The sequence below is a fragment of the Entelurus aequoreus genome, linkage group LG23 (assembly GCF_033978785.1).
Source record: "Entelurus aequoreus isolate RoL-2023_Sb linkage group LG23, RoL_Eaeq_v1.1, whole genome shotgun sequence".
Taxonomy (NCBI): Eukaryota; Metazoa; Chordata; class Actinopteri; order Syngnathiformes; family Syngnathidae; genus Entelurus; species Entelurus aequoreus.
Window position 1 is genome coordinate 31331834 of NC_084753.1, and position 144179 is coordinate 31476012.

A 144179-nucleotide genomic window follows, 5' to 3' on the forward strand; every position below is an offset into this window, starting at 1 on the left:
CCCTTAATTCTCCACGCCAGAGTTGACACTGGATTTGTAGCGTGATCCAAGATGGCTAATGCAACGCACCAAGGTTGTTATTTTGCTTCTTGAATGTAGTGCTTCTTTGGCTCATTATATGCAACCCTAACCTTAACCAAAACCCAAACTTAACCCTAACCTACCTTTTTATTCTATTAATTTACTCTCTAAACTCCAACCCTAAACCCCAACTTGAACCCAACCCCCAATTCCAACCCTAAACCTAACAACCTGGCTTAGATTTGAAGTGGGCGCGACTTAGACCTAAAGTGGGCATGACTTATATTTGAAGTGGGTGTGACTTAGACTTAAAGCGGGTGTAATATTTAGACCTAAAGTGGGCGTGGTTTATACTTTAAGTGGGTGTGACTTAGACCTAAAGTGGCCGTGACTTACCCCCAAAATGGGCGTGACTTATACTTAAAGTAGGCGCGACTTAAAGTGGGTGTGACTTAAACCTGAAGTGGGCGAGACTTAGACCTAAAGTGGGCACGACTTAGAGTGGGTGCGACTTAGACTTAAAGTGGATGCAACTTAGACTTAAAGTGGGTGCGACTTAGACTTAAAGTGGGTGCGACTTAGACCTAAAGTGGGTGCAACTTAGACCTAAAGTGGGTGCGACTTAGACTTACGAGTGGGTGTGACTTACACTTAGAGTGGGCGTGACTTAGACTTAAAGTGGGTGTGACTTAGACCTAAAGTGGGCGCGACTTAGACCTAAAGTGGGTGCAACTTAGACTTAAAGTAGGTGCGACCCAGACTTAAAGTGGGCGTGACTTAGACTTACGAGTGGGTGTGACTTACACTTAGAGTGGGCGTGACTTAGACTTAAAGTGGGTGTGACTTAGACCTAAAGTGGGCATGACTTAGACTTCGAGTGGGTGTGAGTTAGACTCGAAGTGGGTGTGACTTAGACCTAAAGTGGGCGTGACTTAGACTTAAAGTGGGTGTGACTTAGACATTAAGTGGGTGTGACTTAGACCTAAAGTGGGCATGACTTAGACTTCGAGTGGGTGTGAGTTAGACTCGAAGTGGGTGTGACTTAGACCTAAAGTGGGCGTGACTTAGACTTAAAGTGGGTGTGACTTAGACTTAAAGTGGGCGTGACTTAGACTTAAAGTGGATGCAACTTAGACTTAAAGTGGGTGCGACTTAGACTTAAAGTGGGTGCGACTTAGACCTAAAGTGGGTGCGACTTAGACTTACGAGTGGGTGTGACTTACACTTAGAGTGGGCGTGACTTAGACTTAAAGTGGGTGTGACTTAGACCTAAAGTGGGTGCGACTTAGACTTAAAGTAGGTGCGACTCAGACTTAAAGTGGGCGTGACTTAGTCTTACGAGTGGGTGTGACTTACACTTAGAGTGGGCGTGACTTAGACTTAAAGTGGGTGTGACTTACACCTAAAGTGGGCATGACTTAGACTTCGAGTGGTTGTGAGTTAGACTCGAAGTGGGTGTGACTTAGACCTAAAGTGGGCGTGACTTAGACTTAAAGTGGGTGTGACTTAGACATTAAGTGGGTGTGACTTAGACTTAAATTGGGTGTAACTTAGCCCTAAAATGGGCGTGACTTAGACTTAGAGTGGGCGTGACTTAGACTTAGAGTGGGTGTGACTTAGACCTAAAGTGGGCATGACTTAGACTTCGAGTGGGCGTGAGTTAGACTTAGAGTGGGCATGACTTAGACTTAAAGTGGGTGTGACTTAGACCTAAAGTGGGCATGACTTAGACTTAGTGGGTGTGACTTGCACTTCGAGTGGGTGTGACTTACACCTACAGTGGGTGTGACTTAGATTTAGAGTGGGTGTGACTTAGACTTAGAGTGGGCGTGACTTAGACTTAGAGTGGGCGTGACTTATACCTAAAGTGGGCGTGACTTAGACTTAGTGGGTGCGACTTAGACTTAAAGTGGGCGTGACTTAGACCTAAAGTGAGCTTGACTTAGACCTAAAGTGGGTGTGACTTAGACTTAAAGTAGGTGCGATTTAGACCTAAAGTGGGCGTGACTTAGACCTAAAGTGGGCGCAACTTCGACTTAAAGTGGGCATGACTTAGATCTAAAGTGGGCGCAACTTAGACTTAAAGTAGGTGAATCTTACACTTAAAGTGGGCGTGACTTAGACTTACGAGTGGGTGTGACTTAGACCTAAAGTGGGCATGACTTAGACTTAGAGTGGGTGTGACTTGCACTTCGAGTGGGTGTGACTTAGACCTAAAGTGGGCGTGACTTAGATTTAGAGTGGGTGTGACTTAGACTTACAGTGGGCGTGACTTAGACTTAAAGTGGGCGTGACTTAGACCTAAAGTGAGCTCGACTTAGACTTAAAGTGGGCGTGACTTAGACTTACGAGTGGGCATGACTTAGACTTAGAGCGGGTGTGACTTGCACTTCGAGTGGGCGTGACTTGGACCTAAAGTGGGCGTGACTTAGAGTGGGCGTGACTTAGACCTAAAGTGGGTGTGACTTAGACTTAAAGTAGGTGCGATTTAGACCTAAAGTGGGCGCGACTTCAACCTAAAGTGGGTTCAACTTCGACCTAAAGTGGGCGCGACTTCAACCTAAAGTGAGTGCGACTTCGACCTAAAGTGGGTTCAACTTCGACCTAAAGTGGGTTCAACTTCGACCTAAAGTGGGCGTGACTCAAGAGTGTCAAGGCCGCAGCTCGCTGCACTTGGTATCATCAGCAGCACGAGCTGTTTGAAAAATAACAAAGAGCGGTCCAAGTCACTTCCTGTGTGTCACATGGCTCTCATCAGCGCCCGCCCACTCAGGAGAACACATTCTTTCTGCTGGAGTCCCCCGCCCACTCAGGGAACAGGAAGTGTGTCAGTCCCTCTCGCGAGTGTGAGTGTGTTGACAGTAAAGACACAAAAAGCTCTTGTTGTTTCTGTATTTGACAATAAAATCTATCAAATCTTCCACAAAAGATACAAATGCATTCTTCTTGTTCCATTTAAATATACAGAATATTCAACATACAACTTGTGCTTAATAACCCTCACACACACATTTATAAATAACACTGCAGCAGATTCTATTAAATAATAACAAGACATTGTTTTGTTGTTTTTCTCTGAGAGGCTTCCACAACAACAAAACAAGAGACGTCTCGTGTGATTGGCCGGCGGTCTTGGACTCCTCCCACTCAACAAGTGACGCCCCCCCCACCGCTCATCCCCCGCCTGTCAGGAAACATGAAGCTCCTGTGGAGGAGGGGCGGCGAGGCGGGACGCGTGCTGGGGTCGGCGGCGGCGGCGCTCACAAGTAAGGCACGTTGTCCACATGAGAGCGCGGAGATTTGGCCTCGGAGGGAAAGTGCGAGGCAAATCCAGGAGTGTCAGCCGGGAGGTAGAAGGACGGTACAGGAACAACCTGACCCACGGGTGTTCAAATGTTGTGAAAAAAAAATCAAAAATATACACTACCGTTCAAAAGTTTGGGGTCACATTGAAATGTCCTTATTTTTGAAGGAAAAGCACTGTACTTTTCAATGAAGATAACTTTAAACTAGTCTTAACTTTAAAGAAATACACTCTATACATTGCTAATGTGGTAAATGACTATTCTAGCTGCAAATGTCTGGTTTTTGGTGCAATATCTACATAGGTGTATAGAGGCCCATTTCCAGCAACTATCACTCCAGTGTTCTAATGGTACAATGTGTTTGCTCATGGGCTCAGAAGGCTAATTGATGATTAGAAAACCCTTGTGCAATCATATTCACACATTTGAAAACAGTTTAGCTCGTTACAGAAGCTACAAAACTGACCTTCCTTTGAGCAATTTGAGTTTCTGGAGCATCACATTTGTGGGGTCAATTAAACGCTCAAAATGGCCAGAAAAAGAGAACTTTCATCTGAAACTCGACAGTCTATTCTTGTTCTTAGAAATGAACGGTAGTGTATGCTATGGGCACCATCTAATAAATATGCAAACACAGTGTTACTGATCAAACTGTGTAATGTTACAGTGGCCAAAAATATTGCATTGTTTGGATCACCTTGGATGCGCTGGGGCATCAAGTCTCTACGCGAGCCTGAAACTTTTGCTACTGTATTTTAACGTGGTGGTACTTGGAGAGCCAAGTGTTTTCTGTGAGAAAAAGTTGGAGAAGGTATCTGAACAAAACATTGCGTTACAAAAACAAACGCCTGTCATATCTAATATCTCATCTATAATCAATTCATTTGATTACTACAATATACACAGGAGGGTCAATAAAAAATGTTTTTAAAAACGTGCCGGGCCGCACTTTGGACGCCCCTGCTCTAAATGCTTCACGTGTAAGACCGCTGAAAAGAAAAAAGACGGTCATAAAAAGCTCGTAAAAATACTTCACTTATCGCTCACAAGCAGCAGAGTAGACAGGTTTTTATGCTGCGTTCACGGCCGGTGGGATTTATACACGTTCAATATTGACGTTGGAGTCTTTAGTATTGGCTACTACCGATATTGATCCGATATCAGCACATACCATACATACTTTTGATGTATTGTAGTGTGGAATGTTAGACCAGCTTTGACCAAGTGACATGAATCAAACAACAATAACACTTTCATGTACCGTATTTTTCGGACTATAAGTCGCAGTTTTTTTTCATAGTTTGGATGCGACTTATACTCCGGAGCGACTTATGTGTGAAATTATTAACACATTAGCGTAAAATATCAAATAATATTATTTAGCTCATTCACGTAAGTGACTAGACGTATAAGATTTCATGGGATTTAGCGATTAGGAGTGACAGATTGTTTGGTAAACGTATAGCATGTTCTATATGTTATAGTTATTTGAATGACTCTTACCATAATATGTTACGTTAACATACCAGGCACGTTCTCAGTTGGTTATTTATGCCTCATATAACGTACACTTATTCAGCCTGTTGTTCACTATTCTTTATTTATTTTAAATTGCCTTTCAAATGTCTATTTTTGGTGTTGGGTTTTATCAAATAAATTTCCCCAAAAAATGCGACTTATATGTTTTTTTCCTTCTTTATTTTGCATTTTCGGCCGGTGCGACTTATACTCCGAAAAATATGGTAATTTTACAGTAGCCAAAAACGATTACATTGACTTGGTAAATAAAACCTCTGGTTTGTTTTTAATGAATACTTAGGCCTACTACGCTACTGTTTCTTTTTTTTCTTTTTTTTTTACGTTGGTCATCGTGGTGGTACTTGGAGAGCCAAGTGTTTTCTGAGGTGGTACTTGGTGGAAAAAAGTTTGCGAACCACTGGTCAGAATTTGTTTTGTTGTTTTAACTAAAGATAAACCCTTGTTTATCTTTATTTTTCGGTTTAATCATACAAATTTAGCTAAAAATGAATGCATAAAACGTTAGCATTATGACACAGGGCAAGTTAGCGTACTTCTAAGATAGCGCCAAGTAAAAAAAAATACACTATTTTTTGGTGTAAACATTTTCGGCCGGTGCGGCTTATACTCCGGAGCGACTTATACTCCAAAAAAATATGGTATTCATAAATGTCTGGAATGGATTTTTGCCGTCTCTGGGTTAAAGTGGAGCAAAATTTAGTGGCTTCAATAATTTATCAAGTTAAGCTGATGACGCAGCAAATTAAAAGATGCGGACACGTTCGTTACTGGATGCTTTCTAATGCCCTTCTGCCTTGGAGGCTTTGTAAGTGGAAGTTATATGCAACTGGAATGACTTGATTCTTGTTTGTATTGACACACTTGCTGTTTTGGACTGCAATGTTGTTCTATGACGGACACTAATTACATACAGTATGCGTAGCTGCTTCATTTTGTAAACCCCTTGACTAAAATACACCAATCTCGTGAGGTAATTTAGATGCAGGACTGCTGGTATCGGATGCAGGCCGAATTACAGTATTCACAGTTTAGCTTCACCTTTTCCACATTTTGTTACGTCACAGCCTTATTCTAAAATGGGATAAATCCATTTTTGTCCTCAAAATTCTACACACAATACCCCATAATGGCAATGTAAAAAAGTGCTTCTGCAAAATTAAAAAAGAAAATTTTAAAAAATGGTGCATCAACAATGTATTGAGCAAAGCCTGTGAATAATTATGTACACGTTTTTTTTTGGTTTTTTTTACTTTTAATACATTTTCAAAAATGTGTAATAAAAAAATCTCACATTGTCATTATGTGGTATTGTGTGTAGAATTTTGAGGACAAACATGGATGTATTCCAGTTTGGAATAAGGCTGTAACATAACAAAATGTGGAAAAAGTAAATACTTTCTGGATGCACTGTACAGCTGTTTTTTTTGCGTCCAAGCAGATAAGTTTGCCAATTTGAAGCCTTATTTTAAAATGGAAAAATGTATATTTGTCCTCAAAACTCTACACATAATAGCACATAATGACAATGTGAAAAAACTTTTTTTTGTTGTTGAAATTTCTGCTGATTTATTAAAAATAAACAGGCTAAGTATACAATGGGAAAAAACATTTTCCCATTGTCATTATAGGGTATTGTGTGTAGAATTTTGAGGACAAAATGGATTTATTCCATTTTAGAATAAGGCTGTTGCGTAACAAAATGTGGAAAAGGTGTGAATACTTTCCGGATGCACTGTACAGTTTTTTTTCTGCATCCACGCAGATAAATTTGCCAATTCAAATTTAAAGCCTTATTCTAAAATGGAAAAATTCATTTTTGTCCTCAAAATTCTACACATAAAAGCCCATAATGACAATGTGAAAAACTATTTTTTTTTAGGAATGTTTGCAAATGTATTCGAAATAAACAGGCTAAGTATACAGGGAAAACAAATGTTTTCACATTGTCAATATGGGGTATTGTGTGTAGAATTTTGAGGACAAATTGATTTATTCCATTTTAGGCTGTAACATAACAAAATGTGGAAAAAGTGAAGCGATGTGAATACTTTCCGGATGCACTGTACAGTTGTTTTTTTTGCATCCAAGCAGATAAATTTGCCAATTCAAATTTGAAGCCTTATTCTAAAATGGAAAAAATAAAATGTTGTCCTCAAAATGCTACACATAATAGCCCATAATGACAATGTGAAAAACTAATTTTTTTTATTGGAAATGTTTGCAAATTTATTAATAATAAACAGGCTAAGTATACAGGGAAAACAAATGTTTTCACATTGTCAATATGGGGTATTGTGTGTAGAATTTTGAGGACAAAAATTAATTTATTCAATTTCGGATTAATGCTGTAACTTAGAAAAAAGTGAAGCGCTGTGAATACTTCCCGGATGCACTGTACCATCATACATTTTAGTTCCTGGCTGATATCGGATCTTTAAATATGGGACGGGGACACCCGTATCGATGATGTCACATCTCTTAAGGATCCAAATTCTTCATGACGCTCAACACAAAGGAGTTTGTGCAGGCCCTAAATGATATGGTAGTCCTAGATGATGGAATTAGGAGAATGGTGACTATTTCACACATGTGGTGCCGACAAAGTCCTCCTGATTGGTTGCTGGCACCGGCGCTGCCTTCAAGTCAAGTCTGACGGCCCGGGTTTCCTCATGAACCCAGAAAACTGTCACCTGACTTTGTTCTTCCTTTTGATTGTGGATCTGCAACAATCCTTCTCCTGGATCAGGACTTGACCAGGATCTCCATGATGTGGTCCAGCTCGTTCAGGTCCATCAGACGCGATTGGAGGCTCCCGGGCAAGGCGTGGCCGTCGGGGCGCATCCTGGCGTCCTGGTCCGCCCACAGGGACACGCTGACGGGCCAGAGCGAGCCCGCCGTCCATAGATCCGAGGTCTCGTACATGGACGTGTCGATGTCCTCGAAGATATCGTCCAGGGCGAGGTCGCCGAGGTAGCCCATGCCGTTCACCGCGTCGCTGAACGCGCTGATAGGAGGCTTTAGCTCCGCCCCCATGCTCATCTCCTGGGAAGAGAGTTCGGGGGACGGCGCCGAGAACGGGCTCTCCTGGCCGCCCTCCGTGCACCCGGGGCACGTGAGGGACATTTCCACACTGAGGGCGTCCCGCAGAAGCGGCGAGTCGGGACGGACGGCGCCCTCCGCCGCGTCGCCGCGCATGTCGTCGTGGATCTGCCGCAGCGTGTTGACCAGCAGCACAGAGCGCCGCAGGCTGAGCTCCATCCCGGCTTGGTAGCGCTGCAGCTTCTCCAAACACAGGCCCAGCACCCGCTGGCGCTGCTGCAGGCGGCTGGCTTCCCGGGGGACGCTCGCCTTCTCCTCTGCGGCCGCCAGCTCCTCCGTGCAGCTCCACTTCCGCTTTACGCCTCGACCCAACATGGACCTGCGAGTACAGACATCACAGGTCTGCTAATTGCATCTCTCAAGTCCTTTACGCAGACCTTGGACTAGTCTTTCTTTACCAAAGTCGGGCCTGGATCACTCCCTAGAGGGCCGCCAAAAAATATCTGTTTCTTAGCGGTACTCAGTTGTAATACACTTTTCCACCACTTGTGGCAGTAATGACAATGTAAACAAACAGAAGAAGTCTGGAGCTTAAGCCAAGTGCAAAAATTATGACTAAATGTTGTAGTATACTATATATATTTATAAAATACTATATTATTGTACAAAACTATGTATTTATAATAGTGTTTCTTTACCATAGGGCCCATTATTGGCCCACTCGAGGGCCGCCAAAAATATCTGTTTCTCAGCTGTGGTCCGTATGGGCCACAGCGGTACTCAGTTGTAATACACTTTTCCACCACTTGTGGCAGTAATGACAATCTCAACAAACAGAAGAAATCTGGAGCTAAAGCCAAGTGCAAAAATTATGACTAAATGTTGTAATATACTATATATATTTATAAAATATATTGTTGTACAAAAACTATGTAATTATAATAGTGTTTCTTAACCATAGGGCCCATTGTTGGCCCACTCGAGGGCCGCCAAAAAATATCTGTTTCTCAGTTGTGGTCCGTATGGGCCACAGTAGTACTCAGTTGTAATACACTTTCCCACCACTTGTGGCAGTAATGACAATGTAAACAAACAGAAGAAGTCTGGAGCTAAAGCCAAGTGCAAAAATTAGGACTAAATGTTGTAGTATACTATATATATTTATAAAATACTATATTATTGTACAAAACTATGTATTTATAATAGTGTTTCTTAACCATAGGGCCCATTATTGGCCCACTCGAGGGCCGCCAAAAATATCTGTTTCTCAGCTGTGGTCCGTATGGGCAACAGCGGTACTCAGTTGTAATACACTTTTCCACCACTTGTGGCAGTAATGACAATCTCAACAAACAGAAGAAATCTGGAGCTAAAGCCAAGTGCAAAAATTATGACTAAATGTTGTAATATACTATATATATTTATAAAATATATTGTTGTACAAAAACTATGTAATTATAATAGTGTTTCTTAACCATAGGGCCCATTGTTGGCCCACTCGAGGGCCGCCAAAAAATATCTGTTTCTCAGTTGTGGTCCGTATGGGCCACAGTAGTACTCAGTTGTAATACACTTTCCCACCACTTGTGGCAGTAATGACAATGTAAATAAACAGAAGAAGTCTGGAGCTAAAGCCAAGTGCAAAAATTATGACTAAATGTTGTAGTATACTATATATATTTATAAAATACTATATTATTGTACAAAACTATGTATTTATAATAGTGTTTCTTAACCATAGGGCCCATTATTGGCCCACTCGAGGGCCGCCAAAAATATCTGTTTCTCAGCTGTGGTCCGTATGGGCCACAGCGGTACTCAGTTGTAATACACTTTTCCACCACTTGTGGCAGTAATGACAATCTCAACAAACAGAAGAAATCTGGAGCTAAAGCCAAGTGCAAAAATTATGACTAAATGTTGTAATATACTATATATATTTATAAAATATATTGTTGTACAAAAACTATGTAATTATAATAGTGTTTCTTAACCATAGGGCCCATTGTTGGCCCACTCGAGGGCCGCCAAAAAATATCTGTTTCTCAGTTGTGGTCCGTATGGGCCACAGTAGTACTCAGTTGTAATACACGTTCCCACCACTTGTGGCAGTAATGACAATGTAAATAAACAGAAGAAGTCTGGAGCTAAAGCCAAGTGCAAAAATTAGGACTAAATGTTGTAGTATACTATATATATTTATAAAATATTACATTATTGTACAAAAATTATGTAATTATAATAGTGTTTCTTAACCATAGGGCCGCGAGTGCCCACTCGAGGGCCGCAAAAAATATCTGTTTCTCAGCTGTGGTCCGTATGGGCCACAGTGGTACTCAGTTGTAATACACTTTTCCACCACTTGTGGCAGTAATGACAATCTAAACAAACAGAAGAAGTCTGGAGCTAAAGCCAAGTGCAAAAATGATGACACTATAATAGTGTTTCTTAACCATAGGGGCCCATTGCTCAGCTGTGGTCCGTATGGGCCACAGTGGTACTCGTATGGGCCACAGTGGTACTCGGTTGTAATACACTTTTCCACCACTTGTGGCAGTAATGACAATGTCAGACAAACAGAAGAAGTCTGGAGCTAAAGCCAAGTGCAAAAATTATGACTAAATGTTGTAGTATACTATATATATTTATAAAATATTATATTATTGTACAAAAATTATGTAATTATAATGCGTTTCTTAACCAAAGGGCCCATTGTTGGCCCCCTCGAGGGCCGCCAAAAAATATCTGTTTCTCAGCTGTGGTCTGTATGGGCCACAGTGGTACTCGATTGTAATACACTTTTCCACCACTTGTGGCAGTAATAACAATGTCAAACAAACAGAAGAAGTCTGGAGCTAAAGCCAAGTGCAAAAAGTATGACTAAAGTGGGGAAAAGGTGTTTTCATTTGCACTTGTAGGTTGTTTTTTTGTAGGTTTATCCTGTTGAACGTTGTTATTGAATACAAACAAAAATCAACAGTAAGATTCTTAATTTGGTCTTAATATTTATATTCCTCTGTAGTGGAAAAGTTGGGCCCCGAGGTCAAAAAGATTAATAACCAGTGCATTAGGGCAGTGTTTTTCAACCACTAGTGTGCCGTGAGATGCAGTCTGGTGTGCCGTGGGAGATTATCTAATTTCACCTATTTGGGTTAAAAATATTTTTTGTAAACCAGTAATTATAGTCTGCAAATGATGTGTTGTTGTTGAGTGTCGGTGCGGTCTAGAGCCCGGCAGAGTAACCGTGGAATACTATTCCATATCAGTAGATGGCAGCCGGTAGATGTCGGAAACAGCGGGAGGCAGTGTGCAGGTAAAAAGGTGTCTAATGTTTAAACCAAAAATAAACAAAAGGTGAGTGCCCCTAAGAAAAGGCATTGAAGCTTAGGGAAGGCTATGCAGAACGAAACTAAAACTGAACTGGCTGCAAAGTAAAGAAAAACAGAATGCTGGACGACAGCAAAGACTTACTGCAGAGCAAAGACGGCATCCGCAAAGTACATCCGAACATGACATGACAATCAACAATGTCCCCACAAAGAACGATAAAAACAACTGAAATATTCTCAATTGCTAAAACAAAGTAGATGCGGGAAATAGCTCTCAAAGGAAGACATGAAACTGCTACAGGAAAATACCAAAAAAGGACAAAAAGCCACCCAAATAGGAGCACAAGACAAGAACTAAAAATAATAAACATACTTGATAAATGACACCTCTGGCTGGTTTTTGATGAATATTTAGGCCTACTACGCTACTGTATTTTAAAGTTGGTCATTACGGTGGTGCTTGGAGAGCCTTTTTTTTTTTTCCTGAGGTGGTGACAAAAGTTTGACAACCGCAAGTCCAAATGGAGTTGGACGAACATGTCCCCCCTGTCGACTATTCGAATGGCACCTCCAACATTCGGTCATGTCTGCTGGTAAACAGTCGCTCTCTGAGCGAAAGTTTCGAGTGCCAAACTTCCGGAAATGTCGAATTAATTTTAAAAGCACTAACCTCACGTGTCCGTGGAACGCGTCATAAGTGGACACAATCCGCCGTAAACGCCGCTTCGTTTTGGGCCCCGTCGCCGCGTCCCTTTCGCCGGGAAGACGAAGAAATGTTCGGTCGAGTCCTCCACAGCCAGCAGGAGGGATGGATAGGGGGCGGTGCTTAAACTCGTAGCCCGCATGTGATTGGTCCTCTCTGCCGCTGCTCAAGCCCCCTCCTCCGCCACTCACGGGGCAGCGAATGTGAGACGGCTCGTTCCCAACGGTGCTGCGTTCACTGCCGCTCGGACAAACGCCGCGACACGTGAGCCGCGGACGTGACCGCGCCAGCCGCGTTCGGGTGCAATCGATCGCGTTACGTAACCCGCGTGTGGTGAAATTAAATGCTACCTAAAAAAATAAACAATTTAAGACAACACATTTGCAAGCATATTTCTTCATATTTGGTTTATTTATGTGAAGAAAAAAATGTTAGATTGTAAAGAGGCATGTGAAATGTTTACAGGTGGCGGAGTGAGAGGATTCCGTCCGGACGGGAAGCGTTGAGGTTTACGGGGAGCGCTTGAACGCCGCATTTTAAAGGGCCAGATGACTCAGAGGGAGAGGAGGAAGGACGTGACCGGAAGAGGGTCCGGCGAACACCAAATAAGGTATCTCCTCCTTCACGTGTTTCTTCTCCTGGAAAAAAACAACAAGGCTCGTTCCTTGCAAGTTTGACCTACTTTTCAGTTTAACTTCCATCTTACAATACAATACTGGTGTTGAACGAGACACAATGAGCATATTGTATGTCGTCCATCTTTAAAGCGAGCAGCTTTCCCCACCTTTTCTTTTTTTTTTTTTTTTTTTTTGCTGAGTCACCACCGGATCATGAATCTTTAACAAGAGACCCACTAAGACTTGGCAGCAGGCCGATTTCTTCCAAACTTCTTCTTTACTGCGACCGTCAACACCTTTCTACTTCCGCTATACGACACACAGGTAGCGTTGCAGTGTCCTTCACCCAGGAATAGTCTGTTCCGGGGTCAAACCCTGCCCACTATACCAGGGCCACAGTGCATACCGTATTTTTCGGACTATAAGTCGCAGTTTTTTTTAATAGTTTTTGTGTGAAATTATTAACACATTACGGATAAAATTTCATATGATATTACCGTATTTTTCTGACTATAAGTCCCAGTTTTTTTAAATAGTTTTTGTGTGAAATTATTAACACATTACGGCATACTTGCCAACCTTGAGACCTCCAATATCGGGAGGTGGGGGGTGTGGGGGGGCTTTGTCGGGGGTGGGTGGGGGGATGGTTGGGGGAGGGGTGGGTGGTTGGGGGCGTGGTTATTTACAGCTAGAATTCACCAACTCGAGTATTTCATATATATATATATATATATATATATATATATATATATATATATATATATATATATATATATATATATATATGTATATATATATATATATATATGTATGAAATACTTGACTTTCAGTGAATTCTAGCTATATATATATATATATATATATATATATATATATATATATATATATATATATATATATATATATATATATATATATATATATATATATATATATATTTTTTTTTTTTTTAAATTTATTTATTTATTTATTTTATTTACATAGAAAAAAAAATACTTGAATTTCAGTGTTCCGGTGGCTATCCATTAGATGGCAGTATTGTCCTGTTCAACTTCTCCGTTCATGATGAGTATATCATTTCGGCCACCGTGTTCAATGGAGAAGTCTGTTCTACAAAATGTACAGGCAACATACATACACCTTCTCCTTCAAACTGTCCTGGATGAACTGAAATTCTTGTTTCCATTCGTTTTGGAACTTGGAAGCGTATTTCTTCATCTTGCTCGTCGACGGCGTCGCCATGTCTGTAATTTCCTCGTTCTTCTGCTTCGTCTCCTTGTTGTGTGCGCAGTTGTGCACTCTACTCTCTAAAAGCCCTAGATGTTATCAGAATCAGAATCAGAATAGTTTTATTGCCATTGTTTGAGAACGGGTTCACAAACTAGGAATTTTTCTTGGTGCGAACGTGCGACATAAAACACATATAACACATATTTGGTATAAAAAGAGCTGTGAGTGAGCTATCAGATAGACTTAGAAGGGATTCAAGGAATTCAAGGAGCTGCTGTTAGGAGTTCTTGTTCATTTGCCTGATGGCCGAGGGGAAAAAACTGTTCAGGTGGCGGGAGGTGTGGGTCTGGATGGAGCGTAGTCTCCTGCCTGAGGGGAGAGGGGAGAATAGTGTGTGTCCAGGGTGAGAAGAGTCAGCTGTGATCCGACCCACACGCCTCCTGGTCCTGGAGGAGAACAAGTCCTGGAGGGATGGGAGCTTGCAGCCAATCACCTTCTCCGCAGCACGTACGATGCGTTGCAGTCTATTCTTATCCTGGACTGTGGCGCCGGGGAACCACACTGTGATGGAGGAGGTGAGGATGGACTCTTTGATGGCTGAGTAAAACTGCACCAGCATCTCGGTCGGCACCTTAAGTTTCCTCAGCTGCCGCAGGAAGTACATCCTCTGCTGGGCCTTCTTGATGACGGAGCTGATGGTCAGCTCCCACTTGAGGTCCTGGGTGATGGTGGTGCCCAAGAAACGGAAGCAGTCCACAATGGGGACGGGGGTGGGAGAGTCAATTAGGGTGAGGGGGGATGGTGGGGCTGTGACTTTCCTGAAGTCCATGATCATCTCCACTGTTTTCTGGGCGTTCAGCTCCAGGTTGTTGAGGCTGCACCAGGACCTCAGCCGGTCCACCTCTCTCCTGTAGGCGGACTCATCGCCATTCGAGATGAGCCCGATGAGGGTGGTGTCATCCGCAAACTTGAGCAGTTTTACGGATTGGTGACTGGAGGTGCAGCAGTTTGTATACAGGGAGAAGAGCCAGGGGGAGAGTACACAGCCCTGAGGAGTACCAGTGTTTGTGGTTCGACTGTCCGAGACAATCTTCCCCAGCCTTACGTGCTGTCTTCGGTCTGTCAAAAAGTCATTAATCCAACTGCAGAGGGAGTCGGGCACGCTGAGCTGGTAGAGCTTGTCTCGTAGCAGTCCAGGGAGGATGGTGTTGAAGGCAGAGCTGAAGTCCACAAACAGGATCCTAGCGTAGGTTCCTGGGGAGTCCAGATGCTCCAGGATGAAGTGGAGGGCCAGGTTCACTGCATCATCCACAGACCTGTTGGCGCTGTAGGCGAACTGCAGTGGGTCCAGGAGGGGGGCGGTGATGTCCTTGAGGTGAGGCAGGACCAAGCGCTCAAAGGACTTCATGACCACAGACGTCAGCCCGACCGGCCTGTAGTCATTTAGTCCTGTGATCCGTGCTTTCTTGGGGACAGGGACAATGGTAGAGGTCTTAAAGCAGGACGGCACGCGGCATAGCTCCAGAGAGGTGTTAAAAATGTCAGTGAAGACAGGAGCCAGCTGGTCCGCACAGTGTCTGAGAGTGGAGGGGGAGACACCATCCGGCCCGGGGGCCTTCCGCGTATTCAGCTTCAAGAACTGCCGGCGTACATCCTCTTCTTTAATGGAGAGGGTCTTTACAGTCTTATTGTGTTTTTGGAGTCCTGTGATGTCATTGGAGTTCTTTGAGTCCTTTAACTCCTTTAATGATGTGCTGGCATTGGTGGGGAGGGTGATGGTGGGGGGAGCATGGCTTTGATGAGCTGAAGGCCGTTCATGACGACAGTAATGTGTGTTGAGGCCCTGAGCGAGACGCTCAGGGCCTGGGGGGTTTTGGGCTTATAGTTCGTAAGGGCCCTTAGACCTCTCCAAACTGCCGCAGAATCATTGGAGCGGAACTGTTCCTGTAGACGGTTAGAGTACACAGATTTAGCTTTCTCCACTTCCCTGGTGAAGTGGTACTTCGCTTCTCTGTATGTACTTCGGTCCCCGCTTCTCCACGCAGCCTCCTTCTTCTTGCGCAGCTGTCGGAGCTTGGGTGTGAACCAGGGCTTGCCGTTGTTATAACAAACCCTGGTGCGCGTTGGAATGATGCGCGCCTCATTGAACTGTATGTATGAGGTCACAGTGTCCGTATACTCGTCCAGATTGTTCGTGGCCGCTCCAATTGCCTCCCAGTCTGTCGTTTCCCAACAAGCACGCAACTCGTCCACAGACTCGGCGGTGAAACACTTAATGTTCCTCATAACAGGTTTAGCCAGTTTCAGTCTCTGTCTGTATGAAGGGATTAAGTGCACCATCACGTGATCTGATAGTCCAAGAGCAGCGCGCGGGACTGCATGAAAAGCCTTGCTCAATGTAGTGTAGCAGTGATCCAGCGTGTTCTCCTCTCTGGTCGGGCATTTAATAAACTGTCTATACTTTGGTAATTCCTGGCTCAAATTTCCCTTGTTAAAGTCACCAAGCACGATAACAAGAGAGTCAGGAAAAGACCGTTCCACATGTAAGATCTGTCGTGCGAGCGCGCGCTGAGCGTCACGCACGTCCGCGCCGGGCGGGATGTAAACAGCCACGAGAATGAATGAAACAATCTCACGCGGTGAGTAAAAGGGCTTACAGTGGATGAATAAATATTCCAGAGAAGAAGAACAATGTTTAAAAATCGCAGTCACGTCTGTGCACCAGCTATTGTTGATAAAGAAGCATAGTCCCCCGCCTCTTTTTTTGCCAGAGAGCGCCGCGTCTCGGTCCGCGCGGAGGAGATGAAAGCCCTCCAGTTGAAGCGCGCTGTCCAGGACACTTGCGCTCAGCCAAGTCTCCGTGAAACACAACACACATGATGAGGAGAAGTCCTTGTTCCTTCTCATCAGCAACGCTAGCTCGTCCATCTTGTTGGCAAGTGAGCGGACGTTGGAGAGGAAGATGCCTGGTAGAGGCGTGCGTAATCCCCGTCCGCGAAGACGGACAAGTGCGCCCGCTCGCTTTCCTCTTCGGTGCGGTTTCCCTCTTTTGAGCACAGAATGGACCAAATCCGCAGCTGACGCTAAGATGACCGGTAACAAGTCCATAGGGATGGTGGATCTGATGTTCAGTAGCTCTTCACGGGTGTAGGAGCACCCGGAAACACAATTTATGTACAAAAACAAACAAAACAGAGCGCACGAAAGCACCGAGGCAGCCTTCATCGGCGCCATGATGACGTCATTGGGCAGGCAAGCTGTTTATATTGTGGGAAAGCGGACGTGAGAACAGGCTGTCCCCACTCAGTCTCAGGTCCGCATTGAGCTGGAGGGCGTGGCCTCCAGCTCCGGCTGAATACCGGGAGTTTGTCGGGAGAAAATCTCTGCCGGGAGGTTGTCGGGAGAGGCGCTGAATACCGGGATTCTCCCGCTAAAAACGGGAGGGTTGGCAAGTATGCATTACGGTAAAATTTCATATGATATTACCGTATTTTTCCGACTATAAGTCCCAGTTTTTTTAATACTTTGGCCGGGGGTGCGACTTATACTCAGGAGCGACTTATGTGTGAAATTATTAACACATTGCCATAAAATATCAAATAATAATACCATATTTTTCGGACTATAAATCGCAGTTTTTGTCATAGTTTGGCCGGGGGTGCGACTTGTACTCAGGAGCGCATACTTGCCAACCTTCCCGGTTTTACCGGGAGACTCCCGGTATTCAGCGCCTCTCCCGATAACCTCCCGGAAGAAATTTTCTCCCGATAAACTCCCGGAATTCAGCCGGAGCTGGAGGCCACGCCCCCTCCAGCTCAATGCGGACCTGAGTGGGGACAGTCTGTTTTCACGTCCGCTTTCCCACGATATAAACAGCGTGCCTGCCCAATCACGTTATAACTGTAGAATGATCCAGGGCGAGTTCTTGGTTTCTTATGTGGGTTTATTGTTAGGCAGTTTCATTAACGTCCTCCCAGCGCGACAACAACACACAACAACAGCAGTCACGTTTTCGTCTACCGTAAAGCAGTTCGTCTGCCTTAAACAGCAATGTTGTGGCACTCTTCAACAGGAAAATACTGCCACCTACTGGATAGCCTCCGGAACACTGAAATTCAAGTAATTCTTTTATTTATATGTATAATAATAAAAAAAAAAAATACTGTATATATATATATATATATATATGAAATACTCGAGTTGGTGAATTCTAGCTGTAAATATACTCCTCCCCTCTTAACCACGCCCCCACCACCAACCACACCCCCGAACCGCCCCGCCCCACCCCCGACCACGCCCCCCACCTCCCGGAATCGGAGGTCTCAAGGTTGGCAAGTATGCTTATGTGTGAAATTATTAACACATTACCGTAAAATATCAAATAATATTACCGTATTTTTCGGACTATAAGTCGCAGTTTTTTTTCATAGTTTGGCCGGGGGTGCGACTTATACTCAGGAGCGACGTATGTGTAAAATTATTAACACGTTACCGTAAAATATCAAATAATATTACCGTATTTTTCGGACTATAAAGTTTTATTGTGTATGTTTACGCCTAAAAATAGTGCAATTAAATAAGAAGTACGCTAACTTGTCCTATGTCATCATGCTAACATTTTTTGCTAGCTTTTTAACTAATTTTGTATGTTTACACCCCATAAAAAAGTTAATTTTTAAACTTGGCGCCATCTTAGAAGTATGCTAACTTGTGCTATGTCATCATGCTAACATCCATCCATCATGCTAACAATAACATGTTAATGCTTTATGCTAGCTTATTAACTTATTTTGTTTGTTGAACCTACAAATCATATGAATGCTCTATAAAAAAAAAGATTCACATTAAAATCGCGATTTTTATTTGTTTCATATCTAAATTGATTCATAATTTGAGAATCGATTTTTAAAAATGAATTATATATATTTTTGGCCGTTTTTTTAAATTTTTTCAAAGAAAAAATGTCAGGGCTAAAAACATTAAACAATAATGATATTATCATTATTTTTGATGGAGTTGCTATGAGAATTTTCAAGCCCCGCAAGGGCCCTATGTTTTTTCTTCTGTACATTTGAATGCCTTTTTCAGGCCCTTAACATGCACCAAAAAGTCCCCATATTTTGTAGCTGCATCAGGTATGGTGAGAAATGTCATATTTTGGGGGTCCTGAAACATTTTATTTAAAAATTGGAAAAAAATTAGCCCCTCCTACCAGTTTTACGTATCGACACGAAAATTGCAGAGGACGTCTATCATGACGGGGCGCACATAAAAGTCTCAGGAACCCATACCTGAAAACGAACAGGAAGTCGGCCATCTTGGTTTTCGTCTTCCATTTTTCGGCGAGAAAAAGGGGTCGTACTTGAACGAATTCCTCCTAGGGACTTTGACTGAATCAGTCGAGGTTAAAATGACAGATACTACACATATAGGTGATGATAAATTTAAAAAAAAATTCCCTACACCATAAGATGTGGGTGTGGTATGGCGCCACACATTATGATTCACCACAAAACGTTAACTCTGCTCCACAAATTCAGATCTTATTTGGTAGAAATGATGATGATGATTAATTAGATTAACATTCTATGGTTTTTTAAATGTGATTTCTAAAATACATTTAAAAAATATATATTTTTTAGGCTAACACTGCGCAAGTCTTATGTCAGCAGCCAAGAATAGCTTTTGTAACCGGAAACCTGTTTTAGAAATGTCTTATCATACCAAATAATGTATCACGAGAATAGATTCTGAATCGAATTGGCCCAAAAATCAGAATCGAAAGCCCAAGGATTCCCACCTCTAATATGCAGTATTATTTCTTTCTGTCAAAATGAAAAGAACAAATACATTTAGCTCGAAAGTGCTTTATTGACACACTTTAATTTCCAGCCTTTGGTGGGCCACACCTGGCCCCCGGGCCTTGAATTTGGCACCTACGCTTTGGGCTAAACAATTTTGGGCATAGGCCGAATGCCAACTGCATATATATATATATATATATGTGTGTATATATATATTTATGTGTGTATATGTGTGTGTATATATATATATGTGTGTGTGTGTATGTATATATATGTGTGTATATTTATATATATGTGTGTATATACAATGTGTGTGTGTAGATATATATATATGTGTGTGTAGATATATATGTATAGAATGTGTATATGTATATGGTGTGTGTATATGTATATAGAATGTGTATATGTGTGTGTGTATGTATGTATGTATATATATATATGTGTGTGTATATATATATATACACACACACACACGTGTATATATGTATATGCATATGTGTATATGTATATATGTAAATATATATATGTCTTAATTAGATTATCCAAAAAATAGTGCTCAATACCGTGGTAGAGCGTAATATGTATGTGTGGGGAAAAAAATCACAAGACTATTTCATCTCTACAGGCCTGTTTCATGAGGGGTTTCCTCAATCCTCAGGAGATTGAGGAAACCCCTCATGAAACAGGCCTGTAGAGATGAAATAGTCTTGTGATTTTTTTCCCCACACATACATATGTAAATATATATGTATATATACACATGTATGTACATATTCACATATGCATATATATATATATATATATATATATATATATATATACACACACACACACACCTGTATATGTGTGTATATTTATATATATACACACATATATATATATAGTCAAGGTTTCTGTGGTTTATCCGTTATACAGTGCTCAATACCGGGGTAGAGCGGAATATACGTTAGATCAGGAAAAAACAAAGAGACTATATCATCCCTACAAGCCTGCTCATCAAGGGATTTTTTATTTCCGCCATGGAGCTCGACTGAGGACCCCCGACCTAAATGGTTGACAAAATAAAACCACACGACACAATCAATAGTTGCAGCTTTTATTATAAAAAATATTTACAAAGACGCTACAATGTTTGTTTTTTTTCCTTAATATAAAAAAATGCATACATTTTACAACGGTAATAAGTCTTTGAAGTTCTAGCTCCCATTCAGACCAGCGTGACATCCTTCAGGAGTGTTGGGTATCAATACTGTATTTGTGTCAATACATCTCCTTTGCCTGAGTTCGTCTCTTCATCGCCGCGAGAACCCATTTGGGATGAAAACATTGCATTTAGCACATCTTCAGGAGAAAAGGCAACTGTTGCATAAAAGGACTTAAAGGACTTAGTTGGAGTCGTATACAATCATTTTGTAACGCGCATGACGGAGCTGCATAGTGACTGGACTTGTGACCTGGTTATTGGGGTGGGAAAGAACAGGTGCTGCGCTCAAACCAAAATGTGGGGCCTAATGGTGGACTGGACATTGTATGTACCTAGGTAGAATAAATACAATAAATAAAAACATAATAAATTAAAGAAATATGGCTTCTTCATGAGCTGCGTAGAAATGTTTGCTTCCCTGGATAAAAGCTTTGGAGAGTGACGGAACAGCGCCTGTAATGCGGGACCGTGCCGGTCTGGCTCCGGTCCACCAAACCTCAGGAAGACACTTGAGTCTCGAATCCAGCTACATTAAAATCTTAAAAACCGCTTGGGGGGGAGGGGACTGGGGGGGGAGGGGGACAGAAAAAATAATAATATATCAAAGGATACTTGCAAAATCCCCCAACTGTATAATGCAAAAAAATATATTTCTATATACACATACGTACATATACATAGACTCCATTCATATTTGCTCAGATCTTTAGGAAAATATGCATCCATTCATAGATTTGGATTGACGTGGTTGTGTTGTAGTGTGACGACTTGCAATAAATAGCCGTGGGAGGAGCTCCGATGGCGGACGTAAACGCGGAGAATGCGCAGAGAGGACCGAGTCAGACCCTCCACAAAGTAAGAAATGGACTGCTTGTGAAATTCTCCAAGTCATGTTTGGAATACACTGGAAGAAGAGTTAAAAAAAAAGAAAAAGGTCCCAATGTGAGCTGCCAATCCAAAAATCTTTTTTTGGCTCGCAGTTAATCCCCCCCCCCCCTTTTCCCAAAACCTCCCCACAATCAAAAGCACATTCACAAAGTCCCAGGGAATGCGGCGCCTTTCAGGAGCCCACTATGATCTCCATGATGTGGTCCAGTTCGTTCAGGTCCGACCTGCAGCTGGCGCTGGAGCTGAGGGAGGGCGGCCCATGGGAGGAGAGGCTCTCCAGGAGGTCGTAAGGTCCCATCTTGGGGGCGCTCTGCATGCCCGTCAGCACCGTGTCCAGTTCGTAGTAGGACGGGTCCACGTCCGAAAACAGTTCTTCCAACGCAGAGTCCGGCGGGGGCGGCGGCGGGTGCTTGATCTCAAAGGTCCCGAAGACCTGCTCCCCCGGCCGAGAGTCCGCCTCAGGTCGCTCCGCCTCCTCCCCCTCCCCCTCCGACACACACTCCTCGACGTCGTCCTCCTCCTCGTCCTCGCACTCCCCGTCGTCCTCCTGGTCCTCCCAGCAGGGCCCCATCCCGAAGGGCCCCACCAGGTAGGACGCCGTCGACAGCTGCGGCGAGACGGGCGACAAAGTGGACATGACCTCCTTGTCCACGTCCCCCTCCATCACCACCTCCTCCGAGTGGTAGCCCTCGTCCAGGCCCACCACCGGGTAGGGCTTGGGGCTCTGGCCCGCCTGGGCCGCCGGGTCCGACTGCCGGCAGAGCACCTCGGTGGCCACCAGGCGGTCGCTGGGGCACTGGGCGGCGGCCAGGGCCTGGGTCATGATCTGCCAGGTGCCGTCCTGCGTCATCTCCTCCTGGATCTGCCGCACCGTGTTGGCTATGAGCACCGAGCGGCAGAGGTTGGGCTCCACCAGCATGTGGCACAGCTGCAGCTTGATCAGCGACATGTCCAGCAGCGACTGGCGCTGGAGGCTGTACGAGGGCGACGGCGTCCGCGTCACGGGGCTCTGGCTGCCGCCGCTGGAGGCCGCTTCCTCTCCGGGGTCGGCGAACTTACGCTTGGTGCCCTTTGGAAACATGGCGTCTGTCTGATGGCGGCCAGAGGACAAAGAAGAAACCATTTAGACACTGACAACAATCCTGCTGTTCACTAAGAGGGGAACTGTTGTATATATGTATGTATATATGTATGTGTGTGTGTGTGTGACAGGTATGGAGGCTATGTGCTGCAATATTGGCCTGGATTTACACCGCAGGTCAGCGTGCCGCGTCCAATTCCCATGTTGTGACTAGGGCTGCAACTAACAACTAATTTGATAATCGATTAATCTGTCGATTATTACTTCGATTAATAATCGGACAAAAGAGACAAACTACATTTCTATCCTTTCCAGTATTTTATTGGAAAAAAAACAGCATCCTGTCACCATACTTATTTTGATTATTGTTTCTCAGCTGTTTGTAAATGTTGCCGTTTATAAAAATTTTAAAAAATAAATAAAAATTTTAAAAAAGCCTCTGCGCATAGCATAGATCCAACGAATCGATGACTAAATTAATCGGCAACTATTTTTATAATCCATTTTAATCGATTTAATAAGAGATGTCCGATAACATATAATAATAATAAATGCTTTAAAATGTAATATCGGAAATTATCGGTATCGTTTTTTTTATTATCGTTTATTTTATTTTTTTGTTTTTTTTAATTAAATCAACATAAAAAACCCAAGATACACTTACAATTAGTGCACCAACCCAAAAAACCTCCCTCCCCCATTCACACTCATTCACACAAAAGGGTTGTTTCTTTCTGTTATGAATATTCTGGTTCCTACATTATATATCAATATATATCAATACAGTCTGCAAGGGATACAGTCCGTAAGCACACATGATTGTGCGTGCTGCTGGTCCACTAATAGTACTAACCTTTAACAGTTAATTTTACTCATTTTCATTAATTACTAGTTTCTAGGTAACTGTTTTTATATTGTTTTTCTTTTTTAATTCAAGAAAATGTTTTTAATTTATTTATCTTATTTTATTAATTTAAAAAAAAAAAAGGACCTTATCTTCACCATACCTGGTTGTCCAAATTAGGCATAATAATGTGTTAATTCCACGACTGTATATATCAGTATCGGTAATTAAAGAGTTGGACAATATCGGATATCGGCAAAAAGCCATTATCGGACATCCCTAGATTTAATCGATTAGTTGTTGCAGCCCTAGTTGTGACCCTACATCCAACGCTTTTCTGCTGTGCTTTTATGGCAAGTTTACTCCTATTTTCCAGTTTTTTTTTTATAGAACCAGTTTACCAGGAGTGTAACGGCGGATGCGGATTCCGTGTTCCCACATGGTACGCATTAAGTGAGGGACGGGAAGTGTGTCTCGGGCCGAGCAGATAAACCGATATCGCTGTAAATTATGGATAGTAAAAAATGCTGCTACTTTTTTCCCCCTATGGTTCGAACCCTGCGGCTTATAAGATGGTGCAGCTAGTTTATGGATGTTTCTTCGCTGACGGCAATTATTAAAATAATTGTATTAAAAACAAAAAACACAGACATGGTGTTTTATTGTTTGTGCTATGGCGCCATCTTTGGGGGGAATTTGCTTACTGCAGGTGCATTTATCTGTAGTGCTTTTTTTCTTCTTTTTAAACTGGAGCGCTGTTCAGTCTTCTAGCCATCCATAGCGTTTCTACTCGAATGGATTCGCCATTCACCACTCCAAGCGACGTCTGTAAGTTTTACAATAGGGGTGTAACGGTACGTGTATTTGTACCGAACCGCTTCGGTTCGGGGGTTCCAGTTCGGTTCGGAGGTGTACCGAACTAGTTTCCACACGGACATATTAAGTAGCGTAACGCACGTTGTGTAAACAATGCACACCAAGGCACAACACACGGCATGCTAGCAGCTAACGGACTACGATAGACTGACCATACGTCCTCTTTTCACCGGACATGTCCTCTTTTGCGGAGCTGTCAGGGCGGAGTTTCTTAAATGCCTCAAATGTCCGGCATTTTGAGTTAGGGTTGCGTGTATTTTCAATGTACGTTCAGGGTTAAGAAGGGGTTAAAAACAAAACAAATTGTGCGCGCAGCAGCATTGGTGATGGAGGGACAGAGAGAGAGAGAGAGAGAGTTATGATAAACGCGCATGCGTTGCCAGGCTCTGCTTTTTATCCATAGATTTATCAGATTACATTTTTTATTATCTATAGCAGGGGTGTCAAAAGTGTGCCCCGGAGGCCATTTGCGGCCCACAGCTAATGTTTTAAAGGCCCACGGCACATTCTAAAAATACTATTCAAATAAACAAAAACATAACAAAAGTGAAATAAAAAAGCTTAAAGGTTAAATGTAATTTAGAAAAAGTTGCAATGTTGACTAATAAAACAAAGCAATTTTTTTTTCTTTCAAACTGTCATTGCTCAAAACATAATATTGAATCAAAATCAATGTTATTATGAATTATTGACCTATCCAAGGTTCCCATTACTTCACATCAAATATTCCACTAAGAAAAATATTTTTGGTGGAAGATTTTGCAAATTTGGTAAATAACCCAAAAATGTATATTTTGTTGTTTTCTTACTGTACCGAAAATGAACCGAAACATGACTTCTAAACCGAGGTACGTACCGAACCGAAATTTTTGTGTACTGTTACACTCCTATTTTACAATATAACAAACTGTTTATACTTACTAAACCGTCCCATGTGTGATGTCTGTAGGAGTGTTTTCATGCATATTTGTACCTGCTATCGTAATGTAATGGAGCTAGCATTGTTAGCATTAACTAATATGCCAAAACGTTTACAAGTCTCTATGCTAGTATTATTAACTTACAATGGCACTCTTTTTGTATTGTTTCAGTTTTGTAAATTCACCAAAACATCACTGTGGAGTTATGGAGTCTGTTTAGCCGATTGGAGAGCTAGCTTCCACACGATGACTTCTGTTTTGTTTGATCAGCCGTTTTACTGCCGTGTCAGACGCCGTTTGAAAACAAGGTATGTAAATAAACATTTACAGAATCTTACCAAATAACTCCTGTCACAATCTGCGGCTTATAGTCAGTCCGATGCTGCTAATATATGAAAAAATATTTTTCTTCTTCTAAAAATTAGTTGGAGAGTTATATCCCGTTTTTTTTGTGGTTGGAAGAAACCGTAAAGAATGAAGCATGGTTGGTTGCATGAAGAATGGCACTCGCGGTCTGGTAACCGAGCAAAACCAGAAGTGAGCAATGGGAGGGACACGCTAAACAGCCAATCGTGAACAGTATCAACTATCAAGTTCGGTTGCGCCATCTTGTTGTCTCGCTGTTGATTCTCTGCATGGAGTGAGACCAAAAAGTACAATGAGTGCTGCAGAGAGCGAATAAATTGTCAGCTTGACATTATGGCAGATTTATGGAATTTTTGGAAAAGTGTTTCGTCGCGCTCATCTTCTCCTTTTAACCCTCGTCCGTTCCCTATTCGGATGTACGGAAACAACAGGTAAGAACTAAAGTGCAGGACTGTATGAATAGAATAAATAACAAATGTGCTACTTTAGAATAATTTGGTCCAATAATATTGTGAGACAGGCCCTTTCTTTGGTTACTTTTAAGACCCTTCTTAAAACCCATTTTTATTCACTGGCTTTTAATCCAGCATGAGACTTTTAACTGTTTTTAACTTTTTAACTGCTTTTTATGTAAAAAATTGTACTTAGGGTAATTTGTACCGTATTTTTTGGAGTATAAGTCGCACTGGAGTATAAGTCGCATTTTTTGGGGAAATTTATTTGATAAAAGCCAACACCAAGAATAGACATTTGAAAGGTAATTTAAAATAAATAAAGAATAGTAAAAACAGGCTGAATAAGTGTACGTTATATGAGGCATAAATAACCAACTGAGAACGTGCCTGGTATGTTAACGTAACATATTATGGTAAGAGACATTCAAATAACTATAACATATAGAACATGCTATACGTTTACCAAACAATCTGTCACTCCTAATCGCTAAATCCCATGAAATCTTATACGTCTAGTCTCTTACGTGAATGAGCTAAATAATATTTGATATTTTACGGTAATGTGTTAATAATTTCACACATAAGTCGCTCCGGAGTATAAGTCGCAACCCCGGCCAAACTATGAAAAAAACTGCGACTTATAGTCCGAAAAATACGGTATTTGCTTTTTCAATGTGTATTTTACTTCTGTTTTAAATGTCATTTTTTAGTCTGTCCTTTGCCTCTATTTCTTTGTGGTGTACAGCCCTTTGTTCTTCAAACTGTGGTTGTTTTTAAAGGGCTTTATAAATAAAGTTGGTATGGTATATTTAAATATTAATTAATGCGTAACATAAATTCATGTCTATACTTAAATAACAGACCAAATTAAATGTTACACAGCTGTAACTTCCTAGTAGTAAACCTGCAAAAAATAGTTGTTGTCAGGTTTCTCTGTTTACATTTTCACACCTAATGCACTATTACACCGTATTAAGCATTTATTACACATTCCTTATTTTTCATCTTCATTTAAAGAGGTTATTGTTCAGTTTTTGTGATTTTTGAATTGTGTTGACGTTTCCTTTATGCTTTGATAGCTAAGTGGATGATTATAACTCAGAGGAAGTTACATTTGAAATAAAAATGTTTAACATTTAGTAACGTTTTTTAATATCGGAAAACTTATATCGTGATACAGTTTTCAGCCATGTTGCCCAGCCCACTAGTGACACATCTAGTCTGTAAGCTGGTCCGGTGCAGCCCCAGACTTTGGCCAAGGAAAAGCCAGAGCTTCTGTTCGTCTCCTGTGTGGGGTCTTTCCGGTGGAATACGGACTAAGACGAGTGGATTAGAGGAAAGAAGTGTTCCACCATTGTTTAGACAAGACGGGGAACGGACCTACAAGCTGAACTATTAATGCTGCACTTCAACCAATAATACATGGTACTAAAATAATAGTTGTCTGCATTGCTCAAGAAGAAACCTTGTAAATGTTTTTGTATTGCGGACCCCATTAATTAGTAGGACTTAGTTTGATGTTATATTTTAAAAGTCAAACCACAATCACTAGACTCCTAATATCTACGCCAGTAATTCTCAAACTGTGGTACGCAGGCTGTAAAACGTACACAAGATGCGTTTGCTAAATATAAAAATGAGCTGAAATTTTGGAATGAAAGAAACTACTGTTCCAAATGTGTCCACTGGATGTCGCAATTCTTAAGAGCGCCTATTGCTTTAAGGGGGCGGAGCTATGTCAGAGTCAAGATAAAGGCAACACTTCCTGTTTGGACACTAGTAATTACTAGGGCTGTAACGGTACACAAAAATTTCGGTTCGGTACACACCTTGGTTTAGAGGTCACGGTTTGGTTCATTTTCGGTACAGCAAGAAAACAACAAAATATAAATTTTTTGGTTATTTATTTACCAAATTTGCAAAATCTTCCACCAAAAATATTTTTCTTAGTGGAATATTTGACGTGAAGTAATCGGAACCTTGGATAGGTCAATAATTCATAATAACATTGATTTTGATTCAATATTCTGTTTTGAGCAATGACAGTTTGAAAGAAAAAAAAACAGCTTTGTTTTATTAGTCAACATTGCAACTTTTTCTAAATTACATTTAACCTTAAAGCTTTTTTATTTCACTTTTGTTATGTTTTCGTTTATTTTAATAGTATTTTTAGAATGTGCCGTGGGCCTTTAAAACATTAGCTGTGGGCCGCAAATGGCCTCCGGGGCACACTTTTGACACCCCTGCTATAGATAATAAAAAATTAAACCTGATAAATCTATGGATAAAAAGCAGAGCCTGGCAATGCACGCGCGTTTATCATAACTCTCTCGCTCTCTCTGTCCCTCCATCACCAATGCTGCTGCACGCACAATTTGTTTTGTTTTCAACCCCTTCTTAACCCTGGACGTACATCGAAAATACACGCAACCCTAACTCAAAATGCCGGACATTTGAGGCATTTAAGAAACTCCGCCCAGACAGCGACGCAAAAGAGGACATGTTCGGTGAAAAGAGGACGTATGGTCAGTCTATCGTAGCCCAATTAGCTGCTAGCATGCCGTGTGTTGTGCCTCGGTGTGCATTGTTTACACAACGTGCGCTACGCTACTTAATATGTCCGTGTGGAAACTTGTTCGGTACACCTCACGATTATCCATAAGATTTATCAGATTTAATGTTTTATTATATAGCAGGGGTGTCAAAAGTGTGCCCCGGAGGCCATTTGCGGCCCACAACTAATGTTTTAAAGGCCCACGGCACATTCTAAAAATACTATTTAAATAAACAAAAACATAACAAAAGTGAAATAAAAAAGCTTAAAGGATAAATGTAATGTAGAAAAAGTTGCAATGTTGACTAATAAAACAAAGTTGTTGTTTTTTTCTTTCAAACTGTCATTGCTCAAAACATAATATTGAATCAAAATCAATGTTATTATGAATTATTGACCTATCCAAGGTTCCCATTACTTCACATCAAATATTCCACTAAGAAAAATATTTTTGGTGGAAGATTTTGCAAATTTGGTAAATAAATAACCCAAATATGTATATTTTGTTGTTTTCTTACTGTACCGAAAATGAACCGAACCGTGACCTCTAAACCGAGGTACGTACCGAACCCTACTATTAACCGCAAAAAGCAAGTGTAAAAAAACATTATGATTTTTTTCTCTTTTCAAACAAAGACAATCTGAAGTTGTCTTTATTTTCAAGTTATCATGCCATGATTTTACCAAGTGGTCCGTGAGCTCAAATGAGCTTGACACCTCTGGTCTATTGGTACGCCAAAGAATGACTTGATTAAAGTGCAGTGTTTTTTTTCCTATATTCAAACAAACAGTGTTACTGTTCAAACTGTCCGACCAAAAGTATTGGTATATAAAACCTCTGCTTTGTTTTGAATGAATACTTAGGCCTACTACGCCACTGTATCTTAATGTGGGCCGTTTTAGTGTTTTCTGGAGGTGGTACTTGGTGGAAAAAAACACTGATCTACGCCATAGTTCATTGCTAATGTATCATTTTCAATGTCTTTAGCGGCTTATTTACGTCGGATGTCAAACCACGCAGTGTAAATCCAGCCGGTGTGTAAGAAGCAGCTGTGACTTTGTGAATGAACTCTACAGGACGCTACACTAAACAAAGTGTCTGTTTGTGGGAGTTTGGGTTTTTGTCGTCTGTAAAAAGTTTGCTATACCTTTCCTGTTGAGAGGCACAGGCAATAGCATAGCAGCGTGGTCCCGGCTGCAACGCTTCTAGTACGTTTGTATGAGCGACAAGCAGCTTTTGTTCTGCGCCATTTCTGCCCATTTTAGGCCAGTCTGAGGCAAGACTCCTGCTGGGCGGAACAACCACACTTTTAACAGACCACGGAGCCACCAAAAATAGCACGCTTTGCCAACTAAATGCGGGCGCTGCATCAAAGTAAGCACACGCTAGCAGGAGAACAAGAACACAAAGAAAAGAAAAAACAAAAAAGTTACGTGCTCCCACTGCCACCTGTGAGCAAGAAAATAGCCCATCAATAGGAAGTTGATTGACAGGTCAGAGCATTGACATGATTGACAGTACAGCGGCCACTAATGTTTGCAGGACAGATCAGGTTACACGCGTCCAAACCGGTAGAACGAGATTTGGACTCGTCACTGGGAGGGGAGGAAAAGCGGAGTTGACTTCCTGATTTCTAGTCCACGAATTAAAACAAAACTCCTGCCAACGTTTTAAGGTCCCGAAAAAAAAAAAAAAGCGTGGATCTCAGTGAAGCCACTCGGAACCGCAGCCTGACGCTTATTTCTTTCTTTTTTTTTAAACTTTCCGTCATCAGGCACAATCCAGCACTGCTGCGCTCTATTCACATTCCTCTGTGGGATCTTTTCAAACACCCTCCACAGACACAAAGTAGTATTAGCAGACATTTTTGACACATTAGTGTTGTTGGGGGAAAAAATACACAATTACAAAACAGTCACTGTATTGCAGCCATAAAGTACATTTGTCATTTTTCAAGGCCGGTTAAATGCTCCAAACGACACAATACAATTAGAACATGGCGATGTCCCACTCTGTGCATAAAGGATAAAAAAAACAACCACATATTGACATTTTAAATCAATACAAAAATAGACAAGTCCACATGAAAAGCAACAATGAAAGATAAATAACAGCAACTGTCCTCTTTAGGTTCGAAGTCACCATATTTTGAGCAAATGTAAGCCCGCGGAAAAAGTTAAAAGTGGATTTAGTGTTCAAAGACGGTGCCTGCAAATCTAAAAAAAAAAAATGTAATTAAAGAAAGGGTAAGAAGGCAATGGTGATGATGTGATGTCTTCTTGTTTGTTAGCCTGTTAAACAAGACAAGCTACACAGAGCACTAACTCGCTAATCAAAAGGCATTAAAACTAGTCATAGAAACTGGGGGGGAAAAAAGGGAATAAATCCAGCCAAAATGGTTAAAAAGTGGTTATAGTGTAGAATGTCATCAACACATCAAGCACACATTGAACACAAAAGTCACGTTGGCTTCCTGGATGTCATTTTGAACATCTTTATTTACTGCTGTTTACCAGGCTGAGGTTGTGAAATCACTGCGTTATGGAAGTATATGTAAGAATACAAAAGTACAAATGCGGTGGATAATAAGAGTTTCGCGTGCGAGGAAATAACTAAATCTGACTGTCATAGATACAGATTTTTGCTAACTAAAATTAGCCTGGTTTGAGTTATACAAAATGTTTGTGGTGCAACACAAATACAACTGTAGTCTTTTATGGAATGATAATTTCTTGATGTTATACTAATACATCCAACAAAGAAAAATGCCTAAAACTTTGTCCTAACAGTACTTGCAAAATAAAAGGCCACTGGGTCTCAATGTGTGTATGGGAGGCTGCAACCACCTCAACATTTTGTACATAATGTAGGAGTTTGTTTCAAGCTGCACTAAAATACATAATTGTGTACATTTAGCTAAAAAGGATACTAAATATACCCCAAATGTCTTCTCTGCATTGCGTTTTTCAATAAAGTTTGTAGTTTCAGTTAAAATGAGATAAACGTGGTATTTTGCTTTTGTTGTACCAAATAAGATTTTCGTTGAAGGTGTACCACAGTGTTTTGACACCGACTAAGCCAGTGTTTTTCAACCTTTTTTTTTAACCAAAGCGCATTTTTTTCAATGAAAGAATCCGAAGACAGAAATCATTAAAAAACGAAACTCGGTTGACAGTAAAAAATCGTAGTCGCAATTGTTGGATATGACTTTAAACCGTAACCAAACATGCGTCAATATAGCTCTTGTCTCAAAGTAGGTGTACTGTCATGACCTGACACATCACGCCGTGACTTATTTTGAGATTTTTGCTGTTTTCCTGTGTGTAGTGTTTTAGCTCTTGTCTTGCGCTCCTGTTTTGGTGGCTTTTCCTGTTTTGTTGGTATTCTCCTGTAGCAGTTTCAGGTCTTCCTTTGAGCGCTATTTCCCTGCATCTACTTTGTTTTAGCAATCAGGAATATTTCAGTTGTTTTTATCCTCCTTTGTGGGGACATTGTTGATTGTCATGTCATGTTCGGATTTACTTTGTGGACGCCGTCTTTGCTCCGCAGTAAGTCTTTGCTGTCGTCCAGCATTCTGTTTTTGTTTACTTTGTAGCCAGTTCAGTTTTAGTTTCGTTCTGTATAGCCTTCCCTAAGCTTCGATGCCTTTTCTTAGGGGCACTCACCTTTTGTTTATTTCTGGTTTAAGCATTAGACACCTTTTTACCTGCACGCTGCCTCCCGCTGTTTCCGACATCTACAAAGCAATTAGCTACCGGCTGCCACCTACTAATATGGAAGAGTATTACACGGTTACTCTGCACCGACACTCAACAACACCACATGATTCGCAGAGTATAATTACTGGTTTGCCAAAAATATTTTTAACCCAAATAGGTGAAATTAGATAATCTCCCACGACACACCAGACTGTATTGCCGTGGCACAGTGGTTAAAAAACACTGGACTAAGCTATGTACCGTATTTTTCGGACTATAAGTCGCAGTTTTATTTTTCATAGTTTGGCCGGGGGTGCGACTTATACTCAGGAGCGACTTATGTGTGAAATTATTAACACATTACCGTAAAATATCAAATAATATTATTTAGCTCATTCACGTAAGAGACTAGACGTATAAAAATTCATGGGATTTAGCGATTAGGAGTGACAGATTGTTTGGTACACGTTAGAGATAAATGCTTTAAAATGTAATATCGGAAATTATCGGTATCGGTTTTTTTTTATCAGTATCGTTTTTATTTTATAATATTAAATCAACATAAAAAAACACAAGATACACTTACCGACCCACAAAACCTCCCTCCCCCATTTACACTCATTCACACAAAAGGGTTGTTTCTTTCTGTTATTAATATTCTGGTTCCTACATTATATATCAATATATATCAATACAGTCTGCAAGGGATACAGTCCGTAAGCACACATGATTGTGCGTGCTGCTGGTCCACTAACAGTTCTAACCTTTAACAGTTAATTTTACTCATTTTCATTAATTATTAGTTTCTATGTAACTGTTTTTATATTGTTTTACTTTCTTTTTTTATTCAAGAAAATGTTTTTAATTTATTTATCTTGTAATTTTTTTTAAAAAGGACCTTATCTTCACCATACGTGGTTGTCCAAATTAGGCATAATAATGTGTTAATTCCACGACTGTATATATCGGTATCGGTTGATATCGGTAATCAAGAGTTGGACAATATCGGAATATCGGATATCGGTAAAAAAGCCATTATCGGACATCCCTAGTAAACATATAGCATGTTCTATATGTCATAGTTATTTGAATGATTCTTACCATAATATGTTACGTTAACATACCAGGCACGTTCTCAGTTGGTTATTTATGCCTCATATAACGTACACTTATTCAGCCTGTTGTTCACTATTCTTTATTTATTTTAAATTGCCTTTCAAATGTCTATTCTTGGTGTTGGCTTTTATCAAATACATTTCCCCCAAAAATGCGACTTATATAGGTTTTTTCCCTTCTTTATTATGCATTTTCGGCCCGTGCGACTTATACTCCGAAAAATACGGTATACTGTGTACTTTTTTGTCTCTCCTTTAAAACCAAAACAATAAATTCTGACATTGATCTTAGTTTGTTCTTTTAACATTTTCTAAACTACACTTGTAATGTCACCCACAAAAATAAGCTCATTATTCCACTAAAAATGTAAATATATATTATATGAGTTTCGCGTCTTTAGGTATACTCGTGTTAAGAAAAAAACACTTTGTAGTCACTTTCTCGCGCCTAAAAGAGCGTGTGAGATGAAAGCAATAAAAAATAAATAAATACATAATTGTGTTTTAATGTAATAAGTGAGTAATAGAAGACGTAAACAAAGTGTGTTTGGTGTTGACGGACACAAGACGCAGTGTCGCTGTACGTCAATGGCTGCTAGCTTGGCCCATCCCCCACCGCGCGGCCCTGCTCGCCGTCATTAATCAATAACACTCACCCTTATCGTTTCTTTCTCTATCGCCCGGCACCACGACGACGCTATTCGCCGCGGAAAGGCGGACGTCGCGCGGGTACATTGACGCGAGCCGCTCGGCGCTGAGAGCGACGAGCGGGCGTCTTAGCCGCGGTGTGCTTTTGTCTTTCCGGCGCGACAATGAGGCCATTTTGCGCTGCTAAGCTAGCCGCTAGCCTGGGGGCTAGCTTAGCTCGCTGGGAGGGGGGAAGCGGAGCGGGCTACAATGTTGCGAGAACCCGGCAAAAAAGGCGCCTTAATCGGGGTTAAAAGTGACCAAGCGCCGGTGCGTGTCGCCGGTTTCATCTTTCCCGTGTTAAAGGCGAAAACGGCAAGCTAATTAGCCGCGCCGAGCGCCCACCCATTCCTCCGCGGTGCCTCTTCCTCCTTCTGCCGCCGTCACCGAAAGCACTTTTTTAAACTTGCTAAAAAGCAAGAAAGACATGAGCGTCCCGGGGACATATTGACACTCACCTGCTCGAAGTCTTATTGGATTCCGGCCTCGCTCATAGGATCGACGGCAGGGGAAAGCGGAGATGAGGTTCCGATGAGATCATTCATGCCACGGCTTCAAAAAGTGAAGTCTCCGCTGCTGCTGTTGGAGCCGCCAGCCAGCCAGCCAGCCAGGGAGGGAGGGGGAGGGGAGCCGACACACACGGCCGCCATATGCCTTCCATTCCTCGCTAATCATCTTCATCATTGCTCTTCCTCGCGGTGCTTCCAACGCAACTCCTTGACAAGTCTCGCAGCGTCTCCCGGTTTTCCTATTAAATTGTCATTCTCTCATCTTAACAACCGCTGGATACAATGACAACTTTGTTTTGTATTCCATTCACACATTTAAAAAAAACTTTAAGACCAATGTCTTGGAAAAATATACCACTCTTGAATCAACACAGTAGTTAATACTATGATCCATGTTAATTAAAAACTAAATGTGGGATATAAATATAATGGAAGTATAATTGTTTGTATATAGCAGTGGTTCTTAACCTGGGTTCGATTGATTGATTGATTGATTGAGACTTTTATTAGTAGGTTGCACAGTGAAGTACATATTCCGTACAATTGACCACTAAATGGTAACACCCGAATAAGTTTTTCAAATTGTTTATGTCGGGGTCCACTTAAATTGGTTCATGATACAGATATATACTATCATATATACTATCATCATAATACAGTCATCACACAAGATAATCACATTGAATTATTTACATTATTTACAATCAGGGGTGTGGAGGGGGGGGGGGTAGGATATGGACATCAAGTAGTGGACATAGAGAGAGAGAGAGAGAGAGAGAGAGAGATCAGAAGGCATACATTTGATTATTAGCAATCCGGGGAGGGTGTTAGTTTAGGGTTGTAGCTGCCTGGAGGTGAACTTTTATTGCGGTTTTGAAGGAGGATAGAGATGCCCTTTCTTTTATACCTGTTGGGAGTGCATTCCACATTGATGTGGCATAGAAAGAGAATGAGTTAAGACCTTTGTTAGTTCGGAATCTGGGTTTAACGTGGTTAGTGGAGCTCCCCCTGGTGTTGTGGTTATGGCGGTCATTTACGTTAAGGAAGTAGTTTGACATGTACTTCGGTATCAGGGAGGTGTAGCGGATTTTATAGACTAGGCTCAGTGCAAGTTGTTTAACTCTGTCCTCCACCTTGAGCCAGCCCACTTTAGAGAAGTGGGTAGGAGTGACCCTAGGGGTTCGGTGAGTCGGCCTCAGGTGTTCGGCGGAGGTCAAGACACACCCGACTCATCATGTAAATAAAAACTTCTCCCTATCGGCGTATTACGGATACGGCAACAGCTGACTGATTTGCAAGTGTGTAATTTGTTGTGAGTTTATGCACTGTGTTGGTTTTGTTGTTTGAACAAGGTGATGTTCATGCACGGTTCATTTTATGCACCAGTAAAAAAACATAGTAACACTTTAGTATGGGGAACATATTCACCATATTAGTTGATTATTAACATGCAAATTAGTAACATATTGGCTCTTAACTAGTCATTATTAAGTACTTATTAATGCCTTATTCGGCATGGCCTTATTATAACCCTAACCCTGACCCTAACCCTCTAACCCTGGCCCTAACCCTCTAACCCTGACCCTAACCAAATAACTCTAAATTAAGTCTTTATTACTTAGAATATGTTCCCCTAGTGTCCAAAAAACTCTAAATTAAGTCTTTGTTACTTGAAATGTGTTCCCCATACTAAAGTGTTACCAAGAACATATAACTTTGTCTTGAATTTGAAAAAAAAAAACATTTTATTTTTCACTAAAGAAGGGTTCGGTGAATGCGCATATAAAACTGGTGGGGTTCGGTACCTCCAACAAGGTTAAGAACCACTGCTCTAACCCTAACCAAATAACTCTAAATTAAGTCTTTGTTACTTAGAATATGTTCCCCTAGTGTCCAAAAAACTCTAAATTAAGTCTTTGTTACTTAGAATATTTTCCCCATACTAAAGTGTTACCAAAAACATATAACTTTGTCTTGAATTTGAAAAAAACAAACATTTTATTTTTCACTAAAGAAGTGTTCGGTGAATGCGCATATGAAACTGGTGGGGTTCGGTACCTCCAACAAGGTTAAGAACCACTGGTATATAGTATATAATTGGTGCAAAGGTTTAACATGTGTACAAGGATATTTCACATGCCTTTACTGGGTATATAATTGAACAGTATTTATGTTGTGTACAATGTGTCTTTATAATATGTTGTGAAAAGGAAATTTGTTTATAGGGTTAGGCGCAATAAGTGTTCAACTTCAGCCTAAACTAGGGATGGGCGATACCACACTTTTAGGATTCGATACGATACCGATACTTTTTCTTGCATTTTCATCGATACCGATACCGATACCAATAATTTCTTATTGGCAATTTTTTGTCAGTCAAAAATATTATTACTATTGTTATTATTTAAGACAAATCACAAGACAAATACAGACCATTTATACCACATTTATTATGGTCAATATATAATCAAAGTAAAATTAAAATAAATAACATAAATATGAAAAATAAATTAAATATTATATATAATAATAACTATATATTATATATAATAAAAATTAAATATTAGGGCTTTCCAATTAACAGTCAAATCCGAATTGCAAGAAGCTGCAGTTATTTTTTAAAGTTTGTGATATAATTAGCAATTAATGAAATATGAAATAGGCTAATGTTTTCGAAATGTAAGAAATCATGTTACAGATTAAAACCAAAATCACATTCAATCATATATTCAAGATTTTCTTGGAAAAAAATAAAACTGTAATGCAAAGATGAAGAATCTCCAAATTCTATCTCTGTCTTATCTTGTTTTAAATACTCAAGCAATTTTCAACTAACAGTAAATTCCCCTGTGTGGAAATTATTTGAATTTGGGATAATAATTTAAACAAAAATATTCAGTAAACATTACTAAAAAACAAAAAAAAAATGCCTGTTTTAAGTCAACAATTGGACAACACTGGATATGCCTGGCTGCATCGCTACAATCGGCTGGCTGTGTGTGTGTTGCACGTTGACGACGCTCATTCGCTGTCTCCTGTGACGTGACTGGGCCAGCTCTATACTCTGCCAGGTACAGGGGTGTCCCAGCACATAGTAAGTTAAGTAAGTCATCAAAAACATCTGAAAGTGATGCTTGCACCCCCCACACGCCGTTTTTTGGTTTATATCGATACTTTTTTCAGAAAAGTGATGCCAAATGAGTAGCATGTGAGTATCGATATATCGATACCACAGGATCGATACGCACATCCCTAGCCTAAACCAGTGGTTCTTAACCTTGTTGGAGGTACCGAACCCCACCAGTTTCATATGCGCATTCACCGAACCCTTCTTTAGTGAAAAAAAAAAAAAAAAAATTTTCAAATTCAAGACAAAGTTATATGTTTTTGGTAACACTTTAGTATGGGGAACATATTCTAAGTAACAAAGACTTAATTTAGAGTTTTTTGGACACTAGGGGAACATATTCTAAGTAATAAAGACTTAATTTAGAGTTATTTGGTTAGGGTTAGAGGGTTAGGGCCAGGGTTAGGATTATAATAAGGCTATGCCGAATAAGGCATTAATAAGTACTTAATAATGAGTTATTGTATTGTACTGTATTGTAACGTCCCGGAAGAGTTAGTGCTGCAAGGGGTTCTGGGTATTTGTTATGTTGTGTTACGGTGCGGATGTTCTCCCGAAATGTGTTTGTCATTCTTGTTTGGTGTGGGTTCACAGTGTGGCGCATATTTGTGACAGTGTTAAAGTTGTTTATACAGTCACCCTCAGTCATACTTGCCAACCCTCCCGATTTTTCCGGGAGACTCCCGAATTTCAGTGCCCCTCCCGAAAATCTCCCGGGGCATCCATTCTCCCGAATGTATCCCGATTTTCACCCGGACAACAATATTGAGGGCGGGCCGTGATGGCACTGCCTTTAGCGTCCTCTACAACCTGTCGTCACGTCCGCTTTTTCACCATACAAACAGTGCGCCGGCCCAGTCACATGTTGTATACGGCTGTTACAGACACACGTAAGTGACTGCAAGGCATACTTGATCAACAGCCATACAGGTCACACTGAGGGTGGCCGTATAAACAACTTTAACACTGTTACAAATATGCGTCACACTGTGAAACCACACCAAACAAGAATGACAAACACATTTCAGGAGAACATCCGCACTGTAACACAACATAAACACAACAGAACAAATACCCAGAATCCCTTGCAGCCCTAACTCTTACGGGCTACAATATACACCCCCGCTACCACCAAAACCCGCCCCCCCACCCCCAACCCCGCCCACCTCAACCCCGCCCCCACACACCTCAACCCCCATCTCCCGAATTCGGAGGTCTCAAGGTTGGCAAGTATGCCCTCGGTGTGACCTGTATGGCTGTTGATCAAGTATGCATTGCATTCACTCGTGTGTGTAAAATCTGCATATATTATGTGACTGGGCCGGCACGCTGTTCGTATGGAGGAAAAGCGGATGTGATGGCAGATTGTAGAGGACGCTAAAGGCAGTGCCTTTAAGGCACGCCCCCAATATTGTTGTCTGGGTGGAATTCGGGAGACATTCAGGAGAATGGTTGCCCCGGGAGATTTTCAGGAGGGGCACTGAAATTCGGGAGTCTCCCGGGAAAATCGGGAGGGTAGTCAAGTATGATCAATCAATCAAAGTTTATTTTTTTAGACTCAGGCCCTGTTTACACTAAGACGGATAAGGTTATCCAGGGTAAATCACACCTAACCTTATCCGTGTCCACACACAACAATGCCACCGTTTAAGACCCCCGCGTCCCTCCGTCAGCCGGCGCAACGCGACCTAATACGCATGCGTGGAAAATGCGCACGTCATAGTCACCTCCAGTGTTGCTTTGTGTGCAAGTTCTTAAATGTAACTTATCTGAACAATATCTAGTGTTGTGGTGATTCAATTAACTGGAATCCAGTGGGCTGTGGGGCCTTATTGTAGCGAATCACACCTGAGCCATCATAAATTAATCAAATCTTTATTAGACACGTAAACAATGTGATAAAAAACATTTTACATCAATCAAACTGGTGAGGACACTCCTCACTCTTTTGCCTTCACCTTCATTGTCCATTCGTTTTTGGTGACTTTATATACTCTGGACCTAGACGTTGAGTCTGTGACATACATGGCGGACAATAACTGATAGAGTCTGCTTTACCAGTCCAAATGCATTCGCCGTTTTCCTCGTCGGCCAGGTAATACAAAGCACATGCTACCTTTTTTTTTTTTTTTATTATGACATTTTGACAATTTTATTTTTAATATGTTTTCATTGTAAACATTCCATAAGGTGGCGCCATATCCCCATGAAGTGACAGTGATGTTACTATTTAGAATTTTTCCCTCATTAAAAAAAACTTTATATCACAACAAGCACTTAACAATACATAATAATATTTGTGCTGTCAAATTATTATTTTTTAAATCAGATTAATCACTCTTTTGAGTAGATTAATCAGGATTAGTCACAAGTAATTACTCGCTTGCACAATTTAAAGAGCCCCGTATTTGGAAACAAATGCAGTTTTATTGTCAGAATGTCATAGAGGAATTTTTTAAAAAATGTTCACCTATTTTGCACGACATTTAGTGACAGCAAACCAAATTAGATAAAAGACCGGTTCAGCACAATTAGGAGACATGTCCAAGTTCAGTGTTCCTTAACTGGGATGGGGAGGGCCAATTGTGGTGGGAGATTGGTATCCATTGCCACAGTGCACCATCGGAGTTCAGCAGTCTTCCGTAGGGAAGCTGTTCTTCGGTTTGGTGGTCCTACTCCAGATGCTGCGCAGCCTCCTGCCTATGGGCAGGGGATCAAATAGAGGGTTTGCAGGGTTGGTGGGATCCTTTGTGAGGCAGGGGGTCCTCTTTCTGCATCTGCTGGTGAAGATTTGTTGTTGTTGTTGTTGAGCGAATCGGACCTCGGCAAAGAACTCTCAAAGATTGTCGGCTTGAAGTCTTCCTCGTAGACCGTAGGAATTCGTATGACCCGCGGGAGTGCAGGTCAACTCCCGACACCGTTAACACCAAGACTCGGCCGTTACATACGACGTCGGGTAAAGGTTGCGCCCGTCACACGCAAAAGAATGGCAATTGCACGCACCCATTTGTGAAGGCGCTGACATTGCTTGCCGCAGATTTACCACAGATGCAGAGGTAAGATGACCAGAAGCTGCTGGTTCCTGGGCGTTAACGTCTCCTGGGTTTTCACCCGAGCTCCGTTAGCTGGTCTGCGGCCCTAATACAGCTGGGTGCCAGGCCTAACCGCCATGGGTGGCCTTACCAGGAAGCAAAGTTCCAGACGGCACTGCTCTGACTCTAATAGGTTGCCACCGCCCCTACCACGATGACGAAGGGTTGGACTATAGATGTCTGTGGTGGTAGTAAGGCTGCTCCCCACGATCTTCTGAGCAGCTTTCACCTCTTCAGCTGCTGCATGTGCCACATCGTTATGCTGGTGCTGAGGCTCTCCACCACACATCTTTAGAAGCTCCTAAGGATTGAGCTCCCTAGTCCAGCACATCGCAGCTTTTTGAGAAAGTAGAGGCAGTGGTGTACCAGGAAGTTTTTGGGCTCCAAGTGAGGTCCATGGATAGATGAACCCCAAGATATGTAAGGGTGGAGACCACTTTGACGCTGCTTCTCCAATTTGCAGGGGATGAGGGGTGTGCCTGACCTTCTTGAAGTGTACTATCTTCTCTTTGGTCTTATTTACATTAATGCAAAGGTTGTTGCGTTCACACCAATCTTGATGTTGTACTTTCTCTTTTTGTGCTTGGACTCATCGTAGAGTTAAGTACCAATACTGATGTGTCGTCCACAAACTTCAAAATATGAGAGCAGGGGTGTTTGGCAGTGCAGTCATAGGTCAGTAGTGTGAAGAGGAGGGGGCCCAGCACACATCCCTGGGGGGAGCCAGTGCTAAGGGTGATGGCCAGAGGAGGAGACCGTGCCGTGGATCCTGACAGTCTGTGGTCTGTTGGTAAGAAAAAAACAGGACTCAATGCCACTGTGAGGACTTCAGCCCTATAGCATGTCTTGCTTTTTTACCAGGCGGAGGTGAAGTTCAAGAAGAGAAGGCGGACGTAGGAGTTCCTGCTTTACAGGTGAGTGAGGTTTGCATGGAACACTGATGAGATGGTGTCATCAGTCGAGTAATTTTACCTGTAGGTGTACTGGTGAGGGTTCATAGTGACATCAATGGAGGTCTTAATCTGGCCCATGACCAGCTTCTCGAAGCACTTCATGACTATCGGAGTGCGGGCTACTGGTTGATAGTCATTGAGACCTGTCACTGTGGAGCTCTTTGGTACAGGAATGATCGCAGCAGGTTGGATCAAAACAATGTTTGCAGAAACATTTATTATAAATTACTATTTTCTAAGGCTGTATAATGTGTAACTATATTGACATATTGAGCCGGCGACCCGTTACTGCTGCTGCTTCGCCTCTAAGTTGGTCAAAGTCGATTCTAGATCATTAACCTTGCCTCTCACCTGGATAGTAGAAGGTTGAGGCCATAAACCGAGAAGTTGGTCAACTTTGACATCCAGATGGCGAGAAAGACACAAAAATACTTGTTTTTTTTACAACCCCTAATGTGGATTATGAATAATTCTTTGTCTAAACAGGAAGATATAAACATTTTATCAGTCGGAATCCCAGTTAAAGCAGACATTGGAGAGTAAGTGATTGTTTTATATGTTCCTAATTTGTATATCTTGTGTAGCACTTAGTAATACTGCTGCATGATGCTATAGTATAGAGTTTCACAAAAGCTGCATCTGTTTAGCACACAGCTTCTCAAACGTGTTGCCAGGGGCGTCACTAGCTTTTAAGGACAGGGGGGGCTTAGCCCCCAGGAGATGCACAGGATGCGAGCGAACGTAGCGCACGAGCACAAAACTTCACAAACGGTTAACAAAGACTTAGAAATTATTCATTGTTATTATTATTATTTCAGTGGGTTTATTTCTAATCTGTGTTCAGTACAACAACAAACATGGGTTTGCACAGTGACATTTTGTTTACAGCATCAACAAGAAACAATTACCGTACTTGTATGATCCTTCAAGATACACTGAAACACAATGAAAGTCATGGCATTAGCCTCTATGTTATTAATTCACAACATAGAGGCTAATGCCACCACTTTCCCTTACAATACAATAATTGTTTGTTCCCAAATATTTTGAAGTTGCACAGATTACATTTTGGGCACATATGTGACTAAAATGGTTGTAAATTCAAGCTCTGGAAATGTTACTTAATTACTTGAATTAAAGTAATATCTGGATCGGGATAATTTGGCTTGTATATAATATATTTATATATATATATTATGGCAAGGAAATTAAATATATATGGAAGTCTGAATAGAAATTACAAACGTTTATATATACTGTAAATAAGAAAGACTTAGTCTGCTAATCTGAAAAAGAGCCAAAGCTGTCAAAGAACTGAGGGACCATCTTCAAAGTGCAATGCTGAAACAAATAATGCAAACAATAAAATGTAACTTCCAGGGCTTGAGATTAATGTAGTCCCGTCGTCCCGGGGACGGTAAAAAAAATGCACGGGACGAAATTAAATGCTCCCCGGGACGATGGCTTTTAACCATTTTTTTTCTTTTTCTTTTTATATATTTATTCATTTTACATTTTATATTAAATGTTTTGGTTTTTCCACCCTCTGAAAATCCTATGAAATGTTTAACAAGCCATCCTATAATAACACAACAGCTATTAATGTAACAATACAATAAAACAAATATATTTAATTATGTTTTTTTCATTATTTTAACAATAGGCTAATGTATATTACTTTATATAGATTCTACAAGAAACACAAAACTTAAAAACTAAATTATTTACAATTGCAGACACAAGGTTCTTGTTCTGCAGTGCTGTGTGCTAATGTGCTTCGTACACCTGCAGGACCGCAAGCAAGGTCGCAGAGAAAATGCGGACTGGATTTTGAGTGATGTGGACATTTTCTATATGAACAAGTCCAAGGACCGCAAGAAAGGTCGCAGAGAAAATGCGGACTGGATTTTGAGCGATGTGGGCATTTTTCTGTATGAACAAGTGGAATGGATTGGATACCGACGCACTAAAGAGGCTCTCTACCTTACGCTATGAAGTGAGGGGAAACTGAGTAAATAATGACAGGTTATATGATTATTTATTTAAACTCATATTCGGGCCACTTTATCACTTTATAATGAATATGTCGGCATGTATTTGTAAAAAAAAATAAAAATATATATATATATTTTTGTTAACACCGAATTATTTAGGGGGGCTTAAAAACATTTAAGGGGGGCTTGAGCCCCCCTAAAATAGGCCTAACAACGCCAATGCGTGTTGCTCATCCTCATATTCAGGCCCAAAAATATAAGGTTCTCGATCATAATTTGTCGCAAAGTAGTCTTTGTTGTCTCTCATGAAGTCTGCCGTAAGTAGTAGGTCTGTTGTTGTTGAAGGAAATAGCAAACGTTGGGAGGCGTCTGTGAAATGAATGTGCTGCCATATGCTTGAAATGGGCTAAATATGTAAAAATTACCTTTTATTATGAATGTTACTACATTACATAAATACTTACAGCATGTATATTAAACCCTGATGGAGGTGTTGAACGTTTTTAGAGCGCTTTATTAACTCCAATTGGCGCCATTGACTTTTGCTGATGTTTATTTATGATTTAGAATGCACATAGGGATTGGGAATGATAGGCAAAATTCCAAAAGTTTCCCTTTAAAACGGGCACATTTTTTGTATAAATTATGATTTACAGACCATCTTCAAGCCGCTTTCTGACAGTCTCTTCAGAGTTCAGTTTTGTGGGGGGGTCTTATTTACGTGCCTCCACTTTGACAGCGTCTTCTCTCAATCAGCCATGTTGTAGTTTTTAGCACGTCAATATCGAGTCTACTAATAGATATAAGTAAGAATTATACGCTATTTTCCTTATCTACAGTTCATCTCCCTCTGCATTGGCCTTGGTAAGGCCATGCTGAGAACACCCCTATGGAAGCATTGCGGCGAAAGACGCCCTGAAATCCCTCCGCGTGTCTTCAAAGACACTGGAGGGATGACTCTGTTCCGTGACGCCGAATGGAGCGGTTTCCAGGCTTATGGACAAAACACACACCCATGGACTACAACACAGATATGCACACAAGGAAGTAAGTCTCAAGTTTTTGTGTGTCCTAAATATGTGCTCATATGCGCTTATTGTTGCTTGAGGGTCAAACTGAGCACCCCCCAAAAAATCTACAGTACTTATGCAGATCCTAAATACACAAACACAGGTACCAATAGGTAAGAAAAGTTGTTTTTACATAGTAGGTCCCCTTTAAAAAGCAACATTCATTAACACACAAAAAGACTATACAAATGGGACCCATCACCTCTCTGCTTGGCACTCAGCATCAAGGGTTGGAATTGGGGATTAAATCACCAAAAATGATTCCCGGGCGCGGCCACAGCTGCTGCTCACTGCTTCCCTCACCTCCCAGGGGGTGATCAAGGGTGATGGGTCAAATGCAGAGAATAATTTCGCCACACCCAGTGTGTGTGTGACAATCATTGGTACTTTAACTTTAACTTTTTAACATTAATTAGAGCACGAGAAGATTGAGTAAAACAATAAACTAAAAAGGACTCACCATGTGGAATTGCTTGCTTAAACCAATAATCTACTATTGCGGGAAATAAACTACATTTCTTAACAAGTACCATAATCATGCAACACTAGAGGGTGATGCTAAACATGTTACACACAGTAAGAGTAAACAGGAGCAAGCAAGCTAATCGCTAAGCCAGCCGCTAAACTAGCTTGAAACAACACAAGAAATAAGTGCTTAGTAAATTGTAATAAGTCTGTTGGGCTGCTCTGTTGCTGTTAAGCAACCACTGCCAGGCATACATGTAAGGTGAAGACGGAACGATCCAGAAATGGGCAGAGTTGATACCAAGGGTAGTATCAGTGTATGATCAATTGATTGATTGATTGAAACTTTTATTAGTAGATTGCACAGTGAAGTACATATTCCGTACAATTGACCACTAAATGGTAACACCCGAATACGTTTTTCAACTTGTCTAGAGTAATTAGATTGATATTATTACGATTACATTTTTTTTGCCGCTTTTGTTAATGTTAACAAGCTCGGGAACTCATTTAAATGATTATGCTTTGGTTTGGTTATTGTGTACTATTGACTTTGTTTTGCCCCCCCAAAAATTGTTGTAAAAGAAAATATGGAACACCAGGAGTCAGGCAACTTTTATGCTGAATAATAATAATAATGGATTAGATTTTATATCGCCCTTTTCTATTATTAGATACTCAAAGCGCTCACAGAGAAGTGGGAATAGGGTTGGTCTGTAAATAAGGTCTGGTTACGTCCATCCATCCACTTTGTACCGCTTATCCCTTTCGGAGTAGCGGGGGGCGCTGGAGCCTATCTCAGCAACAATCGGGCGGAAGGCAGGGTACACCCTGGACAAGTCGCCACCTCATCACAGGGCCAACACAGATAGACAGACACTAGGGCCAATTTAGTGTTGCCAAGCAACCTATCCCCAGGTGCATGTCTGTGGAGGTGGGAGCAAGCCGGAGTACCCGGAGGGAACCCACGCAGTCACGGGGAGAACATGCAAACTCCACACCGAAAGATCCCGAGCGCTGGATCGAACCCAGGACCTTCGTATTGTGAGGCAGACGCACTAACCCCTCTACCACCGTGCTGCCCGGTCTTGTTACGTGTTCATGACAAAAACATGATTCCCGTAGGAAAGTTGGCTTTATTTTGAGGACGGCGTTGCGCGGTTTGGAAGAGTAGACATGCTAGCAATCTGAGGGGTTCCTGGTTCGATACCCAGCTTCTACCAACCTCGTCACGTCCGTTGTGTCCTTGAGCAAGACACTTCACCTTTGCTCCTGATGGGTCGCGCGGTTAGGGCCTTGCATGGCAGCTCCCGCCGTCAGTGTGTGAATGGGTGAATGTGGAAATAGTATCAAAGCGCTTTGAGTACCCTTGAAGGTAGAAAAGCGCTATACAAGTATAACCCATTTACTATTTTGAAAAGTTTCTGTTTTCTCTAATACAGTACAGTGCAGTTCATTTTATGTCGCTGTGGCTTGGGCATTTGCTGCATTTTTAAAAAATGTTGGGCTGTTTTAAATGCTGTGTTTTTGTTTCTATCAGCCATCATGTATGCACCATTTATCAACAAACTATAGCTGAGTTGTGTCCAAAACATTGCAAACTGTGTGATTTTCTTTCCGCATAGCAAGTAGTTAAGTAGCTACAATGCAAAAACTGCAATCTAAGTAAGATTAAATATCTCAAATAAGGGTGATCTTTGCTTATTTTCTTTCAGATAAGATAATTCTTCTCACTAAGCAGATTTTATGTTAGAGTGTTTTACTTGTTTTAAGTGTTTTGTTTCTAACTGATCTCAGTAAGATATTACAGCTTGTTGCTGAGATTTGATGACCTATATTGAGTAAAACATGCTTGAAACTAGAATATCAACTGATGCAATGTTGTGTCATTAACACTCACAAGTATAAAACTACTTTTTTAAAGTAATCATTTCTTAAAAAAAAAATCATGATTTTGACACAAATGAGTCTTAAACAGATGGCAGCCAAATGGACTTTGCTGTTTTATTTTCAATGAAACAATAGAAAACACATACTCATATAGTAGTACAGTTGGCACAGTACAGTAAACGGACTATTTAAACATTTAACATGTGATATTTCAAACTATTTTGAACAGAAATAGTTCATGCACATTCAGATCAATTCTTCAAAATTACAATAACATTTTTTTTGGCTGGGGGCCGGGCTGTATATACATGCGCACTAATTGACTGAAAGAGCACGCACTTGGCGCGATGATGTCATGTTATCCATGGAAAAATGCATTTTTAGACAATATGATTTGCCTGAGCGGCTAGGAGACCCCGAGAGTAACAAGCGGTTGCCTTGTTGCCTTTCCATTAAGAACAATAAAATTAGTTTTAGCATAAGTTTGCTGGTTTCAAGAAATATAATGCCGAGCGCATGTCCTTATGTCAAGATAATGGCACTAGCATTTACTTCATTTAAGAATATTTTTCAACATATTGAGCAAAAAAGTCTATTTTTTTTCTACCAAGAAAAGTGCACTTGTTATTAGTGAGAATATACTTATTTTAAGGTATTTTTGGGTTCATTGAGGTTAGCTAATTTTTAGGGATGTCCAATAATGGCTTTTTTGCCGATGCCCGATATTGTCCAACTCTTAATTACCGATATCAACCGATACCGATATATACAGTCGTGGAATTAACACATTATTATGCCTAATTTGGACAACCAGGTATGGTGAAGATAAGGTCCTTTTTAAAAAAAAATGTATAAAATCAAATAAGATAAATACATTAAAAACATTTTCTTGAATAAAAAAGAAAGTAAAACAATATAAAAACAGTTACATAGAAACTAGTAATGAATGAAAATTAGTAAAATTATCTGTTAAAGGTTAGTACTATTAGTGGACCAGCAGCACGCACAATCATGTGTGCTTACGGACTGTATCCCTTGCAGACTGTATTGATATATTTGGATATATAATGTAGGAACCAGAATATTAATAACAGAAAGAAACAACCCTTTTGTGTGAATGAGTGTAAATGGGGGAGGGAGGTTTTTTGGGGTTGGTGCACTAATTGTAAGTGTATCTTGTGTTTTTTATGTTGATTTAATAAAAATAAAAAAACGATACCGATAATTAAAAAAACGATACCGATAATTTCCGATAATACATTTTAAAGACTTTTTTGGCCGATCGGACATCTCTACTAATTTTACTTGTTTTGGAAAGTCTTGACAAGCCCCATTTTCTTGTTCTATTGGTAGATCATTTTGCTTAGTTCAAGTAAAATACCCCTAATTTTTGTATTTTTTCTTGTTTTAGAATACTGACTTTTTGCAGTGTACCTTGCTAGCCTCTGTAAGCGTTAGCATTTGACATCGACAACGGGACAAAAACACCTACTGTACGTTCACAGTTGGTGTTTGCGTCGAACCGTGACTGTGAGGAAATATGACAGACATAGCCGACATGACGGACAGACTTAAAGGATGATTTTTGATCCGAAGTTATTGTGTCAGCCATCTTGAACGCTAAGCCGCTGTACCGGATGTGAGGGGGCGTGTCCACCGCGCCAACTTCCGTTTTCCAGCAAGTTCCGTGCTCCGCGAATAAATGCTCGAGCACGGCCGGTGGGGCTGCGGGAGGTAGACACTTCTAGAAGCAACGTGTGTTCATTCACCGGCAGAGTCGAGCACCTTTTTTTTTAATACCAGCCAAGATGGCCAAATGGGGAGAAGGCGACCCTCGCTGGATCGTGGAAGAGCGAGCCGATGCTACTAATGTCAACAACTGGCACTGGTGAGGCGGAAAGAAAGGACATAGCTAGCCAGCGTGGCTAATGCTAATAGCATACCGAGCTACATGTCATGCTCACTAAAAACACCAATTCGATGTAATGTATTCTTCTTAATATGGTGTGTTAACACGGCAAGATATGTTAAAGGTGCTTTAATCATCGTAAAATGAAGCTAGCTTGTTGAAAGAAAGTGCATTGCAGTCAACAATAGTGAGTAGTAAATAACTAATGGACACAACTAAGTGTCATAACACGCTTCTAGTCCGTCCCACGTGCACGCGTCTAAAAACGTGCACGTCGGTGCCGGTGGGGGAAATCATCTCATGACGTCATAGCGAGCTTGCGCCCACGAGAAGCCATCAGCAGAAAGCCGCCTGTTCCGCTCGTATCAAACGTCCCCGTTGGCTCACCATGGTAACCGTTTCTCAGCACCACTTTTTTTTTTTTTCAGTCACCCCATGGAAAGTTCCGGAGCGTTCCGGCACTGGGAAACTTCCAGATCTTAGAGTAGGGAACGCGCATTGGAACACACCCGTGCGTTAGAATTCCCAAACTGTACATAACGTACAACATTTATTGAATGGGGACGGCGTGGCGAGGTTGGGAGAGTGGCCGTGCCAGCAATCTGAGGGTTACTGGTTCAATCCCCACCTTCTACCATCTTAGTCACGTCCGTTGTGTCCTTGAGCAAGACACTTCACCCTTGCTCCTGATGGGTCCTGGTTAGCGCCTTGCATGGCAGTTCCCGCCATCAGTGTGTGAATGGGTGAATGTGGAAATAGTGTCAAAGTGCTTTGAGTTCCTTAAAAAAGGTAGAAAAGCGCTGTACAAGTACAACCCATTTACCATTTAATTTGAATGGGCAATCTTTAGGGGTGTATCGGTACACAAAAATTTCGGTTCGGTACGTACCTCGGTGTAGAGGTCGCGGTTCGGTTCATTTTCGATACAGTAAGAAAACAACAAAATATACATTTTTTGGTTATTTATTTACCAAATTTGTAAACAATGGCTTTATCCTTTTAGCATCGGAAACACTATAATAATTCTGCCCACGTTAATCAACTTTAAACTGGCTCAAGTTGTTGCTCAGATTAAATAAAATGACATATACTTCTACATATAAAAAGTGCAACATTAAACAGTTTCAAGTCAACTCATCATGCTTAATTTATTACAGCATTTGGGAAGCCTGTAGTTGATTTTTATTATGTAAATGTTATATTTTTATCAACATGCGATAGCAGGGACCCTGTCATTCAAAACTAGGCTGCTACATTTCTAATGATTAATGTAACTATAGCTGAAAAAATAGTACAATAGCAATAGGAGAGACTACACACACACACACACACACCGCAAAATGAGCTAACGTTACGCTAAAAGCTAATTAGCCTTCACCTCAAGCCAGGACTGCGAGCGAGCTGAGCTGCAGTTTAAGTTTCTAGAAGGTCAACGGGCTCATAGTGATGTTACTAGTAGTTGACTAGGAGGTGTTTATTATCATTTGGGGAGAGTCCGCTTCCTGATGCTTACCTGCTAAAGTTTAGCAGGTGAGCAGATAGGTGTTTAACCTAAACACCAATCTGCTCGACACTGAAGCGCTGACTACATGCGCTCTGAATACGCACTGCTGATTGGCTGTTACCGCTCTGAATACGCACTGCTGATTGGCTGTTACCGCTTTGTGTGTAACCAATCAGATGGTTGCAGAAACGTGCACACATAGGGCCCTATGGGTGCTTGAGCCCCTGCCCTTTTTTGCCTCGTCTTAAAAAGTGTCTTCTGCCTGTGTGTGTGTTTTATTTATTTATTTTTTCTTTAAACAACATTAAGAAATTCCTGTCAGGGATGTAAAAAAAACAAACAAAAAAAACAGCGGTACAAAAACTCCACATTTTCTTGTAAAACCGGGTTTTTTGAGCCTGCCGCTTCCGCCAGAGAGAGAGAGAGAGAGAGGGTGAGTGAGTGAGTAAGTGAGAAGCCAGAGAAGAGAGAGCCAACTGCGCCCCTGAGGAGACGTGACAGTGGAGCTACTTGAACCTGTGAGTTATGGATTATGGTCTAGTCGCCGTCCACTTATTCAGCATTTAATATGGGTAATATTTCAGAAAAACGCTGTATTATTCTATTTTTCAATGTGTCGGCTTCTGTTTTTGCCGGACGTCGGAGCACGGCACATTAATTGAGCACGGCACGTCAATTCCGCACAGAGCAGAGCGGATCGTGCGGGACAGGAAGTAGTGTACAAAATACAAAATAAAACACTGAGTTAATTTTCAAAATAAAATGCACTGTGTTTACAGCGGATCACATTTCTCTCACAGTAGAGGTTTAGATATAAAGTTTATTGTGACTTTGCTATTACTGTGTGGGTTAACAAAATAATAATGATAATAATAATAACAATGATAATGATAATAATAATAATAATTCAGTTGTTTAGTCTGAGCATTAAGTGAGAAAGACCACAAGATACAACTTGATGGTGTTTTCATCAAGTTAAGGGAAGAAGGACAGATTTTCACATTGAAGTTTTTTCCATTTGGGTATTTATTTTTGTATTTTTTTTCAAAGTTCATGTTGCACTGGTCAATGTTCAATATTAAAGTGCTTATCTTTAACAATGAATAGCCTAATAATAAACCAGAGTTTTGTTGCTTTTCATGTCTTCCAAGCCTATGATAATGTGAATTAACTCATTATGACAATAATTTGTTGACACAAAAGAAATGGCAATCACTTTTACCTACAAAGGACACACCGCTAAGTAGTTAGCTTCCTATTAGCAAATTTAATTTTACATTAATTTCCATATTGTGTAAAGGACCAAAAAAAAAATGTCCTGCCCTTTTCTGACTTTGAGCCTCTGCCCCTCTATAATCATGTGCACGTCCCTGGATGGTTGTGTGGGTGGGACAATGCGGGGTGCTGAGACAGAGGCAGAAGAAGCAAAGCAGCTTGTTAAGACTTTAGCTTAGAAACTCGTTCGGTACACCTCCAAACCAAACCGAAACCCCTGTACCGAAACGGTTCAATACAAATACACGTACCGTTACACCCCTAGTAATCTAAAATTCATCATACAACACAGATTAAATAATCATTGCAAACTGAGCTGATGTCAGTCATGTTTTTGTGGAAGGGCTATTTCCTACTCCCCAACGTTCTTTGAAGGGGACCTATTTTGCAAAACCAACTTTTTGCACAATCTTACGTTGTAGTCAATTAACCCCCCCCCCATCCTCTTGTTGTGGGGCAGACTGGCTCGTGCATGCACATGTAAACTAATACAAATTGCTGTATTTTTCGGAGTATAAGTCGCACCAGCCGAAAATGCATAATAAAGAAGGAAAAAAACATATATGTCACACTGGAGTATAAGTCACATCTTTTGGGGAAATGTATTCGATAAAACCCAACACCAAGAATAGACATTTGAAAGGCAATTTAAAATAAATAAAGAATAGTGAACAACATGCTGAATAAGTGTACGTAATATGACGCATAAATAATCAACTGAGAACGTGCCTGGTATGTTAACGTAACATATTATGGTAAGAGTCATTCAAATAACTATAACATATAGAACATGCTATACGTTTACCAAACAATCTGTCACTCCTAATTGCTAAATCCCATGAAATCTTATACGTCTAGTCTCTTACGTGAATGAGCTAAATAATATTATTTGATATTTTACGGTAATGTGTTCATTTCACACATAAGTCGCTCCTGAGTATAAGTCGCACTCCCGGCCAAACTATGAAAAAAACCTGTGACTTATAGTCCAAAAAATACGGTGCGTATAGTTTGAACTTATTTCTGTCATTAGACTCGATATGGATTTGATTGATTGAAACTTTTATTAGTAGATTGCACAGTACAGTACATATTCCGTACAATTGACCACTAAATGGTAACACCCGAATAAGTTTTTCAACTTGTTTAAGTCGGGGTCCACGTTAATCAATTCATGGTACAAATATATACTATCAGCATAATACAGTCATCACACAAGTTAATCATCAGAGTATATACATTAAATTATTTACAATAAGCGCTAGAAACTACAACATGGCTGACGGGGAGAAGACAGAGCCCGGCCCGAAACTGCAGCCATCGCGGGGTGAAGCGGCGTAGGCGTGGGATCAGGGTGGGGTGTCACCAAAAAAAAAAAAGATTTTTGAATTAGTGGTGATTTTTAATTTGTAACAATTTTTACTCGATACCAGAAAATTAAAAACCCTTTAAAAAAAAAAAATCAAAAAAAAAATCTACATTTATTTATTTTTTAATCTGTCCTATCCAGCCACTCAGGCAAATCATATTGTTGATGTAGATGATCTATATCTGCTGTACAGATTTAATTTACAAAAGAGAAGTGTTGGATACTTCTCTTGTTGCCTTATTTGTATTTGACTGTATTAAATGTTTGGGTAGAATTTTATTAAACAAAACCAGTGTTAAGTAATTCATTAGAGCTGTTTATATATTTCATGTAGGAATGTAGTTAATCCTAGAACTGGCACCCAATGTTATTAAAAAGTATTGCTTTTGAATCGAGAATCATTTTGAATCGAGAATCGATTCTAAATCAAATCGTTCCCCTGAGGAATCGAATCCAATCATGTGGTGCCCAAAGATTCACAACCCTAATATGTGTGCCTATCAGTGTAGTAGTAGTCCCTGGGTGCGTGTTTTGTCCATAAGCCTCAAAGTCGCTACCCTCGGCGGCCCGGAACAGCGTCAACATCCCATTGTCTTTGAAGAATGGGGGAGGGATTTCAGAGCGTCTTTTGCTGCAATGCTCTCAATTGTAGATGAGGAAAATAGCGTATAATTCTTAAAACTGTCACTGGATGCGGTAAAAACTACCAACATGGCTGACGGGGAGAATACGCCCACAAAACGGTGCATCCTGAGGAGACGGCCAGAAAGCAGTTTGAAGATGGTTGATAAATCGTAATTTCTGCAAAATTTTGACCAAAGAACTATTGGACCACACGGAATAATTTTATATGTATAAAAAAATCATACATTTGAGCCCTGCTGTGCGTTAGTGTGGCTGTTTAACCATGGATTCCTCCCTCACAGGACGGAACGGGATGCCACAAGCTGGTCGTCGGACAAATTGAAAAGCCTCCTTCTGGGGTTGTGCGTGGAGAACGAGGAGGGCTGCTGCGAGGTCTCCGAGGTCAGCAAGTTGGAAGGCGAGGCGTCGATCAACAACCGCAAAGGGAAACTTATTTTCTTCTACGAGTGGAACATGAAGGCAACTTGGACCGGTGAGTCCACTGTCGGAGACATTGTTGTTCTATGACGTGACATAACCCCCCCACGCACTTCTTTTTCTTCAGGAAAGTCAAAATCAGGAATCAAATACAAAGGGACCGTCGAGATTCCCAACCTGTCCGACGAGAACGACATGGAGGATCTGGATGTAAGCATTCCCGGTGCTTCGGAGCACAAGAATAGACTTTATAGGTGACACGTGTCCTCTCCTTTGTAGATCGGCATCTCACTCAACAAAGATGAACCGGAGACGCCGCTGGTCCAGCTGATGAAGTCCAAAGGATCCGAGAAGATCCGCATGGCTCTAGGAAGCTATGTGGACTATCTAAAAACAGGTGAAGGGCGTGGTCTATGGAGGTGTGTCTACAGGACTGTGTGGCTGCTTGTTAATCCCGGCTTGTTCTTGATAACGTGCAGAGTTCACCCAGGGGATGATCCTGCCCACTGCGAACGGCATGGTGCAGCTGCAGTCCACCTCGCAGTCCAAAGCCAAGGCGGACAAAACCCAGGTTCACTGCTCTGGCGCCCGCCGTCACACTGTCTTCCGTGAGGTATCATAGCAGGCGCTAACTTCTTCTATTCATGGACTAGATTTCATCTTCAAGCAGCACTGTGGCGCCGGTCCACACGGGCGTGAAGATCCCCACGTGCAAGTTCAGCATTAGGGAGACGTTCCTCACGTCGCCCGCAGACCTCTACAGAGTCTTTGTCAACCAGGAGGTGAGTGTTGTGTAGTTATGTGCGGATTCATACTACCGATATCAGATCTTTATGCTCTAATATTGATTCTCAAATTAAAATATTGGTACTTTTGATACTTTAGTTCAGAGGTGTCCAAACTTTACTGAAAAGTAAAAGTATGTGGGAGCCATATTGATATTGTTTATTTGAAAAAAAAAAGCTAAAACCAGATATTGTCAGCTTTGTATATGGGCGATTAAGTATATTATTATTAATTAATTAGAACATTTAAACTTTATCTTATTTCATACCCAATTTTTTTTCTTACATTTTTCCTGTTTGTCCCTATGTATGAATATATTAAAAATATGATTTTTTAACTGCATAGCATAGTCTGTCAAAAAATTCTGCCTGTATGAAAATATTAACGTGCAGGTACATATTTAATAGTGTTTATTATGGTTGTTGTAATTTTTAAAATTAATTCATGAGTTCGTACTTTTTTTATTAACTAACGAAACTTTGTTTATATTTTATGTACATTACATTTTTCTTTTGGGAACTTGTAATATTTTAGATCAAATATATAAATATGTATGTGTGTGTCTATATATATGTATGTATGTGTGTATGTAGTTTAAAAATTTCAGCTTTTTCTCATTACATGCAGATTTTTCTTTTTTACATTTTACTGTTTTCATCGATCAGTGTGTAATTTGAAAACGCACAACTTTTAAAATGTTACCAGACACGTTAGGTATATTTTATTGAATTTTATTTGGGATCTGGAAAAACAATCAGTGGTATCACACATCACAGTCGTGTCCAAGGTGTCCTCGTCAAATCCCTTTTTTAAAATGTTTTATTTTATTTTATTTTTTTACATTCACTGTATAAGGAATCAAATTATTTGTACAATATTCTCTGAGATAATGTTTAACACCCCTGCACAGGAGCAGCAGTACACTTCAGTTATACAGTGTGTCCGTAAGGTCTCTTTAAAATTTTACAAATATATTACACAGGCAGTTGACAAGATTTGTTAACTAAAGTCTATTTAATGTAATCAGTGGTTGTCAAAGTTTCTTTCACCTCACTTAATACACCTCTATACGGGCACCACTCCTTGCACGAAGCAATGTTGCCACGTTCGCTGTAGCATAGCCGCATCAATGGAATGAAACAGCATACCAAACTGGGTTTCCACGAGTCATTAAAAAGCATTAAATCTTTAAATAGATTTTTGCAAAAATTAAGGCCTTCAATAGAATTAAAAAACATTAAATACGATGTCCAGAGGCATTAAAAAAGAAATGAGTAAATAAATCAAACAATAAATGGAAATGAGGTCATTAACTTTGCAGTTATCGATAAATTGCTACGTCTTCCTCTCTGGCTTTCAAAATGGATACAAGACGTCTCTCTCTGTGCATTGCCCTCAGCACCTGAGCACGTTGATTGGACAGTAAAATTACATGAATAGGACAATTATGTCAAATAATAATCACAATTATTTTTGATTGATATTGTAATCATGATTAATTACACTGTTTCATCATTTGAAAACAAGAGTATTGTACCACAAAATTTAATTTTAAATATAGTTTCAAAAAACGATATTGATTAGTAACAAATAAACCAACAAGTTAAAAAAAATAATAGGAATAACAAATTTAAATAACAATAGCAATATGAAAAACAATAAATTAATTATTCCGTTTTGTTTTTAATTCATGTTTTTTTCCCTTTTAGACTTATTTTATCATCATCATCATCATCATTTCTTTTTATTCCTTTCATAAAAATGCATATATACAAGCCATGTACAGTTGACACTTTCATTGTTTTTTAGTTTCTTATACATTTCCATGATTTTATCCCAATAGTGTGTGCTTTTTGTGTAAAATAAAATGTAATAAAATATTTGTTAATTAACGGCACAAATTTATTGTTGCAATACATCTTTAGATAATTTTGACCAGTATTTTTTTTAGGTCAAAGCATAATAATTGTGTAAATGTATCAATAGGTGCTTTAAGTGCATAATGCTTGTGTAAGATACTTTTTTGAAGCCTTTATTTTATTAGCGCAGTCAGACTGCTCCATGCTATTATTGTGCTCGACTCACTTGATTGAGGCTGTTAAAAAAAAAAAAAAAATAGAAAGAAAAAAAGAGTGCCTTCCAAGTTGCGACCACTGTTAGATCATTGATCTTACATCAAGGATGTCGTTCACAACAACACAACAGATGAGATGTATTGTAGGTGTATGGATTGTTCTTGCTAGCTACAGCTTCGTAGTTTAGTCGCTGTTTGAAGTTCTCAACGTTCACATTGTTTAATTCAGGACATGGACTGAGTGTGTCGGGGATGAATAAGCACTAACAGTTATCCCAAACAAATGTTTCTTCTCCTCACAATGACAACATTTCACTCACATGTCAATTTCCCTGATATTATTTTGCGTTTATCAGCGGATTCTGTTTTATTGGCCAACTATGTGATTTTGTTCGCGGTTACATGAACACCTGAAATCATATGACTTACTTTTTTGTTGAGTTTAATGATTATTTATTTTGCATATGTGTCAAATAAAAGTAGCTACCATGGTGACATCCCAAAATTCTACTAGACGAGCTCTTCTCTCACTCATTCGCGCCTCTTCTAATCATATTTTTTTTTCGATTATTGTATTTTCATGATCGGGAGAAGCCATAATCGTAATCTAAATAAAAATTTGGTTAATTGTCCAGCCTTAGAACAGAGTAAACCTCTTGTCAGTCATTCGCAATCTTTGTTTCGGTACGCGCAGTCGGTACCTTCTTGCAATTCTCTACACCAGGGGTGTCAAAGTCAAATGGACGGAGGGCCAAATAAAAAATTTAGCTACAAGCCGAGGGCCGGACTGTTCGAATGTTCATTGAAAAATTTTTAAATGACGCATATAGTCTAGTGAACCTAATTGAACCTACTGAAAACCTAACAAATATATTCCAATATGATCAGATAAATAAAGCAATATTTTCTTATGGCTCTGTCAGTAATCTTTAATTTTCAACAGACACAAAAGACAAATTTCCTTTATATAAAAATCCCCATAACATGAACATTAAATGAAAGAAACCGGTATTCAAGGCACCATCAGTAGCCTATATTTTCTATTTTAGCAAAAGTGGGCTAAATTTACTTCAAAGAAAAAAACAATAATAGCAATTTTCTATCATCCACTCAACTGAAATATTTTTAAAATATAATTAAATTGAAATACAATAAAATAAAGTGCAAAAATCTATAAATCAAAAACAACACTTTGTTTAAGGAGAAGTAACATGCAGTGAAAACAAATATTAAACTTTAACTTTTAAACTTGAATTGAGTAAAAACTCTAAATATGTGATTGCACAGTAATGTTCACATTAAACCCCCCTCCTCCCTCCGTGGGAGGGAGGCGAGTTGGGTGCCCGAAACCCCCCGCTGGTTTCGGCCCGCCCCTTGGCGCGCGTGGCACGGCGGGCTCCGCGACCCGACGGCTGGCCCTCGTGGCTTGACGGCGGGCGCGTCCCGACGGGCCGCGCGTAGGGGTCAAACGCAGAAGTCTCAGGGCCTCGTGGTGAGGGGGTGGCCTGCGGGTTTCGGCCCGCTAGACCCCCCCGCTCCGCTTGGCGCGCGCGGCACATGACGGGTTCCGCCACCGACGCTCGGGCTGCAGCCCGACGGTGGTGCGGGCCCGGCGGTGACGCGCGGTTTGGGGAAACAAAGCAGAAGTCTCAGGGCCTCGGGGCCGGGTTTCGGCCCGCCCCCTTGGCGCGCGTGGCACGGCGGGCTCCGCGACTGACGGCCGGGCTGCAGCCCTTCGGCCGGCAGGCGCGTCCCGGCGGGCCGCTCGCCCCCTTTCGGAACCTTGGACCGGCATCCGCTTGGTGCGTGTAAAAGATCTGCGGTCTGCGGGCCGGTTCTAATAATAAATCAAGATCATCCCAAGGGCCGTAAAAAACCTTCTCGCGGGCCGGATATGGCCCGCGGGCCTTGACTCTGACATATGTGCTCTACACGTTTTCCTGCATGTAGTAGTGGTCGCCACAATCATGATTATGATGCAGTTTAAGAGGTTGTTTAACAGAAAGTAAAATGAAAAATAATTCAGATAATCATCTTGAACTTATTGGAAAAAATATATTTGTGTCATTATGTAAATTCTAACTGACTCAACTATTTATTTCTGTAAGAGAAATGTTGTATTTAGAATTCATTGATGTAAATTGGGTTACAAATTGAGAACATGAAGTGAACATATGTGTCAGTAGTTGCTATGAAGTGGAAAAGGGGTAGGATTAAATAAGCCTGGGTTCTTCTTACTCTTTTTGTAAGGAGAAATTAAAAAATGTGTGATGTATGCAATTCTAACATGATACATGTTCGAAATAAACTTCAACCAACAATTTTAATGTTGGAGTTGGAACTAATCGTTTTGAAACAAAACGGTGGAAGATGTTTGCGGTGGTGGGCTGTGCGAACCCATAAATGATGGCAAATCAAACTGACCAATTACAGCTCTTCTTTGTTCTAACTTAATTATATACAATTCAAACAACCAGAACAGGCAAGTAAACATTTCAAAAATGTTTGAAAAGGTAGCACATCCCAAAATTAAGACTAGTAGGACAAAATACTCACATTTCACTTGATTTATTGCTCACATCAAAAAAGAGGAACGCTTACGCGTTTCGGCACGTGGCCTTCGTCAGAGCGTTTAAGAGTACATACAATTTCAGTGTAAATTTATACATACACACACACTCAGAGTTCACAACTGGGAATTGGATCCAATTACTGGGGAACCAATCACATGTCTTCTTCCTTGCTGATGCTGGGACCAATTTTCAGGTGGAGCTTCTGCAAAACACTGTTGTTAGGACTAGCATACACTAGATGGCACTGGACTGGATACTGGATGACTACAATGACACAGAAGGAACAATTATGTTAAAAAACATTTTAGGCTATAGTCATCATTGAGTCCATTTGGTGTCATAGTATTGAGTGTGTAGATCCAGAACATTTCTCTCTGTGATAGTTTTTTCAAAATATCTCCTCCTCTTTTGGGCATCATGATTTGTTCAATCCCATAGAATCTTAATGAAGAGGGTGAACCGTGGTTTGCTTCAGAGTAATGTCTTGCAATGGCATAGTCCATATTGCCTGTACGAATTGCTGTTTTGTGCTCAAATATTCTTTGTTTTAGCGGCCTTTTGGTTTTTCCAATGTAGCCTACATTGGAAAAACCAAAAGGCTGCTACAGCCAGCCGCAAAGCGGCCTTTTGGTTTTTCCAATGTAGCCTACATTGGAAAAACCAAAAGGCCGCTAAAACAAAGAATATCTGAGCACAAAACAGCAATTCGTACAGGCAATATGGACTATGCCATTGCAAGACATTACTCTGAAGCAAACCACGGTTCACCCTCTTCATTAAGATTCTATGGGATTGAACAAATCATGATGCCCAAAAGAGGAGGAGATATTTTGAAAAAACTATCACAGAGAGAAATGTTCTGGATCTACACACTCAATACTATGACACCAAATGGACTCAATGATGACTATAGCCTAAAATGTTTTTTAACATAATTGTTCCTTCTGTGTCATTGTAGTCATCCAGTATCCAGTCCAGTGCCATCTAGTGTATGCTAGTCCTAACAACAGTGTTTTGCAGAAGCTCCACCTGAAAATTGGTCCCAGCATCAGCAAGGAAGAAGACATGTGATTGGTTCCCCAGTAATTGGATCCAATTCCCAGTTGTGAACTCTGAGTGTGTGTGTATGTATAAATTGACACTGAAATTGTATGTACTCTTAAACGCTCTGACGAAGGCCACGTGCCGAAACGCGTAAGCGTTCCTCTTTTTTGATGTGAGCAATAAATCAAGTGAAATGTGAGTATTTTGTCCTACTAGTCTTAATTTTGGGATGTGCTACCTTTTCAAACATTTTTGAAACATTTACTGGATTACTTTTTTTTGGGTTTGGCACTCCATCTTGAATCACATTGAGAAGCGCAATCTCCTTTTTGAACCAGGCAAGTAAACATGTTTCTATACATTTATTTCAAAGATCTAAATATAAATTATTTGTCTCTATAATTTTCAAACAGTAATCAAGAAAAAGAAACAAAGGATAACAGGGGATAACAAAAGAAAATAGAAATATTTTACTTTTATTTAAAACTTTTGTCTTTGATGTAAATTGTCTTTAATGTATTTTAGGCTGTGGGAAGTTTCCTTTGTTATTAGTGAACACTCACGTAAAGCTAGATTTTCTTGGATGTACATGTAAAGATCGGCGGGAGGGTACGTTGGTAGAGGAGCAAGGCACGTTGCGTGCGAAAGTTACGTGACGCGAGAGTATATTTCAGCCTTTAGATACGTGTGTGAGTGTATATATATATGTGTATTTGTGTATATATGTAAATGTGTGTATACACCTACATACATATGTACACTACCGTTCAAAAGTTTGGGGTCACCCAAACAATTTTGTGAAATAGCCTTCATTTCTAAGAACAAGAATAGACTGTCGAGTTTCAGATGAAAGTTCTCTTTTTCTGGTCATTTTGAGCGTTTAACTTTAACCCCACAAATGTGATGCTCCAGAAACTCAATCTGCTCAAAGGAAGGTCAGTTTTGTAGCTTCTGTAACGAGCTAAACTGTTTTCAGATGTGTGAACATGATTGCACAAGGGTTTTCTAATCATCAATTAGCCTTCTGAGCCAATGAGCAAACACATTGTACCATTAGAACACTGGAGTGTTAGTTGCTGGAAATGGGCCTCTATACACCTATGTAGATATTGCACCAAAAACCAGACATTTGCAGCTAGAATAGTCATTTACTACATTAGCATAGTATAGAGTGTATTTCTTTAAAGTTAAGACTAGTTTGAAGTTATCTTCATTGAAATGTACAGTGCTTTTCCTTAAAAAATAAGGACATTGACACTTGTGATTTAGGGCTATATAAATAAACATTGATTGATTGATTGACATTTCAATGTGACCCCAAACTTTTGAACGGTAGTGTATGTATTCATATATATAACTCATATATATGAATGTATGTGTATGTATTTATTTATATACATATGTGTGTGTGTGTGTGTGTATATATGTGTGTGTATATATGTATATGAATGTGTGTTTATGTATGTGTACATACTGTATATATGTGTGTATAAATAATTGGATATTAAGTATGTGAAAGTTTGACTCTTACTTTGTTTACTTTCATGACCGCCCTAAAGTTTTGTAATCAATCAATCAGCAATATCAAACAGTTTAAAGGCCTACTGAAATGAATTTTTTTTATTTAAACGGGAATAGCAGATCCATTCTATGTGTCATACTTGATCATTTCGCGATATTGCCATATTTTTGCTGAAAGGATTTAGTAGAGAAAATCGCCGATAAAGTTCGCAACTTTTGCTCGCTGATAAAAAAAAACCTTGCCCCTACCGGAAGTAGCGTGACGTCACAAGCGGTAGTGCTGCTCACAATTCCCCGTTGTTTACATGGAGCGAGAGATATTAGGAGCGAGAAAGTGACGATTACCCCATTAATTTGAGCAAGGATGAACGATTCGTGGATGAGTCACGTTAGAGTGAAGAACTAGAGGCAGTGCCGGATGTATCTTTTTTCGCTCTGACCGTAACTTAGGTACAAGCTGGCTCATTGGATTCCACACTCTCTCCTTTTTCTATTGTGGATCACGGATTTGTATTTTAAACCACCTCGGATACTATATCCTCTTGAAAATGAGAGTCGAGCACGCAAAATGGACATTCAGAGTGACTTTTATCTCCACGACAATACATCGGTGACACACTTAGCTACTGAGCTAACGTGATAGCATCTGTCTCAAATGCAGATAGAAACAAAATAAATAAATCCCTGACTGGAAGGATAGACAGAAGATCAACAATACTACTATCAGGAGACACCGAACCAAACACTGGACATGTAAATACACGGTTAATGTGTATTCGACGCCTGTCGAAGCCTAGCAATGCTGTTGCTAATGACGCTAACTTAACAACGGGACCTCATCAGAGCTATGATAAAAACATTAGCGCTCCACCTACGCCAGCCAGCCCTCCTCAGCTCATCAACACCCGTGCTGACCTGCGTTCCAGCGTTTGACGATGCGTTCGGCGGCCCGGAGACGTAGGAAGTCAAGGTGAGTTCGCTGCTAGCGCGTCTGCTATCCAAGTCAAAGTCCTCCTTGTTGTGTTGCTACAGCCAGCCGCATACACCGATCCCACCTACAACGCTCTTCTTTGCAACAAACCATTGCAAAAGATTCACCAACACAGATGTCCAGAATACTGTGGAATTTTGTCGAAGAAAACAGAGCTCTGTGTATTGTGTCCAATATGGTCCAAACACTTCCGTGGATCTCTCGACGTCACGCGCATACGTCATCCTCCAAAGGCGTTTTGAACCGGAAGTTTAGCAGGAAATTTAAAATTGCACTTTATAAGTTAACCCGGCCATATTGGCATGTGTTGCAATGTTAAGATTTCATCATTGATATATAAACTATCAGACTGCGTGGTCGGTAGTAGTGGCTTTCAGTAGGCCTTTAAATGTGCCAAACATTGATAAGTGTGAAGAGAGTTTTGCATTTTTCGCATCATGCATGGTAGTAGATTTAAATTGGTGTAATTTTGAAATATGTATGGTGAATGGACATTCTTTTATAATATCCACAAAGTTCAGTGCGCAGGTTGTGTTATGTGTGACTATGTGTGTTTACTTTTTATGTTGGTTGAAGTTTTTTTGCGCCATGAGTGGAATAGGTTATTTGGATTGTGTCATATAAGTAAATGTAAAGGAAATGCTTTGTTCATGTTGTCCACAAGATGGCAGCAAAGCTGTAGCAATTAAATTGACGGATCATTCAAATTAAGCTTGAGGCACTCGGCAGGACTCTTTAATAAACTTGTGACATCTCGTGGACTGTAGTTTGGACAGACCTGGTTTAACTCATAAAAAGAACAAATAATTAACAAGTACAGTGAAACTGACAATGTTTATCAGAGTCGAACCACAAATTAAGTTTTGTTATTCAACAAGCAAGTTTTTTTCTTGACTGGTCACTGGGGTTTTTCAAAACAGAAATACAGGAAAAATATGTTTCAACTTTTATTTACATTTAAACAAAATGTTTACAAATTTGCCAAAGGTATGAATCATTTTGGGCTCGAATTTTATTTTATTTTATTTTTGTGATTACAGTAGTTACTCCTTGAAATGCTCACTGATCTGAACTCGGAACATTTTGCGTGTACAGTAGATTCCTGCCATAGCCCACGTTGTTTTCTGGTCATACGCAAAAAGTGAAAATCTGTGAGTAATATGCCCAAATGCTGAATCAGGAGTATTCTAGGATGTATCAGATCAGACTGGATTGATTTGTATAGTAGTTGACACATTAAATGATTGCTGTGTTTGCAGATGACTCAAGCGTTCACACACGCTCCAGCGATGGTGGACGCAGAGAAGGGCGGCAAATTCCGTCTTCTCGATGGAAATGTTTTGGGGGAATTCACTGAACTGGTAAGAGTGGTCTTCACCTCAGCCTCAAAGATGACTTTTTCTACAGATTTGGCAGGCGTCGGGGATACAAACGTGCAAGCACGCTTTGCAGACTGTAATGTGACTGCTCCTCCAGTTACTGTATTTTTCGGACTATAAGTCAGTTTTTTTCATAGTTTGGCTGGGGGTGCGACTTATACTAAGGAGCGACTTATGTGTGAAATTATTAACACATTACCGTAAAATATCAAATAATATTATTTAGCTCATTCACGTAAGAGACTAGACCATACTTGCCAACCTTGAGTCCTCCGATACCGGGAGGTCGGGGGTGGGGGGGCGTGAGCGTGGTTAAGAGGGGAATATATTTAAGCTAGAATTCACCAATTCAAGTATTTCATATATATATATATATATATATATATATATATATATATATATATATATATATATATATATTATATATATATATATATATAATATATATATATATATATATATTTTTTTTTATTATACATATAAATAAAATAAATACTTCAATTTCAGTGTTCTGGAGGCTATCCAGTATATGGCAGTATTGTCCTGTTTAAGAGTGTCACAACATTGCTGTCTACGGCAGACGAACTGCTTTACGGTAGACTAAACGTGACTGCTGTTGTTGTGTGTTGTCACCGCGCTGGGAGGACGTTAATGAAACTGCCTAACAATAAACCCACATAAGAAACCAAGAACTCGCCCTCGATCATTCTACAGTTATGTCATTGGGCAGGCAAGCTGTTTATATTCAATATATGTGGGAAAGCGGACGTGAGAACAGGCTGTCCCCACTCAGGTCCGCATTAAACTGGAGGAGGCGTGGCCTCCAGCTCCGGCTGAATACCGGGAGTTTGTCGGGAGAAAATTTCTGCCGGGAGGTTATCGGGAGATGCGCTGAATACCGGGAGTCTCCCGCTAAAAACGTGAGGGTTGGCAAGTATGGACTAGATGTATAAGATTTCATGGGATTTAGCGATTAGGAGTGACAGATTGTTTGGTAAACGTATAGCATGTTCTATATGTTAGTTATTTGAATGACTCTTACCATAATATGTTACGTTAACATACCAGGCACGTTCTCAGTTGGTTATTTATGCCTCATATAACGTACACTTATTCAGCCTGTTGTTCACTATTCTTTATTTATTTTGAATTGCCTTTCAAATGTCTATTCTTGGTGTTGGGTTTTATCAAATAAATTTCCCCCAAAAATGCGACTTATACTCCAGTGCGACTTATATATGTTTTTTTCCTTCTTTATTATGCATTTTCTGCCGGTGCAACTTATACTCCGGAGCGACTTATAGTCCGAAAAATACGGTACTTGTTAAATAACCAACAAAGTTATTTAATTACTAATGGAATTACTCTTTAACAAATGTAATGAATTACTTAAAGTAATTAGTGCTTTACTTAAAAAAACATTTGAACATATGTATTTGAGAAAAATTTAATATGAGAGTGTGCGCCTTTTAAAAGGCGGTGTCTGTTGCCAAGCGACCTGTGACGTCAGCGAGGGTTTCAGCTGCGCTGTATTTGTTACCTTTAGCAGTTGACAGCGGCAGATTGTCGGCTCTGACGGCTGTTCTGTTGAATCTTTTAACTGGACTGTGTATACCTCCTATGGAGGGAAATTACTGCCAAAACTCCACAAACTCAAAATTGTTTGACAAACTCCTAAAAATGTTTCACAAATCACTCGCTCCGTCGGCAAATGCGTGCAAATGTTTTCATATTTAATTCCCAAGTCTGTTTTTAGTTGCCTCTCTTCAGTATTTGGTCCAATTAAAAGGAGCAAGTGGGCGGAGCCAATCCAAGAAGAACCACTCAGCAGCACCACCTGTCGTTGAAGAGTGCGGACTACGGTTCCTGCGCATGAGAAACAAAACAAGTGAAGAAACCGTGCCAAAGTTTATCCCAAAAGAAAGAAAATACTTTTTCTACTTACTAATCCTTTTAGTGCAGGGGTCCCCAACCAGGAGTACCAGTTTAATGTAGGCATTATTTTCATGGACCGGCCTTCCACGTGTGGCAGATAAATATAGCAAATAAGTGCATGAAAAATGAATACATGAACAAACTCACCATAACGTTGAAATAGTGGGAGCCCCCGGCCTTTTCCTTTTGCAAAAAAGCTCTCCATGGACTTCTGTTTTTTACTAAATTTTGTTCATAGTAGGCTTTTTTGGCTTTAGTATCTGATGGGTTATATGTGATACATCACATTCAAGAATAAGAGCACGGATATATAATAGTTAGAAATACCATTAATTCCAATAGATTTCTATTTCCATACTAAAAGTTATGTATTCATATTTTGTGCAATATTTCATACACTGTTAGCTTTTTTGGTCCAATGTTCCATGCTTAAATACATCTACTTGTGTACTAAGACTGTGTGCAATAATAGCAGCACTTTAACTTACTTGGCCAAAGGACATGTGTGTTTTCTTCCTTCATCACAATTATTATATGCAACAATTTAGCACTGAGATTGCCTACTATGCCCTGATGTTAGGTCATCAATCTGGGACCTTTTTAATTTAGTACCTTTAAGGTACTTAAAAGCGCTTCAACACTATTTCCACATTCACACACAAGTGAGCAACAGACGTGATTGGATGGCGGAACCCGGGGATCGAACCAGGAACCCTCAGGTTGCTGGCACGGCCGCTCTACCAACCAGGCCGTGCTGTCTCTCTTTACATTTGATATGTTTATTAATGTGCAGTGTAACAAAGATGTAACAAATATAGCAAATGGCGACTTCAGGAGTTTATAATACATCTAAGAACAAGCTTATTGGTGTGTCTGGTGTGACAGGCGAAAGTTAATTAGGAGAAAATGCGGTCGGTTATAAATTATTTCATGTCTCTGTGCGGCCCGGTAGAAAATGCGTCATGCCGGACCAGTAGTTGGAGACCAATGCTTTAGTGTGTTTGTGAAATTTTTTTATTTATTTTTTGGTAACATTTCTGAGTTTTGGCAGTAATTTCACTCCATAAAATATACATTTATATATTAATAAAGAGGAGGGGCCGCTGGAGCTCCGGTGCAGGTGCGAAGGCGAATGTGGCGGGGGGGTTGGTGTCTGCAATGCGCGGTACAAACTCCAGACTCTTCCCTTTTAATGACTATTGAAACAAAGCATCGTTGTGTTGTCGGGATGTGACCTCTGGCCTGTGCTCCAAATGTCAAAGTGAAGAAATTCAATGACGCGCGGGCTAAAGGTGGGAGTAACTATCAAAGGCATGATCAAAAGATATCATACATTATATTTCCAGAAGTATTTGGCCACCTGCCTTGACTCACATATGAACTTGAAGTGCCATCCCATTCCTAACCCATAGGGTTCAATATGATGTGGGTCCACCTTTTGCAGCTATTACAGCTTCAACTCTTCTGGGAAGGCTGTCCAGAAGGTTGCGGAGTGTGTTTATAGGAATTTTCCACCATTCTTCCAAAAGCGCATTGGTGAGGTCACACACTGATGTTGGTCTAGAACAGACCTGGGCAAATTAAGGCCCGGGGGCCACATGCGGCCCGTTAAGCTTTTCAATCTGACCCGCCGGACATTCCCAAATATTTTTTTAGATCTTTAAGATGGAATGTGTAGCTGCCATTATGATGTGCAGTGATGTTTTCTAACAATCGTAAGTCTTGAACTATACAAAGTATTTCAATCGTTGGAATCTGCGCTTATGGATGATATACTAGTTACTATGGTAATCTAATTAGTGACTATGGTCATCTAAGTCACAGCAGCTCAGACGAGGTACCAAGCAGTGTGGGTGGGAAGCGTTTCCATAGATGCGGAAGGAGATTTTCACAACAAAGTTCTAAAGGTCAGTGATATATCAGATTGTAGGTGGGCTTATTTTGTACCCTTCGCGTTACTATTTCACGGTTTGTTGCATTTTTGTTGCCTTTCACTTGATTGTAAAATATGTCGATCGAAAGGGGGTGTGACGTTCATATTTTGTCAATATTCAGTGTTTTATCGTTTATAGAAAATTTTTAAATTCCATTACGTTTTTTAAGACGGTCTGTCATAACGCTTTTAGCATTCAATCAGACATTGTGAGGTTTTGTAAAAGTGTTCTTAAAAATAGATATACCGGCCCCCAGACACATTTTTTTCTCTAAATGTGGCCCCCGAGTCAAAATAATTGCCCAGGCCTGATCTAGAAGGCCTGGCTCTCAGTCTCCGTTCTAATTCATTCTAAAGGTGTTCTACCGGGCTCAGGTCAGGACTCTGTGCAGGCCAGTCAAGTTCATCCACACTAGACTCTGTCATCCATGTCTTTATGGACCTTGCATACAGTCATGTTGGAAGAGGAAGGGGCCCGCTCCAAACTGTTCCCACGAGGTTGGGAGCATGGAATTGTCCAAAATATTTTGGTTTCCTGGAGCATTCAAAGTTCCTTTCACTGGAACTAAAGGGCCAAGCCCAACTCATGAAAAACAACCCCACACCATAATTCCTCCTCCACCAAATTTCACACTCGGCACAATGCAGTCCGAAATGTAGCGTTCTCCTGGCAACCTCCAAACCCAGACTCGTCCATCAGATTGCCTGATGGAAAAGCGTGATTCATCACTCCAGAGAAAGCGTCTCCACTGCGCTAGAGTCCAGTGGCGACCTGCTTTACACCAGTGGTCCCCAACCTTTTTGTAACTGCGGACAACGCTTGAAAATTTGTCCCACGGACCGGGGGGAGAGTTTTTATTTATTTTAATCAATCATGTGTGCTTACGGACTGTATCCCTGCAGACTGTATTGATATATATTGATATATAATGTAGGAACCAGAAATATTAATAACAGAAATAAACAACCCTTTTGTGTGAATGAGTGTAAATGGGGGAGGGAGGTTGTTTGGGTTGGTGCACTAATTGTAAGTGTATCTTGTGTTTTTTATGTTGATTTAATAACAATTTTTTATTTCTTGTGCGGCCCGGTACCAATCGATCCACGGACCGGTACCGGGGCACGGCCCGGTGGTTGAGGACCACTGCTTTACACCACTGCGTCCCACGCTTTGCATTGGACTTGGTGATGTATGGCTTAGATGCATCTGCTCGGCCATAGAAACCCATCCCATGAAGCTCTCTGCGTACTGTACGTGGGCTAATTGGAAGGTCACATGAAGTTTGGAGCTCTGTAGCAACTGACTGTGCAGAAAGTCTTTGCACTATGCGCTTCAGCATCCGCTGACCCCTCTCTGTCAGTTTACGTGGCCTACCACTTGGTGGCTGAGTTGCTGTTGTTCCCAAACTCTTCCATTTTCTTATAATAAAGTTGACTTTGGAATATTTAGAAGCGACTGGACTTGTTGCACAGGTGGCATCCTATGACAGTTCCACTCTGGAAATCACTGAGAGCGGCCCATTCTTTCACAAATGTTTGTAGAAACAGTCTCCATGCCTAAGTGCTTGATTTTATACACCTGTGGCCGGGCCAAGTGATTAGGACACCTGATTCTCATCATTTGGATGGGTGGCGAAATACTTTTGGCAATATAGTGTACATCAGTATGGCGATATTGTCTCAAATACATACGTCTTTCTACAAACCCCGTTTCCATATGAGTTGGGAAATTGTGTTAGATGTAAATATAAACAGAATACAATGATTTGCAAATCATTTTCAACCCATATTCAGTTGAATATGCTATAAAGACAACATATTTGATGTTCAAACTAATAAGCTTTTTTTTTTTTTTTGGCAAATCATTAACTTTAGAATTTGATGCCAGCAACACATGACAAAGAAGTTGGGAAAGGTGGCAATAAATACTGATAAAGTTGAGGAATGCTCATCAAACACTTATTTGGAACATCCCACAGGTGAACAGGCAAATTGGGAACAGGTGGGTGCCATGATTGGGTATAAAAGTAGATCCCATGAAATGCTCAGTCATTCACAAACAAGGATGGGGCGAGGGTCACCACTTTGTCAACAAATGCGGGAGCAAATTGTTGAACAGTTTAAGAAAAACCTTTCTCAACCAGCTATTGCAAGGAATTTAGGGATTTCACCATCCACGGTCCGTAATATCATCAAAGGGTTCAGAGAATCTGGAGAAATCACTGCACGTAAGCAGCTAAGCCCGTGACCTTCGATCCTTCAGGCTGTACTGCATCAACAAGCGACATCAGTGTGTAAATGATATCACCACTTGGGCTCAGGAACACTTCAGAAACCCGCTGTCAGTAACTACAGTTGGTCGCTACATCTGTAAGTGCAAGTTAAAACTCTCCTATGCAAGGCGAAAACCGTTTATCAACAACACCCTGAAACGCCGTCTGGTTCGCTGGGCCTGAGCTCATCTAAGATGGACTGATACAAAGTGGAAAAGTGTTCTGTGGTCTGACGAGTCCACATTTCAAATTGTTTTTGGAAACTGTGGACGTCGTGTCCTCTGGACCAAAGAGGAAAAGAACCATCCGGATTGTTATAGGCGCAAAGTTGAAAAGCCAGCATGTGTGATGGTATGGGGGTGTATTAGTGCCCAAGACATGGGTAACTTACACATCTGTGAAGGCGCCATTAATGCTGAAAGGTACATACAGGTTTTGGAGCAACATATGTTGCCATCCAAGCAACGTTACCATGGCCGCCCCTGCTTATTTCAGCAAGACAATGCCAAGCCACGTGTTACATCAACATGGCTTCATAGTAAAAGAGTGCGGGTACTAGACTGCCCTGCCTGTAGTCCAGACCTGTCTCCCATTGAAAATGTGTGGCACATTATGAAGCCTAAAATACCACAACAACTTAAGCTGTACATCAAGCAAGAATGGGAAAGTAATTCCACCTGAGAAGCTTCAAAAATGTGTCTCCTCAGTTCCCAAACCTTTACTGAGTGTTGTTAAAAGGAAAGGCCATGTAACACAGTGGTGAACATGCCCTTTCCCAACTACTTTGGCACGTGTTGCAGCCATGAAATTCTAAGTTACTTATTATTTGCAAAAAAAAATAAAGTTTATGAGTTTGAACATCAAATATCTTGTCTTTGTAGTGCATTCAATTGAATATGGGTTGAAAAGGATTTGCAAATCATTGTATTCCGTTTATATTTACATCTAACACAATTTCCCAACTCATATGGAAACGGGGTTTGTAAAATCTAGCGGTGGAACACGCAATATCGGTTTACCGCCCAGCCCCACAGCCAAGTGTCATGTTGTCAATTCCAGTTGTTCCTTTTCCCAACTTGTGCCATAAAATGGGACTTTGTATCGTGCAGGTACCTGACGAGAAGATAGTGATGAAGTGGAGGTACAACAATTGGCCCTGCGGTACGTGCGTTACACGTCACATGACCCAAACCTCATATTGGCTAGAGAAAAGAATAACTAAAATGTCGCTTTATTTTTTTTTAGAGCATTACGCCACCGTCACGCTGCGCTTCGGGGACCGCAGCAGCGAGACGGAGCTGAAGGTGGACTGTCGAGGCGTCCCCGACAACGACGAGGAGCGTACGAAAGAGGGCTGGAAGAGATACTACTTTGAAGCCATCAAACAGACTTTTGGCTACGGGGCGCGGCTCTACTGAAAACTCTTTGGCTTTTAGATCATCCTCATCATCATCATCATCATCATCCTCCACGAGGCTCATCTGTGTGCAAATGTTTTCATATTTAATTCCCAAGTCTGTTTTTAGTTGCCTCTCTTCAGTATTCGGTCCAATTTAAAAGGAGCAAGTGGGCGGAGCCTATGTGAGAAGAACCACTAATTGGCCTCGACAGCGATGTTATTGCAGAACTGAAAAACTAAATAAAAATGTTGGTTTGCCGTTAATTTCACAAACTGCTGCGAAACTGAATGTTGATTTTTTTTACTCCAGGATGCAACTGTAGCGCCGATGCATGCACGACAGCACCTGCGCATCCGCCCTTTCATGCAAGCATCTCACCAAGCTCCTCCCAGCTGGTCAGCGTCCTGCACAAATGTCTCTTCTCTAGGTTTTAGCGATCCTATTTATATCCCCGTGTAAAAAGTCACCTTTATTGGAATAAAAGACATCACCGCGTGCGCTGCTCTTTTTATTCTTCTCTCGACCGCAGGAACTCGCTTTTCATCCAACGTGCGGCGGCATGAAACAAAGCTCCACGGCTTTGAAACACGCACAAAGAGACCACGAAAGAAAATGTACTTTAAAAAAAAAGTAAGTGTTACTCGGCACTTAAACAAAATCAACAAAACTAAAAAGGCTGCTGTACGTTTCCCAACTTAATTAACACTTCCCTTCATGTTGTCTGAAAAAGGAGGAAGCATCGTGTGGACTCACAAGCAGATGAAGAGCTCCGACTCCTGCGAGGGGGAAAAAAAAAAATGTTTGAAGAGGAAGAGCTAAACGAAACAACGTGGACGTCTTCACGCAGGTTGCCACTGAAAGGTGTGTGGTGTAATTCACATTGCAGCCTCAAGAGGTCACTGTTGTATAGCAGCTGACAGTCCAGTATGAAAGAGAGTATGGCCAATTTTACAACAGGCGCCATGTTTGCTACCAAGGACGTGTGCGGCTGTCCCCGGATGCATGCAATTGCCTTCTTTTATGTTTTTTTTTGACGAAACACACCCAAATATGTCTATATATAGTTTTAAACATGCTCCAGCTCATAAACTTACAATAAAACATTTTTATTAGAGATGTCCGATAATATCGGACGATAAATGCTTTAAATTAAAATGTAATATCGGAAATTATCGGTATCGTTTTTTTTATTATTGGAATCGGTATAATTTTTTGTTTTTGTTTTTTTATTAAATCAACATAAAAAACACAAGATACACTTACAATTAGTGCACCAACCCCAAAAACCTCCCTCCCCCATTCACACTCATTCACACAAAAGGGTTGTTTCTTTCTGTTATTAATATTCTGGTTCCTACATTATATATCAATATATATCAATACAGTCTGCAACTAACGATTAATTTGATAATCGATTAATCTTGTCGGTTATTACTTCGATTAATCGATTAATAATCGGATAAAAGAGACAAACTACATTTCTATCCTTTCCAGTATTTTATTGAAAAAAACAGCATACTGGCACCATACTTATTTTGATTATTGTTTCTCAGCTGTTTGTACATGTTGCAGTTTATAAAGGTTTATAAAAAGATAAAAAATTGCCTCTGCGCATGCGCATAGCATAGATCCAACGAATCGATGACTAAATTAATTGCCAACTATTTTTATAATCGATTTAATCGATTAATTGTTGCAGCCCTAATATCAATACAGTCTGCAAGGGATACAGTCCGTAAGCACACATGATTGTGCGTGCTGCTGATCCACTAATAGTACTAACCTTTAACAGTTAATTTTACTCATTTTCATTAATTAATAGTTTCTATGTAACTGTTTTTATATTGTTTTACTTTCTTTTTTATTCAAGAAAATGTTTTTAATTTATTTATCTTATTTTATTTAATACATTTTTTTTAAAAGGACCTTATCTTCACCATACCTGGTTGTCCAAATTAGGCATAATAATGTGTTAATTCCATGACTGTATATATCGATATCGGTAATTAAGAGTTGGACAATATCGGAATATCGGCAAAAAAGCCATTATCGGACATCCCTAATTTTTATTTTGTCAAAAGTATAATTTTGCGGCCGTACTTGACACATTGCTGCTGTGTTTCGTGACCAGCAGGCTAACATGCTACCGACGGCGCTATAAACGTAAAAACATTTTTCACAGAAGGACTTATTGCCCTCGTTTTAACTGTTTGCAAATGCAGCGAATCATTGCATTTCGGCCATTCAATATTAAAGTGTTTGAATGTTATCGATAGCCAACATGTATTAGTCCTGTGTTTCTTCACCATTGTTGGGCCGCCCAAAATAATGTCTCTCGGCCGCAGCTGTACTCTGTTGTAATACTATTTTCCACCACTTGTGGCAGTAATGACAATATCAAACAAACCGAAGAAGTCTGGCGCTGAGGTCATAAAGAAGTTTCTTAAGCGCAAAAATGATGACTACTGTGGTGAAGCTGTATTTTCATTTGCAATTTAATTTTATGGACAGTTTAGTTAAAAAAAACATACTTATTATTAATCAACTAGTTGGAATGTACTTATTTGACCACTTATGAGTACTGTCAGAAAATGTTTTAGTTTGATCTTATTCTGACGCAGTTTTTTTGAGATGTTAGGTTTCCACGACATAGTGAATTTGCAAACAGCTAAAATTATGCACAAAGCTAACTACAATCTGCTACCCAAGAATATACAACAATTCTTCTCAACAAAAGAGGTGAAATATAATCTTTAGAGAAAAATGTAATTTAAAACATTTGTACGCATGTACAACACTTAAGACCTTCAGTACATCAGTATGTGGAATTCAATTATGGAATGGATTAAGCAAAGAAATCAAACAATTTACTTCAAGAAACTCTTCAAACTTGGTGTTTACAAAGTACAAAGAAGAAGAACCATGATGAACATTCTGAATTTATTACATCCATCCATCCATTTTCTAGATAATCTTACTTATCTCACCATATGAAATATAACTTACTTCACTAATTATGTATTTATTTTTATTGTTATTACTTATGGAGTGTATTGTGAATACATTGAGTACAGGAAGTGAACAAAAGTTTTAGCAACTGCTATGTAAAGGAAAAGGTAGGATTAAATAAGCTCTGCTTCTTCCTCCTTTTTTTCCCGAACATGTTGAATAGAGGAACTGGAAATTGTGATGTATCATGTTGTATGCTTGCAAATAAACATAAACTCAACTCTTATTTTGGCGATCTAGTCTGGGACGTCATTTCCTGTTTGTCGCGTTCTCTGCGTAATGTTTACGGCATCGTGTGCGTGCCTGACTAAAATGCAAGTATACGGCGAATATAGCACTGTTATTAAAGCTAAAATGCCTATAATGCGTTAAATGTAGCCTTAACTTAGTGTTTGTTTGCAACAATGTTTCTGCATGAAGATATAATTCGCCAGCTTAACTTTCGCCCTTTTAATGGCGACATACTTCCTCTTAGTAGTTATCCTATTTTACCGCAAGAGGGCGACACAGACCATGTTTAAAGCACTGTCTAAATCAACAGTGCTTATTCTCCATTCATTTCTAATGGACTGTTTTGATAGTCCATGTAAATTAATTTGTATATTTTTTCTATAACATATTATAGAGTATATTACACATAACGTTATACATATCATGTTATATTATTGCATATTATATTGCCTAAATGTATCCTAATCATTATTTGTATGTGTTCCCTTTAGACACCACACACACACATATACCACACACACCCGGATTCAAGGATTAAAGGGTGCCTAAAAGCACTCTCTACACTCCGACCGAAGTCCTTGTCCTAAGAAGCTATCAAATTAGCATTCCACATCCAGAGTAACCTCCTCTATCACAAGTACCGTTTTATGCAGTGAATTAGCTGAGTATTGATTTTTGCAATCAGCCTGACCTAAGCCTTGATAGTAATCCTAGTGATTATTGCATGCTTTCATTATCATTTGACAAGGTTTATCCTGTTCAACTGTAAAGAAGTTAGATATAATTATTGAAGACGATTAAAATCAAGAGTAAGATTACGAATTCAGTGTCAATGATTGTGTAGGCCCCGGGCCCCTCTGATGTGAAAAAGTTGGGCCCCGTGGTCAAAAAGGTTAAGAAGCTCTGTATTATTCTAACTGACCTTTAATTTTGTAACATGCTAAGTGTACTCTTGTACATATTTCCCCATATTTCTGCACAATAACTCAGATATGGTAACACTGGCAAGCAGGAAACATTTTCCTTTATTCTTTGACGTATTTCTTGCCACTTTGTTATATATTTCTTAATGAGATATCCAGTTCATTTTGTTATCTATTATTGCACCCTAAATTTGGTGTTTTTTACTTTTAGTCCATCTATTTGTACTTGTGTTTGACTTTCTCTCCTGCTGTGACCGAATAGCATTACTTTAGTTTGACTGAAATTCAAAGATAGTCTGTTTTTGTAAAACTATCTCTTTAATTGATTAAATTCTTCCGTTATTATTTTTTGCATTAGCTTTCTTGGAATGCAAGCGAGGAAGCGCCGCAAACCCACGGCATCAGCTCAAAGTTGGTAGCAAACATGGCGCCCTGCAGTCACGTGAGTTGGCCATCCTCTCTATATACACTGCTGTGAGTGAGCACCAAATGACAACTACCGTATTTTTCGGACTATAAGTCGCAGTTTTTTTCATAGTTTGGCCGGGGGTGCGACTTATACTCAGGAGCGACTTATGTGTGAAATTATTAACACATTACCGTAAAATATCAAATAATATTATTTAGCTCATTCACATAAGAGACTAGACGTATAAGATTTCATGGGATTTAGCGATTAGGAGTGACAGATTGTTTGGTAAACGTATAGCATGTTCTATATGTTATAGTTATTTGAATGACTCTTACCATAATATGTTATGTTAACATACCAGGCACGTTCTCAGTTGGTTATTTATGCCTCATATAACGTACACTTATTCAGCCTGTTGTTCACTATTCTTTATTTATTTTAAATTGCCTTTCAAATGTCTATTCTTGGTGTTGGCTTTTATCATATAAATTTCCCCCAAAAATGCAACTTATACTCCAGTGCGACTTATATATGTTTTTTTCCTTCTTTATTATGCATTTTCGGCAGGTGCGACTTATACTCCGGTGCGACTTATACTCCGAAAAATACGGTAGTTACGCACATGCAGCGTGTAAAAAATAAATAATCGCACATTGCAACACTGAGGAAGCCACTTTTGTTCGTTTTAGTTCAATTTCTTTCCCTTCGTGATGTGAAATAATAATAATGATAATGATATGATCAACATCGGTTGCATGTACGGACCAAACAGCGCAAACGTCATTAAGGATAAAGCGTCTATGAACACGTGAAATAACCTAAAGGGAGTTTTCTCATTATTGACACTTCCTGTTCCTCCCTGGCTTGCAGTGTGCAGGACAACCACAGAAAATGAAATAGTACTTTATCATTTAAACTTTCTCTTGCTGCGTTTTTATACCTTTGTTAGTTTAGCCATAATTGACGTGTATGTTACAACTTACACCAACAGGTAATAATCGTGAGTGTTGTAAGAATAGTGAGAGAGTTTACACTGGAGCTGGAGTCCAGGCTTTGCCGTGGTGCACTCTCTTTCGATTCAGCTGTTTTATGGAGCAAGACGCTGGGTCGCTGGGCCCTGCACACAGCAAAGTGACAAACATGATTTGGGATTGGGGGTGTGCGCATTCTTTGCAGCATGGAGAAAAAGTAAAAAGGATGCTTCTTTGATACATTTTGTAGATAAACATGGGCTATTTGAACAAAACATATTAGCTTTGAGTCACGGGTGACCTCAATAATCAGTTTATTTTATTTGTGTGATATTCTGAAGGGCCAATAAACAGGCATCAGGGACGGGTTCACACGACCGTAACACATTCTTGATAAAACGACAAGCCGATACGAGTCAAAAATCAAACTATGAACATCCTAACAACTCCAAATTGGCCCCTTAGACGAGACAAAGTCCCATTAGCAACGTGGCCAGGGCGGTGTTTTCATATAAAACACAAACAGTCTGAGAGCTTCAACTTTGTCGCCATCTGGTGGCCAAAGAGATTCAGTGGACATTAATTGAACATTAATGGGTTTAAGTTAAAGGCCTACTGAAACCCACTACTACCGACCACGCAGTCTGATAGTTTATATATCAATGATGAAATCTTAACATTATAACACATGCCAATACGGCCGGGTTAACTTATAAAGTGACATTTTAAATTTGTCGCTAAACTTCCGGTTCGAAACGCCTCTGAGGATGACGTATGCGCGTGACGTAGACCGGGGAACACGGGTATGCCTTCCACATTGAAGCCAATACGAAAAAGCTCTGTTTTCATTTCATAATTCCACAGTATTCTGGACATCTGTGTTCGTGAATCTGTTTCAATCATGTTCATTGCATTATGGAGAAGGAAGCTGAGCAAGCAAAGAAGAAAGTTGTCGGTGCGAAATGGACGTATTTTTCGAACGTAGTCAGCCACAACAGTACACAGCCGGCGCTTCTTTATTTACATTCCCGGAAGATGCAGTCAAGATGGAAGAACTTGGATAACAGAGACTCTAACCAGGAGGACTTTTGACTTCGATACACAGACGCCTGTAGAGAACTGGGACAACACAGACTCTTACCAGGATTACTTTGATTTGGATGACAAAGACGCAGACGTGCTACTGTGAGTATGCAGCTTTGGCTTCTAAACATTTGATCGCTTGACCGTATGTGCGCAACTTTTTTTTGCGTATGTACGTAACTTTTTTTTAAATATATAAGCTTTATGAACCTTGGGTTAGGAGAACGGTCTTTTGGGCTGAGTGATTGTGTGTGTTGATCAGGTGTTTGAATTGTATTGGCGTGTTCTATGGAGCTAGGAGCTAGCATAGGAGCTAGGAGCTAGCATAACACGTACCGTACCGTACGTGCGCGTCACGTACGTAACTTTTTAAAAATATATAAGCTTTATGAACCTTGGGTTAGGTGAACGGTCTTTTGGGCTGAGTGATTGTGTGTGTTGATCAGGTGTTTGAATTGTATTGGCGTGTTCTATGGAGCTAGGAGCTAGCAGAGGAGCTAGGAGCTAGCATAACAAACACGCAGGTGTTTTTATGCAGGATTAATTTGTGGCATGTTAAATATAAGCCTGGTTGTGTTGTGGCTACTAGAGTATATATATGTCTTGTGTTTATTTACTGTTGTAGTCATTCCCAGCTGAATATCAGGTCACCCCCGGCTCTCACAGCATCTTCCCTATCTGAATAGCTTCAACTCCCCACTAGTCCTTCACTTGCACTTTACTCATCCACAAATCTTTCATCCTCGCTCAAATTAATGGGGAAATTGTCGCTTTCTCGGTCCGAATCTCTCTCACTTCATGCGGCCATCATTGTAAACAATAGGGAACTTTGCGTATATGTTCAACTGACTACGTCACGCTACTTCCGGTAGGGGCAAGCCTTTTTTTAATCAGATACCAAAAGTTGCAATCTTTATCGTCGTTGTTCTATACTAAATCCTTTCAGCAAAAATATGGCAATATCGCGAAATGATCAAGTATGACAAATAGAATAGATCTGCTATCCCCGTTTAAATAAAAAAAATTCATTTCAGTAGGCCTTTAATGATGACATACGACGAGGTAGCATACTTCTAAGATGGCGCCAAGTATTAAATGCACTATTTGCAGGGGTAAACATAAACATTTTGGGAAAAACCAGCATAAAAACGTTAGCATTCTGACGTCAGCATGCTAATATAAGAGCCGTAAGCATACTTCCAAAATGGCACTATGTATCAAAATCAATGATTGTTAGGTTTAAACATACCAAATTAGCAATAAACGTTAACATGCTAATACAAGAGATGCTAGCATACTTCCAAGATGGCGCCAAGTATCAAAATCAATGATTGTTACTTTTAAACATACAAAATGAACTAAAAAGTTAGAAAAAACAACATTAACCATGCTAATACAAGAGACGTTTGCATACTTCCAAGATGGCGCCAAGTATCAAAATTAAAGATTGTTAGGTTCAAACATACAAAATTAGCTGAAAGGCTAGCAAAAAATGTTGGCATGCTAACGTTCTCACAAGTATGCTAACAGTTAACGTTAGCACACTCGACAGTACCGAATATCACAAACCATGATTATTAGGTTCAAACATACAAAATTAGCTCTGAAAGCTAGCATGAAAGATTAGCATACATCCAAGATGGTGGCAAGTATCAACATTCATGAATTTTAGGTTTAAACATTGAAAATTAGCTAAAAAGCTAGCAAAAGATGCTAAGGTTTTTACAACCATGAAATCAAGCCTATTGTGAGAAGTCAGTTGGTCATCATGAGAAGAACAATGGACCAAACAGTCAGGATTGTTGTGCAGAAACACACTTCTGGTAGCGGAGTGATCTAGCACAATCATAAGTACGACAACAGCGGATGACGTGACAAACAAGCCCACCTGTACATTGGCCACACGTGTAGTCCCCTGTTGTCCTCCTGTGTCGTCGGAAACGAGGCTCGCTCCGCCAGGTCTTTGAGGAAGTGGAAGAGCTTCTCCGACTCGATGCACTGCTTCCTGGCGCCGCACAAACACAAATACGCACCCTTTGAGGCTAAAGCCAGTTGCCGTGGTTACCCGACAGTCCATGTAGGACGTCGGGCCATGGAAGAGAACTCACATGTGCGCCACGGACACCACGCCGCTGCACTTGGACTCTGTGATCGAACACGCTTGAGTGAGCAGAGACTTCAGGAACATCTCCAAGACCCGTGCTGACCTCGGAGATTCAGGACCAGGCACACCTCGGCATGTCTCACACTTATTTCTAGTCCGTGGAAACAAGTACTGATACGTGGTGAAAAGGATACAGATGATGACAGGCACCGCCATGGCCATCCTCCCCACCTCAGTGTTCTTCTGCATGATCTTTTTGATGCGACCCTTGACAACAAACCATTCCTGGGGTGACCATTCCATTCAACACGATTCTCGCAATATGGTATTATAATTAGAATGAAACTTTCCCAAAACAGGTTACAGGTTAGAACATCTCCTTCTGGCTGCATGGAGAAGGCCTAAGAAAAGTATTTTTAGGCACAAGACGTTGAAACAACGTTGAGAACTTGCTGAAGTAGGTCCTGACATTGAGCAACTCAAACCTAACGTTGAAACAACATGCTTTTTGACAACGTTTAATCAATGTTGGGTTGTGACGTTGATTTGACCATTGAAATTTGGTCATTTCCCAACCATTATTCTACAACACAAATACAACGTTGAAACAACATGCTTTTTGACAACGTTTAATCAATGATGGATTCTGATGTTGATTTGACCATTGAAATTTGGTCATTTCCCAACCAATATTCTACAACACAAATACCACGTTGAAACAACATGCTTTTTGACAACGTTTAATCAATATCAGGCTGTGACGTTGATTTGACCATTGAATTTTGGTCATTTCCCAACCAATATTCTACAACACAAATACAACGTTGAAACAACATGGTTGATGACAACGTTAAATCAATGTTAGGCTCTGACGTAGATTTGACCATTGAATTTTGATCATTTCCCAACCAATATACAACGTTGAAACAACATGCTTTTTGACAACGTTTTATCAACGTCAGCTTGTGCCGTTGATTTGACCATTGAAATTTGGTCATTTCCCAACCAATATTCTACAACATAAGTACAACGTTGAAACAACATGCTTTTTGACAACGTTTTATCAAGGTCAGCTTGTGCCGTTGATTTGACCATTGAAATTTGGTCATTCCCCAACCAATATTCTACAACATAAGTACAACGTTGAAACAACATGCTTTTTGACAACGTTTAATCAATGTTGGGTTCTGACGTAGATTTGACCATTGAATTTTGGCCATTTCCCAACAAATATACAACGTTGCAACATGCTTTTTCAAAACGTTTTATCAACGTCAGCTTGTGACGTTGATTTGACCATTGCAATTTGGTCATTTCCCAACCAATATTCTACAACACAAATACCACGTTGAAACAACATGCTTTTTGACAACGTTTAATCAATATCAGGTTGTGACGTTGATTTGACCATTGAACTTTGGTCATTTCCCAACCAATATTCTACAACATAAGTACAACGTTGAAACAACATGCTTTTTGACAATGTTTAATCAATGTTGGGTTCTGACGTAGATTTGACCATTGAATTTTGGTCATTTCCCAACAAATATACAACGTTGCAACATGCTTTTTCAAAACGTTTTATCAACGTCCGCTTGTGACGTTGATTTGACCATTGAAATTTGGTCATTTCCCAACCAATATTCTACAACATAAGTACAACGTTGAAACAACATGCTTTTTGACAACGTTTAATCAATGTTGGGTTCTGACGTAGATTTGACCTTTGAATTTTGGCCATTTCCCAACAAATATACAACGTTGCAACATGCTTTTTCAAAACGTTTTATCAACGTCAGCTTGTGACGTTGATTTGACCATTGAAATTTGGTCATTTCCCAACCAATATTCTACAACACAAATACAACGTTGAAACAACATGCTTTTTGACGACGTTTAATCAATGTCAGGTTTCATTTCCCAACCGTCAACGTTGTCTCAATTTACAAATACAACTATTTTGCAAAGTTGTTTCAAAATCAGTTTTAAAGGACATGTATCAATGTTGTATCAATGTCCTGTGCCAGTTGAGGTGATTCTTAAAAAGTATGTTTTTTAATTATTGAATTTTTTTTTGTAGATTTTTGAAACTTATGAATCGATTTAGAATGAGGGTGAATAGAAATCGCAATTCAGATGTGAATCATTTTTTTGTGTGCACCCCTACAAATGTATCATTTGGTACAATATTTATAATTAAACTTTTTCAAAACAGTTCGAAAAACTCCTTCTGGTTGCATGGAAATGGCCTAAAACTGTCTTTTTTCAAATGTATTTCTATAAAAAAATTATTTCAACTTTTTTTAATTAAATAATCACAATTTGGATGTGAATCGATTTTTAATGTGCACCCCTACAAATCGATTCCCGCAATGTTTTGGTAGAATAATCTTAATGGAAGTTTTCCAAAACAAGTTACAGATTAGAAAATTAGCATGGCGATGGCCTAAAAATATGTTTTTCAAAATGAATTCTTCTAAAAAAAAAATTAAGAAAGATAAATACATTTTAATCGAAACATTTATTTTAAATTGATTTAAAAAAATTATGAATCTATTGAGAATCAGGATGAATATATATTTTTTGTGCACCCCTACATATGGAAATGGCCTAAGAATGTATTTTAAAAAATGTATTCTTATTTAAAAAAAAAACGTTTTTTATTATTACTTTTTAAAATTAGTAATTGATTGTGAATTGGGATGAATAACAATCACGATTCGGATGTGTATGGTTTTTTTTCGTGCACCCTAACAAATAAATGCGCTCAATGTATCATTTGGTATAATATTTATGATGAAACTTCTTCAAAACAGGTTACAGGTTAGAAAAACTAATTCTAGTTGCATGAAAATGGCCTAAAAACATATTTAAAAAAAAAAATTCTTATACAAAAAATGTATACAATTTATTTGAATTTTTTTAATAGATTTTTGAAAATTATGAATTGTTTTAGAATTGCATGGAAATGGCCCAATTTTTTTTTATTTTTTATTTTTTTATATGAAAAAAAAGTTAAGTGTTTTTTTTCTTAACTGATTTCTGAAAATAACTAAGAATCGCGACTCGGATGTGAATCGTTTTTTGTGCAGCCCTACAAATCGATTCTCGCAGCGTATCATTTGGTATAATAATTATAATGTAAGTTTTCCAAAACAAGTTTCAGGTTAGAAAAAGTAATTCTGGTTGCATAGAAATGGCATAAAAACATATATAAAAAAATGTATTCTTATTAAAAAAATTGAATTTTGAAATTGAATAAGACTCACGATTCGGATGTGAATCGTTTTTTTTGTGCACCCCGACAAATCGATTCTCGCAATGTATTATTTGGTATATTAATCATAAAGAAAGTTTTCCAAAACAGGCTACAGATTAGAAAAACTCCTTCTGGTTGCATGGAGAAGGCCTACTAAAAACATATTTTTTATATTAATTCTTATTAAAAAAAAGAAAGAAAAAAAGAAGTTAAATATATTAAAATAAAATAAAAACAATTTTGAATACATTTGTAAAATTATGAATCTAGAATAGAATAGAAATCGCAATTTAGATGTGAATTATTTTTTTGTGCACCCCTACAAATCGATGTTTGCCATTTATTTTTTGGTATAGTAATTAGAATAAAACTTTTTCAAAACAGTTTATAAATTTAGAAAGGCGCCTTCTAGTTGCATTAAAATGGCCTAAAAAGGTATTTAAAAAAAAGTATTCCTATTTAAAGAAATATTTAAAAAAATCGATTTAAAAAAATATATTAATTTATTTAGAATTGGGATGAATAGGAATTGCGATTTGGATTTAACCGATTTTTTTGGTGCACTCCCATCATACGCTGACTGATGTGTCAAAAAGTCCCAGGACACAACATTAGGTACAACTGCGCGGTTGAAAATGACGTCACGTCCGCTGTGCTTCATCGCGGTGAGGGCAAAGAAGCTTGGGCCCAGCGATAAATGAAGCGGAAGACGCGTTCGTGAGTGAAGAAATTGGGCTGAAAAGTCTGCTTCTACAAAGACAATAATGGTCATTTATAATTGGTATACAACAATATATTCATTATTATGCTCATATTAAGAGCCTTTTCCTCAAATTTCCACCCTCTCGTTGAAAAAGTAGTTTCTCAGTATTTAAGTGCATCACTAAAGTTATGCATTTAGGTCAGGTAAGGAGAGAGTTTTGAGATTTCCGACAGCCCTTGAAAGCATCACAGCGCCATGCTAGCAGTCAGCTAACATGAACTTTAAAAAAAAGTCGTAAATCAAACTTATCAGAGTCAACACTCACCGGCGGGAAGCGAACACTGTATCCTCTCTTGTTTCCTGGCATCTAAACGTGTCCACGCCGCGCGGCTCCTTCACATGTTTCATGTTTTGTCCCCGAAGCGTCGCTGCGTCCATTTGTTTACCTTCTTCGGCGGGAAGGAAGGAAGCTAACTAGCTAGCCGGCTAGTTGAGTGACAGGTGCACCTGACCCCCCGACGATGACGTCACCAGTAGGCGCATTTTTTTTCCTAAATGATTATTGAACAATTGGATATACTAACACAATAAGACATTTTTACTTTAAAATACTGGCAATTTGTAGGATGAGCATATAACATATGAACATTAAAGTACAACCCACCTATACAGGACAAGATAAGGGAAACATATAGAAAGACAATACAAGAAACTAATATTCTGTCCATCCATTTCTACCGCTTGTCCCTTTTTGGTGGTGGCGGGGGGTGCTGGAGCCTATCTCAGCTGCATTCGGGTGGAAGGCGGCGTACACCCTGCACAAGTCGCCACCTCATATTGACATAGAAAAATAATAAAATTAATCAGCATTTGCAATTTAATAAATATATAGGACATTGGAAAAATATTCACAGCGCTTCACTTTTCCCGCATTTTGTTGTGTTACAGTCGTACTCCTCAAAATTCTACACACAATAACCCACAATAACAATGTGAAAACCCATCCATCCATCCATCTCCTTCCGCTTATCCGAGGTCGGGTCGCGGGGGCAGCAGCCTAAGCAGGGAAGCCCAGACTTCCCTCTCCCCAGCCACTTCGTCCAGCTCTTCCTGAGGGATCCCGAGGCGTTCCCAGGCCAGCCGGGAGACATAGTCTTCCCAACGTGTCCTGGGTCTTCCCCCGTGGCCTCCTACCGTGATGCTGTCTGAGATGTGTTGTGTCCCAAATAGCTGCAATCGTGCGTTCTGATACAGTCTGCTTTGCCAGTCCAAAAGCATTCGCCGTTTTTCCGTAGTTAGTCTTCCCCCGACGGCCAGGTAATACAAGGCACACACTACCTTTTTTTATCACATCCACGGGAGCCCGCATTCTCGTTGTCTCTCCTTCGAAAAATGGAAGCAGTTTTTGGTAAGTACAATCACAGCTGACCTCAACATTACACAAAACACAGTTAAAATGCATAAAAATAGTGCAAAAAAAAGCGTAAAAGATTAAAATATATTAAAAATAATAAAAATCACAATAAATACTAAACATTATATACATAAAACACAGTTAAAATGCATAAAATAGTGCAAACAAAATTTAAAGATTAAAAAAATATTATAAATGATTAAAATCACAAATACTAAAAACTCTATACATAAAACACAGTAAAAATGCATAAAAATATTGCAAAAAAAGCATGTAAGATTAAAAAATATTAAAAAGAATAGAAATCACAATAAATACTAAACATTATATACATATAACACAGTTAAAATAAATAAAATAGTGCAAAAAAACCGTAGAAGATTAAAAAATATTATAAATGATTAAAATCACAAATACTAAAAACTATACATAAAACACAGTTAAAATGCATAAAAATAGTGTAAAAAAAGCATGTAAGATTAAAAAATATTAAAAAGAATAAAAATCACAATAAATACTAAACATATACATAAAACACAGTTAAAATAAATAAAATAGTGCAAAAAAAGCGTAGAAGATTAAAAAATATTATAAATGATTAAAATCACAAATACTAAAAACTCTATACACAAAACACAGTTAAAATGCATAAAAATAGTGTAATAAAAGCATGTAAGATTAAAAAATATTAAAAAGAATAAAAATCACAATAAATACTAAACATTATATACATAAGACACAGTTAATATGCATAAAATAGTGCAAAAAAAGTAGAAGATTAAAAAAATATTATAAATGATTAAAATCACAAATACTAAAAACTATACATAAAACACAGTTAAAATGCATAAAAATAGTGCAAAAAAAGTGTGTAAGATTAAAAAATATTAAAAAGAATAAAAATCACAATAAATACTAAACATATACATAAAACACAGTTAAAATAAATAAAATAGTGCAAAAAAAACGTAGAAGATTAAAAAATATTATAAATGATTAAAATCACAAATACTAAAAACTCTATACATAAAACACAGTTAAAATGCATAAAAATAGTGCAAAAAAAGTGTGTAAGATTAAAAAATATTAAAAAGAATAAAAATCACAATAAATACTAAACATTATATACATAAAACACAGTTAAAATAAATAAAATAGTGCAAAAAAAACGTAGAAGATTAAAAAATATTATAAATGATTAAAATCACAAATACTAAAAACTCTATACACAAAACACGGTTAAAATGCATAAAAATAGTGTAATAAAAGCATGTAAGATTAAAAAATATTAAAAAGAATAAAAATCACAATAAATACTAAACATTATATACATAAGACACAGTTAATATGCATAAAATAGTGCAAAAAAAGTAAAAGATTAAAAAAATATTATAAATGATTAAAATCACAAATACTAAAAACTATACATAAAACACAGTTAAAATGCATAAAAATAGTGCAAAAAAAGTGTAAGATTAAAAAATATTAAAAAGAATAAAAATCACAATAAATACTAAACATATACATAAAACACAGTTAAAATAAATAAAATAGTGCAAAAAAAACGTAGAAGATTAAAAAATATTATAAATGATTAAAATCACAAATACTAAAAACTATACATAAAACACAGTTAAAATGCATAAAAATAGTGCAAAAAAAGTGTGTAAGATTAAAAAATATTAAAAAGAATAAAAATCACAATAAATACTAAACATTATATACATAAAACACAGTTAAAATAAATAAAATAGTGCAAAAAAACGTAGAAGATTAAAAAATATTATAAATGATTAAAATCACAAATACTAAAAACTCTATACACAAAACACAGTTAAAATGCATAAAAATTGTGTAAAAAAAGCATGTAAGATTAAAAAATATTAAAAAGAATAAAAATCACAATAAATACTAAACATTATATACATAAGACACAGTTAATATGCATAAAATAGTGCAAAAAAGTAAAAGATAAAAAAAAATGTTATAAATGATTAAAATCACAAATACTAAAAACTCTATACATAAAACACAGTTAAAATGCATAAAAATAGTGCAAAAAAAGTGTTTAATATTAAAAAATATTAAAAAGAATAAAAATCACAATAAATACTAAACATTATATACATAAAACACAGTTAAAATGCATAAAAACAGTGCAAAAAAGCGTATACGATTAAAAAATATTACACATAATAAAAATTGCAATAAATACTAATTGTTCTATACATGAAACACAGTTAAAATGCATAAAACAGTGTATATAATATTAGAAAACGTTTTTGTTTTTTTTAGAGATTTTTGCAAATTTATTAAAAATAAAAAAACTAAGAAATCCCTTTTGCATAAGTATTCATTATGATATGTTTGGCTCCAGGAAACTTGGTGGAAACTTTACAATATCTTTTTACAAATAAATATAGATAATTATATTCCAACTTAACAGTGATTTGAATGAAAAAGTCATTTTGTATTATATTGTATTATTGCATTAATATATATGTATATTGTTAATAAGTGTATCTTGAATGGAGTATTAATAACTGAATGGCGCCGCTTACTGCAGAGGGCAAAGGTCACGCTAATCAGTAGTCTTTGGCGCAGTGATAATAATTCTTTACCACACGGTCATTTGTCACTTTAGCAGAGCAGTATGTCGTTGTGTGCGCTGTTTGCACTCTGCGCTGCGGTCCTCACTTTCAGCACACGCCGCGTGGAATGTAGGTGACTTTCTCTTCACTTGGAGTTCATGTGTGGATTTACCGCACGTATTGTGTTGTTGTTGGCAGGCTGCGCAGTAGCAGGAGAGGCCCTGCAGCAGGTCAAGCAGCGCCCCCTACAGGCAAGTGTTGCTCTACACCCAAAATGCATCTGAAGAGAGTGTCGGACAGTCAATCATGAGGTTCACCTTGCAGGAGGATTTCCTCCACGCTCGTCTTCATCCTCTGCTCCAGTGTCCCGACATGAGTCCCTCTCCCAGCATCCCAACCTCAGGTCACCGCCACTACTCTCATGTCATGACCTCATGAAATCATTGCAACGCGTTTTTTCTGCTCTGTTGTAGTCGAGCGTGTGAAAGCTGCAGACGTCAAAGTCATCGCAGCGCTGGGAGACTCCTTGACGGTGAATAACACTATACTGTATATACTATGTATGCTGAATTTCCCCCAATAGTACTCTGTATTCTATTCTATTCTATTCTATTCTATTCTATTCTATTCTATACAGTCGTGGTCAAAAGTTTACATGCACTTGTAAAGAACATAATGTCATGGCTGTCTTGCGTTTCCAATCATTTCTACAACTCTTTATTTTTTTGTGATGGAGTGATTAGAGCACATACTTGTTGGTCACAAAAAACATTCATGAAGTTTGGTTCTTTTATGAATTTATTATGGGTCTACTGAAAATGTGAGCAAATGTGCTGGGTCAAAAGTATACATACAGCAATGTTAATATTTGCTTACATGTCCCTTGGCAAGTTTACCTGCATTAAGGCGCTTTTGGTAGCCATCCACAAGCTTCTGCTTGAATTTTTGACCACTCCTCTTGACAAAATTGGTGCAGTTCAGCTAAATGTGTTGGTTTTCTGACATGGACTTGTTTCTTCAGCATTGTCCACACGTTTAAGTCAGGACTTTGGGAAGGCCATTCTAAAACCTTCATTCTAGCCTGATTTAGCCATTCCTTTACCACTTTTGGTTCGCAGTTTTTTTCATAGTTTTGCCGGGCTCCAGTGCGACTTATATATGTTTTTTTCCTTCTTTATTATGCATTTTCGGCAGGTGCGACTTATACTCCGGTGCGACTTATACTCCAAAAAGTACGGTAGTTCACTTATGGCAATTGTGTTATGTCACATATTTCACAAAAGATAGTGGCGCCATTGTGTAACCACCTTTTTCTTTTAATGACAGACAGCTATTGGTGCCAACGGCTCCACCATTCTCTCCATCCCTTTTGAATTTCGCCAATTGTCTTGGAGGTAAACGACCGCTCACACTCGCTGGACACTTCATTAGGTACACAATCGGCTAAAATCTAATGTCAGGAATTTTGCCTTTACAATAATAATAGCAGTGACAACTTGATAAGGCCTTCATGGCAACTTTAAGTTTAGCTAAACATTTAGTTTTTTTGCCTGCCTGATTGTCCTTAAAGCTTCATTTCCCTTACGTTACTTCTATTAGCAGTAACTAGCATTCATAAAATATGTTGTTGCTGTCCTCTCTTTCTTTCTATCATTGCAGCATTGGGGGATACGGAACCTACCAGAATGTAATTACATTGGCAAGTAAGTTTATTCATTTTTTTTTTTTTTTCCAAACTAATACTTTTACCCTTAAAATGTTCTCGTTAGCTTTAAGGACTTTAGCTACCTAACCAATGAACAAAGTAATTCACATTTACTTATGTCAAAATTAATTATCTTTAAGTTTTTTTAAGTGATTTATATATTGTCAAAAAACATAGGTATTTATTTGGCTTGGAATTGTTATTGTTAAATAAATGAAAAATCCTCATGCAGCTAGCATAGATGTTAGCAGTCTGAGTGACTAGTGCAGCATTTCTAACTGAATAAAACAAACATTCATATGTTCTTGTAAAAGTTAACATTTTACAAGATCAAATTGTCATTTTCCAGGATCAAAGTAAAATAAATTTTAAAAGGTCTTTTTTTTCTTTCTTTTTTTTTTTTTTAGGAAAACGCAATATTGTGAGAAAAAAGCTGTTTTACAAGAATTGTGTAGAAATATTTTAAGAAATAAGTTTTTTTTAAAAGAAAAAATCATGCCATTTTACCCGATTAAAGTCAAATCAATAAAGTCATATATTTTTTTTAGAAAGAAAGTTGCAATATTGTGAGACAAAGTTACAAAGTTTAAACAAGATTCTTTAGGGGTATTCTGAGAAAGTAAAATTATGTAATATTACAAGATTGAAGTCAAATATCTTATAAAAAAAACATCAAACTTTTTTCTTCTTCTTTTTTTCACAAAAAACGTTAGTAATAATCTGAGGGGAAAAATGGTAATTTTACAAGAAATATGTCGGAATATTTAAAATATTATTTTTTAATTTACAAGAAAACAATACGCCATTTTAATAGGTTAAAGTGAAATATATTGTGAAAAAAATTATTTTTAAAGTTAATTTACAAGATTTGTGTACAAATATTTATAGAAAAATATTTTTGAAAAATATGTAATTTTACAAGATTAAAATCAAATATTATATTAAACAATTTGTTGTTGTTGTTTTTTTTATATTTTTTTTATATTTTTTTTATTTTTTTGGAAAACGCAATATTTTGACAAAACAATATTTTAAGAAAAACTTTTTTTAAAGGCATTTTACCTGATTAAAGTCAAATATATTTTGAAAAAAATATATATATATATTTTTTAAAATAAAGTTGCAATATTGTGAGAACAAGTTGTCGTACAAGATTTTTTTAGGAGTATTTAAAAAAAAAAGTACAAGACAAAAGTATGTAATATTACAAGATTAAAGTCAAATATCTTATGAAAAACATCCCCCTTTTCTTTTTTTCTTTTTTTTACAAAAAAAAGTTAGTAATATTGTGAGAAAGAAATGGTCATTTTGCAAGAAATATGTCGGAATATTTAAAATATAATTTTTTAATTTCCAAGAAAAAAATACGGCATTTTACAAGATTAAAGTGAAATATTTGGTAAAAAAAAATATTTTAAAAGTTATTTTACAAGATTTGTGTACAAATATTTTAAGAAAAAAGATTTTTGAAAAATATGTAATTTTACAAGATTAAAGTCAAATATTATAGAAAACAATTTGTTGTTTTTTTTTTGTTTTTTTTTAGGAAAACGCAATATTGTGACAAAAAAATATTTTAAGAAAAAAATTTAAAAAAATATATATATATATATATATATGCCATTTTACCTGATTAAAGTCAAATATATTTTGAAAAAATATACTTTTTTTTTTTTAAAAGAACGTTGCAATATTGTGAGAACAAGTTGTCGTACAAGATTTTTTAGGAGTATTTAAAAAAAAAATGTACGAGACAAAAGTTTAATATTATATTAAACAATTTGGTGTTTTTTTTTTAGGAAAACGCAATATTGTGACAAAAAAATATTTTAAGAAAAAAATATGCCATTTTACCTGATTAAAGTCAAATATATTTTGAAAATAAAGGCAGTTTAAAAAAAAAAGGAAAGTTGCAATATTGTGAGAACAATAACAAGACAAAATTATGTAATATTACAAGATTAAAGTCAAATATCTTATGAAAAACATTCCCCTTTTCTTTTTTTTTTGACAAAAAAAAGTTAGTAATGTTGTGAGAAAATATGGTCATTTTGCTAAAAATATTTCGGAATATTTAAAATAAAAAATTTTTAATCTCCAGAAAAAAATACACCATTTTACAGGATTAAAGTGAAATATTTAGTGAAAAAAATTATATTAAAAGTTAATTTACAAGACTTGTGTACAAATATTTTAAGAAAAAAGATTTTGGAAAAATATGTAATTTTACAAGATTAAAGTCAAATATTATATTAAACAATTTATTTTTTGTGTTTTTTTTTTTTAGGAAAAAAACCGAGGTGCTTTAAAATACAAATCCATGATCCACAATAGAAAAAGGAGAGAGTGTGGAATCCAATGAGCCAGCTTGTACCTAAGTTATGGTCAGAGCGAAAAAAGATGCGTCCTGCACTGCACTCTAGTCCTTCACTCTCACGATCCTCATCCACGAATCTTTCATCCTGGCTCAAATTAATGGGGTAATCGTCGCTTTCTCGGTCCGAATCGCTCTAGCTGCTGGTGTAAACAATGGGAAAATGTGAGGAGCCTTTCAACCTGTGACGTCACGCTACTTCCGGTACAGGCAAGGCTTTTTTAATCAGCGACCAAAAGTTGCGAACTTTATCGTCGATGTTCTCTTCTAAATCCTTTCAGCAAAAATATGGCAATATCGCGAAATGATCAAGTATGACACATAGAATGGATCTGCTATCCCCGTTTGAATAAAAAAATGTCATTTCAGTAGGCCTTTAAAAGCCATGCATTGTGTCGATCTGTCATTGAATTTGTCGTGCACAGATATTTTCAAACTCTTCAACCCCGGGCTGCTGGGTCCGTCCCCGGGTGCCACCTTTCACGGACGGCCCGTCACCGTCAACCAGACCGGCTTCAATTTTGCCGTGACGGGACACAACACGCTGCAAGTCACCCTCACCTTTGGTCCAAAAACCCTTTGTGCCTTCCATTGACACCTTTGTCTGTTGTCTGGCAGGAACGTGTCAGATCAGATCCGTCACATGATAAAAACCTTCCAATCATACCCCGTACGTCTCATCTGTCGACCCAGTGCACAATAAATACAGAATTGTCGTTGTTTACTTTAAATTACAGCCGCTTTCTTTTAGGGTCTGAGCTTCCACCAAGACTGGAAGGTGGTGACCGTGCTGATCGGCATGAACGACGTCTGTGATTACTGCAAGAACAAGGTGGGCCTCTCTGGGACCTTCTCTGGGACCTTCTCTGGGACCTTCTCTTGAACCTTCTCTGGGACCTTCTCTGGAACCCTCTCTTGAACCTTCTCTGGGACCTTCTCTGGAACCCTCTCTTGAACCCTCTCTTGAACCTTCTCTTGGACCTTCTCTGGAACCTTCTCTGGGACCTTCTCTGGGACCTTCTCTGGAACCCTCTCTTGAACCTTCTCTGGGACCTTCTCTGGAACCCTCTCTTGAACCCTCTCTTGAACCTTCTCTTGAACCTTCTCTTGGACCTTCTCTGGAACCTTCTCTGGGACCTTCTCAGTAGCCCTCATGGTCTTCTTGTGTCGCAGACCCTGTTCTCTGCTGACAGTTTCATCCACTACATGACTGAAGCCCTCGACATGATGATGGACAAGGTGAGCGTTTCAGCAACAAATGTAAATAAAAAACATATTCACTCCCCTTCCTGCCCCTCAGATCCCGAGGACCATCGTGAACGTGGTGCAGATCCTCCCCATGAAGCCTCTCAGAGACGTCCACAAGCCGACGCTGGGCTGCCAGCTTCAAAAGTGACTCCTTCTCTTCTCCTCTTTCCTCTACTTTTCTTCTTTTTATAAGCTTGTACGATCACGTGACCCCAGGCGCTTCTGCTCGTGCCTCGTTCAGCCCGAGGAAGACTCGCCCGAGCTGGAGGAGCTGGTCCAGGTGAACGTGCAGTTCCAGGTTTGTGGTGTTTGATGTCCTCACGTGAGCTAACTTTTATTGGCACTAAAACACACTTTTTACGGTATGTTAATGAAACAGTACTAATAAGTAACATTCATTAAGGAGGCTTGCAAGGGATTGACAAGAATTTTGGGGAGCGCGGCCTAAAAAGTGTTTATAATGTACATAGTTTACTTACCACTCACCAGCTGTGTGATTGTAATGTGCAACTTAATTGTAGTGTCAGGTTCAAACACTGATGGCCTCTATTAAACAAGACAAGAAGCAAAGAATCAAACAGAGACAGAATTAAATAAATGTGTACATATGTGTGTATGAATATATGTGTGTATATATACATAAAAATGTGTATACATATACTGTATATGGATATATGTATATATATATCCATATATGTGTATATATATGTGTGTGTACGTATATATGTGTGTGTACGTGTGTGTATATATGTATACATATATATATATTTATAAATGTGTATACATATATGTATATATGCATATATATGCATATATAAACATGTATGTATGTATATGTATATATGTTTTTATATATATACATATGTATACAGTATGTGTATATATGTATGTGTATGTACTGTATACGTATATATTTATGGATATGTATGTATATATATATATATATATATATATATATATATATATATATATATATATATATATATATATATATATATATATATATATATATATATATATATATATATATATATATATATATATATATACACTACCGTTCAAAAGTTTGGGGTCACCCAAACAATTTTGTGGAATAGCCTTCATTTCTAAGAACAAGAATAGACTGTCGAGTTTCATATGAAAGTTCTCTTTTTCTGGCCATTTTGAGTGTTTAATTGACCCCACAAATGTGATGCTCCAGAAACTCAATCTGCTCAAAGGAAGGTCAGTTTTGTAGCTTCTGTAACGAGCTAAACTGTTTTCAGATGTGTGAGCATGATTGCACAAGGGTTTTCTAATCATCAATTAGCCTTCTAAGCCAATGAGCAAACACATTGTACCATTAGAACACTGGAGTGATAGTTGCTGGAAATGGGCCTCTATACACCTATGTAGATATTGCACCAAAAACCAGACATTTGCAGCTAGAATAGTCATTTACCACATTAGCAATGTATAGAGTGTATTTCTTTAAAGTTAAGACTAGTTTAAAGTTATCTTCATTGAAAAGTACAGTGCTTTTCCTTCAAAAATAAGGACATTTCAATGTGACCCCAAACTTTTGAACGGTAGTGTGTATATATATATATATATATACTGTATATATATATATATCTTGCAGCACCTTCATAGAGTTTAAAGAACTAGTAGTAACACTTGATCAATTCAAGGCTCTTTTAAAACAAAACACTTGAAATTCAGTCTTTATCTGCAATTGTTTTTAGTTAATGGTGTTTCTTATTTATATCGCTGCACTTTATTAGTGAGTGTGTGAAAGAGAATTGTTATTGCTGCTGACTCATTGCTGGGGCCGCTTCCTCTTGTCCAGGACACAAAAGAGATTGGTTAAAGTTCAAGTTTTTATCCTGGTTACATAAAGATTGATGAGAAGGCTCTCGTAACATTGAAAAATGTATTTAGCATGTAGTAAACATGTTTTTTTTTTACGCTTTAACTAGGAAAATATTGGATTTATAATGAACGATCCATACTCATTCATCACGGTGGCGTCTGGACTGAACAAGGACTTGTCACGTGAGCTCATGATGTTGTTTTGTTTGCAGAGAAAACTGCGACAACTTCTCGACGGCGACCGTTTCTTCAAAAAGGACTTCGCAGTCGTTCTGCAGCCTTTTTTGGCGAAGGCGGCACCGCCCAGACTTCCTGTAACACGCACACACAAATGGGCAAGCACGACACACTTTTTGTAGCATATTACGAATTTTGATTTTTTTTTGTTTTTTTTGTCGTAAAAACATGAGGACGGTACTGTGGACTCCAGCTTCTTCACGGCCGACTGTTTCCACTTCACCGTCAAAGGACACGAGGAACTGGCCAAGGGACTGTGGAACAACATGGTGACTTTTCAAGATTTCTTTTACTAAACCCAAAACCAGTAAAGTTGGCACGTTGTGTAAATGGTAAATAAAAACAGAATACAATGATTTGCAAATACTTTTCAACTTATATTCAATTGAATAGACTGCAAAGACAATATATTTAATGTTCCAACTGAGAAAGTAATGTTTTTTTGCAAATAATCATTGTGGAGGGGGCCGTGGCCTGCGGGCCTGCCGCGGAACGGGTTGTGCAAGGACCGGCCTCGAAGACAGCGACAGGTGAGTGGATGGCCCATGTGGGCCTTGTTATCTAATCACCTGTCGCCTTTATTAGCAGCAGCCGGGACGAGACACGTTGTTGGAGTTGGAGGTGCTGATGAGCGGCCGCAGGAAGAAAAGACATTGGGCTGGAAAGCCGAAGCCGATTGCTATTTATGAAAATAAAACCGTGTTATACCTTGAATTCCGGGCTCTCCTGGCAGTGTGTGGTGGTCCGAAGAACCCACTAGAGGGCAACCTCTACAATCATTAACTTAAAATTTAATGGCAGCAACACATTCCAAAAAAGTTGGCACAGGGGCATTTTTACCACTGTATTACCACCATCACAGATGCTGGCTTTTGAACTTTGCGCCTATAAGAGTCCGGATGGTTACTTTCCTCTTTGTTCCGGAGGACACGACGTCCACAGTTTCCAAAAACAATATGAAATGTGGACTCGTCCGACCACAGAACACTTTTCCACATTGCATCAGTCCATCTTGAATGAGCTCGGGCCCAGCGAAGCCGGCAGTGTTTCTGGGTGTTGTTGATAAATGGCTTTCGCTTTGCACAGTAGAGTTTTAACTTGCACTTACAGATGTAGCAATGGACTGTAGTTACTGACAGTGGTTTTCTGAAGTGTTCCTGAGATCATGTGGTGATATCTTTTACACCGTGATGTCACTTTTTGATGCAGTACCGCCTGAGCGATCGAAGGTCACGGGCATTCAATGTTACGTGCAGTGATTTCTCTAGATTCGCTGAGCCTTTTGATGATATTACGAACCGTAGATGGTGAAATCCCTAAATTCCTTGCAATAGCTGGTTGAGAAATGTTGTTTTTAAACTGTTGGACAATTTGCTCACGCATTTGTTGACAAAGTGGTGACCCTCGCCCCATCCTTGTTTGTGAATGACTGAGCATTTCATGGAAGCTGCTTTTATACCCAATCATGGCACCCACCTGTTCCCAATTAGCCTGTTCACCTGTGGGATGTTCCAAATAAGTGTTTGATGAGCATTCCTCAACTTTCTCAGTCTTTTTTGCCACTTGTGCCAGCTTTTTTGAAACATGTCGCAGGCATCACATTCCAAATGAGCTAATATTTGCACAAAATAACAACGTTTTCCAGTTGGAACGTTAAGTATCTTGTCTTTGCAGTCTATTCAATTGAATATAAGTTGAAAAAGATTTGCAAATCATTGTATTCTGTTTTTATTTACCATTTACACAACGTGCCAACTTCACTGGTTTTGGGGTTTGTATATTACACAATAATCTCTACGCTAAAAACACTTTTCCCACCAGAAATCATGCAAGTAGAAATTATCTGTTCATCGGAAAGAGCCTTCAAAATAAAAGATGTTTTTGTCTGTCTAGTTCCAGCCTGAAGGAGAAAAGGAGATGATCGACACCTTTTCTGAGCCAACAAAACTCATTTGTCCACCAAAGGTACAACAACACACTTATTTAGCGTGTGCTTATGGACAGAAAAGTTGTTTTTTTGTAACATAAATCAATCACGTTTTTCAGGAGCATCCTTACATTTACACCAGACCAGAGAGCAAGTCGTCTTCTCCAACAATCAAACTATCTTCTCTGACGACACTCTTGTTTGTTGGTGTCCTCTTTCTTCCTCTCTACTAGTTGTAGCCTGCACCTTTCATAGCATCCATGCATGTTTGCACACACTACTCATCATTTTTATTATGCAATCTATCTCATTCTCACCATGACACATCTTCACCTGTTTGTGTCTTAACCATAGGGCCGGTGTGGAGGTGCATTGCTTTATTATGAAAGCTGTTTTTTGACACTGAGTTTGTGAACTGAATTTTTTGCATTGAATTATACTGACAATTTCATTGAAAAAAAAATGTGTAGGCAAAATGCGTGTTTCAAAATTAATTGTATGAAAATTCAGTGTTTAAAAATTCAGTGTCGAAAAATTAATTGTTTGATAATTCAGTGTAGAACAATTATGTGTTTAAAAATTCAGTGTAGAAAAATTGTGAGTTTAAAAATTCACGGTACAAAATTTAATTGTTTAAAATTTCACAGTTTCAAAATTCAGTGTAGAACAATTCTGGGTTTAAAAATTCAGTGTAGAAAAATTCTTTCTGGAAAAATTCAGTGTCGAACAATTCTGTGTAGAGCAATTTTGGGTTTAAAAATTCAGTGTAGAAAAATTCGGTGTCGAAAAATCTAGTGTTTAAAAATTCAGTGTCGAAAAATTAAAAGTAGAAAAATTTAGTGTAAAAGAATTCATTGTTTAAAAATTAAGTGTAGAAAAAATTCAGTGTAAAAAAATTCATTGTTTAAAAATTCAGTGTCGAAAAATTTAGTGTTTAAAAATTCAGTGTCGAAAAATTCAAGGTAGAAAAATTCAGTGTCAAAAAATGTGTTGTTTAAAAATTCAGTGTAGAAAAATTCAGTGTCAAAAAATTCATAGTTTAAAAATTCAGTGTCGAAAAATTTAGTGTTTAAAAATTAAGTGTCGAAAAATTTAGTGTTTAAAAATTCAGTGTCGAAAAATTCAAGGTAGAAAAATTCAGTGTCAAAAAACTCATTGTTTAAAAATTCGGTGTAGAAAAATTCAGTGTCGAAAAATGTAGTGTTTAAAAATTCAGTGTCTAAAAATTCAAGGTAGAAAAATTCAGTGTCAAAAAATTAATTGTTTAAAAATTCAGTGTAGAAAAATTCAGTGTCAAAAAAATTATTGTTTGAAAATTCAATGTAGAAAATTTCTGGGTTTAACAATTCAGTGTAGAAAAATGTTGTGTTTAAAAAATGTTGTGTTTAAAAATTCAGGGTAGAAAAATTTATTGTTGAAAAATTCAGCGTTTAAAAATTCAGTGTAGAACAATTCTGTGTAGAACAATTCTAGGTTTAAAAATTCAGTTTAGAAAATTTCAGAGTTAAAAATTTCAGTATAGAACAATTCCGTATAGAAAAATTCAATGTCGAAAAATTCAGTGTGGAAAAATCTAGTGTAGAAAAATTCAGTGTCGAAAAATTCAAGTTAGAAAAATTGACTGTTGAAAAATTAATTGTTTAAAAATTCAGTGTAGGACAATTCAGTGTCAAAAAAACACTTGTTTAAAAATTCAGTGTCGAAAAATGTAGTGTTTAAAAATTCAGTGTCGAAAAATACAAGTTAGAAAAATTCTGTTTCAAAAAACTAATTGTTTAAAAATTCAGTGTAGAACAATTCTGTGAAGAGCAATTTTGGGTTTAAAAATTCAGTGTAGAAAAATTCTGTGTACAAAAATTCAGTGTCAAAAAATCTAGCGTTTAAAAATTCAGTGTCGAAAAATTCTAGGTAGAAAAATTCAGTGTCGAGAAATTCATTGTTTAAAAATTCAGTGTAGAAAAATTTTGTGTTTAAAAATTCAGTGTCGAAAAATTCATTGTTTAAAAATTCAGTGTCAAAAAATGTATCGTTTAAAAATTCAGTGTAGAAAAATTCTGTGTCTAAAAATTCAGAGAAGAAAAATTAATTGTTTAAAAATTCAGCGCTTAAAAATTCAGTGTAGAACAATTCTGTGTAGAGCAATTTGGGGTTTAAAAAGTCAGTGTAGAAAAATTCCGTATAGAAAACTTCAGTGTCGAAAAATCTAGTGTTTAAAAATTCAGTGTCGAAAAATTAATTGTTTAAAAATTCAGTGTAGAACAATTCTGTGTTTAAAAATTCAGGGTAGAAAAATTAATTGTTTAAAAATTCAGCGTTTAAAAATTCAGTGTAGAACAATTCTGGGTTTAACAATTCAGTGTAGAAAAATGTTGTGTTTAAAAAAATTTGTGTTTAAAAATTCAGTGTATGAAAATTCATTGTTCAAAAATTCATTGTAGAACAATTCTGTGTAAAAAAAATTCAGGGTTTAAAAATTCAGTAAAAAAAAATTCAGAGTTTAGAAGTTTAGTGTAGAAAAATGTAGTGCATAAAAATTTAGTGTGTTTTTATTTACTTTTATTCTGATGTTAATGACCATGATTAACAAAGAAAAGTCACACATCTTAAAATCTTTCAATATCCTCTTGAAAAGTGTGCAAGTCAAGTAGTTGCCTTCAAAGTATCGACACTAGCCTCCTTTTCAGCAGACTCGTTAAAGCAGCATCAGCGTGGCTCACAGCAGACAAAACAACCGAGAAAGTCCTGACATCCTCCTGAAAATGAGTTTTCATCGCTGGTTTTATGTCTTTTCATAATACAAACACTGGGAATTACACTACAATGTTGTTTCACTTCAGTCTGCTCTTGTAGCAGGTAGTCATATTATCTTAGTTATTATTATTATTATGATTATTTCCATTATATTTTTATTATTATTATTATTATCTTAGTTGTTATTATTATTGTAGTTTTTATATTTATATTTATTTTTAATTATTATCATAGTTATTATTATTTATTATTATTATCATTATTATGATCATTATTATCATTACCATTATTGTTATTATTATTGTTATTATTATCGTTATTGTTTTTATTATTCTTATTATTGTTTTTATCATTATTATTCTTATCATTATGCTTATCATTATTATATTTGTATTATTATTATTATTATCTTAGTTGTTATTATTATTGTTGTTTTTATTATTATTTTTATTGTTATTATTATCGTAGTTATTATTATTATTATTTCTTACTATTACTGTTATTGTTATTATTATTATCATTATTGTTTGTTTATTATTATTATTTGTATTATTATTATTATTATCATTATTCTCATCAATATTATATTTGTATTATTATTATTATCTTAATCTTTGTTGTTGTTATTATTGTTGTTTTTATTATTATAGTTATTGTTATTATTATCTTAGTTATTATGATTTATTATTATTTTAATTATTATTATTAATACAGTTATTTTATTATAATTATTATCATCGTTATTGTTTTTAGTATTACTATTATTATTATTGTTTTTATTATTATTGTTCTTCTTCTTCTTCTTATCATCGTTATTGTTTTTATTATTATTGTTCTTCTTCTTCTTATTATTATCATCATTATTATTATTATTGTTATAGTAGTCTCATTGCGGACTACTTGTCAGCACCACTGCAAATAGCAATTATAATGTGAATAAAGATACATTTATATAAACATGAATAAAGATATGTTTATACTAATGTGTATAAAGATGTATTTATAATCATGTGAATAAATATATATTTAGTGTGTGTAAGTAAGGCCTCCGGGCTGGTGAGAAAGATGATATATGATGACATATGAGAAAGATGATGTATGAAGAGATGCGTATCAAAGAAATGCTAACAGGAATATGAGAAAATGACTTCCTGCCATGATGTTTGACAGGTTTTATGAAAGAATAAGATCAATAAAATAACTTATAACCTAACCATAACCCTAACCAAATAACTCTAAATTAAGTGTTTGTTACTTAGAATATGTTCCCCTAGTGTCCAAAAAACTCTAAATTAAGTGTTTGTTACTTAGAATATGTTCCCCTAGTGTCCAAAAAACTCTAAATTAAGTGTTTGTTACTTACAATATGTTCCCTTAGTGTCCAAAAAACTCTAAATTAAGTCCTTGTTATTTAGAATATGTTCCCCTAGTGTCCAAAAAACTGTAAATTAAGTGTTTGTTACTTAGAATATGTTCCCCTAGTGTCCAAAAAACTCTAAATTAAGTGTTTGTTACTTAGAATATGTTCCCCTAGTGTCCAAAAAACTCTAAATTAAGTGTTTGTTACTTAGAATATGTTCCCCTAGTGTCCAAATAACTCTAAATTAAGTGTTTGTTACTTAGAATATGTTCCCTTAGTGTCCAAAAAACTCTAAATTAAGTCCTTGTTATTTAGAATATGTTCCCCTAGTGTCCAAAAAACTGTAAATTAAGTGTTTGTTACTTAGAATATGTTCCCCTAGTGTCCAAAAAACTCTAAATTAAGTGTTTGTTACTTAGAATATGTTCCCCTAGTGTCCAAAAAACTCTAAATTAAGTGTTTGTTACTTAGAATATGTTCCCCTAGTGTCCAAATAACTCTAAATTAAGTGTTTGTTACTTAGAATATGTTCCCTTAGTGTCCAAAAAACTCTAAATTAAGTCCTTGTTCCTTAGAATATGTTCCCCTAGTGTCCAAAAAACTCTAAATTAAGTCTTTGTTACCTAGAATATGTTCCCTTAGTGTCCAAAAAACTTTAAATTAAGTCTTTGTTACTTAGAATATGTTCCCCATACTAAAGTGTTACCAAAAACATATAACTTTGTCTTGAATTTGAAATTTATTTTTATTTTTTATTTTTCACTAAAGAAGGGTTCGGTGAATGCGCATATGAAACCGGTGGGGTTCTGTACCTCCAACAAGGTTAAGAACCACTGTTCTAGATGTTTTAAGTGTTGCACGTGCATACGGATGCTTTAAATCCAAGGGTATATTTCTCTTCAGTTGAGAAGAGCGGTTGTACATTCTTGGCGAGCAGGTTTGTAGTTTGCTTTTTAGCTGTTTGCAAACGCACTAAATCATTGAATTTCAATTGTTTGGATTTAAAAAATAAAGGTACAACATGTGATGTTTGAGGCGCAGCCATTAAGATCGCTGCTGAGGATTTGACACATGATTGAGTTGTTTTCATGAGGATGACGCCATGGACACCTCGTTACTTGCGAGCAGAGACTGTAAATATTCCCCAAACTGCTCATCAATTCTTTCTTTGCATCCTCGCTTGTGGTCTTGCTCAGACAAAAAGGCCCCAGGTTGAAGAGGTGAGAAGCTTGGAGGCGGAAGTGTGTGTGTGTGTGTGTAACGTGTGTGTCACATAGCAGCCTGCCGAGGGACACACACAAGTCACACCTTTAATTGAAGCTTGTTGATCATGTCACACATGGACACAACATCCTGTTGACATGACATCGTGCGTGTGTTTGCATCATTGCGTGTGACACACCACACTAACACACAATACACACACGGGAAGGGTCGTTCTTGTTTTGAACTTGCTGCAAAGCAAAACATGTTTATGTTTTCAGCTTGCATTTATTTCCATTCAAACTTAAATCCTAACCCAGCAAACTTAAATCCTAACCCAGCACCAATAATAAGGTGTCAACAATGTCTATAATGAAGTGTCAATAATAAAGTGTCACCAATGTCAATAATGAAGTGTCAATAATGTCAATAATAAAGTGTCACCAATGTCAATAATATAATGCCAATAATAAAGTTTCAACAGTGTCTATAATAAAGTGTCAACAATGTCAATAACAAAGTGTCACCAATGTCAATAATAAAGTGTCAATAATGTCAATAATAAAGTGTTGTCAAAATTTGATCTGGAAATGATCATTCACGTGTTAATTTCGTCTCGTATTAACTATTGCAATTCTCTTTTCACCCTTTTCAACAAGTCGAGGCTAAAGAGACTTCAGACGGCACAAAATGCGGCTGCCAGACTTCAGACCGGTGCACCCAGACCAGCCCGTATCACCCCCATTTGATCCAGTCTCCATTGGCTTCCAGTCAAATTCCGCATAGAGTTTAGGATTTTAGTCCTGACTTTCCGTGCGCCGCATGGTGGGGCCCTCAGCACATCACTGACTTGCTATGCCCCTGCTCTTCGCTCTCAGTCACACCTGTCGCCATCTAAAAACTACCGTGCGCTCTTACACGCATGGCGAGACTCTACGCCACGGAGGTGAAGTGAGGGAAATGAAGTAAAACAAAGCCATCGGATCCGTTTACTCCAAGGGAAAATCTCCTGGAGCAAGGCCCGTGTAGTTGCTTTGCGCCATGTTTTGTATAGCCGAACAGCGCTAGTGCGCATGCGACGACTTATTTTCCAGGAAGTAAGCAGTGTTGCCTAAAATCCATTAATAAATGGCATTTTTTTGATAATTACTTATGTTGTAGGAGTATATATATATATATATATATATATATATATATATATATATATATATATATATATATATATATATATATCTTAGCGATGTCACTGTATGAACATTTCTTGTCACGGTTATTGTGACCAAAATCATCACAGTTATCATTATTATCGCGGTATTGTAGTGAAATTTCGGACCTTTTGAACCATATTATGTGTCAGTCGAAGTCCGAAAAGAGAACGAGGTCGAAAAGCATTAAGAATGTTTGCTCGTTTCTTTTCGTTTCTATTCTGTGCCATTGAAGGAGCATATGTGGGTGAGAGTTGAATATATGGTTGGTCTGACCATTCTACAAAATGTTTTTGATTGTTTGTTATGGCTAAAGGATTCAAGGAGGTTGCAGAATAAACCGGTCCAAAACAACGGGACCTTGACGCACGAGGAAAACACATAAATGGCCAAGGAGACCAAGTCTGTGTATGATTCGCATGATTCTCGATTCATCCAACGTCTCCGGAGGACGTTGTCTGTTTGTGTGACAATTCAATCCAACCTTGTACCATTTGATTATGGGTAAATAAAACTTTTGTACTAAATTCACTTTTATTGCTGTTTAAGATTCGGACCATCCACCACATAAAATTGGCGTCACGAACAGGATGGTCTAGAACGCTGCAGGTCGATATCAGGACTCCCGGTATCTCAAGATTTGCACGCGCGCATCTAAAGGTAAGCAATTTTGCTTAATGTGTAAAATCTGTCTGTCTGTCTGGAGGTACTGGTAAGACTAATTGCGGAACCTGTTTTGGATAAAAAATAGGTCTGGCCAGGTTCTCCAAAAACAACCCGGAATGGGGTATGTTATGGTTGGATTGGGTTGGTTTATATGTGATTGTATTGTCTGTGTGTTTGTTTGAAAACTTGTTATTTCTTGTTATAACAATAAGGGGAACTGTTAAAGGCCTACTGAAAGCCACTACTACCGACCACGCAGTCTGATAGTTTATATATCAATGATGAAATCTTAACATTGCAACACATGCCAATACGGCCGAGTTAACTTATAAAGTGCAATTTAAAATTTCCCGCTAAACTTCCGGTTGAAAACGTCTATGTATATACAGAATGTACGGATCAAAAACTTGAAAGTGCACTTTTTTGCTCATTTTTGCCACTTGGAGAACAGCAAGGGTGGTGAGCATCTGGCCCACCCCTAGGCACATATAGGACGGAAACCTGAAGCTCGGTTTCTTTTTTAGAAATAAAAACTGCTTCTCTCTTAAAGTCAGAAAGAAATTGGTGAAAGCAACTATCTTGCCTGTAATTGATTACGGAGACGTGCTTTATTTTAGTCCTTCATCTAAATGCCTCCAGTCCTTGGACACTGTTTTTCATTCAGCACTAAGATTTGTTACTGGCTGTCGTAGTCTCACCCACCATTGTCAACTGTATATGAAGTCAGACTTATCTTCATTGAGTGCACACAGATACACACATTGGCTGACTTTAATTTATAAGGCTCTTTTAGGTTTAATACCTCCATACTTGTGTACTCTGTTACAAAGAAAAAGCAGCTCTTACGCATTACGTTTTAACAATTTGTATGTTTTAACTGTTCCTCATGTACGGACTGAATTTGGCAAAAGAGCTTTTGGCATTGCTGCCCCTATGGCATGGAATGAATTGCAGACGAAACTGAAACTTACAGAACTACTTCCATTTGGAGCCTTCCGTTCTGTCCTGAGGGACAAACAGCGAGAGACGTTTGCACAGTGCCTGTGTTTTTAAAGATGTAAATCTCTGTTGTTTTACACTTCTCTTATGTATTTTAAAATGTATGTCTTAATGTATTTATTTTGAAACTGCTCTGTGACATGTGCTGTTGACCTCTTGGCCAGGTCACCCTTGTGAAAGAGATCTTGATCTCAATGGGTTTTCTTATCTGGTTAAATAAAGGTTCTAATATGCGCGTGACGTCAATCGTTGAACCGGAAGTATTGGTACCACATTGAATCCAATACAAAAAAGCTCTGTTTTCATCTCAAAATTCCACAGTATTCTGGACATCTGTGTTGGTGAATCTTTTGCAATTTGTTTAATGAACAATGAAGACTGCAAAGAAGAAAGTTGTAGGTGGGATCGGCGTAATAGCGGCTGGCTGCAGCAACACAACCAGGAGGACTTTGACTTGGATAGCAGACGCGCTAGCCGACGCTAGCCGCCGACCGCACGGACGATCGGGTGAAGTCCTTCGTCCTTCCGTCGATCGCTGGAACGCAGGGGAGCACGGGTGTTGATGAGCAGATGAGGGCTGGCTGGCGTAGGTGGAGCGCTAATGTTTTTATCATAGCTCTGTGAGGTCCCGTTGCTAAGTTAGCTTCAATGGCGTCGTTAGCAACAACATTGTTAAGCTTCGCCAAGCTGGAAATTATTAACCGTGTAGTTACAGGTCCATGGTTTAATAGTGTTGTTGATCTTCTGTCTATCCTTCCAGTCAGGGATTTATTTATTTTGTTTCTATCTGCATTTAAGCACGATGCTATCACGTTAGCTCAATAGCTAAAGAGCTTCGCCGATGTATTGTCGTGGAGATAAAAGTCACTGTGAATGTCCATTTCGCGTTCTCGACTCTCATTTTCAAGAGGATATAGTATCCCAGGTGGTTTAAAATACAAATCCGTGATCCACAATAGAAAAAGGAGGAAGTGTGGAATCCAATGAACCCTTGTACCTAAGTTACGGTCAGATCGAAAAAAGATACATCCTGCACTGCACTCTAGTCCTTCACTCTCACTTTCCTCATCCACGAATCTTTCATCCTCGCTCAAATTAATGGGGTAATCGTCGCTTTCTCGGTCCGAATCTCTCTCGCTGCATTGTAAACAATGGGAAAATGTGAGGAGTCCTTCCTCCGGTGACGTCACGCTACTTCCGGTACAGGCAAGGCTTTTTTTTTATCAGCGACCAAAAGTTGCGAACTTTATCGTCGTTGTTCTCTACTAAATCCTTTCAGCAAAAATATGGCAATATCGCGAAATGATCAAGTATGACACATAGAATGGATCTGCTATCCCCGTTTGAATAAAACAATTTAATTTCAGTAGGCCTTTAATAGAATTGTGGTGGTTCAGGAGTGTCAAGCACAAAAGATTTGAGGCAAATACATTTTTTAACCAACGCCAGAGGGGGGTCTTCTTCTGCAAGTACCCCAGATTAGCACAGTTTGGATACAGCTAAAGTAAAGGCATGTTTAACTAACTGGTGGTACATTCGACTATAAAGAAAAAATTGTTACGTTTGTGAATGTGCGACGCATCTGTCTTTGTGGAACTGCAGCGGTAGAAAGGCATCATTTTAAGTGACCTTTTCAGTGACTCCGGTAAAGGAGATGGACTGAGCTGTCACGACGTTTTGATTAGTGTGCTGCAGTTAGACAGATGGAGATCGGGCTCCATACGGTAGAGCTTTGGTGAAACTTGGTGAAACTGTATGGAACTGACCAAACATGATGGCTGTAGAATTGTTGGCTGATTACCAGTGACTCTACGGTGCTTTTAGGCTGTTTCCGTGTTGGTCAGGGTGGAAACGCAGGGTCTGCTCCGCTGGATGGGTTAATCGCCGTTTTATGAGTAAAAAGGGACCTGTGTTCGTGTTATGAGACGGCCGTTCCACAAAAAGCACGCGTGTATAATTGTTTGTACTGTCCGGACATTGGGGTGGGGTGTATTTTGTTAATGTGTGTGTGTGTATTGGTGAATGTTGAGAAGTGTGTTGGATGTGGAGTGATTCAGTTTTTGTTGGTACATTTATATATATGCATATTTTAATAACACTTGTGTATGCATCTACGGGTCTGATCTGTTTCATTTCCCTCCCTTGAAAGGTAATCATTACTCCCACACTCCCGTATTCCCTCCTTCACGCTTTCTCTCACATCCCTGCTAATCTGTAAATGTTTGGAAATTGTCCAAAATGTGTGTGTTTATGAGAAGATAGACAAAGTTTATGTTCGGAAATCATATGAGTGAATGATCCATCCATCCATTTATCTTCTTCCGCTTATCGGAGGTCGGGTCGCGGGGGCAGCAGCCTAAGCAGGGAAGCCCAGACTTCCCTCTCCCCAGCCATTTCATCCAGCTCAGAGTGAATGATAAATGTTGTTTATTATTATTAGGTTCTAATATAATACAGCTGTGCTTCTGGGTGAAAAAATAGTTGACTGTTGAGATTGTTTTTGTTCGTGGGAATCTGATTGTGACTGTGTGATATTACAGTTTTGTAAAAAAAAGTGGCTGAGATTTTGATGACAAAAAAAGGCTCGCTCTTTGTTGATTTTTTGTGTGCGTGTGTGACGCCGTAAGAAGAATAGGAGGATATGTTAGGAGACATTTTGAGATAAGAGGTGTGTCGTTGTGACGAGGGTGTGTGACGTGCTGCACGTTAGACGTGGGCCGGAGAGGTGTGTCACTGTTAGCATAGCATAGGTTAGCATAGCATAGCATAGCTTAGCATAAATTAGATTAGCATAGGATTAGTTTAGCATTGAGCTAGGTTAGCAACAATTAGCTTACTGAGGCCTAGTAAGGCTAGGTTAGCATTTAGCCTGGCATTACAAAGTGTGAGTGGACAGCTGTTCTGAGTCTGGAGAGAGTGCTGGCAGGTTGGTTTTGATAATAAGTAAAAAAGACAATATCTGAAAATTTTAACACATTATAACTTATAAATAATGGATTGGTATGTTCATAGTAGCATGCTTTGTGTATTATTCTAATGACCCTTTATTGAAGTTTAATTATTGGGTCTATGTTTGTTCCATAAACATTTCCCCAAACTTCAACACAATATGTTAAAGGCCTACTGAAATGATTTTTTTTTATTTAAACGGGGATAGCAGATCTATTCTATGTGTCATACTTGATCATTTCGCGATATTGCCATATTTTTGCTGAAAGGATTTAGTAGAGAACAACGACGATAAAGATTGCAACTTTTGGTATCTGATAAAAAAAAAGGCTTGCCCCTACCGGAAGTAGCGTGACGTAGTCAATTGAACATATACGCAAAGTTCCCTATTGTTTACAATGATGGCCGCATGAAGTGAGAGAGATTCGGACCGAGAAAGCGACAATTTCCCCATTAATTTGAGCGAGGATGAAAGATTTGTGGATGAGTAAAGTGCAAGTGAAGGACTAGTGGGGAGTTGAAGCTATTCAGATAGGGAAGATGCTGTGAGAGCCGGGGGTGACCTGATATTCAGCTGGGAATGACTACAACAGTAAATAAACACAAGACATATATATACTCTATTAGCCACAACACAACCAGGCTTATATTTAATATGCCACAAATTAATCCTGCATAAAAACACCTACGTGTTTGTTATGCTAGCTCCTAGCTCCTCTGCTAGCTCCTAGCTCCATAGAACGCGCCAATACAATTCAAACACCTGATCAACACACACAATCACTCAGCCCAAAAGACCGTTCACCTAACCCGGGGGTCGGCAACCCGCGGCTCTAGAGCCGCATGCGGCTCTTTAGCGCCGCCCTAGTGGCTCTCTGGAGATTTTTCAAAAATGTATGAAGAATGGAAAAAGATGAGGGGAAAAAATGTATTTTTTTGTTTTAGTATGGTTTCTGTAGGAGGACAAACATGACACAAACCTCCCTAATTGTTATAAATCACACTGTTTATATTAAATATGCTTCACTCATTCGAGTATTTGGCGAGCGCCGTTTTTTCCTACTTATTTTGGCGGTCCTTGAACTCACCGTATAGTTTGTTTACATGTATAAATTTCTCCGACTTTCTAGGACGTGTTTTATGCCACTTCTTTTTCTGTCTCATTTTGTCCACCACACTTTTAACGTGGTGCGTGAGTGCACAAAGGTGAGTTTTGTTGATGTTATTGACTTGTGTGGAGTGCTAATCAGACATATTTAGTCACTGCGTGACTGCAAGCTAATCGATGCTAACATGCTATTTAGGCTAGCGATATGTACATATTGCATCATTATGCCTCATTTGTAGCTATATTTGAGCTCATTTAGTTTCCTTTAAGTCCTCTTAATTAAATTTATATCTCATGACACATGTAATATGGCTTTTAATTTTTTGCGGCTCCAGACAGATTTTTTTTTGTATTTTTGGTCCAATATGGCTCTTTCAACATTTTGGGTTGCCGACCCCTGACCCAACCCAAGGTTCATAAAGCTTATATATTTTTAAAAAGTTACGTACGTGACGCGCACATACGGTCAAGCTATCAAATGTTTAGCAGCCAAGGCTGCATACTCACGGTACCTGATATTCAGCTGGGAATGACTAAAACAGTAAATAAACACAAGACATATATTTACTCTATTAGCCACAACACAACCAGGCTTATATTTAATATGACACAAATTAATCCTGCATAAAAACACCTACGTCTTTGTTATGCTAACTCCTAGCTCCTATGCTAGCTCCTAGCTCCATAGAACACGCCAATACAATTCAAACACCTGATCAACACACACAATCACTCAGCCCAAAAGACCGTTCACCTAACCCAAGGTTCATAAAGCTTATATATTTTTAAAAAGTTACGTACATACGCAAAAAAAAAGTTGCGCACATACGGTCAAGCGATCAAATGTTTAGAAGCCAAAGCTGCATACTCACGGTAGCACGTCTGCGTCTTTGTCATCCAAATCAAAGTAATCCTGGTAAGAGTCTGTGTTGTCCCAGTTCTCTACAGGCGTCTGTGTATCGAAGTCAAAAGTCCTCCTGGTTAGAGTCTCTGTTATCCAAGTTCTTCCATCTTGACTGCATCTTTCGGGAATGTAAACAAAGACGCGCCGGCTGTGTACTGTTGTTGCTGACTTCATTCGAAAAATACGTCCGTTTCGCACCGACAACTTTCTTCTTTGCTTGCTCAGCTTCTTTCTCCATAATGCAATGAACATAATTGCAACAGATTCACGAACACAGATGTCCAGAATACTGTGGAATTATGAAATGAAAACAGAGCTTTTTCGTATTGGCTTCAATGTGGAAGGCATACCCGTGTTCCCCGGGCTACGTCACGCGCATACGTCATCCTCAGAGGCGTTTCGAACCGGAAGTTTAGCGGCAAATTTAAAATGTCACTTTATAAGTTAACCCGGCCGTATTGGCATGTGTTATAATGTTAAGATTTCATCATTGATATATAAACTATCAGACTGCGTGGTCGGTAGTAGTGGCTTTCAGTAGGCCTTTAAATATGGAAAAATAAAAGAATAAAATAACATATGCAGACATTTCTTATTCAGCATGTATCTCACTCTATACAGAATAGCAATGGATTTGGATATTTTTCCCTTTATATATTTAATATGCGGTTTCCAATATAATTTATGATCAATTATTATTCTTATAATTTAATGATAACTAATTAATATCAAACCATTTTTTTTAGCTGAATCAACTCAACCTCGATTTTCCTCAAACAGCACAGTATGAAAGAATTGACAGTCATGGGGGACGTTAATCTGGACTGGTTAAATACGTTGCGTAGAAAGAAACTTAAGGAGATTATAAACGGCTTCTACATGACACAAATGATAAGCAGCCCTACTAGAATTACATCTGGATGACAAAAATCAAAGAGATCATCTGTAAATACACTCAAACAAAACCCAGAAAGAAAAGTGCTAAAATAAAAATACCTTGGATTAATGAAACAATTTGGATTCTAATGAAAAATCGGGACTCAGCTCTCAAAAGAGCAATTAAAACAGGTCTAAATACGGATCGCATGATTTTTAAAATTTTGAGGAACAAAGTTACAATGCTTATGCGGAAATCTAGGGCTGACTTTCACTTAGAATTAATCAAAGCTGCAAAAGGGAACATTAGACAGTTATGGAAAACCGTTGACAAACTCACTGGAAGAGAACAAACAAGAAACAACACTATACCATTAAATATCAATGGCGCTACTATCACAGACAGTCTGGACATAAGTAATCATTTTAATGAACATTTCATCCAGTCTGTACAAACCCTGAATAAAAAAATTAAAAAAATCCTTCAAAATCAGTGCAAATAATTGCCATTTATTCAGGATGGACTAAGTTTAGAATGAACAAATGAAACAAAAGTAAACAAAACCCTCCCTGCATGATCAAACTCACGATCTAGAGATATATACGGTCTGGACACTTGTTTCATAAAAACTTATAAAGATAGTTTTACTGCTCCTATAACAACATTGATAAATAACAGAAAACACTTTCCCTACCAGGTTGAAAACTGCCACTAACATCCCAATCCATAAAGCAGGAAATAAACAAGACATCAACAACTACAGACCAATTAGCCTTCTCCCCGTTATATCCAAAGCAATAGAAAAATTGAAGTTAAAAAGTGGCTTTGGAGCAATCAAAGCTGCTCACACGGTCACTAACAGGGGCATTATGTTGACACATCAACTTAATGTGTATTATATTATCCATGAGAGCATTTTTTGTTTTAAATTGTGAGGTGTGTCTGTTAAAATCATGGTTGTTTTTACAAATGATGACAGATGTGAACAAGAGCATGTATTGTCTTTGTGTGATGATGTAAATGAGGTGTGGTTGTATTGTATATTAAGTATGTGTCAATGAAAGGGCATTTTATGACTTTTCTTAATTTGATTACGTGCTATAGTATGATTTTATTGTCATAATTTTATTGCATGATTTTTGTATCCCTTTAATTTAGGTAGCCAGGGACTGCAGATGGAAAGTAGCTATTTAGATATAATCTGGTACAGAACATATCTGTCTTTGAACTTAATGTGCATTGTCCTATCATATAAAGACTAAACTAAATAAACTACTTAGTGAGTTATCGAGGCCACAATAATTCACTAGGTGTTGTAAAATATCAAACTACTATTGCAAAAGCAAACATTGACCTCAAACATGACCTGTCCTCCGCCTCTGCTCTTGCTGCGCTTGACTATCAGCTGTCTTTTCTTCTTCTTGGATGTTTCTGGAAGTGCTACTACTACTACCACTACTACTACTACTACTACTATTACTACTACTACTACCACTTCTACTACGACTAACACTGTCCTTTTTTTCAGGGACAGAGGGGGGAGGAGGTGAGTTTGGATTGTATCAAGTTTGAGCGCGTCAAGGTTTTTATTTAATTGATATGATCAATCCGGTACAAGGAAAAAGGTACTTGCTGACTTGTGTTGACAATTACAGTTGTTGGCCGGAAGCAACCCCAACCTCAAAGGAGGATGCCTATTCAGTAATTAAATGACTTGTGAATGACCTAATACCCCGACATGGGTTCCCCAAAAAGATTAGGTCAAACAACGGCACCCATTTTAAGAAAACAGGTTATCATCCTCAGTCACAAGGTAACGTTGAAAGGATGAACCAGAACATCAAAACAAATTGGCTAAAATCTGTGCACAGACCAAATTGAAGTTGATTGACATGTTGCCATTAGTGTTAATGATCATTCGAATGTCCCTGAATAAAACAGTTTTTACGGCCTCTGAATTTTTCACCCTATGAACTGCATACAGATCAGCCCTTCCCAGGACCAGCAGCTCCTTTGGAGGGAGGAATCAGCGTGAGACCAAAATGGTATTTTTACAAAATGCAGAATTTGTGTGCCAGTTACTCTGCGCAGATTCGAGGATGACAGCCCGCCACTCCAGATTCCCTTCCACCCGCCAAGAGGGTCAGGGTCAAAGTCGGATCCCAGATCTGTTCCTGATACCTGACTGGGAGGAACCTCAGAGGAGAGAAAACACCTTGCCAGCGACGACGAAAACGACTAAGGTTGCCAGCCACGATGTGTCCGTCAGACCTCCAGCAAGGAGGTGGAAGGAGGTGTCGGGGGTGCCGAGCGGCGAGGAGGCCTTGAAGCAAGCCGAGGGCCTGGACTTGAGCACCAACAGTTCCAACTCTACCTTAGCCTTCCCCAAAGCGGCCAGCTCGCACATGCCACTGCACAGTCTGCCCAATGGACAGAGCCTCACCCCAAAGAGAGACAGAGCCAGACTGTTTGAGTGGATCTCCTTCTCCACCAAGGCAGCCAAAAGCCCAACGAGGTGTCGGCAGGCCATCAGCCTGAGGCACCACCGAGGGATCTACACGAGCACTATCAATAATGGACTCCTACGAAATTCAGTGTTGTTCAAAATCAATCATATAACAACAATGCAAATGCCGGAGAAATAATTCTGCAACAGCTTACAGTCATAAGTCTATATTCATTTTAAAACAGATTTTGTTTGATTGATCATTAATGTAAAATACATCTGTATAAGCACCCATATATATATATATATATATATATATATATATATATATATATATATATATATATATATATATATATATATATATATATATATATATATATATATATATACATATATATTCATCTAATTTTGTTCAATGATGTGCATGATCAAGGTATTCTGTTATTCCCTTTTACTATATAACCTACATCCATAAACGTGGATGCATATGAAAAAGTGCAATATATTTATCTGTACAGTAACTCATTTATTTATTTATATATGCCCCTTATTGCTTTTTATCCTGCACTACTATGAGCTAATGTAACGAAGTCTAAGGCTAATCAGAGGTGAGGCCACTAATTGTGTTCTGTGATACGGTGTTACTGCAGGCTGATAACAGCGATCGCTCGGTGAGGGTCATAGAGGAATTTCGCCCAGCATAACAGCATTGGGGTTTTCGCCTCTATCTGTGGTAGAGATTTTTTAAGGAAGTGGCCTAGGTCTGAAATCGGTATGGTCCAGGGTTCTAAAACCCTGGAAGAGGGGTATGTAGTGGAATTTCTGACCTTTTGAACCATATTTTGTGTCTGTCGAAGTCCGAATAGAGAACGAGGTCGAAAAGCATTAAGAATGTTTGCTCGTTTCTTTTTTTTTCTATTCTGTGCCATTGAAGGAGCATATGTGGGTGAGAGTTGAATATATGGTCGGTCTGACCATTCTACAAAATGTTTTGATTGTTTGTTATGGCTAAAGGATTCAAGGAGGTTGCAGAATAACAGGTCCAAAACAACGGGACCTTGACGCACGAGGAAAACACATAAATGGCCAAGGAGACCAAGTCTGTGTATGATTCGCATGATCCTCGATTCATCCAACGTCTCCGGAGGACGTTGTCTGTTTGTGTGACAATTCAATCCAACCCTGTACCATTTGATTATGGGTAAATAAAACTTTTGTACTAAATTCACTTTTGTTGCTGTTTAAGATTCGGACCATCCACCACAGTATTTTCAAATGGGCTCAAAATTTATAAAAAAGTACTTCTACTGAAATCTCTCAACCAAGTTTTTTTCTCTTAACACTTTCAAAATGAAGAAGAAACTTGTTTTTTAGATAAGAGTAGAAATTGAATGTGCATATAAAAGCAACACAAGTGCGTAGTGTAATGGCAGAAACAAAATAATAATAATAATAACTAGAAAATTCCCGCGGAAATTTTGATGGGCCTGCAATCTGTGCCCTGCATCTCTGGTCGGGGGTCGCCGGAAGCCGCCGTACTTTCAAGATGGTGCAGAGTGTCCGAATCTGTGAGATTTATGTGTAAACCTACAAAATGAGCTAGCCTAAAACGTTAGCATGCTATCTTTTTTGCTACTTTCTATGTTTACACCAACAAATAGTGCTTTTTTTTTTACTTCTTTTTACATTAGCATCCTAACATTAAAATGCTAACATGTAGCTTGTGTGTTAAAGGCCTACTGAAATGATTTTTTTTTATTTAAACGGGAATAGCAGATCCATTCTATGTGTCATACTTGATCATTTCGCGATATTGCCATATTTTTGCTGAAAGGATTTAGTAGAGAAAATCGACGATAAAGTTCGCAACTTTTGCTCGCTGATAAAAAAAAAGCCTTGCCTGTACCGGAAGTAGCGTGACGTCACAGGAGCTAGTATTCCTCACAATTTTCCTTTGTTTACAATGGAGCGAGAGAGATTCGGACCGAGAAAGTGACGATTACCCCATTAATTTGAGCGAGGATGAAAGATTCGTAGATGAGGAACGTTACAGTGAAGGACTTGAGAGGCAGCGATGGACGTATCTTTTTTCGCTCTGACCGTAACTTAGGTACAAGCTGGCTCATTGGATTCCACACTCTCTCCTTTTTCTATTGTGGATCACGGATTTGTATTTTAAACCACCTCGGATACTATATCCTCTTGAAAATGAGAGTCGAGCACGCGAAATGGACATTTAAAGTGACTTTTATCTCCAAGACAATACATCGGTGACACACTTAGCTACTTAGCTAACGTGATAGCATCGTTCTCAAATGAAGATAGAAACAAAATAAATAAACCCCTGACTGGAAGGATAGACAGAAGAGCAACAATACTATTAAACCATGTACATGTAACTACACGGTTAAACATTCTCAGCCTGGTAACGCTTAACAATGCTGTTGCTAACGAGGCTAAGGCTAATTTAGCAACTTAGCAACCGGACCTCACAGAACTATGAGCTAGGCGTCTTCTATCAGGGTAAGTAGTCCTTGTTGTGTTGCTGTAAGTATTGTACTTAGCCGCTAAGACACCGATCGATCCCACCTACAACGTTCTTCTTTGCAGCCTCCATTGTTCTTTAAACAAATTGCAAAAGATTCACCAACACAGATGTCCAGAATACTGTGGAATTTTGTCCAAGAAAACAGAGCTTTGTGTATTGTGTCCAATAGGGCCCAAACACTTCCGTGCATTTTGTGACGTCACGCGCATAAATCATATCCAAAGGAGTTTTTCAACCGGAAGTGTGGCGGGAAATTTAAAATTGCACTTTATAAGTTAACCCGGCCGTATTGGCATGTGTTGCAATGTTAAGATTTCATCATTGATATATAAACTATCAGACTGCGTGGTCGGTAGTAGTGGCTTTCAGTAGGCCTTTAATGTTGGCATTCTAACAGTAAAATGTTTCACATACCGAGTTATATGACTCTGGGGTAAACAGTTGCAAAGTTAGCATGCTAGAAAGCTATTGTTAGCATGCTAACATTGGGCTGGCGGGGTGAAACAAAACTCTGGAGCTTTGGTAAGTTACAGGGAAAACATGCAAACTCCACACATAAACAAACCCAGGACCTTCTCGCTTTGAGGCAGAAATGCTAACCATTGTACCCCCGTGCTGCCTCATTAATAATGACAAATATTATATTATATTTAGATTAGATTATACAGTGATTTGTCAACCATTACACACAGTTTAGATGGAGTTGTTCAGATGGTGTAGCATATGTTAGCTAACATTTGATTGTTTTTTCTTTTTTTATTATCCAATTACAACTGACCTATTTTGATTATTAACCCAGGAGACCTCAGTGGTCAACACCCTCAAATATTAACTTTCTACTACTATTATAACCCAGCTCAGGAAGTACACGCCCACACTCTCTGACACACTCTTCCTCCCCAAGACTCAGAATAGCTCAGTGGTTAAGACTGTTACCTTGGAATGAAGGGTATATATATATATATATATATATATATATATACATATATATATATATATATATATATATATATATATATATATATATATATATATATATATATATATATATATATATATATATATATATATATTTATTTATTAGGGCTGTGAATCTTTGGGTGTCCCACGATTCGATTCAATATCGATTCTTGGGTCACGATTCGATTAAAAATCAATTTTTTTTTCAATTCAACACGATTCTCGATTCAAAAACGATTTTTTTCCCGATTCAAAAGGATACTCTATTCATTCAATACATAGGATTTCAGCAGGATCTACCCCAGTCTGCTGACATGCAAGCAGAGTAGTAGATTTTTGTAAAAAGCTTTTATAATTGTAAAGGACAATGTTTTATCAACTGATTGCAATAATGTACATTTGTTGGAACTATTAAATGAACCAAAAATATGACTTATTTTATCTTTGTGAAAATATTGAACACAGTGTGTTGTCAAGCTTATGAGATGCGATGCAAGTGTAAGCCACTGTGACACTATTGTTCTTTTTATTTTATTTTTATTTTTTATAAATGTCTGATGATAATGTCAATGAGGTATTTTTAGTCACTGCTATGTTGAAATTGTAACTAGTATTGATACTGTTGTTGTTAATATTCATTTTTGTTTCGCTACTTTTGGTTTGTTCTGTGTCGTGTTTGTGTCTCCTCTCAATTGCTCTGTTTATTGCAGTTCTGAGTGTTGCTGGGTCGGGTTTGGTTTTGGAATTGGATTGCATTGTTATGGTATTGCTGTGTATTGTTTTGTTGGATTGATTAATTAAAAAAATTAAAAATTATTATTATTATTATTTTTTTAATAAAAAAAAAAATTAATAAAAAAAATCTATTTAATTTTTTTTTAGAATCGATTCCGAATCGCACAACGTGAGAATCGCGATTCGAATTCGAATAGATTTTTTCCCACACCCCTAATATATATATATATATTGAACCCGGACCTTCGTATTGCCTACACACGATATGTGTATATATATATACAAATATATATATATATATATATATATATATATATATATATATATATATATATATATATATATATATATATATATATATATATATATATATATATATATATATATATATATATATATATATATATATATATATATATACACACATATAGTGTGTAGTGCGTGTGCCTCACAATACGAAGGTCCGGGTTCTATATATATATATATATTAGGGGTGTGGGAAAAAATCTATTCGAATTCGAATCGCGATCAATCAATCCCCGGGCTCGGGGTCTTTCCGTGTGGGCCCCTGTGATGAGGTGGCGACTTGTCCAGGGTGTATAACCCACCTTCCGCCCAAATGCAGCTAAGATAGACTCCTGTGTCCCTATCTTTACATCATCGAGTGGTCAGCTGTTTTCTCGCTTCCTTGCGCCTTGGACGTTTATTCTAGGTCATAAATCATGCGTCTCACCTGAAAGGTAGATGGCTGAGGATAGGATCCGACATGTTGGTACACTTTGACAGCCAATTTAGACCCGGGAATGGCGAGAACGACACAAAATGCGCTTCTTCCCCCTCCCTTGCAGTCGGCATCCTAATGACAGCAGACCTTGCACAGCAAGTGATATTTTATTGTGTTTCTTGGCTCTCATGAAGTCTGCAGTGTGTCATAATCAGTGATGAAGGGAAAAAAAAAATCAAATGTGATGCGTTTTTGAAATGTATGCTTAAAATGATCAATATACGTAAATACAAAATGCTATTATATTAAATTACTACATTACATATATATACTTACAGCATGTATATAAAACCTTTATGGAGGTGGTTAGGGTTATGTCATGTCATGTCATGTAAACAACAGCAGGGGCATGATCATGTAAACAACAGCAGGGGCATGATCAAAATTTTGTATAGAAAAATTCAGTGTCGAAAAATTCAAGGTAGAAAAATTCATTGTTTAAAAATTCAGTGTAGAAAAATTCAGTGTAAAAAAATTAATTGTTTAAAAATTCAGTGGGGAAAAATTTAGTGTCAAAAAATTAAATGTAAAAAAATTTAGTGTTTAAAAATTCAGTGTCGAAAAATTCAAGGTAGAAAAATTCAGTGGGGAAAAATTTTGTGTCAAAAAATTAAATGTAAAAAAATTTTGTGTTTAAAAATTCAGTGTCGAAAAATTCAGTGTAAAAAAAAATCATTGTTTAAAAATTCAGTGTAGAAAAATTCAAGGTAGAAAAATTCAGTGGGGAAAAATTTAGTGTCAAAAAATTAAATGTAAAAAAATTTAGTGTTTAAAAATCCAATGTCGAAAAATTCAAGGTAGAAAAATTCATTGTTTAAAAATTCAGTGTAGAAAAATTCAGTGTAAAAAAATTCATTGTTTAAAAATTCAGTGTCGAAAAATTCAAGGTAGAAAAATTCAGTGGGGAAAAATTTAGTGTCAAAAAATTAAATGTAAAAAAATTTAGTGTTTAAAAATTCAGCGTCGAAAAATTCAAGGTAGAAAAATTCAGTGGGGAAAAATTTTGTGTCAAAAAATTAAATGTAAAAAAATTTAGTGTTTAAAAATTCAGTGTCGAAAAATTCAGTGTAAAAAAAAATCATTGTTTAAAAATTCAGTGTAGAAAAATTCAGCATTTAAAAATTAATTGTAGAACAATTCTGTGTAGAACAATTCTGGGTTTAAAAATTCAGTATAGAAAAATTCAACATTTAAAAATTCATTGCAGAACAATTCTGGGTTTAAAAATTCAGTATAGAAAAATTCTGTATAGAAAAATTCCGTATAGAAAATTCAGTATCGAAAAATCTAGTGCTTAAAAATTCAGTGTTGAAAAATTCAAGGTAGAAAAATTCAGTGTCGAAAAATTCCGTATAGAAAAATTCAGTGTCGAAAAATCTAGTGCTTAAAAATTCAGTGTCGAAAAATTCAAGGTGGAAAAATTCAGTGTCGAAAAATTCCGTATAGAAAAATTCAGTGTGGAAAAATCTAGTGCTTAAAAATTCAGTGTGGAAAAATCTAGTGCTTAAAAATTCAGTGTCGAAAAATTCAAGGTAGAAAAATTCAGTGTGGAAAAATCTAGTGCTTAAAAATTCAGTGTCGAAAAATTCAAGGTAGAAAAATTCAGTGTCTAAAAATTAATTGTTTAATAATTCAGTGTAGAACAATTCTGGGTTTAAAAATTCAGCGTAGAACAATTCTGGGTTTAAAAATTCAGTGTAGAAAAATTCAGAGTTAAAAAATTCTGTGTAGAACAATTCTGGGTTTAAAAATTTAGTGTAGAAAACTTCTGTCTAGAAAAATCAAGTGTAGAAAAATCTAGCGTTTAAAAATCCAGTGTCAAAAAATTCAAGGTAGAAAAATTAATTGTTTAAAAATTCAGTGTAAAAAAATTAATTGTTTAAAAATTCAGTGTTTAAAAAATTCAGTGTCGAAAAATTAAAGGTAGAAAAATTCAGTGTCCAAAAATTCATTTTGTAAAAATTCTATGTAGAAAATTTCAGTGTCCAAAAATTCATTGTTTAAAAATTTAGTATAGAAAAATTCATTGTTTTAAAATTCAGTGTAGAACAATTCTGGGTTTAAAAATTCAGTGTGAGAAAAATTCAGAGTTAAAAAATACAGTATAGAAAAATTCCGTATAGGAAAATTTAGTGTTTAAAAATTCAGTGTCGAAAAATTCAAGGTAGAAAAATTCAGTGTAGAAAAATTAATTTTCTAAAAATTCAGTGTAGAAAAATTCTGTGTCAAAAATTAATTGTTTAAAAATTCTGTGTGGAAATATTTAGTGTTTATAAATTCAGTGTCGAAAAATTCAAGGTAAAAAAATTCAGTCTAAAAATTCAGTGTGGAAAAATTCAGTGTCAAAAAATTTAGTGTTTAAAAATCAAAGGTAGAAAAATTCAGTGTCAAAAAAATAATTGTTTAAAAATTCAGTGTTTAAAAATTCAGTGTTTAAAAATTAAAGGTAGAAAAATTCAGTGTCAAAAAAATTAATTGTTTAAAAATTCAGTGTAGAAAAATTCTGTGTTTAAAAATTCAGTGTGGAAAAATCAGTGTCCAAAAATTTAGTGTTTAAAAATTAAAGGTAGAAAAATTCAGTGTCAAAAAAATTAATTTTTTTAAAATTCAGTGTAGAAAAAATCTGTGTTTAAAAATTCAGGGTAGAAAAATAAATTGTTTAAAAATTCAGTGCAGAACAATTCTGTGTAGAAAAATTCTGGGTTTAAATTCAGTGTGAGAAAAATTCAGAGTTAAAAAATTCAGTATAGAAAAATTCAGTGTCGAAAAATCTAGTGTTTAAAAATTTAGTGTCGAAAAATGAATTGTTTTAAAATTCAGTGTAGAAAAATTCTGTGTCAAAAAAATAATTGTTTAAAAATTTAGTGTAGAAAAATTTAGTGTTTAAAAATTCAGGGGAGAAAAATTTATTGTTTAAAAATTCAGCATTAAAAAAATTCAGTGTCGAAAAATTCAAGGTAAAAAAATTCAGTGTCGAAAAATGCATTGTTTAAAAATTCAGTGTAGAAAAATTCAGTGTCAAAAAATCATTGTTTAAAAATTCAATATAGAAAAATTCCGTATAGAAAAATTCAGTGTCGAAAAATCTAGTGTTTTAAAAATTCAGTGTCAAAAAATTCAAGGTAGAAAAATTAAGTGTCTAAAAATTAATTGTGTAATAATTCAGTGTAGAACAATTCTGGATTTAAAAATTCAGTGTAGAAAATATCAGAGTTAAAAAATTCTGTGTAGAACAATTCTGGGTTTAAAAATTCAGTGTAGAAAAATTCTGTCTAGAAAAATTCCATCCATCCATCCATTTTCTACCGCTTATTCCCTTCGGGGTCGCGGGGGGCGCTGGAGCCTATCTCACTATCTCAGCTACAATCGGGCAGAAGGCGGGGTACACCCTGGACAAGTCGCCACCTCATCACAGGGCCAACACAGATAGACAGACAACATTCACACTCACATTCACACACTAGGGCCAATTTTTTTTTTTTAGTGTTGCCAATCAACCTATCTCCAGGTGCATGTCTTTGGAGGTGGGAGGAAGCCGGAGTACCCGGAGGGAACCCACGCAGTCACGGGTCGGTGTAGAACAATTTTGGGTTTAAAAATTCAGTGTGATAAAAATTCAGAGTTAAAAAATACAGTATAGAAAAATTCCTTATAGAAAAATTCAGTGTAAAAAAATTTAGTGTTTAAAAATTCAGTGTCGAAAAATTCAAGGTAGAAAAATTCAGTGTAGAAAAATTAATTTTCTAAAAATTCAGTGTAGAAAAATTCTGTGTCAAAAATTAATTGTTTAAAAATTCTGTGTGGAAAAATTTAGTGTTTATAAATTCAGTGTCGAAAAATTCAAGGTAGAAAAATTCAGGGTAGAAAAATTCAGTCTAAAAATTCAGTGTGGAAAAATTCAGTGTCAAAAAATTTAGTGTTTAAAAATCAAAGGTAGAAAAATTCAGTGTCAAAAAAATAATTGTTTAAAAATTCAGTGTTTAAAAATTAAAGGTAGAAAAATTCAGTGTCAAAAAAATTAATTGTTTAAAAATTCAGTTTTGGAAAATTCTGTGTTTAAAAATTCAGTTTCGAAAAATTCTAGGTAGAAAAATTCAGGGTAGAAAAATTCAGAGTCTAAAAATTCAGTGTGGAAAAATTCAGTGTCAAAAAATTTAGTGTTTAAAAATTAAAGGTAGAAAAATTCAGTGTCAAAAAAATTAATTGTTTAAAAATTCAGTGTAGAAAAAATCTGTGTTTAAAAATTCAGGGTAGAAAAATAAATTGTTTAAAAATTCAGTGCAGAACAATTCTGTGTAGAAAAATTCCGGGTTTAAATTCAGTGTGAGAAAAATTCAGTATAGAAAAATTCACTGTCGAAAAATCTAGTGTTTAAAAATTCAGTGTCGAAAAATTAATTGTTTTAAAATTCAGTGTAGAAAAATTCTGTGTCAAAAAAATAATTGTTTAAAAATTTAGTGTAGAAAAATTTAGTGTTTAAAAATTCAGGGGAGAAAATTTTAGTGTTTAAAAATTCAGCATTAAAAAATTCATTGTCGAAAAATTCAAGGTAAAAAAATTCAGTGTCGAAAAATGCATTGTTTAAAAATTCAGTGTAGAAAAATTCAGTGTCAAAAAATCATTGTTTAAAAATTCAATATAGAAAAATTCCGTATAGAAAAATTCAGTGTCGAAAAATCTAGTGTTTTAAAAATTCAGTGTCAAAAAATTCAAGGTAGAAAAATTAAGTGTCTAAAAATTAATTGTGTAATAATTCAGTGTAGAACAATTCTGGATTTAAAAATTCAGTGTAGAAAATATCAGAGTTAAAAAATTCTGTGTAGAACAATTCTGGGTTTAAAAATTCAGTGTAGAAAAATTCTGTCTAGAAAAATTCCATCCATCCATCCATTTTCTACCGCTTATTCCCTTCGGGGTCGCGGGGGGCGCTGGAGCCTATCTCAGCTACAATCGGGCGGAAGGCGGGGTAAAACCTGGACAAGTCGCCAACTCATCGCGGGGCCAACACAGATAGACAGACAACATTCACACTCACATTCACACACGAGGGCCAATTTAGTGTTGCCAATCAGTCTATCCCCAGGTGCATGTCTTTGGAGGTGGGAGGATTGTCGAAAAATCTAGTGTTTAAAAATCCAGTGTCAAAAAATTCAATGTAGAAAAATTAATTGTTTAAAAATTCAGTGTAGAAAAATTCAGTGTCAAAAAATTAATTGTTTAAAAATTCAGTGTCTAAAATTTAGTGTTTAAAAAATTCAGTTTCGAAAAATTCAAGGTAGAAAAATTCGGTGTCAAAAAATTCATTTAAAAAAAATTCTATGTCGAAAAATTCAAGGGCAAAAAATTCATTTAAAAAAAATTCAGTATAGAAAAATTCAGTGTCAAAAAATTTAGTGTTCAAAAATCAGTGTAGAAAAATTCAGTGTAAAAAAAAATCATTGTTAAAAAATTCAGTGTAGAAAAAGTCTGTGTTTAAAAATTCAGAGTAGAAAAATGAATTGTTTAAGAATTCAGCGTTTAAAAATTAGAACAATTCTGTGTAGAACAGTTCTGGGTTTAAAAATTCAGTGGGACAAAAATTCAAAATTAAAAAATTCAGTATAGAAAAATTTCGTATAGAAAAATTCAGTGTCGAAAAATCTAGGGCTTAAAAATTCAGTGTCGAAAAATTCAAGGTAAAAAATTCAGTGTCGAAAAATTAATTGTTTAATAATTCAGTGTTGAACAATTCTGGGTTTAAAAATTCAGTGTAGAAAAATTCAGTGTCAAAAAATGTATTGTTTAAAAATTCAGTGTCTAAAATTTAGTGTTTAAAAAATTAAATGTCGAAAAATTCAAGGTAGAAAAATTTAGTGTCAAAAAATTAATTTAAAAAAAATTCAGTGTAGAAAAATTCAGTGTCCAAAAAGTAATTTTTCAAAAATTCAGTGTAGAAAAATTCTGTGTTTAAAAATTGAGGGTAGAAAAATGTATTGTTTAAAAATTCAGCCTTTAAAAATTCAGTGTACAACAATTCTGTGTAGAACAATTCTGGGTTTGAAAATTCAGAGTTTAAAAATTCAGTGTCGAAAAATTCAGTGTCAAAAAATGCAATGTTTAAAAATTCAGTGTCGAAAAATTCAATGTCAAAAAAATTAATTGTTTAAAAATTCAGTGTAGAAAAATTCAGTGTCAAAAAAGTAATTGTTTAAAAATTCAGTGTAGAAAAATTCAGTGTCAAAAAAGTAATTGTTTAAAAATTCAGTGTAGAAAAATTCAGTGTCAAAAAAGTAATTGTTTAAAAATTCAGTGTAGAAAAATTCTGTGTTTAAAAATTCAGAGTAGAAAAATTAATAGTTTAAAAATTCAGCGTTTAAAAATTCAGTGTAGAACAATTCTATGTAGAACAATTATGGGTTTAAAAATTCAGTGTGAGAAAAATTCAGAGTTAAAAAATTCAGTATAGAAAAATTCTGTATAGAAAAATTCAGTGTCAAAAAATCTAGTGTTTAAAAATTCAGTGTCGAAAAATTCAAGGTAGAAAAATTCAGTGTCGAAAAATTAATTGTTTAAAAATTCAGTGTAGAAAAATTCTGTGTCAAAAAATAAATTGTTTAAAAATTCAGTGATGAAAAATTTAGTGTTTAAACATTCAGTGTAGAAAAAGTCTGTGTTTAAAAGTTCAGGGGAAAAAAATCAGCGTTTAAAAATTCAGTGTCGAAAAATTCAAGGTAAAAAAATTCAGTGTCGAAAAATTAATTGTTTAAAAATTCAGTGTAGAAAAATTCAATGTCAAAAAAGTCATAGTTTGAAAATTCAATGTAAAAAATTTACAGTTTTAAAATTCTGTGTCGAAAAATTTAAGGTACAAAAATTCAGTTTAAAAAAATTCAGCGTTTTAAAATTCAGTGTATAACAATTCTGTGTAGAACAATTCTGGGTTTGAAAATTCAGTGTTAAAAAATTCAGTGTCAAAAAATTCTGTGTCAAAAAATGTAGTGTTTAAAAATTCAGTGTCGAAAAATTCAAGGTAGAAAAATTCAGTGTCAAAAAAATCATTGTTTATAAATTAATTGTAGAAAAATTCTGTGTTTAAAAATTCAGAGTAGAAAAATTAATTGTTTACAAATTCAGCAAATTTAGTGTAGAACAATTCTGTGTAGAAAATGTCTGGGTTTAAAAATTCAGTGTGCGATAAATTAAAGGTAGAAAAATTCAGTGTCAAAAAATTAATTGTTTAAAAATTCAGTGTAGAAAAATTCAGTGTCAAAAAATTAATTGTTTAAAAATTCAGTGTCCAAAAATTTAGTGTTTAAAAATTCAGTGTCGAAAAATTCTGTGTTTAAAAATTCAGGGGAGAAAAGTTAATTGTTCAAAAATTCAGCGTTTAAAAATTCAGTGTCGAAAAATTAATTGTTTAAAAATTCAGAGTCAAAAAATTCAAGGTAGAAAAATTCAGTGTCAAAAAAATAATTGTTTAAAAATTCTGTGTTTAAAAATTCAGGGTAGGAAAATTAATTGTTTAAAAATTCAGTGTTTAAAAATTCAGTGTAGAACAATTCTGAGTTTAACAATTCAGTGTTGAAACATTTTGTGTCTAAAAAATGTTGTGTTTAAAAATTCAGTGTATGAAAATTCATTGTTTAAAAATTCAGTATAGAACTGTACTGCGTAAAAAAAAAATCAGGGTTTAAAAATTCAGTAAAAAAAAAAATCAGGGTTTAAAAATTTAGTGTAGAAAAATTTTGTGTTTAAAAATTTTGTGTCGAAAAATTCAGTGTCAAAAAATTCAGTGTTTAAAAGTTCATAACAATCATAAAAAGATCTGTATGAATGATGATGAAAATAATCCACATGAACAATTATAAAAACTACAACATTTGAACAATTATAAAATTGATCTATCTGAATGATAATAAAAATTATCCATATGACTGAATGAATGAATTAAATAAGTTTATTTCGGTCATATAATCAACCATCAACCATTAACCATTTTGTGTGACCAGTTTAACAGTACAGATTATACATATTTAACAATCATACACATTTACACACAAACATAAAATAAAATAAAAAGAATGACCGAAAAAGGAATAGGCTGAAGCCAAAGCTTATATTTGCCTATCCTATACCTCCACTGAAAATGAGATTGCCTGGAACATCAAAGTTTAAAATAATAAATCAATGGGATGAAAGTAATTGTTACTATATTTTATAATTTTCAATTATTTCACCTTTCAAGGTTTTCTTAAACCTTAACAAAGAACTACATGTCTTCAACTCATCACTGAGCTTGTTCCACTATTTAACTCCTAAAACTGAGATACATTTGTATTTTATATTCGTTCTTACTATTTCAAAAATCAATATCCACCGTAAATTATAATTTTCTCCTCTTAATTGAAATAACCTAAGAATACAAGCTGGAAGGCTGTTGTTCTATACTCGAAACATAATTTCCATTGTTTTTAAAAACACAATATCTGAAAATTTTAACACATTAGAACTTATAAATAATGGATTGGTATGTTCATAGTAGCACGCTTTGTGTATTATTCTAATGACCCTTTTTTGAAGTTTAATTATTGGGTCTATGTTTGTTCTATAAACATTTCACCAAACTTCAACACGATATGTTAAATATGGAAAAATAAAACAATAACATAACATATGCAGACATTTCTTATTCAGCATGTGATTTATTTTATAAAGAATAGCTATGGATTTGGATATTTTTCCCTTTATATATTCAATATGCGGTTTCCAACGTAATTTATGATCAATTATTATTCCCAAGAATTTAGTTTCATATACTCTATCAATTTCCACTAGATTTAATTAAAATTTTGCTTCACAATTTGTTTTTGCACCACTAAACACCATACATTTAGTTTTCTTATCATTTAATGATAACTTATTAATATCAAACCATTTTTTTAGCTGAATCCTTCCTTCAAATCTTCTCCTGAACAATCTACATTTGTATCATCTGCAAACATAATAAATTTCAATTTATTAGATACTGAACAAATATCATTTAAATAGAGTATAACTAACTTAGGTCCCACAAGTTACTCTTCTTGCCTGTGATTTAGTCTTATTAATTTCCACATATTGAGATCTATTACTTAAATAACTACTTAACCACTGTTGTGAAACACCTCTTATGCCATAGTTTTCCAATTTTTGCAGAAGTAAGGAATGATCGATTGTGTCAAAAGCTTCACATAAGTCAATAAATACTCCAACAGTGTGTTGCTTTTTTTTCTATTGCTGTATCTACGTTTTCTACAAAGTCCATCACCGCTAGGGATGTAGATCGATTACTCCTGAACCCCTACTGATGATCATTCAGTATGTTTGTCAATCAACTTATCAAGTCTATTTACAAATAATTTCTCAAGATTTTTTTTCAAATTGAGGTAGTAGAGACACAGGTCTATAATTTGAGACCATATGTTTATCACCATTTTTGTAAATCGGAATAACTTGAGCAATTTTAATTTTGTCAGGAAAAGTTCCAGTTGATAAAGATTTATTACATGTATAAGTAAATGGCTTCAGGACACAATCCACCACTTCTTTAACAAGTGACATATCCACGTTGTTACCATCGACATATTTTTTTGTTTTTAAACTTTCTGACCACTGCTAACACATCACTTTCACAAACTCCGCCAAGAAACATAGAATTTTTAACGGCAGATACACGCTTTAACTTTTTCTCATCATTCATATTAAAATTAATATTTTTTTTGCCAAATTTGGGCCAACATTCACAAAAAACTTATTGAATTCCTCAGCTATTTCTTCTATATTTTCAATAATTGAGTCCTTTTTGCTAGATTTTTTAATCATAGTATTAAGCACATTCCAAGTTTCAATGATATTATTTTCATGTTTATATTTTTGTTGCAGCCTCATGATACATGTCAATCTGTTTTTATACTTTTTATGTTTGTCCTCATTTTCCTTTGTTTGATGCTTAATAAATTCTTTGTAAAGCCTATTTTTCTTTTTACAGTCTTTTACTAACAAAACCCTTTGTTATCCATGGTTTCTCCCTCTTTTTTAGTATTTTGCTTATATTATATGGACAATGACGGTCATAAAGTGTCAGAAATATATCCAGGAATGTATGGTATGCTTCATTAGTATCCTCCACAATTTTTTTTTGCCAATCCTGATTTAAAAGATCAGCCTTGAATGCCTTAACTGCTTCTGGGGATTTTATTCTAACAAAGTTACTTCTTTGTCTTTTTGTTTGTAAATTTCGCTCCTTGTTCATATGGATCACTGTAAAGACAGGCAAGTGATCACTTACATCAGTCACTAAGAGTCCACTTTTTCTCTTCCCATCAAATACATTTATAAAAATATTGTCAATCAGTGTTAAGCTGTCCTTTGTTATTCTGCTAGGTTTTACAATTAGTGGAAAGAAACTCAAGCTAAACATAAGATTAACTAAATCAGTGGTTTTCATGTGATCATTAAATTTCATCAAATCAATGTTGAAGTCACCACAAATCAAGATCACCTTATCATTATGTCTTTCATATAACTCAAAAATGTTAAATTGATCAATGCATGATCCTGGAGTTCTATAAATACAACTAATCAATATGTTTTTGGATCTTTCAACACTGATTTCAATAGTTATACATTCCATCAGATTGTCAATAGCAGTTGTCATGTCAGCAATCAGCCTACATTTGAGAGAGGACATCACAAACAATACAACGTATGAATCTATATGAATGATGATAAAAATAATACACATGAAGAATCATAAAAAGAACTATATGAACGATTATAAAAAGATCTATAAGAACGATTATAAAAAAGATCTATATGAATGATGATAAAAAATAATACACATGAAGAATCATAAAAAGAACTATATGAACGATTATAAAAATATCTATATAAACGATTATAAAAAGATCTATAAGAACGATTATAAAAAGATCTATATGAATGATGATAAAAATAATACACATGAAGAATCATAAAAAGAACTATATGAACGGTTATAAAAAGATCTATAAGAACGATTATAAAAAAGATCTATATGAATGATGATAAAAATAATACACATGAAGAATCATAAAAATATCTATATAAACGATTATAAAAAGATCTATAAGAACGATTATAAAAAGATCTATATGAATGATGATAAAAATAATACACATGAAGAATCATAAAAATAACTATATGAACGATTATAAAAAGATCTATAAGAACGATTATAAAAAAGATCTATATGAATGATGATAAAAATAATACACATGAAGAATCATAAAAATATCTATATAAACGATTATAAAAAGATCTATAAGAACGATTATAAAAAGATCTATATGAAAGATGATAAAAAATAATACACATGAAGAATCATAAAAAGAACTATATGAACGGTTATAAAAAGATCTATAAGAACGATTATAAAAAGATCTATATGAATGATGATAAAAATAATACACATGAAGAATCATAAAAATAACTATATGAACGATTATAAAAAGATCTATAAGAACGATTATAAAAAAGATCTATATGAATGATGATAAAAATAATACACATGAAGAATCATAAAAATATCTATATAAACGATTATAAAAAGATCTATAAGAACGATTATAAAAATATCTATATGAATGATGATAAAAATAATACACATGAAGAATCATAAAAAGAACTATATGAACGGTTATAAAAAGATCTATAAGAACGATTATAAAAAGATCTATAAGAACGATTATAAAAAAGATCTATATGAATGATGATAAAAAATAATACACATGAAGAATCATAAAAAGAACTATATGAACGATTATAAAAATATCTATATAAACGATTATAAAAAGATCTATAAGAACGATTATAAAAAGATCTATAAGAATGATGATAAAAATAATACACATGAAGAATCATAAAAATAACTATATGAACGATTATAAAAAGATCTATAAGAACGATTATAAAAAAGATCTATATGAATGATGATAAAAATAATACACATGAAGAATCATAAAAATATCTATATAAACGATTATAAAAAGATCTATAAGAACGATTATAAAAAGATCTATATGAATGATGATAAAAATAATACACATGAAGAATCATAAAAATAACTATATGAACGGTTATAAAAAGATCTATAAGAACGATTATAAAAAGATCTATAAGAACGATTATAAAAAGATCTATATGAATGATGATAAAAATAATACACATGAAGAATCATAAAAATAACTATATGAACGATTATAAAAAGATCTATAAGAACGATTATAAAAAAGATCTATATGAATGATGATAAAAATAATACACATGAAGAATCATAAAAATATCTATATAAACGATTATAAAAAGATCTATAAGAACGATTATAAAAAGATCTATATGAATGATGATAAAAATAATACACATGAAGAATCATAAAAAGAACTATATGAACGGTTATAAAAAGATCTATAAGAACGATTATAAAAAGATCTATAAGAACGATTATAAAAAGATCTATATGAATGATGATAAAAATAATACACATGAAGAATCATAAAAATAACTATATGAACGATTATAAAAAGATCTATAAGAACGATTATAAAAAAGATCTATATGAATGATGATAAAAATAATACACATGAAGAATCATAAAAATATCTATATAAACGATTATAAAAAGATCTATAAGAACGATTATAAAAAGATCTATATGAATGATGATAAAAATAATACACATGAAGAATCATAAAAATAACTATATGAACGGTTATAAAAAGATCTATAAGAACGATTATAAAAAGATCTATAAGAACGATTATAAAAAGATCTATATGAATGATGATAAAAATAATACACATGAAGAATCATAAAAATATCTATATAAACGATTATAAAAAGATCTATAAGAACGATTATAAAAAGATCTATATGAAAGATGATAAAAAATAATACACATGAAGAATCATAAAAAGAACTATATGAACGGTTATAAAAAGATCTATAAGAACGATTATAAAAAGATCTATATGAATGATGATAAAAATAATACACATGAAGAATCATAAAAATAACTATATGAACGATTATAAAAAGATCTATAAGAACGATTATAAAAAAGATCTATATGAATGATGATAAAAATAATACACATGAAGAATCATAAAAATATCTATATAAACGATTATAAAAAGATCTATAAGAACGATTATAAAAATATCTATATGAATGATGATAAAAATAATACACATGAAGAATCATAAAAAGAACTATATGAACGGTTATAAAAAGATCTATAAGAACGATTATAAAAAGATCTATAAGAACGATTATAAAAAAGATCTATATGAATGATGATAAAAAATAATACACATGAAGAATCATAAAAAGAACTATATGAACGATTATAAAAATATCTATATAAACGATTATAAAAAGATCTATAAGAACGATTATAAAAAGATCTATAAGAATGATGATAAAAATAATACACATGAAGAATCATAAAAATAACTATATGAACGATTATAAAAAGATCTATAAGAACGATTATAAAAAAGATCTATATGAATGATGATAAAAATAATACACATGAAGAATCATAAAAATATCTATATAAACGATTATAAAAAGATCTATAAGAACGATTATAAAAAGATCTATATGAATGATGATAAAAATAATACACATGAAGAATCATAAAAATAACTATATGAACGGTTATAAAAAGATCTATAAGAACGATTATAAAAAGATCTATAAGAACGATTATAAAAAGATCTATATGAATGATGATAAAAATAATACACATGAAGAATCATAAAAATAACTATATGAACGATTATAAAAAGATCTATAAGAACGATTATAAAAAAGATCTATATGAATGATGATAAAAATAATACACATGAAGAATCATAAAAATATCTATATAAACGATTATAAAAAGATCTATAAGAACGATTATAAAAAGATCTATATGAATGATGATAAAAATAATACACATGAAGAATCATAAAAAGAACTATATGAACGGTTATAAAAAGATCTATAAGAACGATTATAAAAAGATCTATAAGAACGATTATAAAAAGATCTATATGAATGATGATAAAAATAATACACATGAAGAATCATAAAAATAACTATATGAACGATTATAAAAAGATCTATAAGAACGATTATAAAAAAGATCTATATGAATGATGATAAAAATAATACACATGAAGAATCATAAAAATATCTATATAAACGATTATAAAAAGATCTATAAGAACGATTATAAAAAGATCTATATGAATGATGATAAAAATAATACACATGAAGAATCATAAAAATAACTATATGAACGGTTATAAAAAGATCTATAAGAACGATTATAAAAAGATCTATAAGAACGATTATAAAAAGATCTATATGAATGATGATAAAAATAATACACATGAAGAATCATAAAAATATCTATATAAACGATTATAAAAAGATCTATAAGAACGATTATAAAAAGATCTATATGAAAGATGATAAAAATAATACACATGAAGAATCATAAAAAGAACTATATGAACGGTTATAAAAAGATCTATAAGAACGATTATAAAAAGATCTATATGAATGATGATAAAAATAATACACATGAAGAATCATAAAAATAACTATATGAACGATTATAAAAAGATCTATAAGAACGATTATAAAAAAGATCTATATGAATGATGATAAAAATAATACACATGAAGAATCATAAAAATATCTATATAAACGATTATAAAAAGATCTATAAGAACGATTATAAAAATATCTATATGAATGATGATAAAAATAATACACATGAAGAATCATAAAAAGAACTATATGAACGGTTATAAAAAGATCTATAAGAACGATTATAAAAAGATCTATAAGAACGATTATAAAAAAGATCTATATGAATGATGATAAAAAATAATACACATGAAGAATCATAAAAAGAACTATATGAACGATTATAAAAATATCTATATAAACGATTATAAAAAGATCTATAAGAACGATTATAAAAAGATCTATAAGAATGATGATAAAAATAATACACATGAAGAATCATAAAAATAACTATATGAACGATTATAAAAAGATCTATAAGAACGATTATAAAAAAGATCTATATGAATGATGATAAAAATAATACACATGAAGAATCATAAAAATATCTATATAAACGATTATAAAAAGATCTATAAGAACGATTATAAAAAGATCTATATGAATGATGATAAAAATAATACACATGAAGAATCATAAAAATAACTATATGAACGGTTATAAAAAGATCTATAAGAACGATTATAAAAAGATCTATAAGAACGATTATAAAAAGATCTATATGAATGATGATAAAAATAATACACATGAAGAATCATAAAAATAACTATATGAACGATTATAAAAAGATCTATAAGAACGATTATAAAAAAGATCTATATGAATGATGATAAAAATAATACACATGAAGAATCATAAAAATATCTATATAAACGATTATAAAAAGATCTATAAGAACGATTATAAAAAGATCTATATGAATGATGATAAAAATAATACACATGAAGAATCATAAAAAGAACTATATGAACGGTTATAAAAAGATCTATAAGAACGATTATAAAAAGATCTATAAGAACGATTATAAAAAGATCTATATGAATGATGATAAAAATAATACACATGAAGAATCATAAAAATAACTATATGAACGATTATAAAAAGATCTATAAGAACGATTATAAAAAAGATCTATATGAATGATGATAAAAATAATACACATGAAGAATCATAAAAATATCTATATAAACGATTATAAAAAGATCTATAAGAACGATTATAAAAAGATCTATATGAATGATGATAAAAATAATACACATGAAGAATCATAAAAATAACTATATGAACGGTTATAAAAAGATCTATAAGAACGATTATAAAAAGATCTATAAGAACGATTATAAAAAGATCTATATGAATGATGATAAAAATAATACACATGAAGAATCATAAAAATAACTATATGAACGATTATAAAAAGATCTATAAGAACGATTATAAAAAAGATCTATATGAATGATGATAAAAATAATACACATGAAGAATCATAAAAATATCTATATAAACGATTATAAAAAGATCTATAAGAACGATTATAAAAAGATCTATATGAATGATGATAAAAATAATACACATGAAGAATCATAAAAAGAACTATATGAACGGTTATAAAAAGATCTATAAGAACGATTATAAAAAGATCTATAAGAACGATTATAAAAAGATCTATATGAATGATGATAAAAATAATACACATGAAGAATCATAAAAATAACTATATGAACGATTATAAAAAGATCTATAAGAACGATTATAAAAAAGATCTATATGAATGATGATAAAAATAATACACATGAAGAATCATAAAAATATCTATATAAACGATTATAAAAAGATCTATAAGAACGATTATAAAAAGATCTATATGAATGATGATAAAAATAATACACATGAAGAATCATAAAAATAACTATATGAACGATTATAAAAAGATCTATAAGAACGATTATAAAAAAGATCTATATGAATGATGATAAAAAATAATACACATGAAGAATCATAAAAAGAACTATATGAACGATTATAAAAATATCTATATAAACGATTATAAAAAGATCTATAAGAACGATTATAAAAAGATCTATATGAATGATGATAAAAATAATACACATGAAGAATCATAAAAATAACTATATGAACGATTATAAAAAGATCTATAAGAACGATTATAAAAAAGATCTATATGAATGATGATAAAAATAATACACATGAAGAATCATAAAAATAACTATATGAACGATTATAAAAAGATCTACAAGAACGATTATAAAAAAGATCTATATGAATGATGATAAAAATAATACACATGAAGAATCATAAAAAGAACTATATGAACGATTATAAAAATATCTATATAAACGATTATAAAAAGATCTATAAGAACGATTATAAAAGATCTATATGAATGATGATAAAAATAATACACATGAAGAATCATAAAAATAACTATATGAACGATTATAAAAAGATCTATAAGAACGATTATAAAAAAGATCTATATGAATGATGATAAAAAATAATACACATGAAGAATCATAAAAAGAACTATATGAACGATTATAAAAATATCTATATAAACGTTATAAAAAGATCTATATGAATGATGATAAAAATAATACACATGAGGAATCATAAAAATAACTATATGAACGATTATAAAAAGATCTATAAGAACGATTATAAAAAAGATCTATATGAATGATGATAAAAATAATACACATGAAGAATCATAAAAATATCTATATAAACGATTATAAAAAGATCTATAAGAACGATTATAAAAAGATCTATATGAATGATGATAAAAATAATACACATGAAGAATCATAAAAAGAACTATATGAACGGTTATAAAAAGATCTATAAGAACGATTATAAAAAGATCTATAAGAACGATTATAAAAAAGATCTATATGAATGATGATAAAAAATAATACACATGAAGAATCATAAAAAGAACTATATGAACGATTATAAAAATATCTATATAAACGATTATAAAAAGATCTATAAGAACGATTATAAAAAGATCTATAAGAATGATGATAAAAATAATACACATGAAGAATCATAAAAATAACTATATGAACGATTATAAAAAGATCTATAAGAACGATTATAAAAAAGATCTATATGAATGATGATAAAAATAATACACATGAAGAATCATAAAAATATCTATATAAACGATTATAAAAAGATCTATAAGAACGATTATAAAAAGATCTATATGAATGATGATAAAAATAATACACATGAAGAATCATAAAAAGAACTATATGAACGGTTATAAAAAGATCTATAAGAACGATTATAAAAAGATCTATAAGAACGATTATAAAAAGATCTATATGAATGATGATAAAAATAATACACATGAAAAATCATAAAAATAACTATATGAACGATTATAAAAAGATCTATAAGAACGATTATAAAAAAGATCTATATGAATGATGATAAAAATAATACACATGAAGAATCATAAAAATATCTATATAAACGATTATAAAAAGATCTATAAGAACGATTATAAAAAGATCTATATGAATGATGATAAAAATAATACACATGAAGAATCATAAAAATAACTATATGAACGATTATAAAAAGATCTATAAGAACGATTATAAAAAAGATCTATATGAATGATGATAAAAAATAATACACATGAAGAATCATAAAAAGAACTATATGAACGATTATAAAAATATCTATATAAACGATTATGAAAAGATCTATAAGAACGATTATAAAAAGATCTATATGAATGATGATAAAAATAATACACATGAAGAATCATAAAAATAACTATATGAACGATTATAAAAAGATCTATAAGAACGATTATAAAAAAGATCTATATGAATGATGATAAAAATAATACACATGAAGAATCATAAAAATATCTATATAAACGATTATAAAAAGATCTATAAGAACGATTATAAAAAGATCTATATGAATGATGATAAAAATAATACACATGAAGAATCATAAAAAGAACTATATGAACGGTTATAAAAAGATCTATAAGAACGATTATAAAAAGATCTATAAGAACGATTATAAAAAGATCTATATGAATGATGATAAAAATAATACACATGAAGAATCATAAAAAGAACTATATGAACGATTATAAAAATATCTATATAAACGATTATAAAAAGATCTATAAGAACGATTATAAAAAGATCCATATGAATGATGATAAAAATAATACACATGAAGAATCATAAAAAGAACTATATGAACGATTATAAAAATATCTATATAAACGATTATAAAAAGATCTATAAGAACGATTATAAAAAGATCTATATGAATGATGATAAAAATAATACACATGAAGAATCATAAAAATAACTATATGAACGATTATAAAAAGATCTATAAGAACGATTATAAAAAAGATCTATATGAATGATGATAAAAAATAATACACTTGAAGAATCATAAAAAGAACTATATGAACGATTATAAAAATATCTATATAAACGATTATAAAAAGATCTATAAGAACGATTATAAAAAGATCTATATGAATGATGATAAAAATAATACACATGAAGAATCATAAAAATAACTATATGAACGATTATAAAAAGATCTATAAGAACGATTATAAAAAAGATCTATATGAATGATGATAAAAATAATACACATGAAAAATCATAAAAATATCTATATAAACGATTATAAAAAGATCTATAAGAACGATTATAAAAAGATCTATATGAATGATGATAAAAATAATACACATGAAGAATCATAAAAAGAACTATATGAACGGTTATAAAAAGATCTATAAGAACGATTATAAAAAGATCTATAAGAACGATTATAAAAAGATCTATATGAATGATGATAAAAATAATACACATGAAGAATCATAAAAAGAACTATATGAACGATTATAAAAAGATCTATAAGAACGATTATAAAAAAGATCTATATGAATGATGATAAAAATAATACACATGAAGAATCATAAAAATATCTATATAAACGATTATAAAAAGATCTATAAGAACGATTATAAAAAGATCTATATGAATGATGATAAAAATAATACACATGAAGAATCATAAAAATAACTATATGAACGATTATAAAAAGATCTATAAGAACGATTATAAAAAGATCTATAAGAACGATTATAAAAAGATCTATATGAATGATGATAAAAATAATACACATGAAGAATCATAAAAATAACTATATGAACGATTATAAAAAGATCTATAAGAACGATTATAAAAAAGATCTATATGAATGATGATAAAAATAATACACATGAAGAATCATAAAAAGAACTATATGAACGGTTATAAAAAGATCTATAAGAACGATTATAAAAAGATCTATAAGAACGATTATAAAAAGATCTATATGAATGATGATAGAAATAATACACATGAAGAATCATAAAAATAACTATATGAACGATTATAAAAAGATCTATAAGAACGATTATAAAAAAGATCTATATGAATGATGATAAAAATAATACACATGAAGAATCATAAAAATATCTATATAAACGATTATAAAAAGATCTATAAGAACGATTATAAAAAGATCTATATGAATGATGATAAAAATAATACACATGAAGAATCATAAAAAGAACTATATGAACGGTTATAAAAAGATCTATAAGAACGATTATAAAAAGATCTATAAGAACGATTATAAAAAGATCTATATGAATGATGATAAAAATAATACACATGAAGAATCATAAAAATAACTATATGAACGGTTATAAAAAGATCTATAAGAACGATTATAAAAAGATCTATATGAATGATGATAAAAATAATACACATGAAGAATCATAAAAAGAACTATATGAACGGTTATAAAAAGATCTATAAGAACGATTATAAAAAGATCTATAAGAACGATTATAAAAAGATCTATATGAATGATGATAAAAATAATACACATGAAGAATCATAAAAATAACTATATGAACGATTATAAAAAGATCTATAAGAACGATTATAAAAAAGATCTATATGAATGATGATAAAAATAATACACATGAAGAATCATAAAAATATCTATATAAACGATTATAAAAAGATCTATAAGAACGATTATAAAAAGATCTATATGAATGATGATAAAAATAATACACATGAAGAATCATAAAAAGAACTATATGAACGGTTATAAAAAGATCTATAAGAACGATTATAAAAAGATCTATAAGAACGATTATAAAAAGATCTATATGAATGATGATAAAAATAATACACATGAAGAATCATAAAAATAACTATATGAACGATTATAAAAAGATCTATAAGAACGATTATAAAAAAGATCTATATGAATGATGATAAAAATAATACACATGAAGAATCATAAAAAGAACTATATGAACGGTTATAAAAAGATCTATAAGAACGATTATAAAAAGATCTATATGAATGATGATAAAAATAATACACATGAAGAATCATAAAAAGAACTATATGAACGGTTATAAAAAGATCTATAAGAACGATTATAAAAAGATCTATATGAATGATAAGAATAATACTCATGAACGATCATACAAAGGTCTATATGATGATAAAAATTATTCACATGAACGAATGAAAAAGATCTTAATGAACGATTATAAAAAATGAACATAAAAACATGATCATGAAAAGATCTATATGAACGATTATAAAAAGATCCATTTGAACAATGATAAAATGATCTATATGAATTCATGATACAAATGATTCAAGGCTGGAATTGGGGTAGTTGCCAAGAGTGTTGATTTTTTTTTTTCCAAAATCTTTTTATTTACTTTTATTTTGATTATATGACCATGATTAACAAAGTAAAGTCCCACATCCTAAAGTCTTTCAATATCCTCTTGAAAAGTGTGCAAGTCAAGTAGTTGACTTCAAAGTATCGACACTAGCATCACCGCCCTCCTTTTCAGCAGACTCGTTAAAGCAGCATCAGCGTGGCTCACAGCAGACAAAACAACCGAGAAAGTTCTGACAACCTCCTGAAAAAGAGTTTTCATCGCTGGTTTTATGTCTTTTCATAATACAAACACTGGGAATTACACTACAAAGTTGTAGCACTTCAGTCTGCTCTTGTAGCAGGTAGTCATATTATCTTAGTTATTTTTATCATTATTATTATTATTATTATTTCCATTATATTTTTATTATTATTATTATTATCTTAGTTGTTATTATTATTGTAGTTTTTATATAAATTAAGTATTTGTTATTCAGAATATGTTCCCTTAGTGTCCAAAAAGCTCTAAACTAAGTCTTTGTTACTTAGAATATGTTCCCCTAGTGTCCAAAAAACTCTAAATTAAGTCTTTGTTATTTAGAATATGTTCCCCTAGTGTCCAAAAAACTCTAAATTAAGTCTTTGTTACCTAGAATATGTTCCCCTAGTGTCCAAAAAGCTCTAAACTAAGTCTTTGTTACTTAGAATATGTTCCCATAGTGTCCAAAAAACTCTAAATTAAGTCTTTGTTATTTAGAATATGTTCCCCTAGTGTCCAAAAAACTCTAAATTAAGTCTTTGTTATTTAGAATATGTTCCCCTAGTGTCCAAAAAACTCTAAATTAAGTCTTTGTTATTTAGAATATGTTCCCCTAGTGTCCAAAAAGCTCTAAACTAAGTCTTTGTTACTTAGAATATGTTCCCCTAGTGTCCAAAAAGCTCTAAACTAAGTCTTTGTTACCTAGAATATGTTCCCCTAGTGTCCAAAAAACTCTAAATTAAGTCTTTGTTACCTAGAATATGTTCCCCTAGTGTCCAAAAAACTCTAAATTAAGTCTTTGTTATTTAGAATATGTTCCCCTAGTGTCCAAAAAAACTCTAAATTAAGTCTTTGTTACCTAGAATATGTTCCCCTAGTGTCCAAAAAACTGTAAATTAAGTCTTTGTTACTTAGAATATGTTCCCCTAGTGTCCAAAAAACTCTAAATTAAGTCTTTGTTATTTAGAATATGTTCCCCTAGTGTCCAAAAAACTGTAAACTAAGTCTTTGTTACTTAGAATATGTTCCCCTAGTGTCCAAATAACTCTAAATTAAGTGTTTGTTCCTTAGAATATGTTCCCCTAGTGTCCAAAAAAACTCTAAATTAAGTCTTTGTTACCTAGAATATGTTCCCCTAGTGTCCAAAAAACTGTAAACTAAGTCTTTGTTACTTAGAATATGTTCCCCTAGTGTCCAAATAACTCTAAATTAAGTGTTTGTTCCTTAGAATATGTTCCCCTAGTGCCAAAACAACTCTAAATTAAGTCTTTGTTATTTAGAATATGTTCCCCTAGTGTCCAAAAAAGTCTAAATTAAGTCTTTGTTACCTAGAATATGTTCCCCTAGTGTCCAAAAAGCTCTAAACTAAGTCTTTGTTACTTAGAATATGTTCCCCTAGTGTCCAAAAAACTCTAAATTAAGTCTTTGTTATTTAGAATATGTTCCCCTAGTGTCCAAAAAGCTCTAAACTAAGTCTTTGTTACTTAGAATATGTTCCCCTAGTGTCCAAAAAACTCTAAATTAAGTCTTTGTTACCTAGAATATGTTCCCCTAGTGTCCAAAAAGCTCTAAACTAAGTCTTTGTTACTTAGAATATGTTCCCCTAGTGTCCAAAAAACCCTAAACTAAGTCTTTGTTACTTAGAATATGTTCCCCTAGTGTCCAAAAAAGTCTAAATTAAGTCTTTGTTACCTAGAATATGTTCCCCTAGTGTCCAAAAAGCTCTAAACTAAGTCTTTGTTACTTAGAATATGTTCCCCTAGTGTCCAAAAAACTCTAAATTAAGTCTTTGTTATTTAGAATATGTTCCCCTAGTGTCCAAAAAGCTCTAAACTAAGTCTTTGTTACTTAGAATATGTTCCCCTAGTGTCCAAAAAACTCTAAATTAAGTCTTTGTTACCTAGAATATGTTCCCCTAGTGTCCAAAAAGCTCTAAACTAAGTCTTTGTTACTTAGAATATGTTCCCCTAGTGTCCAAAAAACCCTAAACTAAGTCTTTGTTACTTAGAATATGTTCCCCTAGTGTCCAAAAAACTCTAAATTAAGTCTTTGTTACCTAGAATATGTTCCCCTAGTGTCCAAAAAACTCTAAATTAAGTCTTTGTTACCTAGAATATGTTCCCCTAGTGTCCAAAAAGCTCTAAACTAAGTCTTTGTTACTTAGAATATGTTCCCCTACTGTCCAAAAAACTCTAAATTAAGTCTTTGTTATTTAGAATATGTTCCCCTAGTGTCCAAAAAACTCTAAATTAAGTCTTTGTTACTTAGAATATGTTCCCCTACTGTCCAAAAAACTCTAAATTAAGTCTTTGTTACCTAGAATATGTTCCCCTAGTGTCCAAAAAGCTCTAAACTAAGTCTTTGTTACTTAGAATATGTTCCCCTAGTGTCCAAAAAACTCTAAATTAAGTCTTTGTTACTTAGAATATGTTCCCCTAGTGTCCAAAAAACTCTAAATTAAGTCTTTGTTATTTAGAATATGTTCCCTTAGTGTCCAAAAAACTTTAAATTAAGTCTTTGTTACTTAGAATATGTTCCCCATACTAAAGTGTTACCAAAAACATATAACTTTGTCTT

General features: G+C 36.2%; 5 protein-coding genes across 8 annotated transcripts; 2 read left to right on the forward strand and 3 right to left on the reverse strand.

Annotated features, from left to right (window-relative positions):
- Positions 1–2944: 2944 nt before the first annotated feature.
- On the reverse strand, positions 2945–12471 carry LOC133640842 (SERTA domain-containing protein 3-like). The gene is made up of 3 exons (XM_062034522.1): positions 12400–12471; positions 11904–12286; positions 2945–8283 (listed from the first exon to the last, which is right to left on the reverse strand). Exons 1-3 carry the CDS (start codon positions 12469–12471, stop codon positions 7608–7610), a joined length of 1131 nt encoding a protein of 376 aa, XP_061890506.1. The 3' UTR covers positions 2945–7607.
- An 8198-nt stretch (positions 12472–20669) lies between these two features.
- LOC133640573 (cell division cycle-associated protein 4-like) lies at positions 20670–35011 on the reverse strand. Of its 3 annotated transcripts, none has more exons than XM_062034063.1 (3): positions 34735–35011; positions 29924–30061; positions 20670–22769 (listed from the first exon to the last, which is right to left on the reverse strand). In XM_062034063.1, exon 3 carries the CDS (start codon positions 22758–22760, stop codon positions 21852–21854), a length of 909 nt encoding a protein of 302 aa, XP_061890047.1. In that variant the 5' UTR covers positions 22761–22769; positions 29924–30061; positions 34735–35011; the 3' UTR covers positions 20670–21851. The 3 variants fall into 3 exon arrangements, with proteins under 3 accessions (XP_061890047.1, XP_061890048.1, XP_061890046.1); XM_062034064.1 differs by having other exon boundaries at positions 29924–30064; XM_062034062.1 differs by lacking the exon at positions 29924–30061 and having other exon boundaries at positions 34735–35009.
- A 6591-nt stretch (positions 35012–41602) lies between these two features.
- LOC133640572 (activator of 90 kDa heat shock protein ATPase homolog 1-like) lies at positions 41603–72899 on the forward strand. Of its 2 annotated transcripts, XM_062034061.1 has the most exons (11): positions 41603–41794; positions 41866–41918; positions 44791–44998; positions 54360–54550; positions 54623–54705; positions 54775–54892; positions 54975–55066; positions 55149–55277; positions 64744–64845; positions 72114–72165; positions 72250–72899. In XM_062034061.1, exons 3-11 carry the CDS (start codon positions 44928–44930, stop codon positions 72420–72422), a joined length of 1011 nt encoding a protein of 336 aa, XP_061890045.1. In that variant the 5' UTR covers positions 41603–41794; positions 41866–41918; positions 44791–44927; the 3' UTR covers positions 72423–72899. The 2 variants fall into 2 exon arrangements, with proteins under 2 accessions (XP_061890045.1, XP_061890044.1); XM_062034060.1 differs by lacking the exons at positions 41603–41794; positions 41866–41918; positions 44791–44998 and adding an exon at positions 49052–49264.
- A 39-nt stretch (positions 72900–72938) lies between these two features.
- On the forward strand, positions 72939–104595 carry LOC133640761 (phospholipase B1, membrane-associated-like). Its single transcript, XM_062034348.1, has 19 exons — positions 72939–73034; positions 73135–73265; positions 76926–77009; positions 89303–89355; positions 89429–89507; positions 89578–89636; positions 90431–90498; positions 90764–90807; positions 93609–93729; positions 93802–93853; positions 93935–94015; positions 94357–94422; positions 94484–94575; positions 94648–94729; positions 96495–96596; positions 96693–96788; positions 98413–98484; positions 98566–98649; positions 104420–104595. Exons 1-19 carry the CDS (start codon positions 72964–72966, stop codon positions 104507–104509), a joined length of 1527 nt encoding a protein of 508 aa, XP_061890332.1. The 5' UTR covers positions 72939–72963; the 3' UTR covers positions 104510–104595.
- On the reverse strand, positions 73008–85556 carry LOC133640762 (dr1-associated corepressor-like). Its single transcript, XM_062034349.1, has 5 exons — positions 85425–85556; positions 81142–81404; positions 80922–81038; positions 78012–78096; positions 73008–73180 (listed from the first exon to the last, which is right to left on the reverse strand). The coding sequence occupies exons 1-5, from the start codon at positions 85464–85466 to the stop codon at positions 73154–73156; spliced, it is 534 nt and encodes a 177-aa protein (XP_061890333.1). The 5' UTR covers positions 85467–85556; the 3' UTR covers positions 73008–73153.
- Positions 104596–144179: the final 39584 nt, after the last annotated feature.

Excerpts from the sequence above, each read along its gene's own strand:
- LOC133640842 (XM_062034522.1), bottom strand. The coding sequence starts at position 12,471 with ATGCGGCGTTCAAGCGCTCCCCGTAAACCTCAACGCTTCCCGTCCGGA. Across the intron at positions 12,287-12,399 it reads ATCCTCTCACTCCGCCACCT|GTAGCATTTAATTTCACCAC; the intron begins GTAAACATTTCA and ends TTATTTTTTTAG. Across the intron at positions 8,284-11,903 it reads GCGTTCCACGGACACGTGAG|GTCCATGTTGGGTCGAGGCG; the intron begins GTTAGTGCTTTT and ends CTGTACTCGCAG.
- LOC133640572 (XM_062034060.1), top strand. The coding sequence starts at position 49,185 with ATGGCCAAATGGGGAGAAGGCGACCCTCGCTGGATCGTGGAAGAGCGA. Across the intron at positions 54,551-54,622 it reads CATGAAGGCAACTTGGACCG|GAAAGTCAAAATCAGGAATC; the intron begins GTGAGTCCACTG and ends CTTTTTCTTCAG. Across the intron at positions 64,846-72,113 it reads TGGGGGAATTCACTGAACTG|GTACCTGACGAGAAGATAGT; the intron begins GTAAGAGTGGTC and ends TGTATCGTGCAG.
- LOC133640573 (XM_062034063.1), bottom strand. The coding sequence starts at position 22,760 with ATGTTTCCAAAGGGCACCAAGCGTAAGTTCGCCGACCCCGGAGAGGAA.
- LOC133640762 (XM_062034349.1), bottom strand. The coding sequence starts at position 85,466 with ATGCCAGGAAACAAGAGAGGATACAGTGTTCGCTTCCCGCCG. Across the intron at positions 78,097-80,921 it reads CACGTGTGGCCAATGTACAG|GGCCCAGCGACCCAGCGTCT; the intron begins GTGGGCTTGTTT and ends TGCTGTGTGCAG. Across the intron at positions 73,181-78,011 it reads GCCTGGACTCCAGCTCCAGT|GAGTCGGAGCTCTTCATCTG; the intron begins GTAAACTCTCTC and ends TCCCCCTCGCAG.
- LOC133640761 (XM_062034348.1), top strand. The coding sequence starts at position 72,964 with ATGAAACAAAGCTCCACGGCTTTGAAACACGCACAAAGAGACCACGAA. Across the intron at positions 89,356-89,428 it reads TCAAGCAGCGCCCCCTACAG|GAGGATTTCCTCCACGCTCG; the intron begins GCAAGTGTTGCT and ends TTCACCTTGCAG. Across the intron at positions 94,016-94,356 it reads GTGATTACTGCAAGAACAAG|ACCCTGTTCTCTGCTGACAG; the intron begins GTGGGCCTCTCT and ends CTTGTGTCGCAG.